At 41.8% G+C, this 144,179-nt stretch overlaps 1 protein-coding gene and 1 long non-coding RNA gene across 4 annotated transcripts; one reads left to right on the top strand and one right to left on the bottom strand.

Moving 5' to 3' along the window:
- Positions 1-25,274: 25,274 nt before the first annotated feature.
- On the bottom strand, positions 25,275-114,081 carry PLPP4 (phospholipid phosphatase 4). 2 transcript variants are annotated; one of them, XM_081912852.1, is made up of 8 exons: positions 113,334-114,081; positions 80,985-81,093; positions 73,140-73,230; positions 69,247-69,310; positions 64,004-64,128; positions 35,908-36,078; positions 29,943-30,131; positions 25,275-29,579 (listed from the first exon to the last, which is right to left on the bottom strand). In XM_081912852.1, exons 1-8 carry the CDS (start codon positions 113,387-113,389, stop codon positions 29,530-29,532), a joined length of 855 nt encoding a protein of 284 aa, XP_081768978.1. In that variant the 5' UTR covers positions 113,390-114,081; the 3' UTR covers positions 25,275-29,529. The 2 variants fall into 2 exon arrangements, with proteins under 2 accessions (XP_081768978.1, XP_081768979.1); XM_081912853.1 differs by having other exon boundaries at positions 25,275-30,131.
- On the top strand, positions 73,809-90,819 carry LOC309370775. 2 transcript variants are annotated; one of them, XR_014168682.1, is made up of 4 exons: positions 73,809-74,017; positions 85,421-85,527; positions 86,875-87,178; positions 90,761-90,819. It is a non-coding gene; the product is annotated as an uncharacterized lncRNA (long non-coding RNA). The 2 variants fall into 2 exon arrangements; XR_014168683.1 differs by lacking the exon at positions 90,761-90,819 and having other exon boundaries at positions 86,875-87,448.
- Positions 114,082-144,179: the final 30,098 nt, after the last annotated feature.

Raw genomic sequence — 144,179 nt, 5'->3', positions numbered from 1 at the left:
AAAAAGCATTTTCACAACGTTTTCAGCATGTGTGTAGATTCCACCACAGTCTTTCCTTGAGGAAAGGGCTGAATGACCTAATGTTGGTGTCAGCCCTTGTTAATATTACCTCTCAAGATGGGTGTGCCTGATCTGCCTAGTATTCCTGTATGCACAGGGGAGTTCTCTCTTTCGCCTTCTACATTCAGTGACTTCTTATTGAATGCTGATCAGAGAGTGCCCTGACTTTCAGGAGCAACATTTGAAAGCTGTGAGCTAATGCAGTTAGAATGCAGGGTCTGAAGTCTTGGTACACCTGCGGCAGTTTGGATCTTGATTAGGGGGGACTGCACATAATAGACCAATTTTATGAATACAACACACACACACACACACACACACACACACACACACACGATGGATGGAAACAATGAGCCAGCATTCCCATATCCTGTGTAAAATTGGTCAGATCTCTCAAAAGTAGTTGCATAACTCAAAATGAAAACCATTATCTCAAGTTAATGACATGGGATGAAAAGAAACAATATGCTGTTTCTAAGGTCATTCTGGGACAACTGGTTAATTCAGATCTAAGTTTTATATTGCTATCCACAGAGCCATTGCCCAAAAGCAAATTTTAAAAAATATAACAAAGAGGTATATAGGACAGAAGCCTGTTCATTTCATTCTGAACCAAAACGCAGCCATCTGTTGAATAGGATTCTCAATCTGTTTAATGGTCACAGAAGCGCTACATAATAAGTTAAGATGGGACATTGGCAAAAAATATTGCCTCTAATGAAAATACAGATAGTTGCAAGGCAGCAAAGGTCCATATGGCCCCCAAATACTTATGCACACTGTACAAAGCCTTGTTAAAAATGATATTAAAAACTAACTGATGTATTACGGCAAGAGATGTCAGAGGAATCCATTGAAAGCGGACTATCAATATTATTTCCTTCTGTCATGGCAGCCCCCTATAGCAACAACTGCTGTGAACCCCAACAAGTACTTAAGGTGGAGCAAGGCAGATACAGTAAAAGAAAAAAAATGAACTATGTGCAACACAAGAGTGGACAAAGAAACACAGGTTGCAGCTAGGAGTGGCTAGGAGGTAGGTGGAGTCATAGATCTAAAAAAAAAAGTATACACTGACCAGCTTCTGTTTTGACTTGAAATGTTCTCAGAACATTGGGCTTCTCAGAAGTAAATCGGATGGTTTTGGGCAGAGTTTTTGAGAAGCTCATGCACAGACTGATCTGGTCGCGGGGCCATGCAAACTGAAGCTACCTGGGAAGTCACTTTGCCTCTTCTTGAGGGCTTCCAAGTGGCAGACTGAAGTGCTTGCTTGGTATGTATATATTGCTTGCTGTTTAGAATAAAATCTTTAATTTTCTCACTCACCTGTGTTTTGTATTACTTCTGAATCTCATTTTAAAAGAACCACCTTGCATTTGGCAAGACAGCCCAACATTGGGTATTGGCTACTCTGCAGAACTCATGCAGAAGCTTTCTAACCTCGCCGCCAGATACAGTGGTACCTCGGGTTACATACGCTTCAGGTTACATACGCTTCAGGTTACATACACTTCAGGTTACAGACTCCACTAAACCAGAAATAGTACCTCAGGTTAAGTATTTTGCTTCAGGATGAGAACAGAAATCGCACGGTGGCAGCGCGGCAGCAGTGGGAGGCCCCATTAGCTAAAGTGGTGCTTCAGGTCAAGAACAGTTTCAGGATAAGAACAGACCTCCAGAACGAATTAAGTATGTAACCAGAGATACCACTGTATCCTTTCCAACGGAACCTGTGACTTTCTGCATACAAAATTCATGCCTCTCTCCCTGAGCTCTGGCTAGCTCCAAGTGTTGGTCTTCACTGAAATACAACGAAGAAAAGGGAGATGCATAAACTTAATTTAGCATAGGAAGTTTCATATGCTAAGTGCCAGGTATATTGTACCAAAATAGCACCCTAAGTGCACCTCATCAAGGAATTTGTCATGGTAATTCAACGCAGGGGAGAGGCAGGATCAATCTGTCAAGAGCATTTTATTTCAGCAAGGAGCATCAGCTATGTCTGCTTAAATCACTCTGTCCTCACTTCACCTTTAATACAAGGTATAAGTATTATTTTAGAGCTGAGTAAAAATGGGGTGGGGGTCAATTTTTGTGCCCCTGCAAAGCACCCCATCAGTGTTTCGGGAGTACATGAATGGTTGTGATATTGTTCATAGTGAGGAAAATGTGTTAGTCCCTTGCGGTGGCAACCTGATCAGAGCTCCCTGTCTTGTTATATTGTGCTGGTGGGCAATGAAGCCCCAGCACAGCAAGGCAAGACAGACACCCCAGTCCAACAAAAGAGACTGATGTGTGGAATCAGGTCTTCATATGCCAGTCATTCACTGGATTAGGAAACATGTCTTAAATCAGAATTCTGATGGGAGAGAGGGAAGGGCAATGTGTTATTTTAGCTTTGAAGGTTAACTGAAGAAACAGAGCCTGGTATATTCTGTCAAATTTAATACATAAACTTAAGTCAGGAGCACATAAATTATGAACTATGTTTGTGTCCAAAAGAAACAGTGGTAATATAAAAGAGATATGGCTTGAGTGAGACATGAAAGGAATAAGACTAACTTGCTGGAGAAAAAGCTACACACACAAAAATAATAATAATGAAAGGCTGCATGATGGAACATTTCTTGCTCTGCAAGTGAAGGAAAGAGAAAGAGGAAAGGGTAGCAAAATAAATAGGACAAGAATTCGAAAACGACTGCGGCAAAAATTAAACGAAGATCTCACAAAAAAGTGGCTATCACCAAGGAGATGTGTAAGTATAGTACCCAAGTTTACCAGCAATGGAACAAGAGGCAGACAGTCTGACATGTCGGGTCCTCCATCATGGAGGGCACGTCTTGCGGTGAGATCACCAGAAACTGCCTCCCTGTGGTGGGGTGGGACCGTTTGGATGGCCACAATGTGCCATTGGTTGCCCCTCTGTTGCTGGGGCAGAAATTTGGTCAGTTGGGTTGGCTATTGGCTGCTGAGGGGCTATTTAAGCTGCTGCACGTCGCTGGAGAGATTCACTTTCTTGAGACGTGCAGCGGATCACCCGCCCTCCTCTCCCTATATTTAGGGTTGTTCTCATGGCCTTGCTATGCCTGTTTAGGGGTCATCTGTCTTGGAGCAGGGGCCTGGTAGGAATTTTGCCATTTGGCTGATTGGCTGGTGCCACTTGGTTTTTGCCTACCGTGTAGCAAATCATCACAACTTTGTAAGGTTGGTGGTTAGGCATTTGGTTCAATGTTTTGGGGAGGGAAAGTGGTTGGTTGTGCCTGCCCCTCCATTGCTGCTGTTGGGTAATTCCGTTAAAGGAATCCAGGGGCTCACCTTGCTTTTGTTCAAACCCTGTCAATTGGCTAGGGCCACGCCAGAGCCCCTAGGAGCATCTGGGGTGAGCTGTGAGAGCAAAGGAGTTCTTGCTGCCCCAGGATGCTTTCAACCTTACTGACATATGGTGGTGCCCAGTGTCAGTCCTGTTGCTGCCACCATGCAGGATTAGGAAGTCTGGAACCAATGCCTAAGCAACCACTCCCATGCTGTAATCAATAAAGTTGTGGCCAAAATTTAATGCCAAAAACCTTAAACTAAAATCTATTGTGTCTTCATTTGGTGTGGTTTTGGAGGTCTTCACACACAACTAACTCAAGAAAACAATTTTTGAATAGATATTAGAATTGTAGCATTAGGCAATTGAACAGGTTAGGAAAGTTGAATAATCACATTTATGAGAGGTATCTATTAAAAGTTTGTGAAATGATTTGTAGACAATGCTTAGAGCAGTAAATTGTGTCTACAAGGAACCAAGCCAGATGATCTATAATGCCTCTCTCAACTCCTAAAGGTATGATCAAGTCCCGTTGATTTGGCTAGAAAAATTAAGCACGTATCTAATATCAGCTGCTGAAATCAGTGGGACTTTGTCTGGATTATGAGTCTAAAAAGGGACCAGAGTGGTTCTGAAATAAAGACTGCCTATCCTAGTTTTGCAATGTATTTCTTTTTCTTGGAGGAGAAGGTAGACCAAACTTGCTTGCTGCACATACTAGATTCATCCTTGTAAAGTACATATTCACACCTGCTTACTCAGAAAACTCACTGTGTTCACTGATGATGAGTTTCAAGTAAGCATGCACAGGACTGCAGCCTTATGAGTGTAATATTCTGCATGCCTACTCAGAAGTAAATTCCATCTAGTGCACTTGGGCTTTCTCCAAACAATGTGTGCATTGGATTGCAGCTTTCATCTGCCAATTTGTTCAACCTTTAATATACCCACTTAAAAAAACCAAAAAACTAAAGCCATGTTTTTAATTGAAATAGTAATATGGTTTCACTTTCAACTTGACAGAATTTAGCATAACTTGAAATAATACAATTCTAATGTTCAAGAATGGCAGTGAACAAAAATTACTTGCCACATAGATCTTGATGACTTTCATGAAGGTCAGATATGACAGAGGTTTTACTCAAATTTATTAGTAGTTAATTGAAAGAATGAGCTACAGACATCAATCTGAATGTTGAATTGTTTGACTCTTCTAAATTTTAAGAGATAATGAACCAAGATTCCACTTTGCCAGTTTTCTGTCTCATTAAATTGCTGCAAGGCTTCCTGTGCCAGGTAATTCAGTCCTTCATCAAGGCAACTCCAAGCATCTTCTATAGCCAGGTCATGGCACAAAAGATTTTTTTCCTCAGAAAGAGACTAATAAAGCATAGATGTCAGCTTACAGATTTGAAAATAAGGGACCAGCAGCCTTGAAAATAAGGGACCAGCAGCCAAAATAAGGGACCTGCAGCCTCACCTGTTTCTGGCACTCCAGTCTTCCTGTCCTCCTGCAATCTGGTCAAACTCATTTTGGTAGCTTCGAGAACACTGTCCAACCAACTTTTTAACCAGAGGTTCAACTGAATAGAATCTGAATCACATGACCACAAGGCCTATGCAGCCTCAACTTAACATGGCTCCCCGGCCTGGCTTTGCACTGCAAAGTTTGCAGCAGCACGTGCAACAAAATGGCGTCCAGCATTCAAAAACCCGCTCAGCTTGCATTAACTAGCCACACACAAGGCATGCAAGCTCCACCCCCCAGTCATTCTTAGACTTCTTATTGGGTGAGCAACACAGCCAAGCAACACAGCCAAGCAACACAGTTGGAGCCTCCCTCCTCCCTGGCCGGCAGGGAGGGAAGGAGAGGAGCTGCTTCCTTTGAAATTTAAGGGACATCAATCAATAAGGAACAGCAGCGGGACATGGCGCTGGAATAAGGGACTGTCCCTTCAAATAAGGTACACTTGACAGCTATGTAATAAAGTAGAGATAGACTCACAGAGGGAAGAGGGCCCGTTGCCCAAGTGCCTTCCAGTACCTGGAGCTGACACTGTCAGAAGCCACTGAAGAAGCTCTCCATGCTTCTCTATTGGTATCACTGAAAAAACAATTTGAACATCAGGATTTGCCCTTCAGGTGACTCAGCAAAATATGTTCTTCTCAAATTCAAAGGATTGTAACCATTCTCCCACTCGTGCATTGGAAATGTGGTACATTCCACTCTCTTCGCATGGGACACAGCACAGCCACCTCCTTTCTGAGACATTGGAGTCAGGAACTTTGTTCACCCTCTTACCAGCTGAAAGAAAAGAAATAAAAGACAGGGCATGGAGAGTAGCACTATCCTTGTCTTCTCTAGAAGTGAGAGACTTGGGCCTGCCTTGTGTTTCTCCCAGCTAATATACAGGTAGCCCTGAGGTTCAGTTGGTAGAGCATGAGATTTTTAATATCAGGGTCATGGGTTCAAACTCCACATTAGGCAAAATATTCCTGCATTTCAGGGGGCTGGACTACATGATACTCATGGTCCCTTCCAACTCTCCTATGATTCAAATTCACACTTATTTAGCATACATGACCACAGCTTTACACGTGTTACTGAAAAATAATTATTTATTAAATGGCACAAAAATGGTGTGCAGTGTGAGGTGGGAATAAGAAAGGGGGAAAGGGGGCGGGAGAGCAGAAAAATGCAGACAGCAATCTCAGAGTGTTTGGCTGCAGAAGAAGCGGTTGCAGAAGGTGATCAGAGGAGCCCAGTTAAGAAGGTGGTGATGACTTTGATTACCTCATCCAGGAAGACGTGGAAGAGCTAACTGAGGGTCACCAGGTACTGACTGTTCAAGAACTGGAAGAACTAGTCAGATCAAGTTCAGAATGTGAGGATGAGTCAGCAATCTGGCACATCCAGAAATTTTCTCAACTCTTTCAAGTCATAAAGCACACAAATGATCTGATTGCTCCAGCTTGTGAATGTAAAGGAGTGTGCTGGGGATGATCTCATTACAAGGAAATTGATGCAAATTATAGAGATACTGTACCTCATTTAAAACTTTCATGTTTTACAATTCCCACAAATATTCTAAAGACAGGATTTTTTTTGACAATGAATCAATAAAAGGGGCATTTTCCAATTAACCAGTGAAATTTCAGAAGTGGTGGCTTTAGAGAATGAAATGGTTTTTTCCTATCGTCCACTTGAACTACTTGCTTCGTCAAGTTGATGCCATCTAATTCCCTTGCACTTAAATCCACAGAACTGTAACACACCTATAATGCTCCAGTCTTCAGAGACGACCCAAGGTCAAGGACTGCCTGATTCAACACTTAATGCCTACAATCATTCCTAGCTCCTTGTGCAACTCTCTCCATTTTACTAAAGAAAATAATTTCATTAGCAGAAGATGGGTGTAGGTTCCCCCCCCCCCTTGCAGGTAAGATTCCCAGAACTGCATAAGGGGGGAAAGTATTGAAAGATCTCATTAAGTTCTCCTCCTTACTGCTAACCTAGATAAGATGCTCAAAAAAAAAAAAAAGAGAGAGAGAGAGAGAAAGGCAGTATGCTCATCTTCAGAACTGCTACACTGTGTGGGTGCAGACAAGTAAAATATGCCCAATCTTTGGGCATTCTTACAGAGCAGCTCCAACTTGGCCCATTGCCCAGTTGATTTTGTGCTGTCTCACTTCAGAGTTATAGCAAGCAATATCCCCACAATTACAAACTTTAAACATGCTTATGGAACCCATAGGTTGTATTTATTTAAATCATTTATGCTATGCTTTTCCTTGAAAGATTTGGATCGGTATATGTGATGCTTCCAAGTTGCATCCCATCTAAGCCTTTGCCTGGTCAGGGAATGCTGGGTTTCAAAGGTGAAGGAAATAAATTAGCTACACTCTCAGGCTGTTCTCAGCTGCTTCAAGATAGACTATATTTTATGTCAGTTTCAAACATACAATTTTTTCAGTCTTTCATATACTCTTTTCCAAGTCTGCCACCAGAGGAACACCATGTTATTTCTGTTCCTGATACAAGTCCTGAATGATTTTTTATTTATTTATTGTGAGAATCTTTTGAAAGCTGCTTTGAGAGCCTCTTAGGACCACAAAGCAGGATATAAATATTCTAAACCAATAAATGTAGGCATATATTGGAAACAAATCATAACTACTTAGGGGTTCTTTATTATACAAGCCTGAATACAGATAGAGATGTGACCATGGGGTGCAGGGAGGAATCCAAGTGAAAAAGATCTTTATCTATGTTTGGCACATCAATAAATTTAGCGACCTCTTCAAGCTGCTCTGGTTTTAATGTCAGCATTTTGTAATGACCCAAGATGTAAAAGGCGCACTTTGTATGGGAAAGGTATAATGTGCTCTTAAACTGCTAAGTGAAAGCGTTTCCCTGGACAATAAAATATTAAGCTGACTGGCAGAGTCTGGTCTTTTATGGAAAAAAGGTCCTTTTGTTTTTCATCCGCTGACTTTATAATTTTCTATGTTCAGTGAAGCTTTTTACGACTCTCTTCCCAACCAAAATTCCTCTAACAAATTTGGAAGGGCAAATTGCAGCTGCCACCCTGTCTTGGATCTAAGTGGTTACTCAGTCTCCTGGAGGAAATGACAGAAAAGCTTTTAGGCAAATCCAGTACTAAATGTCCCTCAGTTGTGGCAAACCCTATGGCAATTCAGGCCATGCAACAATTTCACATTGTGTGGTGCCTCTGAAATCTGTGTCCTCATTGCTCTCTCACAACCTTGATGTACCTTATGTAGACATCACTATCTATCCCATCACCAACTCCTCGGGTGCCATGGGGAGGGCAGTAGGACTACTGGTAAACACTAGGAAACTAAATCCTTGAGAAAACATCTATAGCAACTTCCCCATGGCAGAATGAAGGAAGAAAGCAATACTGAAAATGAATGCCAACTACAATCTGAATTTTGGAAAGTCTTTTGAAGATAAATGAGTGATATCGAACACTATGAATCTTCAGACAGTTGTATTCAGACGGCGCTTCCTTTCCAGCTGAGCATTTAAACTTCCTTTTTGTACTTACTACACCTTTATATGTATTTTTGTGGCTGCTGAGTTCTGTGGGTGATTTTTTTTCTAGTTTGGCTAACTGAATTGAATCTTTTTGTGTATCTTTTTGTGAATCTTTTTGTGTACTGTTGTCATTATAGCATTGCTGGTTGTTCTAGTGGAACAAATTGTTTTGTGTTGAATATTGGATAGGGTATTGATATTGTCCTGTGCTTTTTAAAAGAGTTGTTGATTTATTAATTTTCATAATGAAGTTAATGATTACACTGTTGTTTCCATATCGGAGCCACATTGGGTGTGGGGTAATTGCAGTACACAAATGCAATTCTTGACTTACTTGCAGTTCTGGCAAACAATGACTAGGCGAAAAGATTCCCCCTCTTCCTCAAGACCAATGTTTGGGTTAATGATAGAAGCCACATCCAAGTGTGTCTTGCAAAATCTTGCCTTTGGCTTAAAATAAGCCTCAGGACTTTGTGCACTGATTTCTTACATTTTACAAGCAGCAGGGGAAGTTGCACAGAGCATGCATTCGAAGCAGTAAAACAAATTATAGGTACTTTCTTCTTGTTATTTGGATATTTACTTTCTGAAGCCTCATAAAGGACTGCTGGACTCTGCTGCCCGGGAGGACTCTCCTGTATGTGAGTGTCTGAGGGCCCTGCTCCTTCCTGCCACTCACCATCTGGCCTGGGGCGGGGCCTGAAGCCTCATAAAGGACTGCTGGACTCTGCTGCCCGGGAGGACTCTCCTGTATGTGAGTGTCTGAGGGCCTTGCTCCTTCCTGCCACTCACCATCTGGCCTGGGGCAGGGCCTGACGGGCCTCACTAGAACAGTTGCTGTCACTGCTGGAGGGCTGCAGAATGCTTTTAAAATGTTTTAAAATTTTTATTTTGAATTTTTTGTATGGGGGGGGTGCGGTGGATGTTTATTGGGCCTGGGAATTTGTTTGATTTTATGTTTTTGTAATTTTTGTAATTTTTATTGTTTTTTATTTGTATTGTTGTATTTGTGTGTTTTTTTTGTTTTGTTTTTTAAAGGGGTTACTTTGCTCTTAAGGGGAGGGGTCAGGGCTGCCGGGGAATGGGCCCCAGCCCACAAAATGGCTGGGATATGTTTCACAGGGGGGAATGCACTGGGACAACCGATCTCAGTGATCACGGGTAGGAGGAGGAGTTACGCTAAGACCAGACCATGTCATTACAGAGGAGGCAGGTTTAGTCGTTGTCTGAGGACTATCCCTGCCTCTGGGTCTGGTCCTGACCGGATGAATACTAGAATCAGCAAGGGATACCCACATGACCTGAAAGTGTTGCTGTGCAATGCCAGGTCAATGATTCATAAGACCACTGCCATCCATGACTTGATCATGGATGGAGGACTTGACCTGGCATGTGTAACAGAGACTTGGTTGGATGAAGCAGATGGGCCTGTCCTTGCCGCTGCTTGTCCACCAGGTTTCTCTTACGCACAGCAACCCAGGTCATGTGGGCGGGGAGGGGGGGTTGCAGTGATTTTTAGGAAGTCATTAGTTTGCACCAGGCGTCCTATTGGGAAGACCCAGTTTTCTGAGTGCATGTTCTGGAAGTTGGGCAATAGGGGCAGTACAGGATTCCTTTTGGTGTACCGACCTCCCCGCTGCACCAAGGATTCCCTGCCCGAGCTGCTTCAGGTCGTGGCGGATGTTCTCCTGGAGACACCTAGCTTGGTCGTCCTAGGGGATTTTAACATCCATGCCGACACGACCTTACAAGGGGCCGCTCGGGACTTCGTGGAAAGCATGGCCTCCATGGGGCTGTCCCTGAATAAGTCTGGCCCAACCCATAGCCGCGGACATGCCTTGGACCTGGTGTTTACCTCTACGGATGTTGGTGATCTGACACTAAGTAAAAGTGAAACGAAAGAAGTGCCATGGTCAGACCACTTCCTGGTGCAACTAGACTTCTCTGCGACCCATCCCCTCTGCAGGGAGGTGGGACCGATTCGGATGGTCCGCCCCCGCCACTTAATGGATCCAAATGGTTTCCAGAGAGTGGTAGGGGATGCCTTATCCCATGTTGATGGTCTTTCAGCCGATTCCCTGGTGGCCCGCTGGAATGTGGAGTTAACCAGGGCTATTGACTGTTTGGCTCCGAAGCGCCCTCTCCGATTGCATGAAGCCCGGAGAGCCCCGTGGTTTTCCACAGATCTGAGGGCAATGAAACAATCGTTGAGACGGCTAGAGTGCCGGTGGCGGATAACTCATTCTGAATCTGACCGGACACGGGTTAGAGCTCAACATCGAGCCTACCAAGTGGCGATAGCGACGGCGAAGAAGACTTTCTTCACCGCCTCTATTGCATCTGCAGAAAACAGCAGCAGGAGACTCTTTCAGGTGGTTCACAATTTAGCGGAACCACCTGTAACATCGGGGCCCAGTACGGGCCACATGTTCTCCTGCAATGATTTTGCAAATTTTTTTGCAGATAAAATCGCTCAGATTCGGGAAGAAGTAGACTCCACCGTGGGAGCAGGGCCGGGGCGGGAGAGTGCTAGAGTCCTGTCTGGTCAAGTTGTGTGGGATCAATTTCAATCTTTTACCTCCGAGGATGTGGACAGGCTGCTTGGACGAGTGAAGCCAACCACCTGTCTCCTGGATCCTTGCCCATCCTGGCTTATAAAAGCTAGCCGGGAAGGACTGGGCGATGGGCTTCGTGGGGTGGTGAATGCTTCCCTCCGTGAGGGAGCCTTCCCAGACCCGCTGAAAGAGGCGGTTATCAAACCGCTTCTTAAAAAACCATCTTTAGATGCGGCCACGATGGCCAATTATCGCCCAGTCTCAAACCTTCCATTCTTGGGCAAGGTGATTGAGTGAGTGGTTGCTGAACAACTCCAGGCACGCCTGGAAGAAGTGGACCATTTGGATCCCTTCCAGTCGGGATTCAGGCCTCATCATGGGACTGAAACTGCCTTGGTCGCACTGGTTGATGATCTCCGGCGGGCTAGGGACAAAGGTGAGAGCTGTTTCCTAGTTCTGCTGGAGCTCTCAGCGGCGTTTGATACCATCGACCATGACATCCTTCTGGACCGTCTTGAGGGGCTGGGAGCTGGGGGCACTGTCATACAGTGGTTCCGCTCCTTCCTCCTGGGCCGTGTTCAGAAAGTGGTGGTGGGGGATGAGTGTTCAGACCCCTGGCCGCTCACTTGTGGGGTGCCTCAGGGTTCTGTCCTCTCCCCCATGCTTTTCAACATCTACATGCAGCCGCTGGGAGGGATCATCAGGAGGTTTGGGCTGGGTGTTCATCAGTATGCAGATGATACCCAGCTCTACCTCTCTTTTAAATCAGAACCAGTGAAGGCGGTAAAGGTCCTGTGTGAGTGTCTGGAAGCGGTTGGAGGATGGATGGCGGCTAACAGATTGAGGTTGAATCCTGACAAGACAGAAGTACTGTTTTGGGGGGACAGGAGGCGGGCAGGTGTGGAGGATTCCCTGGTCCTGAATGGGGTAACTGTGCCCCTGCAGGACCAGGTGCGCAGCCTGGGAGTCATTTTGGACTCACAGCTGTCCATGGAGGCACAGGTCAAATCTGTATCCAGGGCAGCTGTTTACCAGCTCCATCTGGTACGTAGGCTGAGACCCTATCTGCCTGTGGACTGTCTTGCCAGAGTGGTACATGCTCTGGTTATCTCCCGCTTGGACTACTGCAATGCGCTCTACGTGGGGCTACCTTTGAAGGTGACCCGGAAACTACAACTAATCCAGAATGTGGCAGCTAGACTGGTGACTGGGAGCGGCCGCCGAGACCATATAACACCGGTCTTGAAAGACCTACATTGGCTCCCAGTACGTTTCCGAGCACAATTCAAAGTGTTGGTGCTGACTTTTAAAGCCCTAAATGGCCTCGGTCCAGTATATCTGAAGGAGCGTCTCCTCCCCCATCGTTCTGCCCGGACACTGAGGTCCAGCTCCGAGGGCCTTCTGGCGGTTCCCTCCCTGCGAGAGGCCAAGTTGCAGGGAACCAGGCAGAGGGCCTTCTCGGTGGTGGCGCCCGCCCTGTGGAATGCCCTCCCACCGGATGTCAAGGCGATGGACAACTACCTGACATTCAGAAGACATCTGAAGGCAGCCCTGTTCAGGGAAGTTTTTAATATGTGACATTTTAGTGTATTTTTCATTTCTGTTGGAAGCCGCCCAGAGTGGCTGGGGAAACCCAGCCAGATGGGCGGGGTACAAATAATAAATTATTATTATTATTATTATTATTATTATTATATATACCAGTCTCCCTCGCTGCCACTCTCCCCTCCTCTTGCTATTTACTGGAGTGAGCCACTGCACTTAATTAAATCAGTGGCCTCCCACAGGAGGATACCTTTCTCTATTTCCCATGTCATCATTCTGAAATGAAACTCTGCTCCTGGGGATTGGAAAAAAAATGATTCTATTAGGAGAATGATGTTTTAAGAGAAACAAAAAGATGCATGGTGATGAGAGGTATGAAGAGAGAAGGGAGGTATGAAGGCAAAATTATAGAGGAACAAATTGGAAAATGAGTACATGCCAGTTACTTAGGAGAACATGACATGAGAGTAACCATTGACTATGAGAGGAAGTCCCTTTGAGCTCAACAGAACTTGAAATATGCTTAGCATTCTTTTGCATGCAATTGGACAAATCTGTAGCACAATTGGTTCAGATCTTCCATGGAAAAGGATTTAGACTGAACATTATGAAGAACTTCCTGACAGTATAAATATTTGACATTGGCACATGCTGCCTCTGAAAGTAGTGGATTCTCCTTCACTACAGGTTTTCAAGCAGAGGTTAGATGTTCACTTAGCAGGGATGCTGTAGTGGTGGATTTCTTGTGTGAGAACCTGGACCAGATGATCTTTGAGACCCCTAGCAACTGTACAATTCTGTGAGATGAGCCCATCAGCCATGCTGCTTAAGATGAAAGGGTAGTAATGGTCTTGTTGTCTTTATCCCACAACCTGTCCTCCATGACACACAAAAAGGTCAGTTAATCCTACCTTTATGGACCATTCTGAGTTGGACTTTCAACACATGCATGGAACAGCAAAGCAAACACCATGTTTCCTATTGAAGACAGCCAGCACAACTCCTCAAGAACCTGGAAAACCACTGAGAGTCAGAGTAGACAGTACTGAACAAGATGGTCAAATAACCTGACCTGATATGAAACACTTTCCTTCTGAATAATGCTCAGTGAGGAAGAGAGGGTAGGTTAGCAGCAAAAATCAAGCTCAGTTGCAGCAACCCCACATGACACATGCTGTTGCACAAATAAGAATGTGGTTATCTGCTATGTGCCTATGTTCTGCTCATTTTCCTACACAACTATAGTGAGTAACTCACATTTATAGTTATATAAACATGGACATGCTTAGAAGCTTTAAAAAAAGTACTATGAAGCTACAGCTGTGCATTGTGCTTTCAAAGATTTAAGTAATTCACCCTGATATGCAGGGAGTGGGAGCCAAACTTGGATTCTCTGGGGCAGCCCACAGACCCGGTGACTGCATTAGCAAAAGGTATTAAAATTCTGGGCATGTGTGCTCTATAACTCCTGAGGGTACATTTCTTCTAGTTGAATTTTCTGGGTAATAAATATTTCAGAGGCAAAGCACCACCTATGCAGTCATTCCTCCTATCACAGCTTCGCTCAAGGGTTCCAGCTCATTTATCATTTCCACAGAACCCCACAAGTCTCAGATGTTTGTCTGGTGGAATTAGGCAAGTGCTTTATAGAATGAGAAAGAGTAGTTCCTCATGGAGTGGGAGAAGAGCAAGCAGCAAAAATGGGCCACTTCCATGGAGGCCAACGCTGGCAAGCTCCACTAAATAATTTCTAAGTCTTTCTGCTTAATTATGTTCCAACCACCTCAACCAGGTCAGAATCCCAATAGCTGCATGGGTAGTTCCATCTTCCCAAGCTTTGGGACTGGGTTCAGGGGAAAACAATACTCTCTACCACATAGTGAACCACTTTTGAAACTGTCAAAACTTTTAGTAGTTATTAGATATATGAGAGGACAGGGGCTTCTGGTTAAAGAAAAACAATCCAAAATCTTATTGAGCATTGAGAAGTCCTTGAATTTGAAGCAGCGGAAGAAGATTGGAAAAAATTTAAGGACTATTTAAAGAACTATTGCAAAATTAATGAGTGTTAAAATGATGTTGGATTAGAAAATATGCAGTTATTAGCGGTAAAGGATAAGTTAAAGAGAATAAGTAAAGTTTAAACTTAAGATTAAAATAAGGGAAGGATTTGCTGAATAATTGATTAGAAATTGGAATACAGAAAGGGGAAGTATGAATAAGTCGGGGAAGTAAATTACAAGAAAATAAGATTTTGAAATTGTACTTGTTTTTTGTTTGTTGTGTCTAATGTATTGTTTTATTTTGTCTTTGTTGTTATAAAAATTATGGAAACCTTAATAAAAATTTATTAAAAAAAAGAGAAGTCCTTGAATTCTACTTCCAATAGTTCTTTGGACCCATATACAACTGATTGGCACATACACTTTAAGATTGTTGAAACCTATCTCTAGTGTGACACATCTAGCTCTTGCATACTATTATATTTCTGGATGTCACCTCACAGTGGATGCTAGCAAAGTCAACAAAGTATCCTATGACACGTTAAAGACTAATATATATATATGTTGTGGCATAAGAAATTTTTGTTCTAAATATACTCTCTATGTACTTCTATTCACCTTTTTAAACAGCTTTTTAAGTTATTTTATGATTAAGTGGTTTACATATAAATGAATGAGAAATAACAGGCTGCCATCTATATCACCACGTGCATTTTATTTTATTTTACATTTATAGCCTAAGGCAGTATACATGGTTCTCACTCTCTCCATTTTATTCTCACAACATCTGATTAAGTCAATAAAAGCTGCTGCTGCAATATTAGCAAGACTCTTTTATAAACACCCACAATCTAGGTAAAGTCTACCTTGACTAAAGCTGCAATCCTATGCCCGGTTACTTGTGAATAAACACCATTAAATCCAATGGTCTTGCTTTTGAAAATGCAAGTGTCGCATTGCTCTTTTAATCCTGTTGTTGGTTGCAACAAAGCTGTTCCATTTGTTTCATTGGACCAGTATCATTTATACTCTAGCAGGCCAGCACACTACTTTTTTAGAGTTCACAAATAAAGTTGTCAGAAACGTGTTTCCTTGCTTTTTCAGCTTGGTATCTCACCTAGCAGTAAAAGAGCTATCTGGGCTGCTGTGCACTCACAAGGGACTCGTACACTGAAACTTAGTCACGGCAAGGTTTAGTAAGAAATATATACTGTACCAATTCAATTCTGGGATGCAAATCTTGGAAACCTCAATGAAGTCTTGTGCACACCATGCAACAGCTGGACTCCAGATCATTACCTAGAGCTGCAATCCTATGCATACTTTCCTGCACAATGAAAGCAGTTGATACTTAGTTCTGTTCTGAGCAAGCATGCATAAAATTGTACTGTAATAGTGCAGCCCAAGGGACTACACAGAACTCAGTGTCTACACTGAACCCAATGACACTTACACCCATGTAAATATGTATAAGACTGCAATGTAAATCACTGAAAATCTCAGCTTTATTATATTCTATTTTAAGGCAGGTTTCTGGCCCTAGGGGGAGTAAAAAGAAATCTTAAAATGTGTAAGCAGTTCTGAAACCAGACCGATGTTTCACTTAATGAGGCTTGGTGAATATTTTTGCACCCTGTCAACACTTGATACAAGTTAGCAATGTTGCAAACGTGCTTTCAGAATCCACTATTTAGCCTCTTTGACAACGGAACATTCTGTTTCCTTTTAATGAAAAGTAGGGTAAGCATCTCTTTTTAAATCTATTGTAACAGGGTGGCAGCAACCTTGCCCTTGCATTAAAAGATGGCAGAGAGAAAGAGGGAGAGAGAGAAATCCCAGCGATTCTTTTTTGAAAAGAGAGCATACACGAGGAAATTTCTGTACTGAATTGTGATTCCATGTAGTTTATTTCCCTTGCCACTTTCTGTCATGTTATTATATAGTGGACACTAATAAAGATAGTGACTTCCAATGATCAGAATGAAATTGATGGTGTGTACATAAATAGCTTGCAATGCTGATTAAATGAGAAACAAGATAGGGTAGGAAAGAAAGCAATCTGATGCACAAGATAGCATCTCACAGGAAGGATATTTCAAATATAATAGTGTTGAGGAGAGTTCAGTGTTCAGCATGTACTGAATAGGAGTTGTTGGCTTAAAAACCATTATTTAGCATTTATTCCCTGCCCCTGCTACATGCACAGGCCTGGAAGCCCCACTGAGTGCAGTGAGACTTACCTCCAAGTAAACCTCTAGAGGAGTGTTATATAAATATACCAAACACTGTGATCAACTCCCAAATCTCATATTTTCATTGAATCACAACTCTGCAGAAAAGGGACAAAAGAGAATGTAAGTTGATAATCTCCAATTTTCTGAATATCCGATGTGCAGAAGCTGAAGAAGGACAAAGCTGCTTTTGCCATAAGGACCACGTGAAGAGAGCCATGCATTCGAGGATTGGGTTGCTGTGCTATTAACTGCTGCCAGATTAACAACCACAAACAAATTGGAAAACATCACATTTAAATTGATTAGAAATACAATATCAAGAAATGTGGACTACAGAGCTGATGGAAGAATTAACAAATAAGCTGCAAGCAATCAGGAAAAGAACTAAAGTAGATATATTTGGAGAAATTGTTTTATTGAATCTAATATATATATATATATAAACCTTTACACCACCTGGGATGCATGGAAGCCTAGAGCCATTGGCTTTGGTTAACTGTTTAGTTAATTACTTCCCCTCTCAATTATCTATTAGTCTCAAAATTATAGCTTAACAACTACTCTAATATTAATATCTGTACTCTCCTGATATTGTGTTGTCATTATTTTTGTGATGTTATGTTTGTATGAAAAACTTTATGAATAGAAATATGAAAAAAGAATAGCATATGGAGCTTTGACCTGATACTTCTTCAGCAAACAGCTTATCCAATTTATAGTTCTGTAATCAAATCAGTTAATTGTAATAGCTGGTTCCTCGATGACTTCCTAGTATCAGCCTAGACATGAAATTACTTAATTGGGGGAAGAGATTAGAGGGGATGTGAAGAACTTTCTAATTAACAACCTGACATAGCAAATGCACAGGATGGAAGGGGGTGGGAACACACTGGTCCAAGGTGCCAGGGGGTCACTTGGCGAGAAGTTATTCTGGTAATGCTTTAGGAATGAGATTTCTACAGCCAAATCAGTGACTGGATGCAGAGAGGTCTGTGGAGGAAATGACCAGGCCTATGAAAGGCAACAGACCAGCAGACTAATAGAATTGTAAATTGGCAGCAATGAAGGAAAAACACATTTTCTTCAGGATTGTATTTGCCACCTACGGACGCAGAGAGAAGCAATGGAATAACAAGGTTTAATTTCCTCATTATAAAAATGCCACACGACTGGCAATTTTGAGCAGGTGGTAACCAATAAAACCCACACACTAATTATTTTACCGAGTGACTACATTTCATGCAATAGGACTTGAGGTATCATTTCATTAGGACAAAGACCGTCCTGAGGGAGTGGAGAAAGACAGTGCCTTTTCTATCCCCATCTTCCTTTTCAAATGTCACATTTCATGGTACTTTTAGCAAATGAGAATCAAACAGCTGTGGTAGCTTAATGGGAGCTTAAAATATCATTGCTTGATCACAAGATCCAAAGTTCTACAGCAGGCATAGGCAAACTCGGCCCTCTAGATGTTTTGGGACTACAATTCCCCTCATCCCTGACCACTGGTCCTTTTACCTAGGGATGATGGGAGTTGTAGTCCCAAAACATCTGGAGGGCCAAGTTTGCCTATGCCTATTCTAGGGCCTACAGAACTGGGAGAAATCTCTGAAATTAATATGTTTTGTGTTTGTGGAGTTTGGGGAGGGTAATGTTTCCGGTGAGACTCTCTTCTCTCCCCCCCCTCCCCGCATAAACCTTCCCCCCAAACGCTCCTTACTGTATAGAATTTTAAAAGCCTAAATGAAACATTACCACTGCAACGAATTGACTCAGGTTGGGTCTCCCCATTTTTTTTATTTATTTTTTTGATGTGTGTGTGTGTTTGAGATGACTCAACAAAGCCTATTACAGCTAATAAAATTGTTCCTCCCATATAATCAAGATGTATGTTTTTTTCTATCTTCCATCTATTTGGCCACTGAAAATATTTACATTATGTTTAGATAAGATAAGATAGGCATAGGATTGTAGCCCTAATATAGTATTCCAGGATGTAATAATAATAATAATTTTTATTTATACCCCGCCCTCCCCAGCCAAGGCCGGGTTCAGGGCCGCTACATAATATACCATTAACAACTGAGCGTTTGGTAACTTCTTGACATGAAACTGAAAGAAAACTGAGACAGCACTGGAACATCTGTAGAAAGAAGTATTTTTGTTCCTACTATGTAGCTGGCAGCAGCTCCTGTGAATAAAGTAATCAGTAGTTTGTGCTAATTTCTCCAGCAAGCAAATATTTTCTCAGCCGAGGAGATTTACAGAAGCGGTGACATATGTTCATAGAGGTATTTCTTTCCTGAAGTGCTTCTGTTTCAATATCCAAAGGGAAGCTAGGTGGATACATAATGCTAGCTTCATTAGAACATTTTCTACTTGTATGCGTGGAGGAAATGAGCTCATCTGGACCTGTCGTTTAACAGCTGCTAGAATGCTACAACTTCCAAATACTTCTTATAACTCCCAGATGGATGGAATAATCTTTGGAGGGAGATAGCTACCTTCTCTCTATGGTAGAGAAATGACTTCCTGGTCTTAAATGGGCAAAACCTATCTTGGTCTCTCCTATAAAGGTAAAGGTACCCCTGGCCATTCGGTCCAGTCGTGGCTGACTCTGGGGTTGCGGCGCTCATCTCGCTTTATTGGCTGAGGGAGCCGGCGTATAGCTTCCAGGTCATGTGGCCAGCATGACTAAGCCGCTTCTGGCAAACCAGAGGCAGTGCACAGAAATGCCATTTACCTTCCTACCAGAGCGGTACCTATTTATCTACTTGCACTTTGACATGCTTTCGAACTGCTAGGTTGGCAGGAGCAGGGACCAAGTAATGGGAGCTCACCCCGTTACGGGGATTCGAACCGCCAATCTTCTGATTGGCAAGTCCTAGGCTCAGTGGCTTAACCCACAGCACCACCCGCGTCCCTTGGTCTATCCTATATTCCTCCTTTAATACTTTGTAGCATGGAAAAACAGTTGGGCACACTTAGGGATAGAAGAATGTGCCATTTTTGGCTCCCTCTGTTTTTCATTCTTACAATCTTAAATTCAGTTCTCCACATTTTGCAGTGATATTTGATTTTTTAAAAAAATCCTCATGAAATTTCATTAGTGTTTTAGTGCAAATTTCTCCTAATGAATGCATCTTTCTGTGGATCAGTGTACAAATCTTTACAAGCAAATTCCCCTAATAGAATGCATTGGTGTGAGTTATTTCCACTAATATCTTCATTTCTACCCACACTTTCCTTAAAGACATGGATTTCTGTAAAAAGTGGTTTGGTTGGAGAACTGTATCATAAAACTCAGATAAGTGCAAATTTCAAAGGATAGTTGTGTTTCAATTTGTGCACTGTTTTGTAAAGTGCACATTTTATAGATTTGGCTTTAGATGCATACTGAGTTACATTTTTGTCCATGCCTAGGCGCAGTAGGCAAGTTTGTGCAGGACATGACTGTCAATGGCTACTGCTCATGATGGCTGTGTACTTCCCCAAGGACCAGAGACAACTGAAGACTAGGCACTGAGGAACTGCCATCACAATCCGCCTGTGGGCTTCCCTGCAGTATATATTCCTTTGGTCTGATCCAGGAGGACTCACCTTGCATTCTTGTTCAACAGTCATAGGCCAGGTTCCTATTCAGTAGCTTGCTCCCTTACAAAGATAAAAGGGGGAAGCATGGTAGATAAACCGTTTAAAGAAAAGAAAAAGGTGCATGTGCTATCTGAGGTACAGTGGTACCTCAGGTTAAGTACTTAATTCGTTCCGGAGGTCTGTACTTAACATGAAACTGTTCTTAACCTGAAGCACCACTTTAGCTAATGGGGCCTCCTGCTGCTGCCACGCCGCCAGAGCACGATATCTGTTCTCATCCTGAAGCAAAGTTCTTAACCTGAAGCACTATTTCTGGGTTAGTGGAGTCTGTAACATGAAGCGTATGTAACCTGAAGCATATGTAACCCGAGGTACTACTGTACAGTATTTGTTTTGGAGGAAAAAGCTGGGTATTAAGAGTGTGCTAGCACGTCAGATATGAGCAGCAGTGGCTCTCTCCAGCAGAAAATGGCTGACATAATCTCCAAGTACGTAGCAATTTAAATCAAATACTTTACATTTAAATGTTTCATGCTGCTTAGGTACTCTGTTCCCAAGGGGGAAAATAAATCTTTTTTAAAAAAATCAAATGTACCTTTTTATTTTCAACTCTCCCCCCCCCCCCCCGCCAAGTAAAATGTCAGTAGGCTCAGCATAATAGTCTCCTTTGTGGATCTCAGTAGGGAGAGCTTTACCAGGTTTTTATGTTGCACTGCAAACATCATATTATGATATTTGTGTTCAGATGGAACTTGGAAGATTTCTCCAAGGACATAACATTTATTTTCTTGGGTTTTTCTATGGACAATATTTACAATTGCTACATAATGAGGATGACGAGAGCTTTTTCATGATCCAATAGAGACATTAGCCTTATGGTGGGAAAGGAAATAAATTGAGGGTCCAACTAGACAAGAATGCATTTAATGTCTCTGATTTTCCTTATTTAAACAGCAGCTGTGTGGAGAGGGGGTGGGGATAAGGATCACGCCCATTTTGCGCAGGGATGAGGTTGCTCCTTTGTCCCTGTGGTCTTGATAAAAAAATGAAAAGGGGGGGGGGACTCCCCTGTAGTTGCTATTTGGCTGGGTAGAAAAGCTGCCATTGGCGAGCATCATTTCCCTATCCCTGGTGGATGTTTTTCAAATAACAAAAATCAAGACAGGTTTATTGCATTCACGCATTTAACATATCATGTACTTTGGCCCTGAGTGGCTGTGACTAAAAATTCTGCTTCATTTTATCCATTCTAATAATGAATTAAGCAATCAAAACATTGACTTTCCTTCCCTCCTCTGATTATTTCCAGATCACTTTATATTCTCCTGGTGATATTCAAGACATAACTCCGTCCTGACGTTTACAACTGAGTATTAAGTGGGTCACAGAGCTCATCTTTATACTTCTACATTTGTTTCTTCATTCTTAAGATATCCTTCCTCTGGAGGCTTGTACTCCCCGCTGGCAGTGACTCCAGTTGATACTGAAAATGTTCTTGGATCTGTTGCCAGCACTCCCAGAGTCCCTTCAGACGTTTTCCCCCCTCTGTATTCTCCTCACAGGGAGTTCCTTTTTTTCTCATGCCTCATATTATTCCATTTGATCTTGTTCTCTTAACCTCTACATTTCTCAGGAACTTACCGGCTCACTCCTTAGATGTGGCTGACACCTCTTTTTTTTAAAAAAAAATATTTATTACTTTTAAACACTACAAAGGAGAAAAAAAAGAAAAAAGAAAATAAAAAATAATACAATACAATATATAAACATTACAAAACACATTTACACAATAAACTAAACCAAACCAAACAAAAACAATTTAAAACTCAGATCATATCATTTCAATATCTTAACTTTCATTCACTTGTTTCAAGGACCTCCTCACACCTCCCTTTTTGTCTTCCACTTCTATTAATTGTTTCAGCAATCCCTTTCCATCTTCCTCTATTTTCTGTGTGGCTGACACCTCTTCACCCTGGGCCTCTGACACCTTGGGAGACATATTTTTAGGACACTTTCTAGGTTTGATTTAAATTTATTTTAATGCTATATTTATATTGCTGTAACTTACCCTAGGACATCATCACCATTGACCGCTATTTCAAGCAGTGACTAGACTCTATTAAAGACCATTTTCAGGTATTCATCTCCTTAGGAAAAATAATATAACTAGTTGCACCATAACTCCAGACGGTCAGCACAAGGTAGAGACCGTTGCCTGGGCGAGATTTCTTCTATGTTGGTTAAACATCTACCTCACATTAGACAAAGATCCTCTCCTCAGAGAAGTCTTGTCAGACCTCTTTCTTTCCCCGGGCTACAACAGTTTAACATAAAGGTACAGCAACTTGGACTGTCAATGGAACTTTTGCGATCAATGCCTCCAACATCTGCCAAGGCTATAATAAAACTAGGTTGTGGGACATTGAACTCCAGGAACTAGCAGCAGCAGCAGAGAAAACATGTTCCCCTCTACTTTCAACTTTCTTGGGCACATGAAACTAATTATAATTATATTGAATTTCTGCCAGGTTTAATTCAAATCTGTCAAACATCCTTTGGGGTAGGTTCTCAGGAATGTTGGAAGGAGAAAGAATATGCCCATGTGAAGACCACCTGCTGGAAACTCTTACTCACATGGTTCTTAAATGTAAACTATATGCTGATCTCTGCCAGCAGTTTCTAGATCAACTCTGCATCCCAAAATGGAAACCAGAGTTGGAGGTCATACATTTTCTATTACTGGGGAATGATCAGGAGCTCACCAAATTAGTGGCTAAATATCTTTATTTGGTTTTTTGTTGCAGAAACACATTGCAGACGTCTGATCTCCCTGGAGACCTAGAGATGTAACGTTAAGACTTTTTTGCCTCTTTTCATTTGACAAATGTTCTGTGACATTGGGGAGGTGGTAATTCTGTATTGGTTTGCTATGGATGTTTGTATGTGATGCCAATAAAAGGTTTGATGATGATGATGATGATGATGATGATGATGATGATAACTCCAGATAACTCTGTGTCTGACTTTCAGAATGGTCAGCCTTCAAGGCAACTTTGCAAGCAAGGGATTTTGGGAGAAATCCAATGAGTATAAGAGTAGTGAAATTTCTCTTGTGAATCTCTTGTGAGATTCATACAAGCATATTAGCTTCATCTTAGTACTAGTGATAGGTGAAATCACTACGGATTAAACTGGATTGGCTCAAAAATAATCTTCCCCCCAATTATTGTACCTTACTAAGGTACCTTATTGTACCTTACACATTGCAGCAGAACAGTTGTAGTGGGAGACTGTGTGTTCCCTTTCCTCCTTCAGTTTGCCATCACTTCTTGCCTCTATTTTTGGCTGCTTCTATTACATGATGGGATATATAATCCTTACCTTGTATTTCAGGTGAGTATTGTATGCTTGCAAGACTAATATCTGTGAACCTAGAAATACAAATTTCAATGATACCACTAAACCAGACTTTACTCACAGTTATCTGACCAGCTATCCAATGCATTGAGTACCACTGTATGAAATAGCACAGATCTGCTGAGTGCCAAAAGCTCTCTTTGAGTGAGTTCTTATTATATGCTCAGAAGGTAACTTCTGCCAATATACACATTGTCATTTCAGTATGCATCGATGGCTGCCAACAAGAAAATATTGTGTAATATAGCTACGGTTGAATTTTTATTGCGCATAAGGGATAAGAATTAGGAACAGAAAAGGGACTGCTTTGAGAATGTGAGAATCGCTTATCAAAAATAAATAAATTGTGCAGTTGGGTTGCCTGAAGCTATAATAAGTGCTTTGTAAATATAGCACTAGCTTTGTCAAAACTATTGATCAGGGGTAGGGCATCTATGGCTCTCCAGATATCATCAACTCATACTCCCATCAGCCTCAACTAGGATGGCCAATAATAAAGGATGATGGGAGTTGTAGTCGAGAAAAACCTGAAGGGAACCAGGTCCCCCAACCATGACCAATTATACAGGGTATAATAATAATAATAATAATAATAATACATCAAGGATAGTCAATATGGTGCCCTCCATCTGCTTTGTTTAACAACTTCCATCTGCCCTAACCACTAGTTATGCTGACTGAGGCTGATAGGAGTTGGAGTCTGCAATGTCTGGAGGGAGCCACATAGGCTATCTCTGTGCTAAATTAAACAGATGCAAAACTAGAGACAAATATCTACTGTCCTGTAATTAATCTGTGCGTTTTCTGCTTCTACAAACTTACCAGCAACAGGGCTAGGATAAATGAAGCCAAAATTTAGCATCTTCTGCTTTAAAAAAAAACAAGCAGAAGACTGAATCATAATTCATGTTTCACTGCCAGAGAAACAGATACCCAGAGCCTGAATGTGTCCACTGAACCAGGCAGCTGTGTTAAAAACCTGGTTTATAGCCTACTGGCTTTCTTTTCTCTCCATTTTCCCCTGAAGCTATAATTCAAAGTCACCTGGGCATCTATTGCTCTGAGTTGATTAGGCCCTAAGACTGTGATGCTACTTGCTTTCAGTTAAAGGACATAATATACCATCTCTGCTAAGCCAAACATTTTGATGCACAGAATCATATCATCATATGCTATCAGTCGCTCTCACATGCATCACAGAAACCACAGTTTCTCCTGGCAGAACGTAGAGAGGTAAACAGGAATGAAGCTGAATCTATGACCAGAAAATTGGATTGCAGGACTTGTATAAAAGAAATAAGATCATTTAGGGATTCAAGGAATATTACAGACGGCATTTCCTTAGTGAGACAGCCATGGGTACTTCCCAAAGCAGCTTGATGACAGCTACTTGACAACATTATCAACATTCAGAAGTCAGTAGGGCTTAGAAAGCCAAGTCTCTTGCCAACAAAATAAAAATTACAGCATCACAATGTACAAAGTTCCCACATTCATGTTCATTTTTATTGGTGCATTACAGCATTTACAATTCCTTCACATTAAAAGCACAAAATTAAAAAGACACTGATCCACAAAAATACCTTTTCCTCACCATCTTGCACTAGTAACTGCAGCTCTTCTGGATATTTCCGTAAGGTTTACATCATTACATCCTCAGTAAATTTTAATTACATTAAAATCAAAAGCTTTTACAAGGATTCTTTTATGGCCCTCAGTGTAATTACCTCCATTAAATACACTTCATTCTTTTGCCGCATTGCAAACTCTCTCCCAACTATTTATCTAGCAATATAGAGATATTTTTGTGGCACTGAATGCCACATTCTATAATCTGGTTAGCCGGGATTCATTTAATGGTTGGCAAGTCTTCTAATTATATCTTAAGGAAATGGGTGGAAATGGCTGGAGGAGGAAGGGGTGTCTTCTTCCAAGACATGGTGAGTTCATACAGCATTCTGGAGGAGAGCCTATGTATTTCATTCATTTTTAAGAATTAGGCAGAACGAAATGCATTTAATGCACCACTTAGAAACATTCAGTCTTGTTGTGAGAGGAAACTAGGAAGGCAGCTTTGTTATGGAAGAGGGAACATTTATGAGGAAAATTAAGAATGACTGATGATACCTTAACATCATTATGCGAATCAAGCCAAGATCCAAATGCATACTGGAACAGTGGCTACATTCAAATCAGCAGAGTGAAGCTGCTCTACATAGTGACCAAGCCAATTTTGACATTGACACTGCAAGCCACAGAAGAGAGCTTGGAATGGAAGTCAAATGCTCTGCATAGTGAATTGTGGTGCACAAATGGCTCGCTACAAGAGGTTGCTTTCTTGCTTTTGAAATGGACACCATGTTCAGTTTGTTCCTATAAACTGGGCCACCATGAGAAGTTTTTTCAAAAAAACATATGGATTAAGCCAGAGCTTGAGGGCCACATTCACCGACCTGGGCAACTTTCTGGGGGCCACATACCAGTGGTGGGTGGGGCCAAAGGCAAAAGTGGTAAAAGCAACAAGCATGAATTTGACCTTCATACAGTATGCTAGCTTCTTCACACTAACACACCTCTCTCGATCCTCCATCAAGATGCAATACCAGAGCTCAATGACATATTTCAGCCAAGTCAAAACACTCAAGGAACATGCCTGGTTTGGCTTTGGGGATGTATGCCCTAGAGGGGGTCTCAAGGGCCACAGAAAGAGAGGCCTAGATTGCTGCATTTGCCTCCTGGGCCTGAAGTTTCCCATACAGTCAACTTGACTTGGTAGCCTCCAAAGCTCCACCTGGTTTAGAAACTCGAGATGTGCCAGTGCAGCAACTTTCCGTTTTTATCCCAAATATAGTGACATTGGTGGAGGGCATGTATGAGTAGTACAATAGCAGATTGGGGTCAGCCTCAAAGAAAATGAAGCAGGGAAAACAGACCTTTGGAGAGATACCTTGTGCCTGATTTAATAGTCTCACCAGGACACCTGAAGGCACAGGAGCAGCTAAACCTCCAGGAAAGCTTTTTAAGCCCAGGGCAAGTTCAGCAACACCTCCTGCTTAAAGGCCGGTTCCCATGACAAAGGCTTTGGGTGTTCTTCAGGACATTCCCACAGTCCCTCCTCCAACCATAGTTGGCACATATAACATATTAAGGTTTTGAACAGTTAGTTTCATGCATAGACAGATGTCTGAATAAAAAAATTAGAGCACCTCTATAACAGAATTCATTCTGTAAGAATTTTTCTCTCTCAAAAATATAGATCTAGGACCATTGTGAAAATTTCACTAGTAAGACAGTAAAGACACGTGATTCAGAGTATATGTAAGTATCTGATCATTGGGGGAAATACTGCAAAACTTCTCAAACCCTATAAGGTAGGCAAAAGTTATGTCATTGCATATTCAGGAAAAGTGAATCCTAATACTATTCTGACTTTCCACCCATTCATAATTTCCTTTTCTCTCATACATACAGAGGTGTAAGATCCATATCTCCACAGTATATTTTACATCCCAATATATTTACATAACACACACACACAGGAACACAAATGTCTCTTCCTATTAAATTCTATAGGGCTTTTAAAAGAATGTGATTCTAATTTATTGTATATTTTCAATATATACAATCCTCATTTCGGGTATTTTTTTATTTTACTGTGTGCAATGGATCTATTTTAAAAAGCGGGGTTCATCTGTTCTCACCTCTGACCCAAAAAAATCATAGTTGTCAACCAACAATCACTTCCTTCAGGTAACCCCTGACCCCCTGCATAAAATGAAAAAATTGGCAAAGAAAATGCTCAGTTTTTATAGGGGGATGTGAACTTGTTAAATTACAGACTAGGCCAAAGCATAGTCCATCAGGCACACATTAGGTATAAATATAGCTATGGTAGCAATCCCTTCCAGTTGAAAGCACCATAATGGGTAGCATTGATCAAAGCAGCCTCCGTTATTCCAGCTAGCTGATCAAACAAAAAAAACCCATTGTCAGATTATTACATAAAACATCTTCTTCCCTAATATGCTTTTATAAAGAATTCAACGGCATGTTTTTCTTTCTGTCATCAAAAGGAACATGACTTCACTGCAGTATGACACTAGCACAAAGAATTAATGGAAGAAGAAGAAGAAATAAAGGAGGGGAAGATTAATGAATGTGGATATGCTACATAATTGCTCTGCTCCTATAAGGGTGGCAGAGACCTTCACCAATGCATCCCTAACTAGACTGGGGAAAAGATGCACAAGGCAGCAACCTGGACCACATGGTTGTATTCATGTCCTGAGGCTGTGAGCATTGCTCCCAACACTGGGTGTGCAGTGTGCAATGAGGGACCGAAGAAAGAAAAATCTCCCTTGAGTCATCCTGCCCACTTGTTATTCACCACACCAAACAGTAGCCAATGACTTTGTGAGTTTTTGCTGAGATATCTGAAGAGGGGCTGATGGAATAATGAACGGGATATAAACCTTTTTGTCAGTAGATGCAGTCTTGTGCACCCCTGTCAAATATCACAGCAGGTTAACGAATCTGAGGTACAACCTGAGGTACTTATCAAAATACAGTGGGCTAGTTCATACTTCGAACACTGCCAACAACCTTGCATAAGCGAAAGGCTGCACACAAGTGAAGGGTCGCTATGGAGTTCACCAAAGCAGCATGCTAGGCTGGGAGTCCTCGCTTTTTGCCACAGACTTCTGAAATGAGGTTTACGATTGTTAACATATATGCCACTGAGTGCTGCCACACACACACCCTCCCATGCATGCACTTGTAGTAATATAACAGCAGCCTCCCAAACAAGCATAGCTATCAACTTTTCCCTTTTCTTGCGAGGAATCCTATTCGGAATAAGGGCATTTCCCTTTAAAAAAGGGAAACGTTGACAGCTATGCAAACAAGGTACTTGGGAAAGTGCTAGATTCAGAATTGCAGATGCAGAAGATAACACAAGTTAATATAGCGTTGGTGGGGGCAGGGAGAGTCAATCTTCCCAAAAACAGATTGCCATGAATGGCAAACTATTAAAATCCCCAGAAAATAAACAAAGAAAGAAAAACCCATTAGACTAATGTGACTCTAGCTCACATATTCACAAAAATGTGTTGTTTTTTTCACCTTCACAATTCAGGATATTTTCCGTGTTAGGTTTTTTTGTTTCGTTTCTTTAAAAAAAGGACTACAACTTGCTGTTTGCCAATGAGTTATTCAGTTTGAATGTAAATTATGCTCTCAAGGGAAAGGAAAAAAACCGTTCCGCTAATGTGTTAATATTAAGAGTGTCCAAGTGATCCTATCAATATACGTTATTGCCAGCTGAGAGTTCCAAGGTCTTTGCATAACTGTGCTGTGGACATCTTGCTCAGGAATGACTGGTGCCTGCAATCTTGGCCTCCTCCAGCTCTTGCTCTTTTGTATATTTAAAACCATCATTTCATTATAGTCAGCACAGAAGAACGCTGCCAGACTTGATGGGCAGCGCAAAGATACTTGCACTGCTACGTGTTAGACAACTGGGAGACACGCAGAATGCTCTTGTAACCACATACAGAGTTATGAGACATAAAAGAAATAAACCTTTTTGATACATGCTGAATGCCTTCGGAAAAGAAGGTGTGGTGTCAATCACAGTTCAGAATGCCTTTAACTTCTTAGCAGAAGATATTTAATCCCTTTGCAGTCGATATGGTCCATCCGAGTAAGAGTTGGTCCTGATCCGTGTTCTAGCTCAGCCACAGGTTCACTGGGTGGCCTTGAGCAACACATTCTCTTCCAGCCTCTGCCACCCATCTATAAAATGGGAATAACAATGACCTGCCTCAGATGGCTGTTGGTAAGTATGAATAAGCTAGCACTCTGCACGCTGGAAGTGCCATGTAAATAGAGATTAGTAATCATGAGCGGCGTCTCACGGATCTTAGTTCTGTATTTGTCCCCTTAAACAATCATTGCTTTTGCATGGAACAGAGGGTGTGGGAAACACAGGAGAGAGGTGTGTGAGGGGAAAGAAAAGGATATGGAAAAGTAAGGGAGGGGTATGGCAGAATCACAGCTGTTTAAGAGACATTTGTTATGCAGAGAGACCAGTTTGGATTGGCGGAATGTATGAAAGGGCTAGAAGTTCATCCTGCATGTGTATTAGTCATACTGGACCTTCTGTTATCCCTTCCAGAGGCAGGCTGGTTGCATTATCCACTGTGGGCGCCTCTTCTTTCTTCAGCACGGTCTGAGCAAGCAGACTGACATAAGGCTTGTGACAAGACAGGTTACCCAACGGAGGGTAGTGTTGTCTGTAGCAAATGTAAGCAAACATGAGGCCGATGACCCCTCCGACAAAGGCATCTAGATGTGGGAGGGAAAGGAAAACAATATTTGCTAAGAAGCCATGTATTACTATTAGAACTACAGGAAAGAGAGAGAGCCCCCAAATTAGATACAGCATGAACACACTATGGCCTTCCCACCCCATTCAGATAGGGGGATAGTGCAGTTAGTGTGGGGAGGGTGGCTTGGTGGCTCTGCCCCACCACACCAGTGGGCACTGAACAATCGTCACGACAAAATAGCTTGTCTTCTTAAACTGGACTGCTGAAATGAAATCAGCTTGGAATGACCAGAGACTGATTTTAAAAAATGTAGAAGCTCACCTGGTTCCGGTCCTCAAAACAAAATCCTATGCTCTGCTCAGAGGCAACATGTCCGCACATTAAAATTAATTGTTTGATTAATGCCTTGCTCCTGTTGGAGTTTGGGGTTCTAGTAAAACACAAGTGTCAGCTTCCTCCCCCCTCCCTGATTTGGATGAGACTTTTCTGGCTTTAATGTTAATTATTACCTAGGGTTTTTGTTTTGATCATCTTGTTATATTCAATAAGTCAACTGAAACAAGCAACGCACACACCAAAATAGGAATCACATGTGCTTGATTTTGGTTAACCAACATGTTCTGTATTAAAAGGGACCTGGAATACTTTAGCTGCGAAATTCTTACACTTTAGTTTCGTTGGTCAACTTTGATAATCAGCAGAATAAACTGTACGCAGAGAATCTGTCTTCAGATGTTTCTTTCCCTACAAGATTGATATTGCAAAGAGGAGGAAGCTGAAGTAACTGCCTCCCTGCCCCCAATGCCCTCCAGCGCTGTCCTCTGCATATAAAAAGGCAACCTTCTGCACAGTTACATTCAGTGTAACTTACACTGTTACAAGAGCCTGTTACACTCATGTATGCTTCCTGCACTTAGAGCCCTAATTTGCTTTATTTTGCAAATGCATGTATTTAAATAAGGGTTGTAAAGCTGGGGTAGCCAACCCAATGTTGTGGGCTTCAACTTCCAATATCTCTGAGTGATGGCCAGGCTTGCTGTGGCTTATGGGAGTTGTAGTTCATAGCATCTGGAGACCACTACAATAGCTTTCCCTGTCCTAAAACATGTAAGGAGCTTACACAAGTGCAGCAGACTTCTCACTGCTGAAGTTCACATCATGGCAGATGGCAACAGACAGGCTGAAGAGAAACCCATAGAGGGTTCATATACAATTTCAATGTGATTATTAGCAGTAGCAGAAGACTAATTTGGGGTTTATATCATGTTGGTAGGAAGCCTATTCTCTGGAAATGCTATCGCCCTGAAAATCGCTTGCAAAGGTTAAGTGAGAATCACCACCGTAGTTAAACATATGATCTTTAATGACTAGTCCTGGTGCTAACAATTCCACGTATTCACTTTAATAGTAACAACTACAATTGCCATGTGGATAGTATAATGACTTGAAAACACTTCATATTAAAGCTGGTCTATGACAGTCATTCCATGCAGCAAAACCAGTTATCACATAAGTACAGTCGTACCTTGGAAGCCAAATGGAAGCCATCCCGGAAGTCCGTTCTACTTCCAAAACATTTGGAAACCAAAGCACAGTTTCTGATTGACTGTAGGAAGCTCCTGCAGCCAATCAGAAGCCGCAGAAACCCTGTCAGACATTTGGTTTCCAAAAATAGTTTACAAACCAGAACAGTCACTTTCGGGTTTGGAGCGTTTGGGAGCCAAAACGTTCGGGAACTAAGCTGTTTGAAAACCAAGGTGCGACTTTACAGGTTTATGCTGTTGCTATTACATTGGTGTTAAGTAAATGGAATTTGTGCTTTTTAAGACCAACCCAAGCAATTTCCAAGCAACTGTAATTTGAATAGATTTACAAGGTGGCATCCAACTTCAAACTTGTTCATTATTTGAAACCACTAGAGGAAACTAATACTTTGTTCTATCAAGCAATTAGTGCAAAACAACAACATGCCATGCTGAACAATACATATTTGTTAATTGATATTGATGACTAACACCCTCTCTCTGGGCATTATCACCCATTTGTTCCACCTTTATTAAACTCCTTTGCACCTATGTGTGCACTCAAATGAGGGGCTTCAGCTACTTATTGCTACTTTTATTGTTTTTGACACAATAAAACCAGGACATTTAACCAAGATATTAGTGCTTGTTCTTGTTTCTTAATTGCATGACTGCTTTCCACAAGGAAATGCAAAAGAAATCTATTTAAATACATGGCTTCATGTTTATAGTCTTTACCCTCAGCCTTTTAAAAGTTCCTACACAGAATTTATAGTGCCCTGTCACTAAATAACCAAGATCTATTTATTTTTCTCCATTTGCGTTCTGCACTCATTATAATCAGCATGCAGTACTTCTCCCCCATCGTCTATCAAGAGAATCTTCTTGCTTCCCTCCCATGAAAATAAATGGTGTCCCAAAGAAGATAAAACAAATTTAACACAAGCCAATATTGGAGATCATCTTGTATTCAAGAGAGCTGTATGCATCTAAGGTTGTCAACGACAACCATATAGGAATGTGAAACAGTGAGCCCCAGGATACTTGAAGAATTACACTTGCACACACACATTCACCTATGCAACTAATAAAACAAGAGACATTTTGGGGTACACACATATAGAGCAACTATTTCATGCAATCAACTTAACACTAATGTGTAGGATAATCAGAAACCCAAGAACATAAGAACTGCTGGATCTAATCCAGCAATTCCCTCACAGTGGCCAACCAGATACCCATGGAAAGCCAGGAGTTTAATTTGAACACCCTGATGAGCGTGCTTTCCCCATCTTGCTTGAAAATACCTCATCTTGCACAGGTGTGTTTCCACTGTTACTTCAAGGGAAACCTGTGGGTATTCCTCTTGAGTGAGAATCTTCTCCGAGCGTGAGCAAATATTTACATGAATTTTGTGTCAATTTGCTTTTTTTTAACATATAATGTTATGAGTAGTTAATTAATATTTTATATTTTTTATATAATCCACTTGGAGATTTTTGTCAATTAAGTTCAATATAAGACGTTAAAAACAAAAGCCTGAAAGCAGAACCTGAGTGCAACCCCACTCTTCTCTTTCCTCTTTGTGGTGCTTCCATTAGCAGCTGGCAAACTTGAAAGCCATTTCCCCAGTCCCCCACCTCAGATGGAAGGGCCTGTGACTTTGAACTTTTTGGAACTGCCTCAGAATTATTTTACTTTATTTTTTTATCTCTCCAGTACGGAAATACACAAAGGATGTCACAAGGAATAGGCTGTTAGCCCAGATTTAATGCTTGACACTCGGTAGCCTTTTATCCATTATAATTATTTCTGTGTACCTTGTTGGGAAAATAAATTGGAGTCTTTTTTAAAGAAAAGAAAAGGAGGGTGGAAAACCTTGTTAAAAGTAATTACCGACCTGCTTGGAATTCATAATGGAGCAAGTTCATCTGCCATTGTTCCACCAGTATGCTATGCTTCCCCATTAGAGTGGAAAGGGGCTCGTCATATTAATTTAGTCAAACTTATATATGACTTCTTAGGTGTATGGCTGTCCTATTTGCCTTTCACATACAGTACCTGTGTCCCATATGTTATGCTGATCGTCCCTGTTTGTTCCCCACTGGGCAATAAAGGCTGTTATCACAAGTAATTCAGCACAATTGCCTGTCTCCTCTCATCATAAGAGACAATGACTGAGCAACAAAGCCTGTAGCTGCATTTTACTGAGTCATTTAAGTCTCCCCATTCTGGACGTGGTCCTTTTAGGTAAGTGCTAAGGCCACCTGCAGAAAAACATGTTGTTAATACAGTCCTTGGTTCCCATCAAAAAGCCAGCAGAGTTTTCCCAGTTCTACCTCCTTAAACTTCAAAGGCAAGCATAGACAGCCGTAATGGACATAGCAGTAATCCCCTTGGGTACAGTGTATTTCCACCATACAGAAAACGCTCCTGTAATTATCTGCCTCACAGCACACATTTCATTCCATGAATAATTCTGGCTTTTGGCACAGCAGATTTCTTAAGCACATACTTCTAGACTTACCTCTACAGCAGCATTCAGAATAGTTTTGCCTTTTACACATATACATATGCATACCCACAGGTACACACACACATACACATTCTGAACACATCGCATGCCCTGCATAGCAGATCAGGAGAAAGCATATTCTACAACATAATATCTATGAATTTGACAACACACTCTCAGGTCATGGTATGAGGTTAAGAGAAGACTTCTTGTGTGAGTAGAATTCTGAAATAGTTTTCACTGAACTATCCCCAAGAACCTTCCAACACACCCTCTACATGCTCATCCAGATGCAAGACCCACTGTATTCAATGGGTCTTTTTCTAAACCTTTGGTGCATTTATTAGGGAGTTGCAGGACTGTTGTCTGACTACTTTTAAACAAACTGGGTCTCTTCTCCTTTTTCTATATTATCTTAAAATGCAACCATGAAGCTATTAAAGGATTCATTTTTAATGACTCAGAGCTGGATCAAAACACCAGATGATAAAATTATTCAATCCCTTGTCAAAAACAGATGATAATCTACTCCCAGACAGTCAAGTTTAAGATAGGTTATCAAAAAAATTGTATTAATAGGCAACACCCAAAATGTAGAGAACGTAGACATTCAGACACAAATGCTGACTATAGCAAATGGTTTTTGTGTGTGTCTGAAAATAGTTATACATTCCCCCACTTCTTGAAAAAAACACCAGTGTATGCGGACAAATCACATTTAGGAGTCTATTAACAGCCATCTGTTTATTTCTAAGATTCTGGGCAGAAGATTCATCTGGGATGCTAATGTTCATATGAATGTAAACATTCACTATATTTTGGATTCACTGTGTTAATGTTATATCATCTATAGTATGATGTTACAAATACAGTATTTATCTATATAGTTAACTACAGATCTAAACTACAGTGATTCTGCTTTCTGCAAGAGAGGAAGCATCCTGAAAATACAGTTAAGCATCTGATGCTTGGATATTAACACTTGATGATGTAAATCAAACACATGCATGCCTGTACCTCAATATAGTATAGTAAAACATAACACAAAAATGGGCACATGTAGGCTCAGTAAACTAACAGTTAGAGTGGACCATCATTTCTTTCTACTTTATTATGTAAATAAAAATATATATTTCCAAAGGAATACCCTGGGGTCAGAAAATTTGTAAGTTGGAATGGGGGACAGCTTGGACCCTCGCCAACTCCGTTCTGTTTTACACTGGCTAAACTAATTGCTGACCTGTAGGCAGAGATCTAGCTTCCAATTTGTAGCCAGAGATCTTGTGAGTAAATTGCTGCTTATGGGATGCCCACTGCCATCAATACCAATTTCCCTTCCAATCTACATTCCCTTCTTTCCTTGGAAAATCTGTTCCAGAGGGTTGGGAGACCCCCCAGAGTCACAAGAGAAGTGGGATGGGGAAGAGGAAATTGGCAAAAATGTTCCACAAGCCAGAGCCTCTGCTGGATTATTCATGGAAGAGCAACTCTGAAATTGGAACAGATGTCACTTACAAGCCTACAATTACAAAAATGAACTGGGTCAAAAAGCCTTAACTAATTACCTCTGCCCTGTATTTCATTTAAAAGATTTATTGTATTATTATTTTTCTTCAAAAAAAAAAAAAAGGCTATGTGTGGATACTGAATCAGAGCAGTGACCTGTCTTTCCCCTTACTGTACATGGATAAGAATCACTATAGCAGACAAAGAGCATGGACAACTGACATAAGGGGGAGATTCCCATGGCTCACCTTGCCAATGATGCTTGTAATCGCACATGCGTGACAGAGCGATCATCATGGCGCAATACAGAGGTAGAATCGCTGCACAGAGCCGCCAGCTTTTCCCACGGCCTTTCTCCGTAAAGCAATGCAACTTCCCAGCCAAGTAGAAGGTGGTGAAGCCAAGGCCTGAAAATGCAACTGCCAAAGGAAAAAGAAAATGTAGAACCAGGTAGCAGATGAGAGTTAGCAGAATGATACAAAGAGGCTGCTTAGAGAGTTGTGCATCTAGAAAGCCAATCCTTTGGCTGCAGGGAAGCAACAGCTAATGATGAGATCTTAAGCTCACAGTGCATCATCGTTAAGGATCTCTTATGATTTCCAACAACTGGTATTCAACGGCATTTTTCTGTAACTGCTCTCATACGACTTATTAGAGACTTACATTTTCTCCATCTTTTTTATCTACAGCAACCCCTAGGTACATTCTAGTTTCTTCCTGTTTTATTGCAATAAAGATTCACCTCCATATCAATACCAGCATTGCTTAATTCACCTCTTCCCCCCCCCCCATGATACATCATGACACATTTCAATCATTTGTGAATATTTACATAATGTTACTCTGGTAAACATTATGTAAATATTCATAAATGGCTGATATATATCAAGATGCACACGTAATTGGCTTTAGGTAATGTGCGATGCTGACATTATTTATTTATTTTAAAGATGTCCCTACCATCTTTCTTTTTAAAAAATGTCAAAGTGGTTCACTTACTTTTTTAAAAAAACAACACCACACAAACATGAAAATAGAATAAAACAAGCAATACAGCATCAGTTATAAACCAGTGCAAATCTCTGTAAGCTGGTAGTAATGACCAGTGAAGGCCTGGGAGAATAAATAATTTTTTAGCAGGTTCTGTAAGCAAGGCACCATTGGTGCCTGCTTTCTTTCAGAGGGGAGGTTGTTCAATACAGTGGTACCTCGGTTTACATATGTTTCAGGTTACATACGCTTCAGGTTACAGACTCTGCTAACCCATAAATATTACCTCAGGTTAAGAACTTTGCTTCAGGATAAGAACAGAAATTGGGCAGTGGCGGCACAGCAGCAGCATGAGGCCCCATTAGCTAAAGTGGTGCTTCAGGTTAAGAACAGACCTCTGGAACGAATTAAGTACTTAACCTGAGGTACCACTGTACATTGGACTCCACCAAAACAAAAAGGCCTTGCCTCTGCTTGCTGTGAGCTGGATCTCATCAGGATGGACTTCAGCAGGTTGTTTTGGAGCTATTTTTGAGGAAAATCGACAAAAACAAGACTGCCAACATGGGTTGCCATACGTCCGGACATTTCCCCTGATTTCTGCCCAGATACTGTTTCCGACTGCAGTATTCTGTGGTTGTCAGGGAAATTCCAGACGCATGGCAACCCTCCAAGGGCTTCATTAGAAGATCTTAGTGAAAGAGCAGGTCAATATGGAAGAGGGCCAGTAGTCGATGGTGGGCTGGGATGGCAACTCTTGGTGGGGTGAGCTAGCACCTTATTGGCTCCACCGGTGCATTTGCACAGCAGAGCTCCTTGCCACTTTTCCTCTTCCAGCTGCTGGTAAGTCAGGTGGGCATCTACACTCCACTCCACACTAGTATCCACTACTGGAGAAGGCATTTCCTCAGATAAACTAGTTTAATCTTTATAGGTCAGTACCAACACTTTATACCTGACTGCGGACAGCAAACTGGCAGCCAGCACAGTTCTTTTAAAAGCGGTGTCTCAGGATCATGGCAAGTAACTTCACTTAGCAACCTAGCCACTCCATTCTGCACCAACAGCAGCTTCTAGACCAGTCTTAAGGGCAGATCCTTTTCTTGTGCCTGGTTTGTGATGCCTTGTCCTCAGGTTATTCAGGTTGGCTCTGGTGTGTCTCTAAAAGGTAATTCCAAGAGTCCTGGGATAACCGGTGAGGATTCCCATCTCTAATTAAGGGGTTCCATTGCCAAAAGTGGGAACCAAAATATGAAAAATAAATGCAATTTCTCACTTGATTCAAAGGCATTGCTTACAGGGTGCTCTCTGGCTATCCAAGTAAGTGGGAGTTGTGTTTACACATAGAGCATGTGAGATAATTTAAATGGAATAGCTACTGTTATTGCTCGCAAAGCACTTAAAGAAAAATCCCCATTTAATTCAAGTTCAAATATAATAATTTACACATTTGATTTCTATAAACTTGCCACAGGCCTCCACTTGTCCTACTGTATGTACCTTCCCATACAAAATGAAAAAAATATATATAATTACTTCAGTGCACTACAGATGAATTTTAGCTGAAATTATAATAGTTGGTTTCTTTTAAGCATACTCTAATTTGAAGCCTGCAAGCGTTTGTGCACAATTACTAAAGAGCTGCTTTTTGCCTTTAATCACACCAATACATTACCTCTTTGAAACAAAAACAACAACGAGGGAGCCCAGATACCAAATTCTCTCATGATGATTTCAGAAAAGTCTTGCAAAGATGCACCAGCAGCCCAATGTAGTGCAAGGAAGGCAGTTAGCGGAAATAGCAAAATGCATAGACCACATCAACAGCTGATTTGCATGAAGGCATATAGGAATTCTAAGATAAAACCTAGAGGGAGCACTGGTGAATAGATTGTCCCTCGAGCACAAGCTGTCAGTTTTCAAAACCACAATTTAAATTAGAGCAATTACTGAAAACCCCTCTTGTTAGGGGTATGCCCCACCTCTGAAAAGATCTGTGGGAAATGCACAGTGCTAAAAGCAACCAGAAGCATAAACTTCATCATGCAAGCCTATTCTCATGAGATTGTTTCACGTGAACACTTCCAAAGGGGTCAGAAAAGTGGGTGAATCTTTTCTGTGGCATAACACTTCTTTGGTATAATGTCTTCTTTCATTTAGCATCAATGAAGGTCAATTTCTACACAGAAAAAGAATCAGCAGCTGCAATTTCCATCGGGATAGCAGCTCCTTACAGTTTTATAGTTATGCCTTGTCTAAAGATAAAACGCCTCTCTCAATCAGCCTCCCAACTGAACTTGCCATCGATTTGAATCTGTGATTAAAAATGCATTTGTTTTGAGGGATGAAATGTGCCAAAAGCTTCAAAAGCAAATGCCATTTTGTCCTTTGTTTTCAGAAGCAATGCATGCAAGATAAGAGGGTTAACAAAACTCCAGTACTCAATAATTATGCCTTTGTAGGAGTACAATGCCCATTCTTGGCTACTGGTAATTTAGGGAAAGTTTAAGTGAATGGAAGCAAATGGAGAAGGAAGCAAATGGTATCCTATTGGTTACTAATTCCTTTGCATTTGGTGCTGTGGGTTAAACCACAGAGCCCAGGACTTGCTGATCAGAAGGTTGGCGGTTCGAATCCCTGCGACGGGGTGAGCTCCTGTTGCTCGGTCCCAGCTCCTGCCAACCTATGTGTATCCCTGGTATTAAAATGAATGGGGTGGAATAATGTAATGACATCATAACATGTCATTTACATGATTCCTTGCGTAAATTATGTAAGCTCACACCCTCCAACATTTCTCCAATGAAAATAAGGATGTCCCATCCATAATGATAATTTTACTATTTATACCCCCACAACATCTTACTGGGGTGGAATCTACACACACAAAAAACCGCTGTGCTTTTTAAAGAAATGTTTTGAAAAATGCATTGAATTTGGCATAGCCAAATGCCACATTTGTATATTGCACTTTACAACACATTTAAAACATTTTATTTAAAGCTGTACAGCTGAGTCCTGGGTTACCCCACCCACTCTGGGTAGCTTCAAACACATATAAAAGCATAATAAAACATTTAATATTAAAAAAAAACCTTCCCAATACAGGATTGCCTTCAGATGACTTGAGGGTCGGATAACTCCATACCCTCCAACATTTATTCAATGAAAATATGGACATTCTAAGGAAAAGTGGGATATTCCAGAATCAAATCAGAAACCAAGATGGCTTCTCTAAATCAGGGACATCCCTGGAAAATAGGGACACTTGGAGGATCTGTAAGCTATGCAATTTCATCACAGATGACAGGCAAGCAAGTAATGTAGTGTTTGGTGGAAGATGAACTGCAGCAGAATGGAAACAGTGCTGCATGCAATGAATACAGGGTAGGACAGATAATTAGGCCTTCTTACATTTTTATATGCAATAAATAAATATGAATGGTTTCTATTCATAAGAGGGTTTGGTAGCCGGCACACAGTTGAGTTCAAAGCATGATAAGTAATATTTTTGCTGGCAACTAACTTTAATGTTTTGTTACGCTAAATCTTAGTACTACTTCCAATTGGGTACCAGCGGTGAGAAGATATCCCATCTCATATAGAAGGGGAGATGGGAATCTTGTGCAGGGGTGCGGAGACTGACTGTCACATTTGGGGTACCTGCCACAGTGCTGTCTCAGGGAAGGGTATTGTAAAATAGTGATGAAAATGGTAAAATAGCTTACAAGTCATTTTAATAATCTAAATGGGCACTTGAAGATGATAGACAGATGACAGATAGATAAATAGATAGAGATAGATGATAGATAGATGATGATGATAGATATAGATAGATAGATAGATAGATAGATAGATAGATAGATGATAGATGATAGATGATAGATGATAGATAGATGATAGATGATAGATGATATAGATATAGATATAGATATAGATATAGATATAGATAGATGATAGATGATAGATGATTGATAGATAGATGATTGATTGATAGAATGGATAGATAGATTGATAGATAGATGATAGATAGATAGAGATAGATGATAGATGATAGATGATAGATATAGCTAGAATCATTATGCATTTTCCTCCAGCCTCACAGAAACCAGAGATAATAGGCAGCTTCCTTGATGCTTCGCTTTTGCAGAACGGATAGTCTCAGGAGGGTTCCCAGAGTATGAGATATTATTTTTTCCTTTTAACCACACAAAGGCAACATGAAGAAGGCACAAATTATCACATCCACAGGGTTTCCAGCCTTATTTTGGGGGGGAAAGAGGCAGGCTTTAATGCTTTTTCCCCCTTTGAGAAGAGAACAAATGTAATTGGGAGTAAGGGGCAAAAGGCTGTGAAACAAATCAGACTGAAATGTATTACGACTGAATCAAACAGACTATGTGGAGCTGTTAATGTCAGATGTGAAGTAGAATTTGTTCCTATAACTAATAATTGTTTAGGAATGGAGTTGTGGTGTTGTTGTTTTTTTAATTTGTTTGGTTTTCATTTAAGAGAACTGACCTAATTCACACCTCCTAGACTAAGCATTGGGGTTTTTTGTATGAATGGTATAACAAATAGTTCAGTGTTGAATTTGTGGGGAAAGTGGCTGAATTTAGTTTGCTGGAAATGACATTTCAGGGCTCTTTATGACATTTCAGTGTCCCCACATTGTGTTTTGAATAGTTGTAATATTTTAATGCCATTTGATGCTGGTATGTTAGAGGGAAAGCACTTGTGATGTTGTCCACCTATGAAATGGAGTCTAATCTAGCTCTTACAATCAATATAGCTCTTTCCTCTTAATAATACTTAATAAAGGGAAAGTATTATCTTTTGGCTGTGTGAAAACTGGTAAATAATAGAAAGAACATGATAGGATTGAACCAGAAGGTGGATATCTAGCAAACACTGCCTTAAATTGTTAAGCTTATTCCTTTAAGGTGAAGGGGATGAGGGCAAATATTGACACTTACAGTCCTGGGTACCATCAAATCTTTCCTGTCACGTGGAGCTGCTACTCTTGTACAAGATGACTAATCCAGGGAGCCCTGCTGTATTGTGTGGCTATGAAACTAAATACAATTTTTGCCAGCCCTAGCCTTTCTAGTGAAATATTTATTGTTAAGATAGATTTTTCCCAGCTGTGCAACCATCCAAAATTGGGTTATTTATCCAACAACCAGTGCACAAAATGTTAGCAGAAAAGAAAAGAAATGTAATTATCAGCAATTTGAAAGCTCTCCAGTCTTGAGATGCATATGGAATTTGAAATTGTCGAATAGCTGTGCATTGTCTGTAGACTAATTCTCAGTTTGATAAGGTGAGGGTGTAATTAGTAAAATAAATAGGAGTGGTAACATTATGTCCTAAGGACTTGGAGATGCTGTTTCCTCTGGCAAAAATTAGCTTTGCTTCTTCCAATACTATACTTTGTTTTACTACACTCTATACATTGTGAGGTGATCAGCCTGTGGCCACAATGTAATAGGGGCTTATGGCACACTGGCACAGTTGCAAAAGGATCCATAGGATGAGTCATGGCATACAGAAGCCAGCCTCTCTCTCATATGCAACATACTGCTGCCAGGTACCTGGCTCAATAGTACAGCTGATTCTCAATAGCACAACTGATCTGCATTTTCAAGATGGATAGGTGGTACGGCATTTTTCTACTAGGACCCTGCATGTACCCCATGATTAACCTTGTATCCATAATTGTGTTGTTAAAACAGTCCCATAGTTTTCTCAGTCTGTCCTCAGTTCACTTTGATCTGTGATTTGAGTTCCAGTTCACTCTGAGTAAATCAAAGCTCTGGGTTTCACATTCATTCTTAGGGGAAATCTAAAAATGAATATAATTTTTTTCCCCTTTGGGCTGAAGCCTATTGAATTTGCAGGCACAGAAACTCCTACAGAGTGGGTTAAACCTGATGGCACAAAAATGCTTTTGTGAAAATGGTAAAAGGCCCCTAAGGATGCTAGCTAAGTTCCTATGTAATGGCAAGTATGGTTTGACTGGTGGTACTGCCAGAATATTAGACAGGCATGTTTTCCTCTTCCTCTCCACATCATGCACTCTTGATTTGCTCCCTCACTTCCTTGGTTGAGGAAATCAATGCTCTGCCATTACATTTGAACCAGTGAAACTATGGTTTCTGCAAACTAGGAAGTACGGGAAGGAACTAGAATATGCAGAGAGGGAGCGTATAAGCCCAGATGTGGGAAATAGCAAAACCATAGCTTGCAATTATGTGAGAATCAAACCACTATTTGGTTGGTTTCATGAAGGACAAGGAGAAGGCAGCTTAGGCATAGAAATGTAGCACTCAGTAGAGTAAAAAGGAAGGGGGAGGCAAAGGTAAATATTGGGAGATTTGATGTGTTTGAATTGAGATAGGTTATGTACAGTCTGATCAAAATTATCTATTATCTTATTTTCTCAGCAATTTCTTTCTTCACAATGATTAAGGAAAATGAAAAATCATCTGAGGATAGGTTATGAAGAAAGCACATTCAGTAATCCTATGAACCAAGGAGATACTCAAGCAAAGTATATATTTTTAAAATGCAAAGTATAAATTCATCACCTCCATCCAACCATGCAGACACAAACACACACACAATTCTAATACACCTATACAAGCTAACAAATAAAGCTGGAAAATGTCATAGTATGCAGTACTTTAAACAAGCAGTACTTTAAACAAGCAGTACTTTAAACAAGGTTTACATTCTACTTTTGCTCCATTATCAACTGCCTTTCCCCCTAGTTGTGAAGAATTAATTTTCTGATACAGTCCATGTAATGATTTGCCATACTACAACTCCAGTGAAAACAGGAGGAAACAAATGGCAAACAATCATCAGAAAGTTTGTCAGGCTTTGATAAATCTACCATTAACATAAGCTCACTGTTTTCAAACCTTGATACTAGGAATACACCTATTCCAAGTCCATTCATCTTGGTGGATCTTGGGTTTGGTGTTAATAGGAAAATAAGAACCCTTGTACCAAGTGGGACTTACTTCTGAGTAAACACACTTGTGTTTTACATACTGCAGTGAACACTTAAGTCTATTGCACTATGTGTAATTGTCATTTGAAGAGGGTTCATGTTGAATGGATGGGAAAATAACCTGCAAGCCAATGGTCTCCATTTCCTTTTGTCTGCAAACTCATCAATAGCTCCTTCTTAAGAAAAAGAAAAACCCCCACAGAAGTACGGCTCATTGCATGATCTCCACATGAGGGAGGGCCAAAGCAATTTTTCTCCTCAAAGAGTTCCCCTATCTTTTCAATGCTGAGAAACATTCCATCAACCCACCATAGGCAGAGGTGAAGCAGTGCACATTCATTTCTTGCAGGTTCCCACGGTGGAGTAATACAAAACAGTATTTATCGTCTGCTTTGTAATAATTTAAGGGGCAGAAATTCACTGGGGGAGTTCACTGCTCTCTCCGCTTAGGACTCTGCAGTATGTCAGCAGCAATGCCAACCCTGACAAACACTGGAAATATTACAGGGTTTACTTTCTCTAGACCTTTTGAAGCTATAAGTAAATGCTGCAGAGATAGAGGTAACAAAGCAACTGGGGCAGATCATTCCATAAACACTGTTCTTCTGTGGTGCCTGGCAAAGATGATAACGGACTGGCTTTCCTCTAGGCTGCTGAAGCCCATAGAAGACAGCAAGATGAAACAGAAACCATAAAATATTTGAATATAATATGAATTATAAATATTTAAATCATGTAAAATGATTCAATAGACTTTTTTTAAAAAATAAGAACATAAGAAAGCCAGCTGAATCAGGCCAATGGTCCATCTAATCTAGTATTCTGTTCTCACAGTGGCCAACCAGATGCCTGTGGGAAACCAGCAAGCAAAATTTGAGCACAACAGCATTCCCCATCTTCTGGTTTCCAGCAACTCGTATTCAGAAATATTGCTGCCTCCAACTGTGGAGGCAGAACATAGCCATCATGGCTATGACTCTTTCCTCCATGAATGTGTCTATTCCTCTTTTAAAGCCATATACTGTACATTGGTTGTCACCACTGCCTTCAGTAGAAGTTCCATATGCATGGAGTGAAAAGCTTTTATCGGTCCTGAATCTTCCAACATTCAGCTTTGCTGGATGCCCACAAGGGGTTAAATTCATTGGATGTCCACATTAAGACATACCTAAGCAGCCTTCCGGGATGCGGGTGGTGCTGTGGTCTAAACCCCAGAGCCTAGGGCTTGCTGATCAGAAGGTCAGCAGTTCAAATCCCCGCGACAGGGTGAGCTCCTGTTGCTCGGTCCCTGCTCCTGCCAACCTAGCAGTTTGAAAGCACATCAAGTGCAAGTAGATAAATAGGTACCACTCCGGCAGGGAGGTAAACAGCATTTCCGTGCACTGCTCTGGTTTGCCAGAAGCGGCTTAGTCATGCTGGCCACATGACCCGGAAGCTGTAAGCCGGCTCCCTCGGCCAATAAAGCGAGATGAGCGCTGCAACCCCAGAGTCGGTCATGACTGGACCTAATGGTTAGGGGTCCATTTACCTTTACCTTTAAGCAGCCTTCCCAACCTGGTGTTCTCCACATGTTTTGGACAACAGCCAACAACATCCCTGACCATTGGCACTGCTGGCTGGGGCTGACAGAAGCAGTAGTTAAAAACATTCAGAGTGCACCTGGATCTGTAAAAATTGCAAAAGGCTGAACCTAAAGCTCAAGTGTTCATCAGTCCTCCCAGCCTATTTGGTTGCAGTGGTGGAAAGCGGGCAACAGGTTCATGCCTTGTGGAACAATTGTCTAGCATTATGGTTTGGAAAGGACTCCCATCTGCTTGGAACCCACTTGACATGGACCTATCTTTCAATAAACCCCTGAACATGGGTGAGCATTCTGAGGTACAGCCTAGGGCACACTCTAATCTAGGCAGGGTTGTTGGGACTATAACTTCATCCATGTAATAAAGCGTTACAGTCAAACTCCTCTGTGGTTGTTCATTTACAGGGGAAGATCAGTCATGGCAAAAAACCCCCCTGATTTTCAGGGAAGCTTGGACATCATGACTGATTGTCTAATTAAGGAACACCTAATAAATACCCAATAAACCCCAAGGTGTGCAAGAAGTGATGGCAAGCCTCATCTTCTTCACTTAGAATTTGGTTCGGTATGATTGTTGCATGCAAACCTGGAGTGAATTTTCATTGATTGATTTGCACTTTTCATATCTAGAATGTGCAAAGCACAAGCTTGTTAGACTGATGAATTAAACCTCAATGGGTGGTATTCTGTGCTAGTCCTGCTCAGAGTAGCCCTACTAAAGTTAATGAGCATGACTAACTTGGGTTTATTCATTTCAGTGGATCTACTCTGAATAGGGCTTAGATACAACCCAAATACAACTAATATGTGCATGCAGCATTTTTTTTGTATAAAATGAAACAAAAGTTGTATTCTGATTTTAATACTGCAAAGCAACATGTATGACAAATTAGCTCTTTCTGTATACAGTTGTCACAGAATGTCTTAGCTTGAGGCAGCAGATGGTAAATATTCATGTGTTGATTTCGTTGTGAGACAGATATGTCTCCGAAGAGTCTTAACTCAGATTTGAGCTGGCTCTTCCCTTTAACATGTTACTTTTTTAGATCACAGAGGCCACAGAACAGGGGAAAGACTGGAAAGCTTCAGCAAAAAAGAAAGTAAAGCAGTGATCGTTTTCCTCTCCCACAGGCACTGTAAGATGTGAATGCATCCTCTCTCTCTCTCTCTCTCTATGAGAGAATTCTGGAAGAAAATAATTCAGGGTGAATATTTATTATTTATAAAGCACCAGAAGTGTGCCAGGTTTTTATTTATTTATTTGCAGAAACAGATGCACAAGAAATTTGCAGAGGAAGCTCCTGGACAGACAGATTTTTGTCCACATTTTAACAGACAAAAACAGGAAGAGTCTGATGAGGGCAAAAGCTCTAACTGCCCCAATCTTCCCTTCATCTGCACCTGAAGCCCAGAACCAGAAAGGGCAGCAAAACAGTGGCACAGGTAAGGACCTTGAAAGACACTTCATGGCTGTGCAAAACTGATTTCTTTAAGTGCACCCTTACGGTCTCACTTCAGAGACTGGAAGGAGAGCAGCCATCTAGACAACATGGATTGGCTCCAGATTTCACAAAATACAGGCAACCCCTGATTTGCAGATCCCATTCCATCCTCATTCTGTTCTCTTCCAGATTCAAAATGACCCACACACCTGCAGTTGCACGTCAAATGCATGCACCCAAAATGTACACTATGTTAGTTCTGTGGCCCATAAGCATGACACACATTTGAACCCACGCATACCTGGCAACATGCTTCTGCATGTCAGTTGGTGAATACAATATAGTTATCATAATGAACTTCTCCGACTTTATGTAGGGTAAGTCGATGAATGCTTCTCAACACCAGCACATTCCCCAGCCATTAAATGCTACCAAAACAGCCAGCCAGCCAGTCGACAAACAAAACAAACAAACAGAAATAGGTGAACAAAAATATATGGCCAAACATCTGAAGGCCCCAATTACATGGCTATTATTTCAAAGCTGACTTCTGTAGTCGGGTGCTAATCTTCTAGTACTGATAGTTGACTTTGGAAAGCTTGACTTAGAAGTCTTTGCAATGTGTTACTATGCGTAACATGTAACCTTTTGGATCTGCTGCCAATGCAGCTGTGTTCTGAGTACTCGGAAGTGCTGTAATAACTGATACCCATCCCCGCCCCATCTGCCCTTTTCAATCCCTGGAAAAAATGTGTGTGATGATGGTGAGGAACAGTTGAGACTTTCAGGGGTGGTTGGCTACCCTTAGCAACCCATCAGTATTCCCTTAGAAATTGGGAACAGAATGTCCCAGGGGAACAGAGCTACACCTATAATACAGCCCTGGTACCCAGTGCATTTCTTGCTTGTCTCCTGCAGTGGGCTGACATACCATACCTTGACAATGCTAGGTCATAGAATTGTAGAGTTGGAAGGGACCTTAAGGGTCATGTAGCCCAACTCCCTGCAACCTCATATAACATTGCAATGTCTGCTGAAATATGAGCTGCATCCGATGAGCTTATATTACTTTGCACAAAAGAAGAAAATTATCACAATTTCTAAATGGCAGAAAATTGCAGAATTGCCAAAACACCAATCTACAAAGCTGCCCGAGCAACAGCAAGAGACAAATGATCCAGCGCTTTTGTTTATAGAGCCTGATACTTGCCATGATTACCATCTATTTTCCAAATGCAAACAGATAACATTCATCATTGGAATGGCACAACAACTTGCTACAATTCTAGAAGGGGTTTTACACTGCACGCTTCACACTGTTCCTGCAACTGGATATATGTCTCTCTCCTTAAGGAAAATGCATGGCATCAGATGGAAGCTGAAATTACAATCTGACTGTGCAACCAAAAGAACAGTTGATGGATGTACATTTCAAGGTCAACATTCTGGACTTATTGGCACAGGAACAATACCTTTGTGAACAAATGAGATAATAAACCAGGACAGAACGGTATGTTCTCACATTTTTTAATATACAGAGTAGCAGAGAAAGAAGGCAGTGAACCTTTCAAAAGAAGGTGTATGAATATTATGAATATGAGACAAAACGTAATAAACAAACAATATAGCAGACATTGGCGATAGGATTTTACAATGATACATAACATACCAATGCTAGATACAGTATGTGTTCCTCACAGCATCCCTGCAAGGCAGGCCAGTCATATAATCTCCCTATAAAATATGGGAGACTGAGCTCCAACACCCCAACAGTGTTGACACTTCTCTAGAACTTTCCATATTCGGCAGCCAGGTCTGTGAGTATCCATTTAAATTTCCCACAATGCCCTGGAGTGACACTAACTTTTGGCATGCAACTTTTGGCATGAACATGGCCAACTGAAGTGGCACCTCCCAGCTGCCCCTTGAAGGTTTTTTCTTATCCTATGAGGCTCACCGGGGGCATTTTGCCCAGGACCACTCTCAGACTCAGAGCCTGCCCTCTAGGGTATGTAGGTATGTGAAGTCAGGCAGGCTGTAAAGCAAGCAAACCAAACAACCAGGAAACAAACCAAAAACACCTTTTGCTGAGGCATTTGTTACAGAGTTATAGCTGGATTTGGATTTTTATGTGAGGAACACTCAAAATAACTAAACCCATGCAGAAAGTTTGCCTTTCTACTAAGCACATTTATCCTTTTGATGTATTGTACCTCTGTAAGAGGTAAAGTACTGCTTATTAAAGTCAAAGGAGAGCACAAGTGGACATTTTTTACCAGTCTCTTGGGATTTGTGTTTTATTGGAATCTGCCCAGTCTCCAATTACCTATAGCAAGCTTTTTCATCTCCCAAGTATGTATGAGACAAAGGTGTGTGGAATTACCTTTGGGGAAAATGTAGCAAATATTGTTCAAACTGAACTGGGTCATAGCATCACATTTATAATAGTATTACTTCAGCCAACAATGGGACTTCTTTTTTGCTTTCTCTCATAGAACGATATTTAATTTGGCGTTTAGTCACAAGCTGCTATGATTCTTCTCAATCCTGCTTTCTTGTCTGCTATTTTTAGCTTAATCATTTGGTTCCTTTCAGTTTCTTTGCCTTTCTTCCCAGAAGCCAGACTGGTGATTAATTTTCCTCATAAGATTTACTTCATCAGGTTCCTATATAATATTTGAGGCTGCACATTTTTTATTTATTTAAAAGTTTCTTGAATAATAAAAAGCTAATAAACATTAAACTTTAAACAGGAGTTTTGTTTCTCCTCTGAAGCTTCAACCATGACCAATGGTAGGTAGCTGAAACTGGGGCAGGAACTTAGCTAATTAACTAATAATGTTTGCACCCCGAGGCCCCCAAACCCTTCCCCTGAAAATAACTTCACACTGACATGTAATTTTAGTTTAAGTTATTGGGCAAAATTTAGGCCACAACTTTATTGATTACAGCAAAGTGAACGGTGTTGGCTTAGGCATTGGCTACAGACTATAACTGACTCCTGCCCCTCTGTATGGAAGTCTGAAAGGGTAAACACCAAACACCTACAGACTATAACTGACTCCTGCCTCTCTGTATGGAAGTCTGAAAGGGTAAACACCAAACAAGGGAGCAACATCAATGAAGACCAACGAAGCTCACCCTGGGGTTCCTGTGGTCCTGGCATGGCCCTAGCCCCTCAAGTGGACTTCGGACGAGATCCAGGACCCCCAGATTCCTTTACCGGAATACCCTTATTCATGGAGGGGCAGGTGATGGCCGCACCTCCTCTCCCACACACTTCAATAAGCCAATGCCTAACCACCAAACCTTACAAAGTTGTGACGATTGCTAAGGGAGTAGGCAAAAACCAAGTGGCTACACCCAATCTGCCAAATGGAATAATTCCTACCCAGCCCCTGCTCCAAAGCAGGCGACCCAATCCAAAGCAAGGCCAGAGCAGCAGCACCTAAAATTAGGGAGGGAGGGTGGGTGTTCGGCAGCGCGATGCAAGTTCCCCCAGTTACACTGCGCTGCTGCTTTTATAGGCCCCAGGAATCGCGCCGACTGCCCCGATTGGCCCAAACAGCCTGACGCGATCCCGGGGCCCAACGGTTAAGGCTTGGGCCATGCCTGGCAACAACTCTCCCAGTGGGGTGGCTTAGGTGCCCACGCACAAACAGGACCCTCATTAAGGAGGATCCCATATCCAGTGCTATTTTTCTTAGAATGGCAATGGTGCCCACCTGAGAGGTGCCAGAATTGAGTTCTGGTGATTTCTGGCTGAAAGAAAAGCCCTGGTTGTATCGATTCTAGAAGGAAAATACTTGAGGTTGCAATCTTAAACAGACTTTTGTACACACTTAGGCTGAAACCCTATACTCACTTAATTGGGATTAAGTCCCATGGAACCCAAATGGTAATTAAGTCTAACCACATAGAGGACTTCAGTGAACAGGAGTAAATTCCATCAAACAAAGTGGGCATAACTTCTGGGTCAACACGCATAAGATTGCACTACAAACTAAATTTATGTTTTCACCGCTGAAATGGATTAAAGTGCTCTGTCACCCTATCACAACAAGTACATTAGAAAATTGAACTTTTGATGTTAAGAAAGTGATGTGGAAGTGCATTGAAAAGTGCGGAACGAATGTGTGATGAAAAGGAAGGCAAACGAAAAGACTACAAGGAAACTGGGAGAGAGATTTTCTGAATGCTCATTGTCATATAAATTTCCTGAAAACAAATCAAAATGAATGCTGTATAATCTATCCACCTTTGTGCAACCTAATCCAAGATGGATGCTCAATAAACAGGAGGAACCTATAATCTGAGACTACCTGTTCATTTCATGTCCGACTGGCCTTCCCTGTCCAGTTTGAACACCAGTGGAAATGTTATCTGAAGCACTTCTGTGTTTCAAAAGTGGCTTGCTGTTCTAAGTGAGGAGGGTGGAAAGATTTAAAACTACACTCAGAGTGCAGTTCTCTAGACTGTGACGAAAATGCTCAGCTCATACTTGTGTGGTGTGTGCACTGAAAAATCAATGTCATTTTCATCAAAGTAAGCAAGTAAACTGTTTGGTTATAATATACAGCATGAGTAGGCTGCATGCAACTCAAATGATTCTTCATGGCCCACTTCTCCCCAAGGTGTTTTGTATTGGCAATTGGATTTTATTAAGCACCAAAAGAATCCCAATGGTCAATTTGAAATAGTAAATTTACAGCTCTTGAGTCTTTGGGGATAAGTATGAAAATATGATAGCAGTTCTCATTATTTCTAGGCCTCTATCAAGGATTTCATTTTATTGGCTCAGGGGATTTTAAACATTTGGGATTTAACAACACAGAACTGGAATGTAAAAGCAGCCCTACTCATAGCCCAAGCCCCAAGCTACTAGTTCCAAATTTGCAGAGGACTGTGTAACAACAGAAAAAAATAGATTTCTGTTGTATGTTCCAGTGCTCTGGGTGCTCAGAATTTTAGGACTACAAATGCAGACTAAGCTAAACAGGATGCTTAGACATGTGCATTTTGTTCCCTTACTTTATTTTTCCTTTTACAAATAAAAAATAAAAAATGAACTCATAGGAACTACACTTTACAGTGAAAAACTCGTGAAGGAGAGTGGCTTCTTAACCCTTTCCACTCCTGGCTACTTTTTGCCACAGAGAACATAATAATAATCTGGGTACCCATATTTGGATAGCTTTTTCCCTCTCAGTTTAGGGCTGCAGCCTCTGTAACGCTGCATTTTGTATAACAACAAAAAGAAAAACCCCAGCTGAAAGAAAAAGAACATCTTGTATAATTTGGCCGCAAGCTCTTCCCTGTCCCAAGCTTCTCTCTAAAAAGCTATTGATTGTCCTTAGTCCTTTGCAGATTTACAATTACACAGCAGAATTTGACCAGCTAGATAGAGAATTCTTTTGTGGTTGACCTGTCTAGTGGTTTTCTTCTTAAAATTGGTTTTGTCTGTTGTCTTTGTTTCTACTGCTATTTACTTTTGTCAGTATGCATATAACGCTGCATATAACGTTGCATAATTTGCCAGGCTTTAGAAGGAAAACAACAATATGTGAGTGTCTCAGACATAAGAGGGTGTTCGAAACGGGGCACACCAATGCAAGCAGAACTGAAATGGCTCAGAATTGCCAAATTTCAGGTGTGAATCCCTTAAAAAATATATTCCTCCTTCATCCGTACTGCAAATATTCCCCCCAAAGTGTAGGGAAGAAGCCAGTGCAATCCACAACAGCAGGGATGGGGCAAATGTGCACATCCATCATACGCTTGTCACTGCATGCTTCTGGGTGCCCTGAATAGGGCTCACCCCACTCATGAAGTTTATGGAATTGCCCTTACAGAAGGGAGCATTGCATGTATATATTGAAGTTTCCACGCTAACAAGGAAGCTCTGGATGGGGGCAGATGTCCTTAACTCAAACGTTCTTATGTTGGGAGACATTTAAGAGAAAGAAAACCTTCCAGGGTCCAAACTATTCTAAACAAATATAAGAGAATGAGGATAACAAATCACACTAAACGTCCCCAAACTAAAATTAGGAGGTCTACAGGAGGTCTTCATTCTCCTCAACTGAACCCTTCCCTTTATTGCTATGGCTTCTTCAGAGGGTGAAATATTTCAGAGAGACATTCCTACACAGTTGTTAATTAACAGATTTATCTTGAAAATAGGAAAGTGGTTGCAATTATGGCCAAAGACCTGGAGCTTGTAGCTCATCTATTACTTAAACTGTTCAATCAGTGCTGAAGGAAATATGGTTATACTCCATGAAATTACTAACTGAAGATAATTAATAGCTCAGATTCTCATACCCAACTATAATGGCATGTGCAGAAATCATGCATGATATAAATTCTCTTACTGTACAAAAGTAGGCTATTGAAACTAAATTATGTCTCCACTACACCACACACAGTTTGAGTTTCTTTAAGCTAATGAATAGCTTCAGGAAAAACAAGACTATTGTCTTCCATAATTCATTCATGTCCCAGTTAGTTTATGTGAAGAGATTTTTGATGAAAATAATCTGCCAGATTGCATATTTTTCTACATTAATCTTATTTCCTTTGGAATGCATCTTACTAAATCATACTCAGAGTACATCCACTGGAATCAATGAACTCTTTAGTCATCTGTGGTGCAGGAGTAAATCCATATATTCAGAAATGAATTCAATTAGCAAGGTAGCTATGAATCACTTAAATTCATTGATTTCAATGGGTCTACTTAGTGTAATGTGAATGCAACCCTTCAACTTCAGCAGCAGAAATGCAAATACACCCACACCCACACCCACACACACACACACCATAGAGGATGTGCTTCTAAACTGAGGAATGCTTCAAACGTGCATATCATCACTTCACATACTTGACTGTGCAGATGTCTCATCACAGGTAAACCACAAATAGAACTTTCCTATTATCTCACACAACCGCTAATGCAGGGGTTAAGTTCAAAGTCAGATATTACATGGAAACATGTATGAATCATCCCATTTTATCCTCCCTCCATTATACCCTGACAGCTTTGCGAGGTATGTTAGGCTCACAAACAGCAACTAGTCCAAGGTGACCTATAGCAGGATTTATGGCCAGGTTGGCATTTGAACCTGTATCTCCAATGTCCTAGTTGCTAGTACAACCAGTACAACCCAATGGCCAAGTGCAGCACTAATTCAATTTCAACTCAGTTCAATTCATATCTAGTGTGTCAATCAAAATCAAGCTATCAATTTATCATTGCAAGATTAAGGAGTGTGTGGTTTTCACCTTTTATTTCTTATGTAAGATTTGCCCTATATAATGTAGCTTATGCCTCAATGGCACCTTCAAATTAGAACCATCCATTTCACACCACTAACTGGCTGCCTAATTAAACAAGAGATAAAGCAAAATCATGAATGCAACCAGCTGGGTTAAGAAATGTATATTAAGTCATGTCTGCTTTTTGGAGTGTTGCCTGGATAATGCTAAAGCCTTTTTTCTTTTGCACCACAAAATTGACCAAATTAGGAAGTTCCCACCTAAACATAAAATCTTCTTTAAAGTGATTTTATTATGTATAAAATCCTGCAAGCAATTTTTTTCTTAGAGGTGTGTTCACCCAACCAGATATTGGCAGTTGCTCCTAAAAAATGTGGAGTTATTGTCAAGGACCAACTGCTTCATAATTCTTACACAGTGAGTGCTTTTGAATACTGTAAACATATTGGGAATGGTTGGTATCTGCACAAAGACGTTGCAAGAGGAACAGCCCTGAGGTTACCATAGCTTAAAATGAAACTATTGTTGAATTTAAGAAGATAAGGTTGTAAGAAAAGTCTACTGGATCAGGCCAATGGCCCATATAGTCCAGCATCTCATATTGGCCATCCAGATGTTTGTGAGAAACCTGCAAACAGGACCCAAGCACAAGAGCACTCTCTCCTTCTGCAGTTTCCAGCAACTGGTATTCAGAAGCATTATCACCTGGGACTGTGGAGGTAGAATGTTGCTCTTGTGGCTGGTAGCCACTGATAGCGTTATCCTTTATTATGTCATCCAGTCCCAATTTAAAGCAATAAAAAAAAGTTACTGGAAGAATAGCAAAAACATCAGAAGGCTATAGTCTTGGGCAGAACACAATGAGATCAATCTTCATTTTGTGAAACAGATAATATTAAACAGAGAGAGAGAGAGAGAGAGAGAGAGAGAGAGAGAGAGAGAGAGAGAGACTATTTCACAAACAGCTCATCCAGCTAAAGAACTCTGGACAATTGCCCTTGTTTACTAATGTGATGCAACTTGCAGCCATTTCATAGGCTATAAGTTGGCACAGGCATAACACATTCCTACATTCCTACATTTGAGAGTCCATAAGAAAAGGCTATAATTTCTATGCAAGGGGGAGCTGGACATCAGCCTCAACCAATATATCTGTGTCCAATCAGTTACACACTGAAGTGCTCTTCTGCAGTCCACTGATCATGGAAATATCCAACATGCTTCTTCTATATTTTAGATCTGTAATGTAGCGTTGTGTCAGTGTGATCCTATGTCCTTGCACTCAATTTATTTTAATTTTTTTAAGCAATATTATACCACTTTCTATACCTTCCCTAGCTGTGGCAGCTACCCTGAGATTCCTTCACTGGATTTCTACTCATCTCCAGTCAATGCCCCATCGTCTATTAAGGAATGCAATTGTTATTCAGGGACTTATGAGTGAGGGGTCATGCTAGCTGGCAGCCTGCAGCTTTCAACACCCCCTCAGAATTCCTTGCTTACATATTAGGTATCTTCCAATTAGCTCACTGCTTAAACTGCTGGGGTGGACACAGGCTTGTTAGATATGATACACACAGCTACTGCTCATGGGCATACCTTCCCCATCTCCACATAAGGATGGGAAGCCAAATCCTTGTCCCTGTGCAGTAGACCACAGTCAGGAGTTGCATACCCTTTGTGCTCCATCCCTGCAGGATGTGTAGCCCCTGGACCATGCGGTACCTAAACTCCAGGTATTCCGATGACCACTCCCCACATCAAATGGGGGGCACCTTTTGCATGGTCGTGTGCAGTCCCCCAGATCCCAATGTGGCTCCCAATAGTATGGGCTGGCTTCACCCTCCCCAGGCTGGATACCTGGAGTTCTCCGTCTACCTCAGCCAATTGCCCAATCCCACCTGGGGAGGCGTTGCCAAGGGATTGGCCAGGTGGGGGAGCCGCCCTGCCCACACAACAGAAGGTGAATCTCACCTGAGAAGCATCAGTTGGCTCCAGAACTTCTCCCACCCTGCCCTCCCTCAGTTAAACCTTCTTGTGCAGGTTAACCTCTTCTCCACAGGTATGCGGGCGCTGCTATGTCATGGTCGCTGTTGAAGGGCCGGAAATTAATTTTTCTGCATTGGCAGGTCCTGTCTTCCCTGTAGCAAAACATCACAACTTTGGCGGTTTCAGGCCTTGGGCGGAATCCTTTAGTCTATCTTCCCTAAATGGGGGGGGGGGCCGGTGTGTGAAGCGGTGATCCACGCCCCCCTTGCGGCAGTGATCCCAGGGTTCCCCATTAAAGGGGTCTTGAGGGGATGTACTGCCCATAGGCTGAGAGGTTGTCATTGCTCTCCCCTGAGACGGCGGCAAAACGGGAGGCAGGCTCTCTGTTTGAGCATATGTTCTCCAGAGCCAGCCCAATCCCCACACATTCTGGATAACCCTGATGGCCCCCAGATCCCCAGCTGGGGACTGGGAAGGATAGATGCCCAATGCCTGAGCCAAGGTCTCCCTACATCTGAAACTTAATAAAGTTGTGGCCAATTTTAATCCCATAGCACGTTGTCTTGAGTCATTATTCCACTCGGGAGTCACCTGGGGTTGGGGGGACTCTGCCTGTCCACGCAAATGTTTTCTGATACTCAGTTGCCTCCATTGGCACGGGAGGAATCTTTGCATCTTCTCATCTTAGCAGAATCTCAGGTGAGGAAATTCCATGTGGCTCCAGTCTTCTCGCAGGAGTAGGTGGGGTGGGGTGATCAATAAACTTTATATTTTCTAGTGGTTTCGGTTAATGCTTGCTGTTTTATCATTCTTGGCAATAAAAATATAAAGTAATATAAAAGAGCATACTTTTTGACCAGAGAGCATCAACAGAAACAGCACCCCTTATTAGTGCATTAACTTTCAGTTTCATACTATTATGTGTATTAGTGAACCTGGAAAAGGGAAACAGCTTTTCCTTTATAGGGACATAATTCTTTTTTAAAAATAATAAATTAATTAATTCTACCTTAAAAAAACGGAAGTCAGAGTGCAGCCACTTCCACAAGCAAAGGACACGATAATTACTGTAATAGAAGTTACAGCCAAATACACTGATTACATGCTTTATCTTATGGTTTCTCATAATGAAAGACTCTGATCTGCTGTAGTCAACAGTAATTGCCACAACTATTATTCAGTCAATAGAACACACATAATGGTTAGATGAAAATAAACAGAAAGATTTAGTGTAAAGGGCTAAAACTTATAGTGGAAGAAATAAACAATGAGCAGAGATAATACCCCAAATAATGTCCTAAATATTCAGATCTCAAGTGAGTGTTGTTGTTTTTAAGTCAATGAAGGCTTTTGGCTTCAAAAGCAATTGCACACTCTACCCAAAAGTCAACATATCACATAAGTGAATCTTTACTAATTGAAATATATCTAAGAAAATTAAACAACTTACAGGGGTAAGGGGAATAAATTAAATCAGGCATCCCCAAACTCAGCCCTCCAGATGTTTTGGGACTACAACTCCCATCATCCCTAGCTAACAGGACCAGTGGTCAGGGATGATCAGAATTGCAGTCCCAAAACATCTGGAGGGCCGAGTTTGGGGATGCCTGAATTAAATGATCTCATCAGAGGCCACACAATTATTGGCAGGAGTGCAGCATACACAGTAGTCCCTTTATTCATCAATATTAGGGTATGTAAAATTTTCTCACAATGTTATTTTTCATTTACAAAGTAATTCAAAGTCTCCAAAAGCCAAGAGAAGTTCAACAGAGTGCCAACATTAGGGCTGAAATTGTAACTGGGTGTTAAAAAACAGGGAATTCAGGAATTGTCTGGTAGAAAGGCAGATACCTTTTTTCAGGACATGTATGATGGACAGGAAATAGCTTAATGCCTAGGTTAAAATACTGCACTCCACCCTGCCTGGATTGCAGAATCCCAGCTATACGGAAGAAACCATGGTAAAGTATATACATTGCATGCAGAATGTTGAACCCAGGAGGGAAACACCCCCATATTTTAAAAACAAAATTGATTCATTGCAAGGAAAAGCTAGACAGGAGGCACCAGAAAAGCTCCAATTACTATAACCATTTTTAAACAGATGGAAGTTAATTAAAAACTTGGATAATAACTTTGAAAAAGAGACTTGTCAGATTCTCATACTGTTAGAAAATTGGTATGCTAATTCAGCAGGAGGCTGTACATATAATGCCCAGCAGATTGTTTTCCAACTTCTAATGGCAATACACAATCCTCCTAATCTTATTGGGGTGGGTTGCTGCTTTTGTGCCCTCCTTGTGATACAAGATTAGATGGACCTTTGCTCTGATTTAGCAGGACTTTAATCACTTCCTTTTAAATTCAACAGGTGTGTGTGTGCATGCAAGCAAGCAATCTAGGAACCCCGATATATCCCATGCATACTGCATGTTCACAAAAAAAGTATTTGAGAAATGGTTCATTTTTTTAATAACACTGTACACATAATTACAAAGGTTTTTAGCTAGACCTTTCATAACAAACTACACTTTATAAGTTTAACATTAATAATTGTCCTAGAAGACATGCTTTTCAGAATACTTTCCAGTTGTATTAAGAACACTGAGCCTTGTACATAAGCAGCTATGTTCAGACTTCCAGGCTAAAATAATCCAAGTGTTGATTTAGGTCACACTCAAGCCATTCATCTCCTCCGTTCAAGAATGAATGTAACTTCCCAACCCTCACAAGTAGCAGCTGCTGCCTGAAATCAAGTATTCACTGCAAGGGGCAGAAGGCATTCAGAAATGATGCACTGAGAAATCATTCCTCAATTGCTCAAAAACAGAGGGCTATTTACAGTAACAAAGAGTGGAGCTATTTTTTAAAAGCACCTCCCAGATTTAATTTCCAACCTTTTATCGCTGGACATCTGGTCAGCCTGGATTTGCTTCACTGCATGCAAATGATGGCCTCGGAAGAGTTTATTTCCCATGCACTCTCACTCTGTGACATTGTTTAAAGCCAAAATTACACTTAACAAGAGACACTTGTCCAGTGGAAATTCTCCAACAAATATTCGAAGAGTGACACGTTATTAATTTGCTGATGAATTACCCTACAGGACTCAAGCCACATACCTCCCTTAGGAAAGTATATTCTTGACTTGGCATGGATATTACTTGAACCTGCCACAAGTCCAAACTAGAAGTACCATTTGATTATTCTGTTAAATTACATGGAATAGTTGCCAACTTTTCTCTCTTATTCAATTAAAACACATATACTGGTCTCTAGAGAACACAGGTGAGTACCCCTTAGCCTAGGGGCTGTGTGTCCTCCCCTAGTGCTTCCTGAAGCAACCGCATCCATCTACCCATCAGAGCTCATTCCTTTCCAGTTGTTTCCTTCTTATTCTTCCTGCTTTAAAAATGCCCCCCTCTCTTTCAAATGGGGGGAGAATGCAAGTGCAGACCCAGGCTGCAAGAATAGCAGATAAAAAGACCAGTACCAGAAAAGTATCTATCAAAAGGAATTTGGGATTAAAAAAAAGTATTCAAATCCCATTTAAAAACCTTCAAAATAGAGGACATACAACATGATCTAGGAAGGGAATTCCATAGGCATTGGGCCATCATTGAAACCGAAGGGGAGAGAACAAAATATAGTATTTTATGAGCTCCTTGGAGAAAGTGCAAGATAAAAATCTAACAATAATAATAATATTTTGTTTTTACAAGATAATGAAGTCATAGGTACCTTTGAGATTTATCTGATAATGTTTGTGTCATTTAATTATGATTGGCCCTGATGGAGAATGATGCTCAAAAAGGATTTGTTTAGCTTTACTAAATCCTTTTGCAAGTTTTTTTATGGCTTTCTTCTTTTGCACTATTCCTGGCTGCTTTGGAAATAACTTTGGTTTGGATTTTTTCAGTGAGCCAACTCTCAAATTCCTTTCTTCACCACCTATCTGTCAATTTCTAGAAGTGAGCCAGACCAAAAGCTCCTGCCTGTGACAAAACCCAACAGATAAAGCTTGTGTGGACCTTTCCTTGTGCTTCATTTTTATGGCTGACATGGAATTGATTTACTAATGGTACTTGGCATTTGTGTAGGACTTTGTGAGTACTCAAGCACATTACAGTAGTACCTCAGGTTAAGTACTTAATTGGTTCCGGAGGTCCGTTCTTAACCTGAAACTGTTCTTAACCTGAAGCACTACTTTAGCTAATGGGGCCTCCTGCTGCTGCTGTGCTGCCGGAGCCCGATTTCTGTTCTTATCCTGAAGCAAAGTTCTTAACCTGAAGCACTATTTCTGGGTTAGCGGAGTCTGTAACCTGAAGCGTATGTAACCCGAGGTACCACTGTACATACATGCTGAGAACGATCTTTATGGCTCTGTAAGGGAAATCAGTATTATTAATATTAACCCCATTTTGAAGATAGGGGAGAAGAGACTGAGAAATAAGTGGCTTGTCACGCAATAACTCCATGGCTGTTTTGACATTTGAATAGGGGCATGCAAGGCTCATGTTCTTAATCACTATGTTCAGTCCTTTGCTCTTAAGAAACTGATAGGCAATCAACATCTCTGTAAACAAGCAGTATGTTTTGAAAGACTGAGAGCCTCTTTTTGTATTCCTGTGCTCTCTCATTTAATTTTGTTTTGCAGCCAGCTGAACAGACACCAGCATCTATAAAAAGACTGACAGAGCACAAAATAAGGCCTTTCTTCATGAACCACACACTTTTGTCAACTCCTGTTCATCAGTTTATTTCAGGGCCTACTCAGCTAATTGTCTTCCTATACATCTGAGGAACATCCAGCCTTCTCCCAGCAAAAAAGGACAGGCGGGGTATAAATAAGAAATTATTATTATTACTTTTATATAAAGAGAAACACTCAGCAATACTTCCTGGAGTAAGAATAATACAAGGACAGGCTGACATACATCCGAGCAACATCCAGCTTCTCCCAGCAAAAAAGGAGGTATATAAAGAGAAACACTCAGCAATACATCCTGGAATAAGAATAATAGAAGGACAGGCTGACATATCAAACAGTCCCCATTATAGCACTGTCATAATCAGCCTGCAAAGAAATCACCCCCATCTGATGTCAAAAGCAAATTGTATGATTTAAAGCATGTTTTGATCCTACCACCCACTGATCATTGGTGGTAAGAATATTGGATGTTCAGCTATCACACTTGCTTGTTAATAAAGTGGAAAGATAGCAGAGGGTTTTGGTTTTTTTTAAGTCTGGCAGATCTAGGACTAGATGTACACAAGAGGATGGACTGCAGATTTATGTGAAAGCAAACAATTCAGCAATTTTCCCTCCCTCTTTAAGATGTGAGATTTGTCTTGTTTTGCTTTCAGTAGGACCCTCTCCAGGGCATAAAGAGAAGAGGAAAATCACAGAATATTTGCCAACATTCTGTTACTATCTAAAAGTATGTCATAAAGACAGGCAGTAAGATACATTGCAATGTATCTCCCTTCCAATGGAGTTCATGTGAGTGGAGGCCAGGACTTCCACATCAGGAAGAGTGAGCAGGTTTTGCAGGCACTATAATGCTGAAACCAAATGCAGCACTTTCTTCTTAGCATGTGATCAAAGAGCAGAACTCAAGGCCAACTTTGAAGTGAAAACCTGTCCCCTGGCTCTTCCTCCTCCCCTGCAACTACATCCAGAATCACAATCCATTTATTTAGAAGAGAAAAAGCCTGGAAGGCATTTTCTTGGGCTTCCATGGTAATGGATTTCTAATCTCACGACATGACTCTTCCCTTTTACTGAGATGCTCATTGGATTCCTTCTTCTGACGTTATGCAGCTTTCTCACTTCAGCTGTTAAATATTCGAAAGAACCGGATAAGGTAATGCATGATCTGGCTCTAGGACCAAGGTGGGAAATGTTATGTAATATGTCAAACATGCCAATTCAATCCTTGCTGAACACCGTCAAGAAAATGGAACCTTACATAGCAAGAATTTGATATTATGAACTAAGAAGATCATCTGTTTTCAACTGATCTTCTTTACTCATAGTGTGTGACATGTTAGCTTCATCTACAATTTCTTTCCCATGTTCAGACAAACCTGGGCTGGGGGGGGGGGTATATTTAATCATAGGAGACTGCTTTTAATTCTTCTTTCAAGAGAGTCATCATGCATTAATCATGGCAACCGCCATTCTTTTCTGAGAGCCAGCTACATTTTTAAAAAACCCTACTGTAAAAAAAAAATGAAAACCAGCAAAAGAAGGGTTGTGTTGTTGTTGTTTTTGCAATATTTCCAAATGCAACAGGTGCTGGTGAAAATTTGTTGAACTAACCTTGAATGGTGTTTACAACAAGAGTGGGGAACCATTTTCAATCTGAGGGCCACATTCATTCACTGACAGATTTAAGGTAAGGTTACCAGATGTCCCTGTTTCCTGGGGACGGTCCCCAGATTTACAAATCAGTCCCCATACCAAATCCATTGAAGTTGAAAAATGTCCCCGGATTCATGGAAAAAAATCTGGTAACTTTAATTTAAGGGTGCCACATTCCAGTAGTGGACAGGGCCAAAGTACACTATTTTTTTCTATAGTAGGCTATGTTTCAACTATGCAAAAGCCAGAAGGTTCTGCACATGCACACCTCTCTCTATCCTCCATCAAGGCAAGCAAGAGGCATTATTAAGAGTGAAAGAGCACCTTCCAGTCAGGGGGAAAGCATTTGAGAAGAGTGTGGAGCAGGCAAGTGGGAAATGTGGCCTGAGGAGGGGGAAGGCCTGGGAAGAATCATGAAGGATTGATAGATTTAGCAGGCCACCTTCAGCACCCAGGCCTGAGGTTCCCTATGACAACACAACATATATTAGCAGAATGCCATTCTGTTGAATTAACTGGCTACAAATAAGGCCAACCCTCTCACTTCCATCTCCTGCCTGGCTCTCATGTGTTTCACAAATTCACAGACTCTTTTCCTGCTTCAGCATTAATCCATCTCTGGAGGGCCCAGACATGCCCTAGTGAAAACCATCAGGGAGATACTGGTTTGTCCAAAGTCAACTTTGCACATGCATGGTCAGTAATTGACAACTGCTTCTTCAAGAGATCCTATATATTTTGGAAAGGGGCGTCTCAGATCAAACGCTATCAAAAGCATGCATATAATTCTACAGCCACTTCTCTAACAACACTGCTAATCTTTCAGCAATTTTCGCAAAGCAGATTACTTATTCATTCAAATGCAATGCACTTGAGTAGCTGCCACTCTCTGTGAATGCTTGACAGCTCTGCGTGCACAATGACAGTGTTCTTTTGCATTCTTCTGTACATAATTTGCTGGGTGTGTGTTACTGGTGCATCTACCTGCAGTAGTTTTTTATGTAGGTTTCTTTCTTCCTTTAAAAAACAACAACACAATAACAGTATCCCAACAGAAATGACAGGTGCTGAACAAAAGACTGCCAAGAGAGATGACACTCACAAAGGCTGCACTTGCTCCAAAACATCATTTATTTCCTCATTTAAATTTATACAGTTACTTATCTTGTCAACCAAGTCTGAACAACTTGCGGTGCAACGTACTGAATGCAGCTCACCAGCCATGTATGATGGCCTATCAAGGTTCGAAAAACTCATGGCCTTCCGAAAAACAGGGACTGATGAAGTAGCTGGCAGACCATTCTCAGGAGCACCCGGTAGAGAAGGGCAGAGTTCTGAACCTGGCCTCCCAAGGAGAGGCTTTGCTGCTGTATACTAGGATAGTGAGCAGGTGGGGCAGCATAGTAGCAAGGTTGCAACAGTTCAGATTGGCAGAGCCAATCTGGTGCTCCCGCCAGCATACTCAAACTTTCCTGACCTTGCTGCCACCCCTCACCATCCCAGTATGCAGTACTGAAGAACATTTGCTAGTCCTTTAGACCCAAAACATTTCTTTTTAACTTGCAGCCCTGGACATTCCTTCCATCTCAAATCACTCTTGAACCCTCAGGAGGAATAAAGGCAAAAAAGAAAAAAAAGAGGTGAGCAAAAATGTGGAGCTACTTTGGGATGAACTTACAGGAAGAATGGATACTTGGAAAGCTTTTCCTGCCTTCGGAGACCACATCTGGATCACCTGTGCAGTCCATGTTAGACTTCATGTCTCCATCTGGAAAGCAGCGGTAAAAGAAATCGGGACGAGGTCTGCAAGGAACACCATGGACATTTGAAACGAAAGAGCAGCCATTAGTAAAACCTCAAAGTGATAATTACATTAAACTGACTGTTTACATTGAGGGAGTTCATTTCCTCCTGTGTTCTGTTGAGCAAGGGTACTGCAGGGAATCAATTTACTTGGTGATTTAATCTAGAGTGCTCTGGCCATGAAAGTTGTTAGGAATTCTAACAGCCTACTACATAGTGTTTGTAATAGAAATAGATGAGCCTCAGAGTGCAGAGCAGTTTCTTTAGAAAATTAACTGGATAGTTCAGTTTTAAAATACATTTACTATATATATCAGGGAAGGGGAACCTGTAGTCCTCCAGAATGTAGAATTTATGTAGCCTCATATAGCCGACAAGCTTAACTCTAATTAATGCATGAAGGGGTTAAGACCATAGAGTAAGCTGTCTTGCCAGGCTTTGCTAGGTCACAACTTCTCACCTTTGGAGGAAGAGCTATTAAACACTTTGTTCTCTCTCTTTCCACCATGTGAACGCTACCAGTAAGGAAGTCTAAACTAGATCATCCAAGTTTAGACAGTGTGGCTTAAGTAAACCATCTTTGTGTTTTTATACAAATGATTTAGAAGCATTTACGACTTTTGGAACCTACCGTAAGTAAAGCTGCCTGTCTTTTCTTGCTGCTGTTTGGAGTAGCACCTGAATCTGGCCTTTGAAGAGTTTGTAAGTAAACCATTTCTAACTTACCAAACGTGTGGTCTCTTTCTATACTAAGGGAAGTGGAGAACTTTGGAAGCAATTTAGAATGTGATATTTTAAAGGTCTTATATTTCCACACTTTATTTTGTTGCATGTTTTGTTATTTTAAATTTCTGCTGGGGCTCTCAGCAGAGAGTACTTGCCCCAAACCTGGATCTAGGCATCCAGGGAATTCACCTTTTATTCTATCATATCTGTTTTCCCTTTTACCAAACCAACACAGACACTGCCAGACTTCAGCTTTCATTACCCTCATCCAGCATGACCAGCAGTCAGGAATGAGAAAGCTGTAGTCCAACATCATCTCTGGGGGCCTCAGTTTCTTCATTTCTGAAAAGCCCAGAACTGTGTGTGAGGGGGAAATGGAGAAAATTGTGGTATGGACCCATATGTCATGCAGAAAGCACAACTAAATCCCAGATTATTATAAGTCTTTCTTTTAAGGCTGACAGAGATTTCAGCTGATGAAACAAAGCTAAAAGAGAGACACAGACTGGTGTGAACCTAAAAATTATTATGGATCCTTACCCTCCCCAAAAAATTCACTATTTTATAAGAGACACCAGAGAAAGCGGAATATGTAAACAACAATTTATAGAAACAGTATGTATCTCACAGACACAAGAATGAAGAAACATTAAGGCAGGGGACAACTGTTCATAAATATTAAAGATCTTCAGCAAGCTAAGCTTTTATCTGCCCAACTCCTAATGAATCACTGGAGTGCACATTATCAAAATTTGTGGGCAGAGAAGAGCTGAAAAAAACACCACACCCTCCTATTGCTCATGATGTTGACAAACTGATGCAAAACCATGGGTAAATGTCATTGGTCTTACCAGCCCGCTGGCCAGCACATCCCTGATCCATTCAAACTGAGTAACCCTGAGAAGCTAATGTAAGGAAAACAAACCAAGCCTACGGTTTCCAAGTGATGCCCCCTTTTCACACACCAGAGAGAAGGAAGAGAGTAGGATTCCATTAAAACAAAGATGAGGAACCTATGGCCCTGGTCAGTGGTGAGGTCTATTGGGAGTTGTAGTCCAGCATTATCTAGAGCTGCTTTCTACAAGTGGTGTCCTCCAGATATTTTAGACTACAGCTCCCACCATCCCTGACCACTGGCTATGCTGATGGAGTTGTGGTCCAAAAAAGTTTAGAGGCACATCAGGTTGGAGAAGGTGGATCTAGACCAGTGTTTCCCAACTGGTGTTCCGCGGCACACTAGTGTGCCACCGGACGTTGCCTGGTGTGCCGCGAGATGTTGCCTGGAGGGAGGCGGGCGAGTCGGGCGACGAGAGGCGGGGCGGCGGCGAGGAGAGGCCGCGCCTCCTGCTGCTGCCTGGCGCTCCTCCTCGCAGCCGGCAGCGCTGCCTGGGCGCCTCCGCGCGACTCTGCCTCGCTGGGTTTGGTCTCCCAGCAGAGACGGGTCACACGCGCCCCTCCCTCCCTCCCTCAGCCTGCGCGGAGGGAGAGCCAGAGAGAGGCATCGCTCCTGCGCGGCGGGAGAGGGAGCAGCCGGAGGGCTCCCCCAAACAAACGCATGGGACCGGAGGGGAAATCCTCTCCGAGGAGGATTGAGCGCAGCCGAGAGAAGCCTTTCGAGGAGCTGCCGTGTCCCCTGGAAACCCCCGTCCCAGCTCTGCCTGCCTGCCTGCCGTGGGACTCGTATCACCCTTTAAAGGGCGCGGGAAACTAGAAATGTGGGGACTTGGGGTTTTCCTCAGGCTGAATTCCGAGCCTTTTCACAATCTGGTGGCGGGAGAGAGGGGAATCAGCTGCGAGGGAGGAAATAAAAGGAGCTGCTCGCCTTTCCTATGGCCGGGCTACACAGCTGCTGTTTGCAGCCCAGTCTGAACGCCGCCTCGCCAACCCCGTCGATAGTTTCTTAGGCACCCCCCTCCCTCCAAACCTGCTTCGCCCTGGGACGTGCCTATAACTATAACTCGTGGTTCTGATGTCCCAACGCTCCCACGGGGCACATTTCATTCAGGCGGAGGAGGGGGTCGTTGGCTAACGGCCAACAGGCAGAAAGGACTGTCCAACAATGCGATTATCCACACACACGCATCTGATCCATGGATTAACATCAAAATCCTTGCATTAAAGCTCACTCCTAAGGAACCAGTGGGTCATTAGGCTTTCAGATGCACTTTGAACAAAGAGATGTTCAAAGGGAAAGCTGCTTTTAATAACGCTGCTTTTGCAGGTACTATTGGTCTGGGTCTCATCCAGCATCTTTTCAGTACACCTAGTTAGGATTCAGCAGTCCAGTTGTACACTCTTGGGTATTCAGCATTAGCTTAAGGCGTGCAATAATCACATGCCCACTTTTGCAGCATCTTCATAGCATCCCAAGTCACTCTTGGAATGCTCTCTTTATCATACCCTCCAAGTGTTTACTTGTGTAACACACCCTACCATATCTTGCAGAGAAGCACTTCTGAGAGGGCCAAATTGTCATCATTAGACCAGTGTTTCCCAACCGGTGTTCCGCGGCACACTAGCGCGGGGCTCTCGCCGTCTGCCTGCCTGGCTGCCTGCGTGGCGCTGATGTCACGGGGCTGTAACGTGCCCCACATAGGCACACGCAGGGCGGCGAGCGAGCTCCCTCCCACATCCCATCGCCGCTCGCTTCAGCCGGCCTACTGGGCTGTCGCAGGCGGAAGGCCTGCGCATGCGCGAGGTTTTCGCGCCTTCGGGATTCCCTTCACGCCTTCCTCCTCCCGGGTCCTTGAGAGCACGGGAAGCGGCAGCGCGAGACCGGCGTTGAGCCTGGTAGGTATTGCGCTTGCCAAGGCAGTCATTTGGGAAATGAAAACTTGCAAAGCAAGCAACCAGTTCAATCTGAAGTACGTGTATGCTTAATATCCTGTATCTGAAACCTGTTCTGCCCCCTCCCCCACACTTGGTGCCATTTTCATCTACACATGCAGCAGAGTAAGTTGACCCAGAATAGTACCAATTCAGATGGCAGATGGGAGAATGACAGTGCTGAATGCTTTCCCATGTAGAACAGTCCCTGCAAATAAAAACCTAGCATATTTGGAAGAGGGATGCTGGCCTAACCATTACCTTCTATGCTGTTACTATTTTTTTTTTTTTTACATAAGTAAAAAGTGACCTTTCCCCATCTGGCATGGTGGTGTGCCTCAAGATTTTTTTCATGAAACAAGTGTGCCTTTGCCCAAAAAAGGTTGGGAAACACTGATCTAGACAGCCAAGGTTCCCCAAAGCTGAGTTACGAGATATTGATGCAGCAAGTGTTGAATGAAAAATAACTGGGAGAAGCACAGAGCTTGACATCAGGCCCTCTATCTGATATTATACATAACAATAATCCCAAAAGGCCTGTTGGGGATTATGCATGACAAGAGAATATACAAAATTCAATTGATTAATGCATATTTCCCTGCTTAAAATTTTGTATATTGACCAAGCAATGTGCCACAATTCCCTCTGCACATTCTCTGTGAGGCAGTTGTTAACTATTCAAATTACATTCCCCTTAACCATCATTTAAGTGACACTTCCTCTTTGACCTTTTATGTTCTTGCTACTAGTTATTTTGCAAAAAAAAAAAAAAAAAAAGCCTAATGCTCTTCTAGGAAGAAATCTAACTATGTCCAGTCCATTCCACAGTAACCTTCCATAATCTTTCAGTGTGGTTATGAGCTTGTTGCTGAAACTTATTTTCATGAGATTTTATTTTCAAGGACTATAAAATGCGGGGGTGGGGGGTGGAACACTGGCTGCCAGATTGTTTTTTATAGCTTCTATCTGAGTACCTGCACCTCTGAAGAAGTGTGCATGCACATGAAAGCTCATACCAATAACAAACTTAGTTGGTCTCCAAGGTGCTACTGGAAGGAATTTTTTATTTTGTTTCAACTACAGCAGACCAACACGGCTACCTACCTGTAACTATAACTCCATTTATATTGTTCATGCTATTGGGCATTTAAAACAATTGTTGTGATTCCACACTGGCCATATGAAAAAAGGGTTCATGGGAGGTAGTTACTGGAAGAAGGAATACTGGATATGAATACTGTTTCATAAGGGGACTGCATTATTCCTGCTTATGCACAATGAACGATTTCAGGTACAGAAGATTAATACCTTCAGATATGTTACTGAGCCCACACATACTAGATATTTCTAAAGAATAGCAGAACTGTTAGAACAAGCCATTAGTATCTCCATCCTTTATATAGCAGTTTCCTATTCTACAAGGACAGCTGCTGCAATCATTACACTACCTTTGTACTAACTTTTATTTATGTAAACTTCCTGATTACCATTTCCATTCAAAAGCGTTCATGGTTACTTGACAGTTAGCAAAGCTCAAGTCAACAGTTGGAATATTCCAAGACTTACCTCCCCACAATTAATTTAATAGTGTTTGTGCAGACTCCATTCAAAGCAAGAGCCAAGGAAACAGCTAAAAAACAAAATGAAACAAGAACATAATAACCCAGAACCACAGCATATAGAGCCAGATTCAAGTCAGTCGTTGCACTAGTGCAACAGGATATTCCACCCCTCTCCTGTCGACATTCCCTCCCCAAATCTGTTCAAGAAGGTCAGAAGAACCCTCAGAATAGAGAGAGGAGATCATCCCTCCTGGCAAGCAGAAATGATTACACCGAGGGAACAATCTCCTTAGCATGATGTTGAATTCCAACCATACATTTTAAGTGTTCAATATGTTGAGAACTCAGAAAAAGATTGAAATAAGAGTCTTCAGTAAGGTTGACTCATAGCTTGTAAATATTCAAAACGTGTGTGTGTGTGTGTGTGAGAGAGAGAGAGAGAGAGAGAGAGAGAGAGAGAGAGAGAGAGAGAGAGAGAGACCTTTCCTTCAAAAATCACAGGGTGGTTTACAATCTAAAATATTGTATACAGGCTATTCTCAGAGAACCCACACTAAAATCAATGGGCAAGTTAGTAATTTTAGTAGATCTCCTCTGAGTATGGCTTACAGTAGTCTGATACAACTCAAATACCCAATTTTCCTTGGTTTTCTTGCATCGTGGGTTTGTGTCTTAAAGTTGCCTCTTTATTGGTGAGATAGATGGTTTTGTGGTGGGCTCCAATTACACATATAGCACTGATGGAGCCCAGGAGGTTCCTGATTTCTTAAGCTCTACCTCAATAAGAGATCTTCTTCTGGGGTACGTTGGGTAGTCTCCCCCACTCCTGAGGTTTGGTCAGCCTTTAACAGGGACTGAGCCTTTAGTGTAACTGTCAAATGCCTTACCAACAGAGGTATGGCAGGAGTCATCCATGCTTTCTCATCTTTTAAACACTGTACTGCTTAGCAGGTCTTTAAAAGTCTCATTGTTTCTCCAACAAGCTTTTATCAACATGTTACTGTTCTTGTGCCATGTTTTCAGGTTGCATATCACCTTGCTAGCTTTCCTATAAAAACATGGTTTATAAATATCTAAATAAAGTAACACTACTAACCAATTAGGAAGCTGGGTTGTGATTCCAAAGTTACACTGGGAAGGTCAGCCCTGTACTGAGTCAAGGAGATAAGAGGAAAGTGGACAGGAGAAAGCATATGGGTCCCAGCAAGCCAGCAATCAAAGAAGCAACAACCAATAGCAAAAGAGCATCTAAGAATCTTCTGTCCAACCAAAAGCACAGGCAGGGGATGTTGGTCAGTTCATTAGCATCCAGAAAAGTTATACAGAAAACTGCTAAGTGCTGAGACCTACTGATCCTTAAAAGTGAAAGAAAGCTTCTCCACAACTGCCTTGTGGCTTTGATTAAAAAGCATCCAGCAATATTTTGAGATAGATCACTCAGGTGAGACTTGCTCCATGAGGTCTGGTGTTTTGTTTTAAAACAGGCATCCCCAAACTCGGCCCTCCAGATGTTTTGGGACTACAATTCCCATCATCCCTGACCACTGGTCCTATTAGCTAGGGATGATGGGAGTTGTAGTCCCAAAACATCTGGAGGGCCGAGTTTGGGGGTGCCTGTTTTAAAATCTCATGATGGCTCTCTAATTCAAGGTGATGATTTTAAAAGGCCACACAGTGAGACTTAGGTATATTTTTAACTAACTGCACCTGGAATCTTGCGTATCCAATGGCATGAATGAGAGAACCAGTGCTAGTATGAGAGAAAAGCTCACAAATAGCTTAGTATTCCCCATCTTTGAGCAAAATATGTGTGGCTTCTCACTTGTCATGGTATTCCAGTGGAGTTCTTGCTCAACAACAAGTTATTTCGCCTAGTATAAAAAGGCCTGTTTATGCAATACTATTTAAAGAACAGCATTTCATGGCCTCTGCTAACAAACTTATAGGGTTTTGTTACTCAGTGTTCCTTTCTTCAGAGTCATAGCACTGTGCAATATTGTTAGGTGGCAAGTTAGCACAGGGTCATCCAGCAATTATCTGAAGTCATTCAATTGTCCTGAAAATTTATGAACAATCATTTCTTAAGGGTTACTTGCCTCTCAAAGGATTCATTGGAAATGCAAGAACGTCGCAGCACAAGTCTGTGGTATCACCTTGAGATGCTTCTGGTTTGAGGAGCCAGAATTAAATTAAGGTGTTGCCGTATGAATAGCATTCTTTCACGCTTTATGCGCCAGCAGAAAAGTGCTGGACAGCTCCTAAGAAACAGCTTTCTTGTGTAGAATGTGGCATGGCACTTCACACTTTCGTGATTGAAAGTATCCTTTTTTGCAATAGAGGTAGACAACCCAAGTAATGAAGGCTACAGTGCTGGAAGGGTCAAAGTTGACATTAAATATGTGCCATTCCAAGGAACAAGTTCCATGAAACAGCTTTGCAGCTGATATGAAGAAAATAACTATGAACAGTAAATGAGCAGGGGATGCCAATAGTTTTGTGGTGGAATTGGAACTCTTCCACCCACAGTTCTTGTTTATGTTTACACTTCAAATGACTCAAGTAGGTACTTTGAAATAGTGGCATGAGAGTACGTCCTCAGTGACTGCTCAAAGCAAATGTGCCTTTTTCCTTGTGTAGCATTTGGAGAGGCCATAAAGATTTGCTAAAAAGCAAAGCCACTGAAAAGGCTAATGTAAGAGGAAGGGACATGTAACTCTGGTGGTCTGGGCAAAAAAAGAGTGGAAAGGGGTAGAAGGGAGGGATAGAACTGGTTTGATGGAGTGTAGTGGGAGGTGACTAGATCTTTCCAGTCCCCAATTGTCCACAGGCTACTTTGACAGGTGATGCCACTAGCATGATAGCTGCTTCGGCTTCAAAGAAAGAGTACAATCCTTTCTTCCTTGAAATTAAATGACACCTGCAAAGGAAGATCCATTTTATTCCCAAGATTAATTCAAACTCGGGATACATAGGAAGATTTGGACTCTAAGTGAACTCCTGGATTTTTTGTGTACACACCAGGTGTGGGGATCCTTAAGCCTTTCAGAGGTTGCTGAAATAAATTATTATTATTATTATTATTATTATTATTATTATTATTATTATTATTATTTGTATGCCACTCTGGGTAGCTCTCAACAGAATATTAAAAGCATGGTAAAACATCAGACATTTAAAACTTCCCTAAACAGGGTGCCTTCAGACGTCTTCTAAAAGTCACATAGGCACCCAGTTCAAAAAGCACAGAGTGTTGGCTGCAAACAAAGACTTGAGAGTGTGCTACAGGTTCTTTTGTCTTCACTGCAGCTTCAAGGTTGAAGCCATGGCTTGAACCTTTCTGTGCCTGGTTATCATATATGATCCTGGGAAAGGTTGCCAGGCTTAGCCTAAAACTGCCTGGCAGTCTGAATAATAATATAAGGCTTTGGTGTGAGGCTCGCTTAGAAAGTTTAGAAATCTCTCACTCTTTCTCTTTAGATCAATTACCACAAGAAGAAATGTAGGCTTCTTCCAAATAGCTGCAGCAGAAATTCAAACACGCACACCACTGCTCATCTCCCCAAGGACAGAAAGAAACACTGTTTAATACAACCTTCCACTGCCACATAGCTTTCGCCCACTCCTCTCACCTTTGCCTGTTCTTTACTGCTCTATCAGTAATTTCTGCTGACTTTAAGGTGCCGGAATGAACACAGGTTTCAGGAGGAATAAAAGCTCTTGCCTAACAAAGCCCAGGAAATGTTGGTTGTTTTTGTTTTACTTTTTCTTCTAAGGGTATAAGAACATCTGACACATGCTTCCTGAAAGAAATAAAAATGTTCCTCCCACATTTTCTGAGAGCAATAGCTTTCCGATAAAAAAACAAATAAAAAAGCAAGAATATGATTTTCAGTTTACCTAAAAAAGCTTCCTTAATTTCAGTCTTGTCTGTCCGTCGAATGATTTTCACCACAAAAATGACAGCCAGAGGTGTAAGGAATGAAATGGCCTATGAGAGAGATATAAAAAGGCATCATTTGTTACTGCATCTTCTCTCCATCAGTCCCATGGAATTAATAATTTCCAGTTAGCTTCATTTAGATGATCTGGTTGAATTATCTCTGGCGAGTTCCCTAGATTAGAACAAAGCTGCAAGATCACTATCTGTAGCCAAATAGCACACATGCTTTAAAAAAAAATATTTAAAAATCAGAGGCTTAGTTCTGAATCTTAACTGATATATAAATCGCTTGGAGCCCTACTTAAAATGTGTCAGCTTTTAAAATGGAAACTAAGAACTAAAAGAGGACAGATTACTAAGTTGCAGATCAGCAGTGTTTCCCAGAAATAGTTACACTGTTTGTAAGTCCCAAATGTGTGGAATCTCTGTGTGTACATGACAGTCCAGTTTGTACATCATGGTAAACCATGGTTAATGGTTTCCCATGAGCACACCAAACTGGGTACTTGCACTACTTCCCAATCACACCAGGGAGAAATAAGCCATGATCCCTGGTTAAGTATTATGTCCAACCCAGGGAACATGATTTGTTTCTCTCCAACAAACCAGAATCAGTAAGCCAAGCACAAACATTGGCTACATTTTGTTGTTTGTTGGGTTTGGATAAACTCTAAGGCAAGGTTCATGGTTGGTTTCCTCCCAACACAAGCTGGAAAGCATGGGACAGAGTGGCATTTGGTGTGAATAAGGAACTGCAGACAGAAAGGAAATCAGTAGTCTCTTTAGGCTTGAGCATGAGCTTCCATGCATCCTTGATGTGGGGATTTATTGCCTGGTATGTAATGCACCTAAATGTTTGCAGCATCAGGATCTATTCCGATAGATAGTATACTATAAAAATATTGTTGCAAAGTTAAACAGTAAACTAGCTTGTATGATTTTTGCATTCTCCTAGGAAGCAAGGAATTCCTTGCTGCCATAGACAAAGCAAAGTTTGCACAAGGATGTCAAGGCAGTTCATATTGCTTTGAATAGGTTTTCATGCTAGTGATATACAAAAATCCAACCTAGTGTTGTTGTTGTTTTAAAAGCAACCATGTTGTTGGCCCTGGTACCACTAGGATGCCAGTGTAATTAACTGGCAGAGTCAGGTAGTTATTACTTTGGGGAGAGGGGAGCAAGCAGACTATAAGGGATGCTAAAAGACCAACAATAAAAGAATTCTTTAAATACATTAATAGCAGAAGGCTGACTAGGGAGGGGCTGGATCCTCTAATGGAAAGGAAGTCAAAGGTATGCTAAAGGAGAATAAGGAGATTGTGGAGAAGCTGAATGAATCCTTTGCATGTGCCTTCACAACAGAAGATAAAGCGCAGATCCCAGTGTCTGAACTAACTTTTGCAGGAAGGGAGTCTGAGCAACTGAGGGAAATGGTGATGACAAGAGATGATATTCTCAGCCTAACAGAAAAAATAAAAATCACCAAACACCAGATCCAGGTGGCATCCATTCTTTAAAAACTCAAATTTGAAATTGCTGGTTTTCTAATGAAAATATGTAACCTGTCCTCAAGATCAGTCTGTATAGCTGAGAACTGGCCAATGTAACACCAATTAATAAAAAGGGGATCCAGAGGAGATATGGGAAATTTAAGAGCAGCTCATGTGGGAAATCTGATAGAAAGCATTATAAAAGATAAAATTATCAAGGCATGTTCAAGAAGAACAAGTCTTGCTGAAGCAGGACCAGCATGGTTTCTGCAAGTGCAAGTCCTTTCTCACTGACCTATTAAGTGTTCTTTGAGAGTTTCAAGAAGCATATAGACTAGTTGCCAGAAACCACAGGAGGGTAGAGTGCTCCGGCATTCAAATCCTGCTTGCTCATTTCCCACAAGTATCTGGTTGGCTACTGTGAGAACAGGATGCAGGCCACTGGCCTGATCCAGCAGGATCGTCTTATATTCTTATGTTCTGTTCCTTGTTAACAAAGGGATTGGAGATTTTTGCTTTTCAGCCACAATGTTTCTGTGCAATGGCATGATGTGTGTGTGTGGGGGGGGGGGGTTCTACTTGGGCTCAGTTCTCCAAGAATTGACAGTGTTCCTGTTCTTGCTTCCAAAAAATAAGGGAATGGGCTGATTTACAGTCCAGAGGTCTGGTAAGTGGAAATTCACGGGGCCTTGTCTGCTGTGAAATATGCCACTGCCCACAGCTTCCATCACTCTTATCACAAGCCTCATAAGCTTCATTAGTGCTGGGACACTGCTACCATTCATCATTTCAACTTGTTCCTACCACTCTCACAGAAAGGATTATTTTTGTCTTGAGATGGCATTACGATATAAAATGTAAGTCTAAATTCAAAAGGCCCAATTAGTTGGAACAAGACTTACAGTGAAATCCTATGTATGTTTCCTCTGAAGGAAGTCTCATTGCATTTAATAGGACTTACTCCCAGATATGCATGTATAAGACTTTCCTTATACATAAGTTCTGGAAGCCTTCTCCATTGCTGCAATTATGTAGGCTCCACACATCACAAGGTTGCACCTGTGTTTACCATCCAGTTACCATATTCAACATGACACATGAGAACCTCATAGATGCATGTGCGTGCATCTTTAAAAAAAATATTATTATTCCGAATGTTTGCAGGCTGTTAAGGGGGAAGAAACTTCTGCCTCTTTGGTCTCTTATTTGTATAAAGAATTGCATTGTACCACATTCAGACAAATGAGCCTGTCTTTGATTATCCCTTGGATAAATGCATTTGGTGAGTTAGCTTTTCCACAATGGCTATAAATCATATTTTTTAATGCTATAAATCTTTAAGCAACCTGTGTTTGTGTATATAATTGAGATTGGATTCTGAGCTGCGTATACTAGCGGTGTGGCATCGGCTCTGTGTGTTTATATGAATAACGTGAGGTGATCCATGTTAACAAGTCGTGTCAAGGTGGATCAGGGAGTTCCCAAACTTCTGAGAGACTCTGCTGCCTTTTCCTCCTTTTTTGTACATAAAGTCAAACTCTCAGCTCCCTACCCACTGCCTTACTTTGCTTTCCCGAGAAATGAAATGAAGCTGACTAGGGAAATGTCAAGCAGCCAAGAAAGAAAAAGTTGGGTTGTTTGTTTTGACAAGCAGGTGTACCTTTTAATCACAGTGAATTATTCTCCCAGTGAACTCCAATCAAAGTTATTTAGAGGAGGGATGCTGAAGGAAACACACAGATCCTCCTCCTTATAATTTTGGCTGGGAAAGCAGAACAAAAGTGGTTGGGTTAAACTATGGGGGTGACCTGCTTTTCCCCCAATCATTCTCTCCCCCCCTTACAAACAGAATCATAGCACTTTGTTTTTTCTTCATGGAGGGTACTTCCAGGAAGAGTGATGAGGGGAAAAAACCCTAACTTTTCAGGGATTTTTTTACTGCAAAGGTGAAATCACTGAGCACAATAGCCAGTGGACCTATTTCTCCAGACTTTTGTGGCTTTGGTACCCAGGCACCATGTATGAACGTTCCCTCATGTCCCCAGTTTTCAAAATGATTGCCCAAAACAATGTGAGAGAGGGAATGTGTCTGCTATTTTCTCGTCCTCAAATGGTAAATGTCTGCCCTTGCAGGGAAATCGCTGCCACATATTTTTCTGAAATTTGGCAGGCTTCATTCCTTCAGAGAGCATCCAATTCTGGCAGAAAATAGAAGAGGCTAAGTCTTTTTTAAAAAATACAAAACACCAACACATAAATGCCTTAATAAATTTGTTTGAAATTTGGCTGGCACAATCCACTCAGGAAGGGTTCCTTTGTAAGCAAATGTCAACCACATATGTGTAAAGAGGGAAAAGTTATAGCCTTTTTAAGATTCCACATTATAGCCAACAGGGCCAAAATAGAGCTTTGTATTTAACCAATCTGACTGGGACCCAAATAACAAATCAAATTGGAATGACACAGAGCAGATTTGAAACACATTGGGCTGTAGAACCGCTCCAGGTATAGGGCAGTATATAAATCCAGTAAATAATAATAAATAATAGAATACTACAGATACAAGGCTAATCATGTGATTACTGCACACGCCTAGCATGTGCATGCATATGAGACTAGTAACACCAGCATTTCCTGCAGCAACCATGATTTGTGAAGATGACCTCAGTAACGTGAAGTGTGGAGCTGCCCTTGCAATAAAGAAAGCTGCTCAAAAGGTATTCCAAGCAGGTTAAAACAGGTCTCCTAGCCACCAGCAATCATCCACAATGCCCTCTCCTGAGTTCCTATTAATATATGTGGGAATTCACAGAACATTTCCCTCTGATGTTCTTTAAACTGCCTGAGGGATGAACTACACATTACTGCAGTAGATCTGTGGTTGGCTGTCCAGGTGCTTTTCCTTCATTAAAAAAGGAAGAAGCCATGTGGGGATGGGCTACACATAACGGTCACATAACGGTCCTGATAATTTTGATGGGCTTCCCTTTATGCAGGACATTCATGATTAGAGCTCCCTGATCTCCCCCCCCCCCCTTTAATGAAATGTAGTTGTAGAGCAACACTGCCAATTTGTTGAGAGCAGCAGGTTCAATACTTCCCCGTGAAGTTTTCCCACTCAAAAATCCTCCCCCCTCTGGGGGGTGTATGAACTAAGCAGTGCTTAGTTTATCTTTTGGTTGCTATTTTGTTGATGTTGTTAATACTGTTCTATAAATTGTAAATGCTGTGTTGACTCATTAATCATATATGGCATGACTTTTGCTTTAATTGTGATTGTGACATTCAGCTTATTTTTTTTAGTTGTTGCTTTGTTAACAGAGTTTTATAAATTGCAATTGTTTCACTGATGATCTGTTACTCTACATGCTTTATGCTATATTTGTGATGTTCCATATTCTTATTCTTATTATTTATTGTTTGTAAGCCACTTTGGGACTCATCTGAATGAAAAAGGGGCATAGAAATATTAAAAATCAGATCAGTTAAAGCAATCAATGGTAAACTACCTTAAATCTTTTTGTGACCTGTACCATCTTTCCCCTACATATCTTCCTTTCTTTTCCTTATATAGTATCAGATTTGCTGTCCTTTGTCTTAACTATGCTATTTTACAGCAAAAGAGATCCCTGCATGCTTGTCCCCTCCATTAACTGCTATAGCAAAGCCCCATCTTTACGAATTAGCCACCTAAGGTCGCCTAATGTGGAGAGCCAGTGTGGTGTAGTGGTTAAGAGCGGTGGACTGGGTTCGGTTCCCTGCTCCTCCAGATGCAGCTGCTGGGTGACCTTGGGCTAGTCACACTTTTCTGAAGTCTCTCAGCCCCACTCACCTCACAGAGTGTGTGTTGTGGGGGAGGAAGGGAAAGGAGAATGTTAGCCGCTTTGAGACTCCTTCGGGTAGTGATAAAGCGGGATGTCAAATCCAAACTCTTCTTCTCTTCTTCTTCTAACTCCAAGGTCAGTTCTAGCCCTGACAGCAACCAACTCATAATAGCATAATGAATAAGAGTACTTTGTGTATATGCACACCCATAAAATGTAATTATAAATACAATGCTATGGTGTGCAACTCTAAAACATTCTTCTGTACTCCCCACCCCACTTCAAGAGCCAATGCTAATTGGTTGTCTTTTACAAGTTATTATCTCTCCTCAGAATAAAATCCATAAGATAAGCCTAGATGAGATCTCCTCTATATAATTCCAGGTAATGTTTTCTGTCCTGCCAGTGACATTTTCCTGGATAGTGGTTGCTTTCATGGGCAAGACCTTCTTAAAATCAAGCACATTCATTATCTATCCTGGCAGCTGAAAGATACAGAGCTGTACAAACCTTCCAGAAAAGCACTTCATGCCCTCTCATTACTTCAGGAAAACCCACTATCAGATAAGATTTAGTGTGTGTGCTGAAAAATATTGATTTTCATTTAGGGCCACCTGGATAATATTTTTCCTGGATAATATTTTTAATAGGTCACTGCTGAACTGAAACATCCCCCCTTTTCCTTTTAAACAAAAAAGTCAGTGGACAACTGGGCAGCCTTACTGCTATGAAATGAAAGGAAGCCATGTTTTGCTCCTGAAGTGCAGAACAACACAGCAGTATACAGAATTTGCAAGATTTTACCTCCCTCTCCAATCAGAGAGTAGATTCATACCTATCTATGACCCCCAAGTACAAAATGCTTATGGCCCATGCCAGAAGTGAGGGGCACACTATGTATTAGGAGGGCTTGGCCCAAATACAGGCCTAATCTTTTCCCAGTTGACAACTTGTGCTTGTTAAAGAGAGAAGTGCCATGAAAAAACCATATGCATGCAGAGCTGACCTCAAACATTTGGCCATCTGAGGTAAAGGACAAGATAGTGCCAGCCATTCTGTGTACAGAAGACAACATGATTGGCAGTTCAATATTACTTCAATGCTGGTGACAGGATCTTGTCCATACAGGCTATGGTGTTTTTTGGGTGAGGAGAGTGCTACATGGTGCACTCAGCTCTGATCTCTAACAGAACAGAATGAGTGGTGATTCAGGATGAATGGCTATAGGGCTGTCCCTGGCATATATTCTACCTGAGGTAATCACCTCACTCTGCCTAATGGTAGGGCTGGCCCTGCATGTATATCCTTTGCAGCAACCTCAGCTATGCATGCACCTCATGAAAGGTTAAGGAGCACAGAATACTTCTGTTCCTTTTCAATAGGAATCCAGAGGACTGAATCCATGTTGCAGAACTTGTCTGAGCAATGTCAAACCAAAAAAAAATTAAAGCTAGCCTGCCTGCTCAATACATCCACTGCTGCTGAAAACAATTATATACTTCAGGCCTACTGGCTGGCGCTGAACTTATGGCAGTCCCACATCTCACATGGCAAATGCATGTGGTGCATACAATATGGGCTGTCATCTCCCTCAGCAAACAGATTTGCAGTACACAGCAAGGTCCTCCAGCCTTAAGACACCAAACTGACTTGGTAATATCGCCTGGAAAGCCAGATAGCATGATGGCACAGAGTCCATGAAGAAAAGCAGGGAACCCTCTAGCATTCTGGCCCAATCCCTGTTAGAATTACTCTACTGCCATCTGCACTGGGAAAAGATCAGAACAGTAGGCTAGACAGACCATCAGGCTAACTGTTGCAAGGATGCTTTTTTCCTCTCACTCTTCCAAGGAAGCGTAGATGGCAATGATGAAACTGACAAGTTGGGGAGATGTGGTGGATATTGAACAAGAGATGGGTGTTTAGCAGCAACCGTTTGAGTTCCAGAAGCCTGCTTTGATTTACAACCACTATTACATCAATACTTAAAAGGCTTTGGGATCCATGTTTACCTGACACAGGGAAAGCAAACTGGCACCAACCATTTCGGTTGCAAGCAGGCATTTTTCTATTTCCTGGGCATCTGAACAGCACCAATGATTGTATGGTTAAATCTATTTCAAATAATGCTCTTGTAAAACACACACACACACACATATACACACTTTGGCTGTAAATCAGTTTTGGAACTTCTGGAGAGGGAGTGATATATAAATTGAACAAACCTAATTTGACTGGCAGTCAACAATTTATAAAATGAGAACATCAATTAATCAGAATTTGTGACAGGGTGGCTTAAAGAAATGTCATACTGTACTTCACCCCAACATGCAAATAATATCATGTTCCATTTATGTTCTCACTGCAGCCTATGAACATAACTGTTCTGTTAAAAATGCACTCATTTCCAGTTTCGCTTTAGCTAACACACAGTCATCAAACAAGCCTCACACAGCCGTCAAACAATCATTAAATCTCTAGTACTTACAAACATGAGGCGTGTAGGTATGTTGTCAGATTCAACCAAAGGATTTTTATAGAGCCAGATCTCTTCTGGCTGAATAACTCTCTGGAATGGATCCAAAAATTCTGTAAAACTAAACAAAACAATAAAAGAACACATTGTTTCACCATGTACCTGGAGCAAGAGACCTCAAAAAGTACATCACGGGAGATTCCCGCTTGCCATAATGAAAGAGAGACATTGTTTAATCAAGCGCAAGCAAATACAAGGCAGAAAATGTTTGTTTATCTCCCTTCTTACCCTTACCCATCTCTAGAGTCCAGGGTGAATTCTATATTACAATATGCAAACAAAGACATAGCAAAATAAAACCAGACTAAGAAAACAGAATACATATTATGAGTTGTATCCAATGAAGCTGTTGCACTTGTGCAATGGAACGTCCCCTCCTACCCACAGCAACCTCTCATTGTACACCCTCAAAATGGGTTATGGGATTCTCCAGAGCAGATTTTTACAGTTCGCCGGAAAAGTAGAAGAAGGGGAAGCCATGTTACATGAATGGTACTCCACTCTCTGCTTTATATCTCCAGTTCCTTATACCATACAAGCTGGAGTTTTCCTCACACCACTGTTGTCCAAAATGAAAAGATTTCAGCAGCATGAAGAAAAAAACCTAAGTTATGTGGTAAACTTACAAAGCAGTGACAGACAGTATTTGGAGCAATGAGTCAGAGACAAAACGCCTGAAGTATTTTATTGTTGCCCAACACACTCTGGAAAATAACAAACTTCCTCATCAGCAACCTGCAAAAATATAGTACTCTAGCTTCCTCCTTTGCCAAACTGTTAAGGAGGATTGTCCCATTGAAGAAATCTCTTGCTTTCAAAATTTGTGGGGCAGCAATATAATATTTTGGACCTTTTCCTCCACTTGTTTCCCTTTTGTTTGGCCTTAGAGAGTACAGTTGTGCCTCAGAAGTTGAACGGAATCCGTTTTGGAAGTCCATTCGACTTCCAAAACATTTGGAAACCAAAATGCGGCTTCCAATTGGCTGCAGGAAGCTCCTACAGCCAATCGGAAGCCACAAAAGCCCCATCAGACGTTTGGCTTACAAAAGAACGTTCGAAAACTGAACACTCACTTCTGTTTTTTGGTCGTTCGGGAGCCGGAACGTTCGACTCCCAAGGCGTTCGGGAACCAAGGTACTACTGTACTTGGAACTACCTGAAAAGCTTCCACAGGGCAACCATAATATGTAAACTTACCCCCAAGAGGCACACATCTATCAAAGCTGCCACAAATGGCCACACATAGAAACACAGGAGCCTGGCTTAGGTTGAGTCAGACCACTGGTCCATCTAGCCCAGTCATTGTCTACATTTACTGGCAATGGCTCTGCAGGGTTTTAGGCAAGGCTCTGGCCAATCTAGAGATGCTGGCAATGGATTCTCTGCCACGCAGCCACAGCCCTTCACACTCATGAATCTCAGATCTGCAAACCAATGGCAGGCGCAGCAACAGTGGGTGTGGCCCAACAGACACAATTCTTCATTCTCTATCCAAGCAATCAAGAGCTATTATCACAGATGAGGGACACAGTCTAGTCAGGTTAAATAACTAGAGGAAGCTCCAGGGCCAAAGGGAGCCTGGAGTGGTATAGCCTGGAGTGGTATGGCCTGGACTGAATTCTATAAATCCCTGGAAAGCTACGTTCACCCTCTGGGGCTGAGATTCCCCACCTGTGATCTCTTCGTTCCTTCCCACCTCCCAGTCTTGCATTGGATGGGTGAAAAACCTATTAAAAGATGTGTTCAGAAGCGTTTTTGAGCAGGCTGGCCTGCACAGCCTCTGTCCCAGCAAGCCAACGTGACCCAAAGACTCATTCAAAATACTGGGTTTGCTACCTTTCTGGGAATGCAAAGGCAAAGGGTGAGGCATTGTCATGCATCTGACATGCTCGAATGCATGCTGCATTTGGCATGCCAGCTCACCAGTTTCTTCAGGCCTGCGTTACCTTTTGTTTTATAAAGAAAAAGTAAATGTAGTCACAGCAACCAAATCCACTGCATTTAAATACTGTCAGATTGCTGCCTTCTACCTTTCCTCTTCCGTCTATGTAAAATGTTCAAATTATGTCTTTCAGCCACATGCGGGGGAGGGAGGGAACAGGCAAATTAACCTGATGAAAGCGAACAATAATCAACTAGAGTCACAACAGAAAAAGAAACTCCGGCTGCAAATCCAAAAAACAAAACAGCACCGCCCCCCTCCCATTAAAAGACCAGATGTATTTCATGCTGTTTGTCAACATTTGTGCATATATGAACTCAGTAGTACAGTGGCTCCTAAACTCTACAGAACAATTATTGGAGGTCTCGGCAGACCACTTTTTTGCCTCCTTTTAAGCATTTGTAGTGCACTGTGCTAGATACCGAAGTCATCACTGGGGGCCTGAATGAAGCTTGTGGGCCCCTGGTGGTCAATGGACCTCATTTTGGGAACCTCTGCTGTAGTGTATGAATTATATTAGTGGGCCTTCTCAGTAATATCACCTATCCTGCAATCCCTGCCCCCCCCCCTCAGCAAAGGGCTGTTCGGAAGGTGCAAACTTGGCTCATAACATACATTGCACTCCTCTGTTTTATTGATGCTGTTGATGGATTCTTTGTTTTTACTGATGTATTTCTTTGTATTTTAAACTATAATGTGTGCGCGCGCACGCGCCGTTTACTCTACTTTTTCTTGTCACTGGAAGGGGGAGGAGCTCTGGAAGTCCTATAGTGAAACCCTTAGTACAACAAACACCCTCTGCCAAACACTTCACAGGGATCGAAAGTCTATGGCAATAGCTATATCACAGTATTAATTAATGATGTAGCAACCTTGTAGATGTGGCTGGAACTTTGGGCTTAATCACATCTCCGTTTGCCCAGTCACTTTTCCCCAGAAAAACCCATCATTTAGCACTGAATCGGAACCAATAGCAATCACATTTTCCACAAAATTGCCTTTTGTTCTGATTTAGTGCTAAAGGGTGGGTTTTTCCTGGGACAAGCAGCAGGGCAAAGCCAAAACTGGTGGAAATGTGAACAAGCCCTAAGCAAGAGAGAGTCAGGAGTGCAGACAGCAGTTTCCAGAAGACATTTCCAAAGCAGCCATCAAATTGTGAAACCCAAAGAATGGGTTTGGCAAAGTCAGTTGTTATTGCATCTGCAGGATCAGTGAAGAGGAACATATCTTTGAGTATGTGCTAAGTTGCTGATTGTACAATGGTACCTCAGGTTACATACGCTTCAGGTTACATGCGCTTCAAGTTACAGACTCCGCTAACCCAGAAATAGTACCTCGGGTTAAGAATTTTGCTTCAGGATGAGGACAGAAATCATGCTCCGGCAACGCAGTGGCAGCTGGAGGCCCCATTAGCTAAAGTGGTGCTTCAGGTTAAGAACAGTTTCAGGTTAAGTACAGACCTCCAGAACGAATTAAGTACTTAACCTGAAGTACCACTGTATAGGTGAATATTTGTTGTTGGGCAGGTTTTATTTCTTTTGCACCCGGCTCCAGTTGGTGGATCTTGGAATTCTAGTAAAAAAAAAGGAGTTTTCATAAGTTTGAAGGGTCTCTTGCCTCTCCTCATTAACACACACACACACACTCACACACCAGAGTTCCTTCAGGAAAGTTCAAACAAAGATCACTCCCAAAGACATATTTCACCAGACTTTCACAAAGGAAAGTCTGGCCTTTTTCCTTTTTTCAATGAAAATAGGAAGGTCTTTGTATTTCATCCAGAATCTCCAATCCAGAATACCATATGTAGGCTGCCAGCTATATATCAGTCATCAGAAACAAAATACTTACCCTAGTGTTCTTTCTTTTTGCCCTTTTCTGTACAGTTTCGCATAGAAATGTGTATTTGCTGAAGGCTATGAGCAAACATTTCAAATCTAAAGCTATGACACAGGTGCCAATAAGCCAATGGAACAATATTTGCTGACTTTTAGTGCTTTTTCATAAGACTTTCCCAGAGAACAGAGTTTTCAGAAAAACCATGGGAAGTCAAGATTGCCACATTTTATAAAAATTGGTTTGGGTTTCTGTGCTTTTTATTTTATGCTTTGCTGGAGGACCCAGACCATAGTTAGAGGACAGGCTTGGATAAGTTTGTTAGATGAACCAGTGAGGACAGATATCTGATTTCTTCCGTATAATTGATGTTTCAATTATTTAACAATCAGAAGGTAGCTTTAGCATTTATTTCATCATATTCATGTTAGCTACTTCACACAATGCACCCAGCCTCAGTCTCCATCTGCCTGAGGCTGCACGTTCTTACATAAACCTCCCAGAGAGTTTACCTCCAGAATATAGCAAGCCTCTCAAAAGGATATCACCACAAATTTAACCTAAGAACATTCTAGAGGACAAGTTTCTCAAACCTACCTTCCTCCCACAGCCACCTGCAAAGTGAGGCCATCTGTGAGAGGATGTACAGCAAGGCTAACTGAGGGAGATGATCTTAACAGGAGAGACTCTAAAGGATGGGAATGAACATGTTTGCAGGTATTGAGGCTAGATATCAAATTTGGAAGTAGAAGTAGAGTCAAGGGACTCCATCATAGAGAGAAGAACTCCATTTTTAGAGACACCCTTTGGTATGAATGAAGGAGATATGATGGGCTTCCAGATGCACTTGGACTTATCAGCCCTGGCCAAATGCCAAGGATGATGGGAACTGGAGTCCAAGTGTATCTGGAGGCCCATGGCTCCTCCATCCATACCAAAGGGTGCTTCTCAGCATGGCCAATTGCCAGGTTGTAGTCCACATACCCCAGGAAAACCACAGCTTCCCCATTCCTGACATAAGGAAAAGGAGGAATAGAGGTTCCACTCATGGAAGATGTGGAGCAAGCCTTCTTTACTTCTGGGGTAAAGGAAAAGGTAAAAGATCCCTGGACGGTTAAGTCCAGTCAAAGGCGACTATAGGGTGTGGTGCTCAACTCACTTCAGGCCAAGGGAGCCGGCATTTGTCCACAGACAGCTTCCTGGGTCATGTGGCCAGCATGACTAAACTGCTTCTGGTGCACGGAACACCGTGACGGAAGCCAGAGCGCACGGAAATGCTGTTTACCTTCCCGCTGCAGCAATACCTATTTATCTACCGGCATGCTTTCGAACTGCTAGGTTGGCAGGAGCTAGGACAGAGCAAAGGGAGCTCACTCCATTGCGGGGATTCGAACTACTGCCATTCTGATCAGCAAGCCCAAGAAGCTCAGTAGTTTAGACCAAAGCCCCACCCACATCTACTTAGAGATTTTTAAAAGTATTAAGCAGTTCATTTAAAGGCTTTTCAATAAATTGAATAAATACATTATCAACAATTCCCTCCTTTTATTTCACTACTTAAATCTCACCTTTCATGCCTTGCAAATAACCACCATAAACGTTAAGGAACCTTTGCATCACAAAATAAACTTTATGTCACCTTCATGCATATTTAAAATACCACTTAAAAAAAAGGTTTTTGAACCTCTTTCTAGTTCCTCTGCAAATAAATGACTGATATGAAATTCCTTACTGCCGCTTTGATGCAAAGCCAACCCAAAAGGAGGCCAGAAGCTGATAGTCAGGGGCATTGGTGAGGCAAGATAAGTACAAATGCCGGTGTTTATCACTGTCATCCTGTTTACCACATGGAAGTTGGAGGAATTCTATTAAACAGAACAAAATGTTGCTGACCAGTTGTGCTGCTCAAATAAACTGCTTTTATTTGAGCGCAAAGACTCCCCAGAGCAGGGAGGCTGGTTTCAGGACAGTTGCAATTCATTAGTCTGAAGGGTGCAATAAAATAAACAGAATGCTATTACCAAAATATTAAGCTGGCATTGACAATGTCCCCCACTTCTACAGGGCAACATTCTGCCTTCTTTGCTGAATATATAAAGACTGTAACAGATTCAATGGAGCAGAGAGTATGGACCAGCTTCAGAAGCCCATAGGATGATTGCTGAACGAACCACTGCGATGACTACTAACCCATATGGCTTCAGTCTTCCTCTGCGTCTGAATGCTGGTTGCTGGAAAACGCAGCAGCGGAGGTGATGTTGAGCTCAGGGTGCTGCTTGTGGATCCCACTGGCCTCTGGCTGGCCACTGTGGAAAAAGGATGCTGGACTAGATGGGCCACTGGCCTGATCCAGCAGGACTATCCTTATGTGAGTGCACACATTATGGTTTCTGTATGTATAGCCCCCACACAGAGGAGGCAGTTCATATAAATGGCCTTAAGGTCAGAATCTGTTTGGACAGTTCCCAAGGTAGCTGCATGGGAGACACATCACACCGATTATTGCTGTGGATCCCTGTCCAAAGGATGTTTGAGGAGCTCATGTTTTGTAGATTCCACTAGAAGCTGTCCTGACCCACATCTCCTGGCCTAATGCATGGATCGGAATGCAGTCATCCATTAGGTTTCACTCTCCTCCAGGCATGTGAAAACTGGAGGGAACAAACCTATGAGTGTGCACGTGTAAAAGTGGCATAGCTTAGGAAGAGACTGCTTTGTCCATGCCTACCCTGCCGCCTTCATATTTTCCTGGGGTGAGGAATCTGTGGCTACAGCTCCTATCGGTTCTGACCATTGGATTGGATTGGATTGATCTTTATTACGGCCATTGGCCTGTTACACGACAGTTTCCCATACCAACATATTAAACCTCCAAATTTAAAATCGCCAAAACTTACAAAAGACAAACAGTAACCGAAGCAAAACAAAAGCAAAAACCACCATCATACATTACAATAAATTTTTAACCTATACATCGCCCTCTGCTCATAAATTAATCAAGGATATCAATGGTGATATCGCCCAAAACATAGATCATGGTTTAAAACAATGGTGATATCACCTAAAACATAGGTCATAGTTTAAAGGGGTTATCCGAATCACACAGGAGACCGTTTCTCTTCTTTAGGGATAGGATGCTGATCAGGAATCTGGCAACCATGAGTGATTTTAGGGGGTCATCATCAATTAGTAGATATCTCAGTTTGGCTTCAATTCTGACCATTGGCCACGCTGGCTGGGGCTGTTGCGAGTTGAAGTCCAACATCTGGAGGGCCAGAGATTCCTCACTCCTGATATATATCGGAAGGGTGTGAAGACAATAGATTTAGCATGGGGAGAGAAAGATGCTTGCCAGACCTTAGAGAAGAAAAAAACTAAATTCCAGCAACACATTCTATTTCAGGGGTGGAAAATTGGTGACTTACACCTTCCCTGTCCTGACCCTTTGGCTATTTTTGCTGGTACTGATAGGACAAACAAGACCTGGGACCCAGATATAAGGTGCAAATAAAACATTTTAAATGTGTTGTAAAGTGCAATGTACAAATGTGACACTAGTTGGCCACAGTCAGCTATGCCAAATTCAATGTATTTTTCAAAACGTTTTTTTAAAAATATTTCCACAGCATTTTTTATATGTGTGTAGGTTCCACGCTGGAGAGCCGCAGGTTTCCTACCCATACAGCAGTATTTGTTCTTCTGAAAAACCACTGAAGTCTAGAATGCAATTATCTAAATAATTGAAAGCATCAATAATTATCCTGAATTCCCCCACACTTCAACAAATGTTCATCAAGTATACTTGTTGTGTTCATGCACTACAAAGGCTTATTGCAAACCATAAGATTTATAGTTTGACCAGGCTGTTAACACTATTGCAAATCAAATTTTGGCTTCTGTGTCGTAAAGGGGAAATGCTGCATGATAGGTTTCTGAACAAAGTAATATGCAGTGTTTACTCTCAGTTTTGATTAACAGTCTATAAAGCAAACATGAGCCTCTATTGCCTTTGATTGTCCTAAGGGACAGAGGGTTCTTAATATTCAGCAAACACACCATGCAAAGAATTTAAAATTCGTTTCAGAAATGAACAGATCTAGTATCTCATTTTTATTCTTAGCCACACTGTAATTAGGGATTGCTTTAAAAAAAACCCAAAACCAGACCAAATATTAAGACAGCAGTAATGACAACTATTGGGAATAGATAATATAGTTTGCAGTAGGAGGCAGTCTAGATGACAAAGGTAGTAAAGCATGGGTCAAGAATCCAGGAAGCCCAATCAAAACTAAATGGCAAGTCAAATGATATTCAAAACATAAAAGCGCATTCCAGGTACAGCCCAATGCTAAAATAGTACATCGCTATGCAAAGACAGTGAGTGCAGCAGCTGTAACCAAAGATATCTTTCTCAGAAGAAGCTGAAAACACCCACCCTCAAGTTCAGGAGTCCCCAAATCTTCTGGGAACAGGGGCACATTCAGAAATCTAAGAAATGATCAAGAGTACCTCAAAAAAGCAGGCAATACCCGCTTCCAAAAAATGGGCACCCACCACAACAAACAAAGGCCTTAGTGGGTGCCAAGACTGGGGGGCATGCCCAGTGGTGAAATATTGGGAACCTGAGTCCAAGTAAAAGTTCTATGGCAATAAACACAGTTTAAAATGTAAAGGTAAAGGACCCCTGACAGTTAAGTCCAGTCGCGAACAACTCTGGGGTTGCGGCACTCATCTCACTTTACAGGTGAGTTTTTCTGGGTCATGTGGCAACGGAACACCGAAACCAGAGCAGCGCACAGAAATGCTGTTTACCTTCCCACCTATTTATCTACTTGCACTTTTTTTGGCTTGCTTTCGAACTGCTAGGTTGGCAGGAGCTGGGACCGAGCAATGGGAGCTCACCCCGTCGTGGGGATTCAAACCGCCAACCTTCTGATATGCAAGCCCAAGAGGCTCAGTGGTTTAGACTACAGCGCTACCCACATCCCTGGTTATACACAGTTCTCTGGGAGTAAATCTCTGGAACTTAACATGCATTGACTTGCACAATTTTATACTGTAAGTTATTTTAAAGTATGCCTCATAGAAAAGGAGCACCTTTGAAGCCTGTAGCCCTTCAATTAGTTGTTTCCTGTTCATATTAGATATGAATTGGCTACATTGGTACCTTGGTCCTCAAACGCCTTGATTCCCAAATGCCAAAAACCTGGAAGTAAGTGTTCCAATTTTCAAACGTTTTTCAGAAGCCAAACATCTGATGTGGTTGTCAGCTATTGTTTCCAGGGTGCCTGCACCAATCAGAAGCTGCGCCTTGGTTTTCAAAAATTCGGAAGTTGAATGGACTTCTGGAATGGATTAAGTTTGGTGCTTTTGTTTTTGCTATTTGTTTTGCATTTTTGTTTTTGAGGCTTTTTCACTTTGTTTTTGTGACTGTGTGGAACCCAGTTCAGCTATTGATTGATTGATTGATTGATTGACTGACTGACTGAGTGAGTGAGTGAGTGAGTGAGTGAGTGCATCAGTGAGTGACTGCAGAAATGGATAAAAGCCCCCCATCCAAACAATGACTATCATCAGCGCAGATAAGGAATTTTTTTTTAATCATCTATTTTATAGTACAGTACATTGATTATTGCTTTCATTTTATGGATCAATGGTCTTGTTAGATAGTAAAATTCATATTAAATTGCTGTTTTAAGGGTTGTTTTTAAAAGTCTGGAACAGATGAATCCATTTTGAGTTACTTTCTATGGGAAAGCGCGCCTTGGTTTTGGAACGCTTTGGTTTTGGAACCGACTTCCGGAACGGATTAAATTTGAGAACCAAGGTACCACTGTATTTAATTAGTTAGGTCCTCCTTTCAGGTAGGATCTTGAATTGTTCCTTTCCTCTTTTCAAGCCAGAGCAATTTCTCCTCCATTTATTTTCTCTTAATTTCCATTTGTTTCAGTTCGGTTTTATCATAGTTGTCGAAAGCTAGTGTGGAGCAAGCTCAACTGTAATAAAGGCTATCACTTCTAATTCACTGGAACAGCACTGGAACAGTGAATCCACTTCTTTTCTAACTCTCAAAGTAGCTTCCCCTTCCCAGAAATAGTGTCTCATTTGCAAAAGTTAAAACAAAGGATACAGTAATTGAAACAAAATATATATTTGTCTATTTAAACACATATATAAAATTTTAGAAAACTCAAAGAGAATAAAAGGGTCCAAAGCTGTGGCTCCCTTATCCTACCTGGGTGAGCAGATAAATGGCTACAATTCACCTCCAATTTTGATGGACATGGATCAAATGCATAACACACCCATTGGCTAGTCACATCTGTTAGAATTCCTGCGCCATGCCTGCAGTCATGGGATTGTTGTCTATCACATGACGGTGTACGTTTTGACTCCACAGAGTGGGAAGTGATGGAGACAGGATGTTTGTGTTACTTATTCTGTGAAGTGGGACTATTGTCCTTTGTTATTTCTCTTTGCTGTCTGATTCTAGAGAGAGAGGGAGCCATGTTGCAGTGCTCCGTGTGTGTTTATATGTAAATAAAGTAGATTGGCCAAAATGCTGAGTTGCTGAGGTCTGTTACGCAAGCTGCAAAGACTCTGCGGATCCCTAAGTGTGCCGAAGGTCTGTTGGCATCGGTCGCTATGATGTTCGGGCTGAAGAAAGATTTTGAAGCTCCCAAACGATCGACCAGGAGGGAGATAACGTGCCAGTCAGGCATGTGTCTCTGCCAGGGTCCTAATCAAGAGTAGGATGAGCTCCTTACAACATCTCAATAATGTGTTCCTCCTCTGTCAAATGGAAATTGCTTTTTTATACTGTCCATCTGACCAACTGACTCCACAGGCCTGGAGCAGTTACCAAGCTATGCACTATTTATTTATCTCCTCTCCTTCGGGAGGAAGGGAAGAGCTAATTTTACAGAAATCACTGGTGTAAGTACGGTAGATCAGCACCCACTGTGCCCTATTGAGTCAAATGCTGGGGAAATATTATAGAAACTAAATTGCACTGGGCTACTAATTGGCAAACAAAAAGTTATTAGAACACACCTGTATTTTCTGGCAAACTTGGACTAGTGATCAGAAAGTCTGTCTCGCTTGCATTTATTTATTAAAATCAGCTTCCCAATGAAACACCAATTTGTCGTGCACATCCTCTCCTGGGTATCCCAGATGAATAAGTAGGAGTGACCTCAGAATGTTTAACAACGTTGCTTCTTTGTGGAACCTGACTCTGTATCGTTTCAAACATGAAAAATTCATGGTTGTGCCCTGGAGATACTTTAAGGAAATCAGTAGAAATAATAAATTACTTTTAAAAGGGAATTTCAGTGGAGAAGGATTTGTCTTTGTCCTAGTCCAATGATACAGATAAGATAAAGATTCGCTATATATTCTTTCTCGTTGCTTTTAACGTCAAGGAAAATCAGCAGCAGTTCAAAAACTATGAGTTCTAATTCTCACCACAGTCAGAAGCTTTCTGTGGAAAGCCCTCGAGAATGAAGAAATTTTAAAAGTTTGTGCACACACAATTTATATCCAATAATCTGCTGATTTTGCGATTCACAATTTATTGTAATTTTATGCTGATCTTGATATCCCCATTAGTCTCGCTAGGGTATCTGCCATGAAATATACAATCCTGATACTCTGCTGATAAAGGAACATCAATTATACATTTACAAACGACTAACGTTTGTTGAGGGATTTGGAAAGTTGAGTGTGAATGTAGATATTCCAAGGAAATGGATCCTTGCCACTGAGTTACAATGTACTACGATAAGCAGATAGGGAGGAAACAAAGGCTTTAAGTGTGTCTGTGGAACCCAATAGGCCTTTTCAGTAAGCCACCAGGTGTTCTGTAAATCAAGTTCTCTTCTAAGCACAACAGGAGGTTATAGCTGCTTTTTTCCTGCTTTCTCACTTAGCAGATGGCTCCCAAACCAGGGCAGGCTTACCTTTCCCTAGGCTACGGCTGTTCTGCAGTGCAAGATCTCTCGCTCATATTCACTCTGCCTATATTTAATGGCCTAAATCTCACTGAGCAGCAAGACCCCTAAACAAAGGTGCCAACTTATGCCGTAGATTGAGGGGGGCCCAGGGTCACAGGTCATGTTGCACGTGAGACGCACAAGTGTGACGTCACACACACATCGTTGGAATGAGGCTGAGCAGGGAGCCAAGCATGGTGTGGCTTCTAAGGCCAGCAGCTCATCCTCTCTCGCACTCGGCCTCCTTCCACAGCAGTAGCAGGAGGAGGAGCAGCCAGCCACACCGCCCAAGACAGCTCACCCCCCATGAGCTGGCACTGCTGCCCCCAAACCTAGATATTCTAAGGAAGATGCAGATGAAAGGAATTACACATTTGCCCCAGACTAGAGGTCTTTTCGGCCCCTCCTCCAGCTCCTAGTCTGATGGTATAGCCCTTCTGCTTTTTCAGACTCACAAACTGAACCCCAATAACATCTCCATTCCTTGCAATATCATGAATTCTGCACATACAGACTTGATGAGGCTTTTTAAGACAGCATAGTAAGCTCCTTCCAGGAGGAGTCAACTTTCCCAGCCTATTCTTACAGCAGCTTACAGAGAGATATGGGTTAAAACCAGTATCACAAGTATTGCCACTCTCTGAAGATGTATTGTAGAGAGTTCTCTAGCAAGGCCCTGGGTGGAATCTGCACACATATAAAAAATGCTGTGAAAATGTTTTTTTAAAAAATTAAAATAAAATAAAAAGGTTTCGAAAAATACATGGAATTTTGCATAGCTCACTGTCGTCATCTAGTGTCCCATTTGTATATTGCACTTTAAAATACATTTAAAATGTTTTACTTGCAGCTGTGTAGGTGAGTCCCAGGAAACATTACAGCTAGTGTCCTTGTAATTGTAATTAGTGTCATATAGTACTATACTGTGTTACTAAGTGTTTGCGGCTGAGGTCAGGAGTTTCCTGTTTAAATTCTGTTCTCATTTAAGAGAGATAAACTTCTTGTTTAGCTAACTGTTCAGTGTGTCCTCACAGTTTTCCATGACAGTTTTTTTAAATATTAAAATAAAACATTTATAGGTACAGAATCAGCACATTTTTAAAATGACTGTTGCTCTTGCTGAGTTTGTCTAAGATCTACTCTGGATCAAGCTGAGTTAGAACAGTGATTTAAAACTAATTGTGTGTTGATTCTGTACCTATGAATGAAATGCATTTATTTATTTAAAAACCCTTCAGGAAAAAGTGTCATAATACTGCAAAATACTTTAAACAAAGCACTGAAGAGAGAAAAATTACCTTTTCTGTCTTCAAAGTAGTGTGTGTGTGTGTGTCTCAATACTGGGAAAATAACCCCAGAAGAAAGGCAAATTTATAAATCACTTCATAGTCTAATAAAACACATTCATATGATGGTGGGGGATGGGGACTTTAAGATGTCAAGCAAAGCAATGTACCATCCTATAAATGTTTATTTTGAAATAAGCCCTGCGGTGTTCAATGTGGCTTACTGTCTACTGTGTTTAGGATTGCAAACATGCACATTACAGCTTTAATAATGGAGGATGAAAAACAGTCTTGGAGGCACAGGAGATAGGAATAAACCATCACAATCCCGAAAGTATCTAAAACCAGATCATGGAGCTTAAATAAGTTTTAGCCCTTCATTCCAACCATGGGGATGAACTGAATTTCATTTATTGAAAGGATAAATCGTGCAATAGCTGAATATCCACCTCTACTCAGTAAAACATATGAAGACCAATTATTCAATAACAAACCATTGCAATGTCACAAGTAGCAGCCGCCATTGACCCTGTTCAGTACATTATTCATTCTGGGCCCCTGACATTCAAATAGTGGGAGGGCCTCCTGTAATAGGGCATCTTCTGTATCCATAGGGACTCTGTGCCTTTTAGAACCCTGATTTTCCAGGGTTTTGAAATGTGTGGGAAGCATCCATGAACACAGAAGTCTCCCCGCTTCATGCGATCACACCTCACCCACTCCCAATCAGAGACGGTAACAAGGGGAAAGAGTGAGCGCACTCATCCCTACAGCCTGCTCTTATGGAATTACTCTACCCAGCAACAAAATGCCTGACCAAGGCTTCAGAATTTAATTTGTTCTGAGAAGTACCAGAACTGAACAGAGCTCACATAAAAAAAATCCACTCCTAGTGACCTCAAGCTTTCTTCATTTCAGCAGTACAGTTTAGGGTGGATAGGGGGACATCATTTTGTTGCTACTATTGTTAAACAAATCAGAGTCAGAAATCCTTAATGATCTAATACCGATCACCCTATGCCTATCTACCGGCATATTCAGATCTACCTTCTGCCAGCCACTGACTTAAAAGGGAAATCTGGTCAACACAATGTGAATCCTTGCCCCACAAATTTTACTTGTGTCCAAAGAATTCTGAGAGCTTAATAAACTAGCTTCTCTTCTTATGAATTAGATAATGTTTAGTGAGCTCTTAAGGATGTGAAAAGCTCTATAGAACTGTTAAGTATCACAGTTTCAGATGTGACAGTAGTGAACCATTGAACCAAGATAGATACAGTTCAGTGAAGGGAAAAACTGATCAAACAAGCTCTTTGCTTTCCTTTTTATTGCCCTCTCCCCTTAGCAGTGCTGTGAAAACAGAAGCAAGGCAAGAAATAATGGCTTTCAATGGTAGAATTGGAGACACAGGTGAAACAATTGTCCTAATCTTAAGAGCAGGTCAGAGTTGTGCAGGGATGAGGTTGTTGGACTCCAACTCCCAACAGCATGATCAATAGTCAGGGATGCAGGAGCACAAACTTTGAAGGCTAGAGATGTGTAACACATGGACCACACCAGGACCAGGTTCATACCCTGCAAAGTTGTTCTTTTTCCACTGCTTGAGCCCTTACCAATCACTGTGTGGCCTACCAGACCATTCACACACCAGGAGTGTATGATAACCATGCATTTACTTCAAAATAATTCACAAATAAGCATTATCACAGTAAATCATAACTCCTTTCCCCCTGTTGTAACCAAGTCTGCTTGGCTTCTTGGAAGCAAGCAGCTTCAGCGATCCAGATGGTAACTCAGCAGCACGAGTGCTTTTACCCTCCAAGTAGGTCAGCCAGCCTGGAAGACGAGGCAGAGCACACCCCCGGCTTGCAAGCTGGAGCTTGACAACCATAGCAGGGTCAGGATTACCCGTCGGTTCTTCTGTAGCAAACGCGCCGTTCCACTTGAGGTGTCCTGCTGCCCACATTGTTCTCCCTCAGCTTGCCCAGCATCTGATGCTGGTGGTTGAGAACTGGATTGTCACCTCACTAGAAAGGGCTTAACTGAACTCATTTACTGAAAGAACAGTGGGGCTCACATTGCAGAGTACTGCCCCATGCAAGGGGAGATCCTGATTTGCAAAGGATCTTCTCTTCCAAGGAGGAGCTAATAATAATAATAATAATAATAATAATAATAATAATAATAATACCTTGATTGTCATTGTACAACCTGTGTACAATGAAATTAAACAAGCCTCCCGCCCCCACCACCACCACTCAATCTCTTAGCGAACAACACAACACCTCGCAAGTCAATTTCGCGATGTTATTTTCCGTTCAACAGCCTAACAGCCCACAGATAGAAGCTATTTTTTAGCCTGTTGGTACGGCTGATTATATTTCTATATCTCCTGCCTGAGGGTAGAAGATTAAAGAGGTGATGGCCAGGGTGTGAGTCATCCTTGATAATTTTTCTCGCTCTCCTGAGGCAACGATCCCTTGCAATGTCATGTAGCGGTCTCAAGGGACAGCCCATGATATTATGTGCTGTATTCACCACCCTCTGTAGAGACTTTCTGTCTGTGGCTGTCAGGCTAGCATACCACACTGTGATACAATATGAAAGGACACTTTCTATTGTGGACCGGTAAAAGGAGTTCATCAGTTGTTGTTTAACATTATTCTTTCGCAAAACCCTGAGGAAATGGAGTCTCTTTTGGGCCTTTCTTACCACCTGAGTAATGTTGATTTTCCAATACCAGGAATTTAAAGGAGGAGACACTCTCTACACTGCCCCCCCCCGATATATTTAGGTGCAAGTTATTCTCTAAGCACCATGTAGATACTTTTTGAACCTCCCCTACAGGTGCACAATGGGATGAGGCCCCTTCTTAACAGTTGCTGAACACATGTCTAGTGGGAGTTATGAACAGCCTGGGTTAGGATATAGGAGCACAGCAGAAGGGCTGCCTATGAACTGTGAATGAGGCAGAGATAGTAGATGGGTTGGAGCTCCTTTAATTCCCTTGATCAAACCCAAGAAGAAGAAGAAGAGGAGTTTGGATTTGATATCCCGCTTTATCACTACCCTAAGGAGTCTCAAAGCGGCTAACATTCTCCTTTCCCTTTCTCCCCCACAACAAACACTCTGTGAGGTGAGTGAGGCTGAGAGACTTCAGAGAAGTGTGACTAGCCCAAGGTCACCCAGCAGCTGCATGTGGAGGAGCAGGGAATCGAACCCGGTTCACCAGATTATGAGTCCACTGCTCTTAACCACTACACCACACTGGCTCCCAATAGGTGGGTGAGTGAGTGAGTGAGTGAGTGAAGGACAGACAATCATTTTGGGGCACCTCTATTGTTGCTTGGGCCAGTCCTTGCATTTTTCTTTAGTGGGTTTGCTAACAAAATTCAATCTGCCTTGGATTCCTTTTCTCATCCCAAGTGTCAGGGACAGGCCGCTGGTTTTGATGATGAAGGAAAACACTCTGTGCATGCATAGGCACTGTTCTTAACTTTTGCTGTACATACTCCAGACCTCAGCCTGACAACAAATCTAGGGCTGCTGAACCCTTCTGCCAATTAAATTACACTCTCCAAGAAACACATCCTCTCCCACAGTGCTGATCTGAGGCAGTGGGAATGGGGAGAGAAAGATTTACTAGAAGGGTATCTGGATATCTGGAATTTTCCCATATTTTTCAGTAGAATCCTGCAACACAACTACATGGGAGTAGGCACCATTAAACTTGGGGGGACTTATTTTGGAGAAGAGATCATACATTGGTGGAGTAAATCAAAGGAACTTCTGCTTAAATATGCATAGGACTGGACTCAAAGCTTCATCACAGTCTCCCAAGCTGCTCTGTTTTTTTAACCATGCCTAGAATTAAAATGCTGAAGATCTAGAGGAGAGTTTTCAAAAAACATTGTTCTCCTTGTGGATTAATTCAAAGCAGGTGGTTTTATAGCCTTTAGAGCTAAATGAAAATCATCATTCATATTAGTGGTTTAAATTACAGAAAGGCAAAGGTAATTCATTGAAATGCCCTAATGTAGGGGAAATATAAGCTTCACTCTTTTTTTATTTTTAATAATATTTTTATTGGATTTTCACATTTTTATAGACAGACACACACACAAACACAAAACAAAATATATACATTTTCCTCTCTTACTTTCTTTACCCTCTTTCATTGACTTCCCCACATCTCCCCTTCCCACATCCCAGTTTCAATAGTTAATTCAGCAAGTTATTTCCTCTTCTCTCTATTATATTATTATTGTCTGTTCTTAATATTTAACACTTTTTGTTAGGCTCAATTTTACTTATCCCATTTTTACATTAACTCCTTTCTCTAAGGTCGGCCTAGATTCTCTCCCACGAATTCCTTCCTTTTCATATTAAACAAAACATATCCAAATTGAAAAATCATAAATCATAAATTTTTACTATTCTACACTCCCCCTCCCTCCCTGACCCGGTTCCTGTCCCTTCCCAAATCAATATCTTAAAAAGACAGTTTCAGCCCGGATTTCTCACATCCGAGGCTCTTAGGCCCCAGTTAGTCCCTCTTCGTCGATTTTGTTGTTTGTTAGCCTTCAGTTCTCGAAAAGGTTGTGTCCCCAGCTCCATATTCTTTCCTTCCATCAAATCCGTCAGTAGCAATTGCTGCCAAGGATCTGCCAGTCTCCCATCCTCATGGTTAAAGAAGCAGTCCCAATCATGCTTATTTATTCTTTTATAATCCAATATTTCAGATATTCCAGGGGCTTCTTCCTTTATCTTTCTCTCCTTTTGCAAATTTATAGTCCACTGGTCATCTTCTTTGATTCCTTTGTTTCCTGAAGCTGCAGGCTTTTGATTAATGCTTTCCATCTGAACTTCCTCTCCTTCTTCTTCTTTCTTACCCCCAGTTTCCAAAACTGTCTCTTCTATTTCAGCTGCAGGGTTTTTTCCATTAGCAGAGTCGCTCAATTTAAGATTCAAGGTCACAAGTTGTTTGTTCATATCCGCGCTCTGCTCTTGTAAAATTCCCACGAGAAAGAACATCCTTTCTATCTCTGCCAGTAATTTTCCTTCTGCAGCCATTGCAGTATCTTTTGTTCCCTCCAGGGGGATTACCAGTCCGATAGTACTTTTCCAACAATCCGTTACTTTGTTATTCAAAAATACTTTGTTTCCAGTCAATTCAATTTCAATATATCACCTTTAATCCAAGAAAAAATTTTAAATATTACAGTTCCAGACTTTAACTGCCCGTTTGACAGCTCTTTTGACAGCTGTCAAACTCTTTTTCCCTCTTTTTCCTCGGGCTCACACGCAGGGCACTCCCGGGTCCAAAGAAGGGGGGGGGATTACACCAAAGCTTCTAAAATCCCTCTCTCCTCTCCAGCACAATAACTTTTTAGTCCAATTCGTGGAAGTTGTCTTTTTAAGCACAAAAGTCTTTCCACCTTAGTGCTCCTCTCCTTGCTTAAATCTTTTTGTGGGGGGGGGAGTGTGGACTTCCTTTTAACACATCCCCCCGATCGTACTCCAATCAATGGTAAAGTTTTAGTGCCAAATTTTCATTTTACTCATGGGTTCTTTGTTTCAGTCCAAATTTCAGGAAGGAAGACAGCGCTCTCCGGCCATGGCTCGCGGCTTCGCTCCGCTGAGGTAGCGATGGACTCTCAGCACCGCGCCGCTCCCCAGTCCACTCCGCAGCCTTTAAAAAGGCTCTTCGCGGGTCGGGGAGGGCGTTTAAGGTGCCCACCGAGTCACCAGGTCCGCAGGCTTCAGCGCCTGCGGTTTTTAAGGGTCCCCGTGTCGCCGGCACGGCAAGACCCGTCCTCAACGGAGCCGATTCCCTCCGGAGCTCGGAGGGAATCCGCCATTACCCGTTCGCGCTATCCCGGAAGTCCTATAAGCTTCACTCTTGGTAGTCAAATCTGAAGACAATAGCAGCTTCAAAGCAGTCACTCTCAATAGGAAATTAGTTTCTGCTGCAAAGATGGCTTCATACAGCTACATACATCTTGTCGCCAAAGCACTGATTTCAGGAAGGCATATAAATATGACTCGATGGTTTGTACAGATGCTTTTGTTTCACCACCCCTTTCCCCCCTTTCTCTGTGTTTTTCTTGTAGCTGCACATTTCCTTTGCTCCTCCACTGCATCATCTTAAATTTAAGCACTTGTGGTTCACTGAGTTGTGCCTCGTGTCACAGATATGTCATTCTTGATAGGACAAGAGGAGAACAACATCCAACCAAATTACCAGCCATGTGACTGTTATTGACTAAAATCCAGATCCTCCAGCTTATGCACTTCAAAGCATGCTTCTGAATATCTAAGGGTAACATTTTCTTCCTTTGCAGCTGTGAAAGGCGGCAGGGAGCCATCTCTTTACAGGTCTGAAATTGGCAGACCATGTCTTGTCCAAGTTCACAGTTCAGGATTTTGTTCAGTTATTAGAAATCGCAAGATGGAGATTGCAAAAATAAAAAGTAACTGACAGCAGCGGTGCCAAGGAGCAGTCTCAGAGCCAAGTCCTCCTTATTTATCTACCACAGTAGAAAAGGTCGATGATGTTGTTTTGCAACAGAATGAATTACATTTCTCATTGCAAGTGAAAAACATGCACTTGATGGCACTACAGCCTCCCCACAATACAAAATTGCAATGGAAATCGATTGTAACCAAAATTCAATCAACAGGTTCAAAAGGAAACTGGCCACTTTTTTGACTGGGTGCAACGATGTAGCACACTCACATTATAACTGAACATCCAGACATTCACAGGGAATAGAAAAGATGGAGACATAAAATGATAATACCCAATTTATTTGCAGAATCCGTTTCACAGTCTTGTCTCAACAAGAGCCCTTGGCAGCTTTGTTGTTGAAGGGTTACTGAAAAATGACAACAAGGAAGATGAAATTGATGGGGACTTATTGACAATGAAGTGGAAAGTGCCGAAGCAGCAGTGACTGGTACCCAATACAGCTGGTGAGGTGGAAGGCAGGAAGCCCACCAGGAGATGCAGCCAGACCAGCAAGGAAGGGCTGGGCCATGAGAAGTAGTCTGGAGCAAGTCCAGAGTTGGGAGCCAGGACTCTGGATCCAAGAGCAATCAAAGATCAAATCTGGAAGCAGAACCAAAGTATAATTAGGATCCAATGTAGAACATGCAGGCAAGGCGGGAGAACAAGTCAGGATTCAAGGCATAGCTGTCAACTTACAGTTTTGAAAATAAGGGACAAGCAGCCTCAAAAATAAGGGATCAGCAGCCAAAATAAGGGATTTTAGTCAACCAGCAGCCAAACAAAGCCACAAACGGTGGTCCCCACAGTGCAGCAACCCAGCAAAGGGGATGCAGCAAGGAAAAACACTTTCACCTCTCCGCTGGGAAGTGCTGAGCAAAGGCGGGTCTCCAGGTAACGCGGCCTATTTGATCAGCACAAGGCATGCAAGCTCCACCCCCCAATCATTCTTAGACTCCTTATTGGGTGAGCAACGCAGCCAAGCAACACAGTTGGAGCTTCCCTCCTCCCTTGCCGGCAGGCAGGGAGGGAGAGGAGCTGCTTCCTTTGAAACCCGAGAAATTTACAGGACATCATCAATCCGGGACAGCAGCGGGAAACAACGCTGGAATAAGGGAGTTTCCCACCAAATAAGGGACAGTTGACAGCTATGATTCCAGGAAAGATCAGAAATTGGCTTCCCAATATGCCAGGGCTTAGGCAGAGATACGCCGGGGCTTAGGAAGAGTTTGCTGCTCAAGCAAGACACAGATGAAGAGGAGAAGCCTTTTATACCTTTTCCTGCAAGGAAAAAACAATGATCAGCCAGCGTAGTGGGAAGTGGGGGGCAGTTAAGAAGGTTTCTTAATGCATTTCAGTGGTTTACCACATGAGGCAGCCACACATGTCCTTAAGCTGCTCTTGACAGGAAGCTGGACAAGAATTTCACCACCTCTGAAAACAGGAACAGAAGAGCTGTAGAGAGCACTCAGCTCCACTCTAAGTCCAGGGCCACCGAGTGACTCAACCATAACATGACAGTAGAGGTTGGATGGTCATTGGTTAGTCATGATTTAGCTGAGATTCCTGCATTGCAGAGGTTGGACTAGATAAGCCTTGAGGATCCCTTCCAATTCTACAATTCTATGATTCATTCTCCACAAAGACAACCACAAATGTAACACATGGTTCAGCAGTTTAGTTACTCTGCAGATAGCAGAGTTCAGAACAGATAAGAGAACAGTCAGGAACATTAATTTGTCATTAGCAGGATGCCCACCAAATGTTGACAATGTCTGTAGTTTTAAACATAAGCCACCTTTCCATTGTAATCTCAGAATTTCCAAGCATGTAAATACAGGGAGGGCAGACAGAGAAAATCAACTTCTGACTCCTGGGATAAAAACAACCCTTAAGATATGTTTGTCCTTCCTGCTTTTCTTAAGTGGGTATTTCATTTGGGAGGGCTGTCACCAAACTGCCGATGCCCCTTCCCTTCCTTGCCATCTCTCTGACAGTCCACACTGGTCAAAAGACAGGTGTACAGACATCTGGAAATCATATAAAATTGTTCTGGTTTCTCAAGGAGACTGTTTCAAGAAAAAGTTGTATCTGAGGCACCAAAAATCTTTCTGCAGAGGAACCCCAATTCACTGTCCATCAAGTCATATCAGCGAGAGCATGAGACAAAATTACTCTGTCTGCATTAAATACATAATCTTCTGAAGATCAATTGCTTGCGCTGTTGGATGGTCTATTTTCTACTCACCACCACAATTCCGTGCCAGTATAAAAGCTTTAATCCTTTCTGCTTACCTAGTACTAATACTACTTATTATAAATCACCAGTTGTTTGCTGGTACCTTGAAGTACATAAAAATGACACGCTCCATGTTGAGGAGACTTGCAATAGTAAATGAGAGCCACCGTCACACACACACCCCGCAGAAAACACCCGCATTGAGGACATTGAGATTAAATATAAATAAGGTGAGAGACAGGACCAATTTGATGGACTTTTGCATCATCATACAGCAAAGGTGGGAGAGAAGAAAACATGTTCCTATCCTTGTTTCTCATGGGGACTGAAATGTAGGATTCTATCTATAGTCATGAGTTAATGTATTTGTTATGCCACCCAGAAAGGACAGGTCTGGGTTACCAATAGCTGATTAAGTCTTAACTGATGTAGGATTACACAGATTTAATATAATAACTATTCAATAATAATAATGTACATGTCTATACAGATTACATCCATATCACCCCACAGATAAACACACGTCTCCAAGGGATGCTGTTAACAAGATATTGCTTCTAAAGCACAATCCAATTACCCTGAATGACATTTCTACTGTGAATTACCTCACAATCAGTGAAGATCTCAAGCTATGATAAAATGGCCCTGAAAAGATGTTGTTCTTAATCAACACGTGAAACAATTTTTAATGTTAGGCAATGTCACCTTAATCAACACTAGATCCCAGTCATGGCTGCAGTAGCCAAATCTGAAAAGTCACAAAATAGCATTCTTTTTATGAATGGCATCTCACCAAAAAGCTAATTGCGACCATGCAAAGGCATGCATGGTATGTAGGCTTTTTTGCAGTTTGATAATGAAAACTATGATACTTTGCAAGTTCCTTTATTTAAGCTGGCAGCCAGGAAATCAAGAGCTAAATTTGTGAGTCAACTATGATTTTTTTTTCTATTGTTTATTTTTTGCATTCTGTTTTGTTATGGCTTTTAGCTAAGCAAATAAAATTATTCCTACCTAATGACAACCATACCCCACCTTGTCACTGCTGTATTTTTAAAGTATATGCATCTTATAAGCAGCCATGATACTTTAAAAAAAATACACCCAAATCTACTTCAAGTGTTTAATGAGCAGACACTTTGTTCCAATTTGTAACTTGTAATCCAGATAAATATATTTATATGGTATCAGGTATACAAGATACAAAATGTAGAAACCAAGCACACAAATCAATGCAGAGAACATAATAAAATACAGTATATATCAATGAGTTCACAGAAATACAATATGAGACACCTTCAAAGACTTGCTGCAACAATAACATTTTATTATTTAGCCATTTTTATTAACACTTAGCTAATGCCTAAAACACATTGCAGATAGTGCCAGCCTGATCCCAGTGGACACAGGGTTCCATAATCTCAGTAGCCACAACTCTGCATGCACATTTCTAGTTAGTGATAACATGACATTACAAGAGCAGTCAATCATGCCTCAGTGATGGACCATAAATGTAGTGCAGGGATATAAAAAGTAAGGTGGTCCTTTAAATACTACAGAACTATGAAGAAGCCATAAACTTCACTCTGACTTTGTGCTGTGTCTAGTCTAACAGCAAAAAATAGTGACACTTTTCAAAAGGAACATTTTGATTTAGCATCACTGCAAGCCTTATTCAGACATTATGGTCTCCACAAGTAGCGATCTGCTTTGTACACTTTCAGCAGTACTAAACTGTGTAGAATTAGTGGTCTGTGTTCCTCTGCCCACATCTGCCTTGAGGTTCCACGTTAAAATTGAACCTTTGTTTAAGCAGGTTCTAATCATGCAATCTCCCCTTGACTTCTATTATCCATCTCACATCCTCATTGTCATTCATTTTAACATCATAACGCCATATCTAAGTTGTCATTTTGGTGGTGTGATTCATCCCAGACCCCTGTCCAAAGTCTGGATATTCAACCCTATATTTCATCCTACAGTATCCAGCATGCTACATGCAAACAGGTGGCTACAGAAGGTCAGAAAGAATAGAAAGGTGTGTGCAAGTGTGTGTAGAAATTAACCTACTGTACAAAATGTACACTTGTTTCTCCACCTGCCTTTGGTTCTGGCCCTGCCTACCTCAGGAATGCAGTCCAAAAGGTTATCCAGAATGGAATGCACACCTTGATAGCAAAAAGGTTGCCCCAACCCTGCTGTAGACAGAGATGGACAGAGGTCAGGAGGATCTGGCAGGCTTTTTCTCTCCAAGAAAAGGCTGGAAAGGGAACCAGGATTGCAAAGCAATCTACTTTATCTCTTGTGTCTGCCTGTGGGGAAAAAACACCATTACTCAAAAGAGTAAAGCGGGGATGCAGATAGATATTCAACTATTTACTGGGCACAGAAATGTCTAACTATGACTCTGAATCATGTCTGACTAGACCTGCTAGGTCAAACATTCTGCCTTCAAAAGCCTTCACTTCATTCTGCCTTCAAAAGCATACACTTATCTCACCCCTGATTTGAACCATCATTAGGCTACTTAAGCTATCTAACTTCAGTAGCAGAACACCCTGGGGGATGAGGTAACCTTCACCATTTGATATTTCTAAATGCAAAGGAGTATTCACTTACTCAAATTTTAATTAGGTTATTAATTACTCATTCATCAAGTACAGCTGATGCCATCTTAAACAATTGCTTGCAGTTTTATTACTTTTATGAATGCCATACTCCCACTCTAACTCAAATACGTGTCACACCCCAGTGCTCTGCGATAACTTAGGCCCAAGAGTTTTCATCACTTTGAAATAGCTGGAGATTGCTAGTCAGGTCCAGCCAGGGTCATTCACATGCAAAAACCAGTCTGAATCTTGAGTGCCTGGATGCTCACAAAAGAGAGGCATGGTGAGAAAAAGAAAGCTAGTCCCATGAGTGTGCACAGGCATTCATGGTTGTTATGTGCTGTGCACATCACCCTTGCACTGCACCACTGTTGGTGCTCTGGAGAAGTGGAAGTACAGTGGTACCTCAGGTTAAGTACTTAATTTGTTCTGGAGGTCCGTACTTAACCTGAAACTGTTCTTAACCTGAAGCACCACTTTAGCTAATGGGGCCTCCTGCTGCTGCCGCGCCACCGGAGCCCAATTTCTGTTCTTATCCTGAAGCAAAGTTCTTAACCTGAAGCACTATTTCTGGGTTAGCAGAGTCTGTAACCTGAAGCGTATGTAACCTGAAGCGTATGTAACCCGAGGTACCACTGTACTATAAATATAGGTACTGTCCATTGTCCTGAAATGGGGCATCAGCACTGTCCTACTGGACAGCACCATTCTTGGCTGTACCGCAAGGAAAGGCAGACTATTGGAAGAATTTTATGCACAACACAAATAAAATAGCCCATTACAGCACTGGTGTTTGCTATCACAGTTAAAGAACATGACCAGGATACTATATATGCAAAACAGATAGCTCTTTTACTGATATCTGACAATCAACTGAATTCCTGTTAAAGATGATCTGGTGGGACGAGTTAACTTTTCTACCTGTACTTATTTTTCATTCATTAAAGTTAAAACTAATGAACACAGGATGTCTCTCTTATGTGGTTTAAAGTGCCAGACTCTGGAAATGTATTTGGAGTAATAGATACCTTAGAAAACCAGTAATAATTTGCAAATCCCTTCTCATTAAAATCAATCTTTTGATCCAGCAATGAATTTGATAACCTGGCTAGATAAAAATTCTATTTTTCTTTCTCCACTTTCATCCAACTTTAGTATTCAAGGAAGAGTGGAGTTTATCCCCATGAATACAGAATGCAAACCTGACAGCATTTGCCCCAGATGAACCAGCAACTCTGCGACATTGTCACAAAGAACAAAAAGAGCTTTCACCAACTCTCCCCCTTCTCCTGAGGAAAGTGCAGTTTCAGTTCCTGCAGCCTTGAAAAAAAAATTAAAACTGTGGTTCATGGTTCACTTTTTCAGGTAGCACATCAGACCTATGGGGGAAGATAAGGAAAACTAAGAGAAATGGGGTTGTCTTTAAAGTTACCACTACAGTGATGAGGATTTCATAGAACTGGAGTTCCAACAGCGTTGGGTGGGCCCCAGCTTCTGCAGTCCTGCAATAGTCTATCCCTGCAACAAACCATGCTTTGTCATGACATGAATGCATTATTTCAGTGATCTAAAATGTGTTCCTGTAATCAGTATGATCACCCTCTTGCTTCTAGGGAAGGGAATTACCAGGAATTTCTTGTGCCCTGGTAATTAATTTCTGGCAGAGGTGAGATGTCTGTTCCACCAGGACTTAATTTCTGGTCGCAGTTCAGTTTCATAGCCATTCTGCTACACTAGCTCACCCCAGTCCCTTCTACTAAACACAAACACATAAAACATAACAGAGGATTATAGCAAAATGCATCATACTAGCATAAATCTGTGAGTAGTTCCCTTGGTGGTTAGCACACATGGAAATCTTATCACTTGCCAGCAGGAGTCCCACTGGAAGTACTCCTGACAAATACAATTCCATCTTTATTTGACTCTTTTATCACAAATCAGCTAACAACCAAGCTTCCACAACATCTATTGTAATTATCATTAAAATCATGTTGCCTGAATCCATGCCTAGTGATGTGTCGTTTCCATAATGAGGGCATCCAAGTATGAATTCTGGTGCTGTTCTGTATTTTATCAGCCTTACCAATTTATGTGGGACAACATTTATGGAGCAACAGACTAACTGCTTTAACATGAAGATGTCACATTTATCAAGCATTATTCATATCTCTCTCTCTCTCTCTCTCTCTCTCTCTATATATATATATATATATATATATATGCATAGAAGGGGGCCAATGTACTTTTGAAACCTCATTCAGCTAACAATCTATCAGCAACAAAACAAATCCCAATGACTTTTGTGGTAGAAGGGAGTGGCATTGCATTTTTCTGTGCTACCAAGCTCCAGCAACAGATACACCAGGCACTTAAATTCCCTCATCATTATTTTCATCTATTCAATGGGAATGTTTCCTTGTCAAGAGAGTGGTGGCATTTTTGTGCTGTCAATTGACAAATGTATTTGTTTAAAATATTTATAGTCCACTCTCCATCTGGAGATATCTGGGCAAGTAAACAACAAAATCTATTTAAATAAAAAATACAAGACCATAACAATTATGAGCAGAATACAATACACTGAACAATTAATCACAGAAATGGAAAAATAAAACTGCAGTTCCAGCTGGGTATTAATAACTCACAAAAGCCAGAGTGAAGAGCCAAGTTTTAAGCTGTGTCTGAATGAAACAACTATAGGCACCTGCTGAATTTCAGAGGGGAGAGTTCCACAGTCGGGGTAGAGGGTTTATGAACATAACATAATGGAACAGGTGGGAAATCAGTTCAAAGGAGGAAGCTCCTTGATAATATTACGTGCTTTGGATGTAAAAGGTAGCAGATTCAAATTCTGGTATCTCCAGGTAGGAGTGCAGCTAAGACTTCAATGTGAAATGGTGGAGAGTTCCTGCCATTCCGTGCAGTCCAGGGATGGAGAAATGTTTTCGGCTCAGGGGCTGTATCACCTCAAAGAGAGCCTCCTGAGGGTGGGGCCAACAGCAAAAGTGAGTAGAGCAACAGATATGTATAGAAGGCTACATTCCAGCCATGCAAAAGTCAGATGTTTCTGCAAACGTGTTCACACGCACCTCTCCATTCAGTAAGCAAGAGGCATCATCACAATACAAGGACTATGCTAGTTCAGTCAAGCAAAAGCAGGGAAGTAGAGCATGGGGTAAGGCTGGTGGAGTGAATGGCCTGTCCTACCAGACAGAGAAGCTTGGAGCACCACATTCAGCCCTCGGCCTGATGTTCCCAACTCCTGGTGTAGACAATAGACCAATGTTCTAGCTCAATATCAGGCAACTTTCCTATGGACAAGCCTCAGTTCTCTAAGAAACAAACAGATTCAACCTGGAGAAGCCCCCATTCAAGGCTCCTTCTTTTAGGCAACTGCAAAATTTTCACTGAATAGACCATAACCCTCCAGCCCACAGCCAACCATGACGGGGATTCTCCTAGTTCAGAAGCTATCAGCCATTGATGTGCAACAAAGTAGTATCTTCTAGCTATTGAAAGTTGTTGTACCAACATTTTCAGCCAGTTCTGGAAACATCAGATGACATGATCATCAATGTTAATTAAAAAGCAATCAAGCTGAACAAAAGACGGTAATCTCTACATTTGCCAGTACAGGGTAAACTTTTGTCTTACACAGCATGTTAACCAGCTCATGTTTTTTTTAAGAACTGAGAATAACTACAAGCCTTCTATCTAAACTCAAGACCAACAGAACTGGAAATGCATGAAACATCTCAGAAAGTATACCCCCCCCCAAGTTCACTTTAATGCAGCAACAGTCTTGCTCCCCAAGTAAGAATTTTGCCACCTTCCATTCTTCTGAAGTAACTCTAGTCTCACCTTCAATGTTAACAGAAGTATATTCTCTGTGGGTAGCCAACAAACCTTTGCATGCTGTTGAACTCCATCTCCCATCAGCCCCAATCAACACAGTCAGGGGTTCTCAACTGCCAGCCCAATCCACAAACCACAACACTTGGGATTTTAGAATGGGGGGGAGGGGATTTCCCCTTTTCTTCAGCTGTTTGATCTGTCCTCCCTTATATTGCATCCCAGTCTTGAACTCATTCACTCCCATTTAGAAAAGGATATCTATGCATGCATGCAACCATGCTTATATCATCTGGAAAGGACTTGGTGGATACACCTGATGCTTCCAGCAAGCACTGATGGGCAACATGCCAGCTTGTGGGAAGAGAAAGCAACAGCTTTAAGCATGCCCCACCTAGAGGTGTTCCTCACAGCTTCTGACCAACAACAATCTATCTCTCCCTATATGCAGTATAGAATTTGCTGGCTGGTGTCAAAGAGTTGAATGGGAATCTTTTTGTCCCGTGTTTTGATTGAGCTGGAAGAATGGCTTGTGTTTTTTTCTACTCTGAAGACTGACCGTTAGTGAGGGTCCCAAGTTAAATAGGTTGGTTGTATTTGATGGCTTGGCAGGTATGTGCAGGAACAGGTAGGCACCCTGAGACATTTTTGCAGGTGAACGGTGATTCCTGAGGCTTGCACTCAGGGCTGTGAGACCCAGAAGCACCATATGTATCATTTGGGGGGGGGGGCTAACCTGTATCACCCACTCAGAGCTACAAGGCACCAAGGAGAGAGGAGACAGGAAGACCTTCCTCCTCACTTGAAAGGTGTGGCCTGGGGGATAGGGGATAAATTTCACTATTTCTTTCCTTGGCAGGAGAGTTTCATCCAGTTATATCTGCTTTATTACCCTGTTAAAAGGATTGAAGTTTATTCCCACATATGTTTTCCACCCATTCAGATCCTACAATGTAGCAAATGAAAGTGACCCTAGTTAAACCCCGCACTTGGTGTCTTACTACACTATTTACATGTCTCTGCACACAACCATCTGATGTGGTAGCCAATCCAAGCTGGAACATTAATGTTTTCTTTTCCTCTCATAGCCTACAGTACAATTCTGTGAAGATTTCCCAGCATTGGGTTTTCTTACGGGGCATTTCAAACTGCAACCTTTTTAACACCCTATTTGTCATTTTTAGTGGTACCAGAGGGAGGTCTTTTTTAAAAAAAGAAGAAGGGAAGATCCCATAGAAAGGGAGTCTTTCTCTTCCCTCTCATCAGTTTTGGCTCCTGCGCTCAGCAACCAGGCAGGACTATTCTGAATATTTAACTGAAAGCATGCACGCTATTTTGTAATGTATTGATTGGCCTAATAAAAAACGCTAATGTGGATTTTTATTATGGGCCAACACCACTCCCTTTGCTTTCTCTATAGTCAAACAAATATTCTACTGACATAGAGAACAGAAATCACAAAATGTGCACTGCAAATCCTTCCAGGCTTAGCAGCATAAAAGTGAACACTTTCAGCATGCACTAACTTTATAAAAAGTTGATCCAAACAAAATTGTACCATAAGCTTTTCTGATCAGTGTATCTGGAGGGTGAAGGCTGGTATTAACAGGCAAAGGAGGGAATACGGAAAAATCTCACATCCAGTCATTGAAGCAAGCCCTTAATGTTACTTTGGAAGCTCCTTAAGGTAGCCTTGCCGAACGAAACACTTGTGAGAAGTTATTTAAACAGATCTGCATTGCTCTTTTACTTTGTGCTGAATACGTGCCCTTCAAATCCTTAGTCCATGCTGCAGGTTTCAATAGAAAGGAACATCCCAAATATGATCATAAGGGTTACCAACTGCTGTGTGGCATTTCAAGGCTGTAAAGTGAAAGCCAAGTGTGTTCCCTATGGGGGGGGATATCTGCTACATAATTTTTTTTCCTAGAGAAAGGTGGGGTACAGAAGGGTGAGTTTTTGTTTAAAAACAAGAAATGTGACAAATCATTCATATATGCACACAAGATTCCTTTTTTAGCTCCAGAGTCCCTTTGAGCAAAATAGACCCTGCACCATTTTTAAGTTATGTTACATAACATGTCCTCCTCCACCCTGCAAGGAAAAAAAAAAGACAAAACAAGGCACCAAATACAGCTGATTCACTTTCTTTTTTTAAAAAGAAGAAGATGAGAACCAGCAACTGTTTTCTACTACTTCCAAGCTGCAGCATGCACTACAAAAGCCAAACACTTGGTGGAAATTACTCAGCACAAGTGTCCAAGATCCTTTACAATTATCAAACATGCAATACTAACATAAGCGTCCCAGCCAGTTAAGAAGCAGCAGTGGTGCAGGGAGGCTGTGGAGGTAGCAGGACAAAAACCTGTTTTCTTCTGTCCCAAATCACAGTCATCTTTCTCCCTCTTGTCAGCTTCCAGCAAAAGGCAGGAGGAACCTATTCAGCAGATTCCTGGCACAGGCAAGGAGGAGAGAACAGAGCATATAAACCAAGCCTCCCTGCAGCACCTGGGCTCTCAGGTCAAGATTCCTTGATGTTGCTCAACTGGTCAAAGGAAGCATGTTTTTCTATCCTTGGTGGAGTGAGGAATTGAAACAAACAACTCTGCTAGCAACCTTGGTGCTATTTATCACTTTCTGTACATTTTTTTTTACACTACAAGCCTATGCATGACTACTCAAAAAGTAAGTCTCACTGACGTCAATGGGACATATTCTGGGGTAAGCAGCCATAGGGCTGTCACCTTACAGCATGTTGGGAAAGGGCTGCAGCTTAGGGTTAGAGCATGCAGAAGGTCCTATGTCTATCTCCAGGGAGGGCTGGTAAAAACCCAGGACAGCTACTGCCAGTCAGTGAAGGCAGTACTGAACTAGATCGACCAATGGTCTGACTCAGTATAAGCCAGCTTCCTATGTTAACTCGGAAGTTAGTGCCACTGGGTTCAGTAGGGCTTACTCCCTTGTAAGTGGGCATAGGATCGCAACCGAAAGTTATAATGAGGAGAAGAGAAGGAACAGAAAAGTTGAAGCAGGTTGAGGGAGAATTGAAAGTATGGATAGGATACTAAAGTGAGCCACTAACAATGATTTATTTATTTTTAACGGAGCAAAATTTAAACAAGCCATAGAACAAACACAGTGCTAGTCATGGGGCTTACTTTTGGGGAGACAGGCACCGGATTGCACTGTAAGTGAAGCAGAGAAAGGCACAAATATTGAGGAACAAAAAAGGGATTTCTCCTGGTGTTGATCCCCTTCTCCCCTTCTAAACCATTCCCAGCAGATAATGAACAGAACTTATACAGAGGGACACTTTGCAGCCACACGTTGCAATCATGTTCCATTATCTAGATGGTGCTGTTTTACAAATTCTTCAGAATTATTAATTTTCATGAGAAGAAGAAACTATTTTATTTCTCTCCCCCCTGTGGAACAAACCGCATGGCCGGCTGTGTCAATGTTTTAGTGTTGGGAGCATTTTGACACCCCTCCCCTCAGGCAGCTTTCGGAATGAAAAACACGTTCTTTGCGGCAGGATTCGTTTGTGCCAGGGCTGCCTGTTTCCAGTGACAGGACTTAACTCTGGAGCACGCAGAGGTGTGATAGAGAAAGGTGTCTGAGCGCGTGCAGAGTGCATTTCTTTTCCTACCGTGTGACCACAAGCAGACTTCGCATATTGGGCGGGGGGGGGGGTATAGAGAAAGACTTTTAAGTTAAAAGAGAGGGTACCCTTTGGTTAGAGTAAGGCTTTAAGGGGAGGCAAGTTCATTTTGGGAAGCTTTCAGTACCGCAGGTCCTCCCTGCCCACCTTGACAGGTAGGACGAGCAGCTGGAGCTTCTCCCTCCCGCAGCCACAGATCTCCCAGGTTGGCAGCACCCAAAGGCCATCTAGTCTATCCCCTCCCCTCCAACTCTCCCCGGCTCTGGCAACGGAGCTTTTAAAAATAAATAAATAAATCATCATCATCATCATCGGTTGGTGCGCGCTGGCGAGGCAACCGCCGTCTAGAGGAAACTTCCTGGGCTACTTACATGAAGACGCCGAAGAGAAGGACCCGTATCCCAACCTCCAGAGCGAGGTCCCACATGGCTCGGTCCAAAGAGAAGACGGGCTTTGGGGGGGGGGGTGATGGTGGTGTGGAGGCAGGTGAGAGGTCCGATCCACTCGGCCGGCGGCTGCTTCACCACCTTGGTTTTAATCCCATGGAAAGAGGCAACAGGGAGGTGAGAACCTCAGCCCAAGCGCGGCGTCTCTCCGGAGCCCGAGAGAGAGCCCTCCGTGGCCAGCCGAGTCCAGCGCTCCGAGTCCATGCCAAGCGCCAGCCAAGCGCCCGGGAGTGCAGCCTGCGCCCTAGACGGCAGCCGCGACTGCGGCGACGGCGCGCTGGCCTCTTGGAGCTGCTGCTGACTCTCCCGCGCTGCCCACCCGCCGCTGCTGCTCTTCGCCTTCTGGCCGGGACTCCCTTTCCTCTCGCAGTCTCGCTCCAAGCACGCCTGGCAGGAGAGACGCCTTTCGCTTCCGAGAGCAGTCTGGGCTGAAGGGATCCTGGGGGGTTTCCATGCTCCTCCCCGTCGAGGAAAACTATCTGTTGCCTGCCTCTAGTGGTCCGACGCTCTCCTGCCTCTCCGCCTCCCGCCCACCAGCTCGGAAGATTCCCCTCTGGCAGGATCTCCTTGGCTCTCTCGATCAGCATCCGGAGTTGCCCATTTTCGCCCAGAGAGACGCGTTACCAAGGAGCGAAATGCCAACGCTCATTCAGTGTGTAGTACGGCGTGAAAAATCACCCGTTATGTTTACGGGGTTGCAAGGTGGTGGAATAAGGGCTAACGCTCCTGTCAAGCCTGCCTAGCGCAGCATCACAGGCAGAGATGGAGCAGGTAAAGCTTTCAGCAGGCAGGCATCAGGAAAGCTTTCTTGGATGAATGGTTTGCTTTCTGTTCCCCTGACACAGAAGCCCCGCCAGGAAGAGATTTAAATAAGGCAAAAATCTTTCAGAAGAAGTACCCCCCCCCCAAAAAAAATCCCCAATCAGCATTTCTTTATTAGCTTCATAATCATGCTTCCACTCTCTCCTTCCATTTTTGTTCTCACAACAACCCTGTGAGGTAGGCTAGCGTGTGAAAGAATGGCTGTCCCGATGTGCTCTGCAAGCCTCATGCGTGAATTGAGATTTGAACCTAGGTCACCATAGTCTCACTATATAGCAGGTTTTCATCCCCTGGTCAACAACTTTCAACAAGGGCTGAATTGGGAATATGAGAATCAGGACCCTCACACCAAGAAAAGAGCATTTTGTGTGAGCTTTTGCATGCAGTTTTCAACTATAGCACTCAAGCTCTTCACTGGTTTTCTAAAAGATAGCCAACAAAATATTTGGTTCCAGGGCAAATAGCAGCTCTTGGGCTGGAGAGTGAGCACAATTTTCATTGGGATAAGAGAGTTGGGAGGAAAGGGTTAACCTAAGGTTACCAGATTTTTTTTTCCAATGAATCCGGGGACACTTTTCAACTTCAATGGGAGTGATAGTATTTTGTCAGGGGACTGATTTGTAAATCTGGGAACTGTCCCTGGGAAATGGGGACGTCTGGTAACCTTAGGTTAACCTGTCCTGCCTGCCACCGTAAAACTCCTGCTTAGTGCCCCTCTCCACCCCATATTAGCTATTTACATTGGGGAAAACATGCACATTAATTCATGTAACTAATGCTACATTTAGTTTGGCTGCTGACTGCGAGAAGCAGTGTCTTGACCACAAATGTCTGGACATGATTGTGCTTGTATTGCTTTTCTCCTTAAAATATCTAAAATCCTTCTTCACCCCATCACCCAACATCTGCATGAAGATAGAACATGTGTAGATAATAATACTGGAATATTAAAAGTCGCAAAATAAAGGCACCTTGGAAGAGAGAATAATCCTGCTAAATTCCCAAGAAAAACTTCAAGCATGGCACTCCCTCTCTCCCCCTCATACACATTTACAACACCCAATATCCCACACTGAAACCAGCAGAGGTTTTATACATTTTATTTAACGAACACATTTACATCCTGTCTTTCTGATTAATTGTCCAAGGTAGCTCACATTAAACATATAAAATGATAAATCAACCATAAAACCATAAAATGCCAATGAACATTGCTAAGACTCTCTTCGACTAGGGAATATCCACCCGGCAAAGGCATAAGGAGCCTGTGGCTCACCATATGCTGTTGGACTGGGTCTCCCATCATCCCCAGCCACTGGCCATGCTGCCTGGAGCTCATGGTAGTTGGAGTCCAACCATACCTGGAGGGTCACACATTGCCCACTGCTGCCCTAGCAGGTAAAAGAGCAGAGCAGTTACAGGTGGTAGGTGAGCTTTCTTGTGAGGAGAGTGTCCCAAAGCCAGGGTGCCACAAACAAAACGGCCACCTGTTTAACTTCTGAGAACGGGGCAGCATTTCAATCAATGGCAGGGCCAGGCTGACCATGAGGCAGGCTGAAGCAGCCGCCTTGGCCAGCAGAACCCAAAGAGGTGATGGCCCTGTAGACCACCCCACTTGCGGAAAAGCGGCGGTGATAGTGGCTACCAGTGAAATCTTGCAGGAGCTCACCAAAATATCATGAGATCTTGTAGGCTCTGTGAGATGTGCTGGAGCTCACTGTTGCCGCTTTGCGGCTGCAGCCACACTATCTAGCTAAGGGGGAGGCTTTGGCACCCAGAAGTTTCAGCAGCGGGGCAGTGATGGCAGGGTGGCACCTTCCTATTTTGCTTCACGCAACAAAACTGGATGCATCACCCCTGGTCAATGGGCAGATTTCTAGGGGAGGGGAAATTGGGTCCTCCCTTAAAGAGGGCACGTATTGTGGTGAGACCTGGAAAACTGACACCCTGTCTTGTGGGTGGGTACAATTGGTCAACCACAACACCTGATTGGTAGGTCCCTCAAAGCTGGGTGAAATCTGGCCAATGGAACACAGTCCAAATGGTTTGAGGGACTTATTTATGCCCATGCACGTGAACCAGAGCTTCCTCTTTCAGCATGTGCATTCGGAACACCCGCCCACTTCTCCCTACTTTTAGGGCTCTGTGTTTGACCTTGCTATGCCGTCGTGTGTTGTCTGTTGTTGGGACAGGGGCACGGCAGGAATTTTCCCCACTTGGCTGATTGGCTGTTGCCATTTGGGTTTCCCCTGCCGCGTAGCAAATCGTCACAATTTGTAAGGTTGCGGATAGGCTCTGGTTCAGGTGATAGGGATGGAAGAATGCTCTAACCATCCCTATGTGAAGGGTATTCCATTAAAGGAATCCAGGGTCTCGATGGTTTGGTCAACCTCTGAGAGGGGGTTGTGCCCATGTGTGAGTCCAGGTGGACATTTGGGTGGCGGAGTTAGCCCGTTCCCGGCTTTCCACTTATCCAGGTGTTCACCCTTGGCTGACCTATGCTGGAACCCTGGGTCAGCGCTACCTGCATGGCAGGGAGCTAGTCGAACCAGAGCCTATGCAACCAGTCACTTTCTGTAAACAATAAAGTTGTGGCCTAAATTCTGCCAAAAACCCAAACCAAAATTTGAGTGATGTGTGAATTTATTTAGGGGGGAGGTTTCTGGGTTTGAACAAGCAAAAGGTGTTCCTTTAGAGATCCTAATCTCAGGCCTGCTAGACAAACACACTTCCAATTGGGCATGTAATTATATTCGGATGTGGATGAAAAGTTATAATCACAGTATACTAAAAAAGGGGGGGATTAAGGAGGCTCTGATTTCTTGGGGCATAGTTGATATACCATGTATGCATGTAACATCCTCCGGTGTTTAAAGCCAGCTGTTGTCTGGTTAAAGGTTTGCTGCTGAAGCATAAAATAGTCTACCTGAAATCAACTGAAATAGCTACAACATATTCAGTAAGGCGTATAATCTCAGTTTTTAGTTTGATTCCTTTATCATAGCTTCTATTTTTTTCTTTACTGATGAAGATTTCATGAAAACAGTAGTCAACAAAATAACTGTGGGTTCTGCGCAGCAGTGCAATGGATCTTTCAAGATTTATTCACTGGGTGCCTGTGGACTAGAGGTGCACAGGCTCTGGGCTGTGATCTCCAATCAGGTGAGCTGTGGAAAGTTTATGGAGCAACTGAGAATGTCTAGTTGGTGGCACACTTGATTTATTTTGTCTAACAAGAGAGATCAAGCCCATTTTTACAGGGCCAGATTGGTGAAACAGGCCCTGTGATTTCTCATAACATGGCATCACTGCAGTCTACTAATTTCCCCCTCGAAATGTTCCGGCTAAAGGGGACTTTCTAAGCAGCCTAGCCTAGGGCATGTGATATTCATAACACAGCACTGCTTTTGATGAAAATGCCATTGCTGAAGGGGAAATATATATATGAAGTGGTCTGCTGAGACTCTAGTCATTTTCAAGTCATCTGCAGGTGGAAGTTTTAGATCTTCTGCTTGAGATGAGTAATACAAGTATTCCAAACCTAGAATGTAACACTTGTAGATGCAGGGATAACTAGGCATGCCACATATTCCAGCATTAACTGAACACATATAAAGCAATAAATAATTCTGTATCTAGGAGTATTCCATGCCTTCTGTAATATTTTTGGCTTCTGTTTGTGTTGTGTGATCTTTGCCTTAATTACTAAAAAGGTGTCTATATAGTTGCCAGCAAAGGAATGCCACTGCTGAATCTTCTTAGCGGTTGCTTAGGCAAGCAACAAATGTTAGAAGTGTTTTTTTATCTGATCCCCTGCAGGCTAAAATAATCCCCAAGATTCAATAGTAATATATGTATTTTTTCCCCCCTTCATAACAAAAGCCAAATAGCTGATTTCTCTCTTCCCCCAGGTAGTAGATGTAAATGGAAATGTCAGGCATAATATGCCTGCTGTCATTCTCATGAAGCATTTAAGTATCAGATCAGAGATTCTCCAAGAGTTATCTGTTAAATCTCTACAGCCAGGTATTCCGTTTGATGATACGGGGAGAATTCAGAATGGTGAACAGTCTGCTTACCTGGTATGTCACTATTAAATTTCTCTCCATAGCCAGTACCTGTGACCAGACTATACAAGCTCACTGCATTCTGCACTATTTGCACTCTCAGAGCCAACACCCATCTAAACCACTACCCAAATTATGAGCGAGAAGAAAGGCTCTGACCCATTAACCTCAGATGCCATCTCACTTAGCTATTGTTTTCAGAAGGCTAGAAGTAGCAAGGTTAAGCTAAACTGGGAGGAGTCAGTGGTCAGAGCTGGAGAATTTCACAAAGGACCCACCATAAATTGAATACAGTACTATCCAGCGCCAGTCCAATACATTTTGCTGCTGGAATCAAGGTGGTGCTTCCAGTACAGTACAGAAAGTGGTTACACCAGAGACTGAATCTTCTTTCAACATGGATGACAAGACAGCACCCTCGATGGATGGGGTGAGGAGAGGCATTTGTTCGGCTGGCATTTTAATGAGAAACTACCCAATTCACACACCCCAAAACAAAATGCAAACTATCAGCTACCCTCTGAAATTATGATTTCTCTAAGTTTTGTGACACAGTAATTCAGCCAGGCAAAAATGCATATGGCTGGGGAAAGTCTGCATAAAATAATTTACATAACTCAGTATATTGGGGGGAAATACTTGCAAAAAAATTACTTGTATATTAGTGAAAATAGATTACAATAATGTGTATTGTAGGAGAATGTAGTTTTGAGAAGTCATATATAACACTTTGATACACATTGAGAACTGAACTTAAAATTGTGAATTTGAGAAAAATCAAAATCAACAGATTTATTCCTCCCTAGATAAGGATGTGTAGGGCCAGGACTGATCTGTTCTCCCAACACCTCGCCACCTCTCTCCACCAAGCAGCCGCCTCACTCTGTTTAATGACAGGCCTAGCCCAGCCACCACGAACTTCTGAATAAACATCCAAAACCCTGGCAGGCTACAACAGGGATCTGTGGCCCTCCTGATTGTTGGAATCCAGCTTCCATCAGCCCCATCTAGCATGGCATATGGTTTGGGGTGATGGGAGTTGTAGTCCAACAACATCTGGAGATCCTCAGGTTCCCTTCCTCTGGGTTATGAAATGGCCTCTTCTGTGCACTTGTAAAGCACCAGATGTGAATCTGGATAGAGATATTTATTTGACTTATCTTTGATTCATTATCTGGGATGTTTATGCCACTGAATCAATATTACTGGCCTTTATATCATCAGGCTTTTTCAGTGGATAGTCTTACTTGCAATATTCCTGCTTAGGAGTAATTTACACACATGGATACTGCTTTATTAAAATTTTCAGGCTCATTTCCAGTGGTTTTTTGCTGTTTTTAAAAAAGCCAGTCTATATTTGTGACCCATTGCACAGAAATGATGCAGCTCACATATGAGCGAAAATAGTATAGAGGTGGCATTTTTCAAAAAAGTCAGTCTGTCATCCCCATGCATCGAACTGTCAGACAAATGTTGGGGGTGTAGACTTAAATCTCTCTCTGGGCATCGTCATTTTCTACGTTCTACTTGGAATCTAGCTCACAAATGACATTAAGTAAATGTTAAGCAGAAACAATGGCATCATGCTAAGTCCCACTGAGTCCAATGGGACTTCATTGAAGGTGTGTTGAGGATTAAATCTAAAGCACTTTGAACATTTAAAAAACTGAAATCTAAATTATGAAAACTTTTTTTAAAAGTCTAAAAAGCTAAAAACACTGAATATTCTTATCAGCTCAGAGATTATTCATGTTGTAAAACTTTTCATCTGTTATATTTTTTTAGAGTGGCAGACAGGAAGAAATCAAAATTAAGAGGCAATTAATTCCGTAGTAACAAACCAAAGAACACTTTCTCTCCCTTGACCTATTATAGTGCTAAACTGTGGATCTAGCCCTAAGTATATGGGATTCAGGCAGCAGAAAAATATTCCTTTTCATTTTCCATATTGAACACATCATTTAATTTGGCTAGAAGCTGCCTTCTTAATTTAAATTCATTAGGTACTTGCTATCCTGCGCAGTGAAAGCAAGATTTTTTCCTCCTGAGATTGCTTATATGTCCCATTACCTGCTGTAATAGTCATCATAATAAATTCATAAAAATGAAGCAAAGTTTTTCCCCTGCTATCATCATTGGCTTGCTGATGCCTGATCACTAAACATTTATTGCTCCTGGTTATTTATGTAGCATAAAGATTGAAGATTGATTTTCTAATACTAGGTGGGGTTTGCTGTGCTAGCAGCTGGTTAAATTTCCTTTGGAGTATTCAAGAGAGCAAAATTGATCCAAGGATAGAGGAAAATAATTAAGATATATACTGTACTCTATCAATATTGTTCTGCTCTGATCTCAGGCATGTCCTATGCCCCTCAATGGAAGCTCCACGATATCCCTCAATGCACATTTGTTACTCTACATCTCCATGATTGTGTCTTGTTCTGAAATCAGGTTCTAAGGCCAAGGGCAGAGTCAAATGCAATACAAGATGGCGGCTCACAGTGGTGTCCTCCTGCCTTTGCAACTGCTCTGCCATCCAGATAGATTGGATGCTGCTCTTGCTCCTTTTGGGCCATGCTTCAGTCTCAGCCAACATCTGAAGGGCCGCAGGTTACCCATCTCTACTCTAAGCTATGGTTTGTCTGCTGTACATCTTGGAAGCCCAAACCATGGTGTGTGTTCTCAGCTCTGGTTAGCACATGGTTTCGCGTGATGTCTGAACTGAGCCACAGATAGAGGGAATGAGAGAAATGTAGGAAGCTATTGTAGGCTCAGAATAAGGCTGAGTTTTCTGGAGGTTTGTAGAGGACTGGTGATGCTATGAACATTCACAAGGCCCCTAGCTGGGATTGAAATGCAGGACTGGCCCAAGACTCCACTTCATAAAACAATGTGTTTGCCATGATATCTGAGAGAAAGAGAAGAGAGCTGGGCAGGCACTGGAGCTTTACAGGAGAAAGCTGCTTATTCACTTTGCAAGGCTTTGGTCAGACTTTTGATGATACACAGAAGGGAAATATAAGGCAACAGAAGAACTTGGCTGCTGCATCACTTTATTCCTTTGAGACAGGATGACACAAGTCTTCCTAGCATAACTTCTGAAATTGCCACCATAGAAACTAGAGTCATAAAAAAAAAGTTTGTCCCTTGGGACCAGAGAAGGGGAATGGCATTTTGAATACCGTATATGCTGCCACACAGCTTTGTTGCTTCAACATCAATGAATGCAGCAAGTGTATTCTTTCTGTGGCTTAGGGACTTCTGCCCTCCCCACACTGTTCTACCTGGCTGCATCAGCTGTGGTGTGAGGGAAAACACAAGAGGAAAGCAGTCTGTCTTTCTCCTCTAAGAAGATAGCCTGACAAAACTCCCTCCAGTGGTACCTCGGGTTACATACGCTTCAGGTTACATTTGCTTCAGGTTACAGACTCCACTAACCCAGAAATATTACCTCGGGTTAAGAACTTTGCTTCAGGATGAGAACAGAAATCTGGCAGCACAGCGGCAACGGGAGGCCCCATTAGCTAAAGTGGTGCTTAAGCTTAAGAACAGTTTCAGGTTAAGAACGGACCTCCGGAACGAATTAAGAAATGAACCCAAGGTACCACTGTATATTTATGGTCCCAGTGTGGGGCAGTAATTAAGAGTTTTTGACCAGCACTCAGGAGAGCAGGGTTCAAATCCCCACTCAGCCATGGAGCTCACTGGCAACCTTCGACCACCCACTGGCTTTCAAACTAACCTGCTTCACAGTGTTGTTGTGGTGATAAAATGGGAAGGAGAAGAAGCATGTAGACTACTCTGAGACACTTAGAGGTGGTTGGACTAGATGACCCTGGAGTCCCTTCTAACTCTACAGTTCTATAATTCTGTGTTTATGCAACCACAGCTGGGCATTTTCAATAATGTTCTTTTTCATGAACAGAGTTCTCAGAGGATCAATCCCATCTGTAGCTCTGGACCTCTTGAATAGTTACATTTTCCCTCTACCAATTTACAGGCAACTCAGCTTTACTCTCTCAGACTATGCTGAGCAAGTTAATTTACCAGCAAGCAGGTGCTTTTATTCCTGCCAAATCTCATATGATTACATTTTGCCGGTGCCACACAGTTGCAGACTTCAGTTTAGCTTAGCATGATACAATTCTGGACATCATCTTAAAATCTGCACATATGCACAAACGATTGCTTCAGAAAAACCCTGGCTGTTATAAACAAGGGCAATAAAATGGCAGAAACAGTGCAGGCAGGGGGGCATAACCAGTGCTTTTCTTCTTAAAAAAAATGTTCAAGGGTGCTCTCATTTTCCTACTCATATTGAAATACCACCCCTCAATGAGGCCAAACGTAGGTTCACAAAATGTTTAGGGGTATGTGTACCCCTGCGTCCCCCCCAAAAAACAGCACTGAGAGTAACTGGCACGCCATGAAACAGTGTCGAGCATCAGAGAGAGCACAGCAACAGCTCTGTTTAAAGCAGTACTTTAAATATCAATGGCTTCCACAAAGGAATCCTGGGAAGTTCAGTTTGATAAGAGTGCTGAGAATTGTTAGAATACCTCTCTTCCCCTCCCAGAGCTACAGTTCCCAGAGCAATAGACCATTCCTCTTCCCTGGAAGCTTTGGGAGCTCTTTAGTACTGCCTATATTCTAACTGTTTGAAAGGCTCTTTTCTGTAGCATGAAGTGGCTGACTGGAAGGGAGAGGCTGATGGATGAGGTGGTGGAGAGATCAGCACGGTGCAAATGCACCAGCAGGAGTACTGAAATGGCTCTGCCATTGCATTTGCACCACACCATACTCCCCACCATCCCCCCTCCCTCTTGGTAAGGTAATATTGACACACCTGCTGTGAACCTAGGATAGCACCTCTGCCCCAATTGATGAGCCATTTTTGGCGCATACTGTCATAGGAGATATGAAATTGACTGGTATGTTGCCCACTTCATCCTCAGATACTCTGCTCGGCTCTCCAGTGTTGCTGGTTTTGGATTTTTAAAATAAAATAAAATCTCAGTCTCTTAAAAACTATGATCACCTTCACTACAGCCATTATTACGCATAATTCTGTTGAAATATGGGAGGGATTTTTATGAGTCCACAGAATGGACAGATCTAATTTATTCAACTCAATTACTCACATAGATGCACAGTGCAAGCTCTTTGTTTGGATTTTTGATATATATAAAAACAGACCTGAAGAAGTTCATCTCCTGATCCAAATAGCAAAGATATGTTTTGGAAAAGTCAGTTCAGCTAATGTCCTGAACCCCTGGCCTACCTGGCAGCAAGTCAGTATGTCAAGTCCAAAGTCTAGGAGTCCAAAGGTCAGAAAACACAGTCCAGGGTCATTCCAAGTAGGCCAAGTCTGAAGTCCAGCAGTCAGGATACAGTCCAGAGTCAAACCCCAAGCACAGCCCCTTAGAGGTCCAGGATTATCCAAGCCAAGGTCCCTCAACATGGGCAGGTGAGCAGACTCAGCACTTTATCTCTGCTGTCCTTTTATACTTTGTCTGCTGTTTGCAGGACCTGGGTTTGATGAGTCATGTGACCCTCATATGCTCCAAGCCCACTCCAGCTGAGGAATCCTCCCAGAGCTAGCGAGCCCCACCTGGCCAGCTAGGGAGCTGGGCTGTGGGCCCTTGCTTACCTCTGCTTCCTAATGTGTCCTTCCTGCTGCTTCCTGCACCTCAGAGTCTGCCAGGTTCATGATAGGGCTCCCTCTGGCTCTGGTAATGGATCCTGCTGCTCTGGTTCCTGTGTTCCTGTGCCTTGACCTCCATCCCCATGCCATCCTCCATCACCCTCTGAGTATTTACTTCCCCATCTCCTGCTCGTCTCAATGTGTCCCAGTCCAGGCTACACACCTCACCAAGACCCTCTTCCTCCTCCCTGTTGCCCTACCAGTTCACGACACCTAAATACCAGATTCTAGTTGTCACAAGCAGATATCTGGACTGATGAGAGCACTTTGAACCAATCTCACCCCCATATCAGCACGGCCACTAACCTTTGCTGTCACAACCGTGGGTGCCTCCTTCTCCTCCAGACTGTCACTATTTTGTGGGAGGGATTCAATAACATACTGGAAATTTAGGTTTGCACAAGTGAAGTTTGCACGATTAAAGTGCTCTGTCTCCCTAGCGCAAGAAGTTCACTTTTTTAAAAGCACATGCAAAAAATAAAAAGTGCAGTTAGAAAAGTGACAGGGGAAAGTGTTGTATGAACAAATAATTAAAAGGAAGATGTGTGAACACCCCACAAGCAAATCGGGATCAAGCATGCTCGTTATTGTTGCATAACTAACAAATCAGAAAGAACATTCAGAAAGAACTTGGACATGGTCTAACTTCTGTGTAAGCTTTTGTGCAAGCAAATCAAGAGGAAAGCTTCGTACACAAGACGTCTGAATGAGTCCTGTAATGCAGTCAAGGCATAGGCTCTGTGCATGTTGAGTTCTTGGCAGAACAGGGAAAACTGATTCAGGCACACTGATTCAGAGGCAGAAATGTGACCTTGTCTCTTAGCAAGAGGAGTTCTTCTGTGGCAAGTGAGGCAGAAGAGAGGATCAGTGCCACATGAAAGTCATTCCACAGGACAGGGTCTTTCAATAGGAAAGAAAGACTCAAAGGACTTGCAGACTTCAGTCACTTTGATGTAATCATCCACATCTTAATTACTTTATGCAGCAAATCGTAACCTTCCAAAAAAAACCAAAAACCACGGTTCACACTTCTGCTGGGTTCTTGTATAACCAACTGCAATTGTCTGGTGTCTGTGGCTAATTGGACAGCTATTCTGTTCATTAAAGTATCAGTGTTGCTTTAGCACTGTTCATTTAAAGAAATTATGTCAGCTAACGGACGGGAAATTTATGAGGCTTTGAATATATGTGATGGGAGCCCCCTTGTGTCCTAAAATCACACTGCAATGTGTAGTAACACAAGATGGATATACATACTGGGTGGCAAGGGTTTATACCAGGGGCAGTAATATTGTCCATGGTGTATGTGTTCAGCAATTTGCTTTAAATCCTGGTTTATAACCCTAATGTAGCAATCAATATGGCTGATAGTCTAATTAATATTGTTAAGCAGGATGATTTTGCTGGATGCCACTGACAAGTATTTCACAATAGGACTAAAAGGAGGGGGATCATTGGTGGAATGGAGAAGAGAAAATATATTACAAGAAAAGAAATTCCAGAGAGAATTTTTGTCACACTTCAAAATGTCTACATTCTGGCGGGGAAACCCATTTAAGACTCTAGAAATGGATTGCTTTTGCTCATCCTCTCCTAAATTCACGGCAGTAGGGGGGGATGGAGAAGACTCAAGTCGTCTTCTTTTTTGTTTTTCCCCCATCTCTACTTGACAGCTTCATGGGGGAAAAGAGAAGGGGACTTGAATAACCTAATAGGCCATTTTAACTAAATCATTGTTCCATCAGTAAAGCCAAGATTTGAGTGCTGCTCTGGTGCCAGACAACCTTACACAGAGGGTTCCTATTTATCATAATGCTGTGATGGAGTTTGAATTGACATTTTATGTCTCTCCTCTGGCAATGCCTGGAGCTTTCCTCTACACTCCAGGATTGACATAAAATCTTTCTTTTACCTGAATGGAAGCAGAACACCTGCTCCTTAAGATTGTCCGTAACTCCATCCAGCTACACCAACTTTTCTTTTTCTTTTGACTATGTGTGTGGAGGGAACTAGAAATATTATAAAAGTTTAGTAGCACAGGTCCAGTTCTCATTCTCACACACACACACACACCCAGTTAGATATATAACTGTCAGGTGCAATGTGGGATGTAGAACAGTCAACATGGATACAGAATTAGGTGCTTGGGCTCAAAGCATCCACACCAAGGGACTTCAGAAGCACTGAGCCAGGAACTTCCCAGAATGAATCACAGTATTCTGTCATTCCACCTGCAGTGAATAGACAGTTAAGCAGAACTTCACGTAGAGAACTGGGGAGGGGGGGGACAGCACCTGCCAGTGTGCTATTCTACCGAACTCCAAAAATGTGCTCCTACAAGCAGAATATGATTTGCAAACTTACAGAATAATTGGACATCTGATTATGGCCACTTTTACCAGTGGTGCTGAGGAAAGCTTTATTTTAGTATTTAATTTGGAGGAGGGCTATTTTTAAAATTTCAAATTGTAGCCCCTAAGAATATGGTTATTACAGTCAAGTGATCAAGCAGATACTTTTTCCCCCCTCACTTGGTTTGCCATAACAGGTGAGGCATTGCTTCCAGATGACATCATCCCATTATGTCAGAGAGCTGCCTAGTACCAAGTCCAGCATTGTCTGACACCACTCCTCCAGGTTTTCAGAAGGAGGTCTTTTTCCTGCCAGCTTGATGCCAGAGATTGAGCCCATTACATTGTGCATGCAAAACATGCACATTCCCATTGATGTGGACCCTGAAGTTGATCATTATCTTAAGCAGATAAAGATACGATGTTTCTTTGTCCTGCCCTGTACCAGATCATTGCAGATGGCAATCTTTCAAGGAGCAAAGGAAGCAGAAAACTTTGAAAATGCCTCACACTATTAGTTGTGGACAGAAAATTCTGAAATTCTCTCTAGTGGAATCAGCATTGCCAGTTTGAAAATGTATTGATTTCTGCCATTGAGCAGAAAGGATGAATTAATCAGATGGGCCTATGCAAAAGCATTCCATTATCACAGATCTGGAAAGCGTTCAGATACTTTAGCAAGAGGGGTAATGAAGAGAACAGATCCATGTATTACCAGAAACCCATTTGTGCCAATCTGTGCCTTCATTAGAAGTGCAGCAATATATGTGACCATGTAAATGAGCAACATAATGTTCATTTTACCTACCCTTCACATCCTGTAAAACGAATAGCTAAAATAAAAGTGCACCCAGTGCATCTTAAAATGCATTGTGTGTCCTCCACAACACAACTGTAATTAGGTGACTAATGTACACCCGATTGTGCAGACTTCTACCAGATTTTAATGTTGTCATTGTTATTCTAAAGAATTCCATGCACTAGCAAAACAAGACACCTTTGTGAATTTACTGCTTTGCGGTGTTCTTACAACATCAGCTAATTCTGGCAATCAGGAGTAATAAAACTGCCTGTGATGGTTATGTAGCAGCTTATGTGTTTGAGGTTTGAACAGAGTCATAAAGTATCGTTTTCCTTTTTAAATCTTACTAATGGTTATAGCAAATCATTTTGAAGAGGGAAAATTATCATTGTTTGCTTGCCCAAAATGAGTGGAATTCTTATACAAGCTTTTGTTCATTTCTTCCATGAGATAAATGATCATTCAAAGTCTTATAACATACCAGACTGAGAAAAGTGTACAGCAGCTTTACCCAGCTATGGGTTCATCCACATTTCTGTTTGGTCCATGACTTGTGGGCATGGGTCCAAGAGGTTTTTCTCTTGTACCACTGGTTTCACTGGGAAAACCTGCTGTTTATTGCTGAATGAGAGCAAATGTCAATCAAGCTTCCTGCAGACTGACGTTTGTTCCAATTCAGTGGGAAACGGGTTTTTCCTGGGGAAAGTGGTGGAACAAAAGTAAAACAGCTTGGACATGTGCCTAGAAGTCATGGACCAAATGGAAGAAATCCCGGACAAGAGAAATTGTGGGTGAGCCTTTAGTGCCCTCCAAACGTTTTGGATTACATTGGACTTGGGGTGCATTATTTCAATGCCATAAGGCAGCCTTCTCCAATCTCGTGTCTTCCATGTGTTTTGCCTGGCGGCTCACATCAGTCCCAGCTGCACTGCCTGAGGCTGATGGAGGTTCTGGTCCAAAACATCTGGATGACACCAGCTTGCAGAACATGAGATGATGTATCACGTGCTGCAAATTTCCCCCTACTCCTGCTCCACATCTCCGGCTACTGCTTGTGGGGAAAATACATGCCACATTCTGTTTCTAATCATTACTAAGAAAGAAGAGAAGATGTGAGACTGCTGCTGCTGTTGTTGTTTTTTTAAAAAAATATTATTAAAATGCAAAATTAAGCACAGAACAAAATCATTGCAGAAAACAAGTATGAAATGTTGAAGCAGGGGCCATACATTCCAGACTGTTGAAATAAGACGGATTATAATAAGTTATAAAAATAAAAACACCATTGACATGGATATTCCTTATTTTCCAGAGGAATGAGCTGCATTTCCAGCAAACCTTATTTTGTGAAGCTCTGCACGTATTCCTGCTTTATTGTATTATCCACAGACATTTATAGGCCAGGGGTGGGGAGCAGGAGATTGGTGATGTTCTGCATAATTAATGTAAACAATAAAGTCATACCAGACAGAAAGAAATTTGCCTTTACTTTTTTGACCTCTAGAGTTTCTCCGTTTATTTGTCAATTTTTCTAGCAGGGCTGATTCCCATGTCTTCATGTACCAGCAAGAAGTGTGTGTTCTGGTTAGGTCCCTCCAAAAAACCAGGCTATAAGTGGCTCTGGCCACATTTAGTATACAGATAATCAACTCCTTACAGCATAATCCTTTATTATCTTCTTCAAAGTTGTTTAGAAGAGCCAGTTGTTACATGGGTGTTATGGGTGTTAGCGTGGGTGTTATGTTACAAATTGTAATTGTGTTAACCTCTTGAAACACAAAAATCTAGGACTTATCTAATACCATATATTTTACACATATTTTCTGTAAAAGATGCATATATAATATGTACTGTATTTTGCTGGTGAGTGCACTGCAAAGTGTGAATTTTACATAAACATCTGTCCTTTTTGTAAAAAGTGTGCATAAATGCAACAGAAAGGCCTGGAATGGTATGAAAGAGATCTGTTATTGAATGTTACCCAAATAGGACAGAAGCGGCTCCTCAGTACTTCCCTGTTTCAGAAAAAGGGGAGAAGAATTATGCCATCCCTTTTTCTTTCACACCAAATCATCACTTGAGAAGCATCCCATCTAAAGTAGTTTTCTTGCACTTGCCAGATGTTCCCAGTGATATAAAACTAGGTCAGCTCTCTGTTAATAATGTGTCTCTTCAGTGAAAGAATGTCATTATTACCTTTGTGTTTCTTGAGAATTTTAAAAACAAAGTTCCATCACTGCTTTCCCTGAATATAGGGCCCACCATACTGAAACATTTGAGTTCCTATCTTAGGGCCTCTCCAGACTGGTGATTTATTGTGAATGTATTCTGCAATGTGATACTGATGCAATAATGATCTATCATGCTAGTGATGGATTTATTCTGAACATCTACACATCAATTAATTGTTCTGTTATGCTTCCACAGGGTCGCTGCATCATTGCTGCCTAAAACGGCACTCTTATGCTATAATGCAATAGAAGTGATACAAAACAACAACAGCAACAGAACATTTGGAGTAGGAAAAGTTACAGGATTTTTTGCAGGAAGCTATGAGACATGTCCCAACTGGAAACACAGCAGTAGATTCATTCTTAAACCTTAGCAGGTACAAAAAAGAAAAGAAACTGGAATTGCATATAACCACCCTGACAGCATCATGAGCACAAATCATCATCAATAAAGAACAAAAAAATGATTTCTAGAAGGACCTTTAGGGCAATGACTCGTAAGGTTGGATAATTACTTCTTTGTATGTTCCCTGAGAAAACATACACAGGGCTCCTTTAGTGTACTAGTTAAATGATCTCCTTTAATATTTTTCTTCTTTTGTGCTGTTTCCTGAGCAATTTCCCACAAAATTGCAACTGTGAAGAAGATAAAAAGGCAGCATGATTCACAGCTGTGTGTGAGAGTGTTCATGCAAGCATAAATGTATTGTTAATTTCCTGCAATCTATGGTACAGTGAAGGTTCTTTATTAAGCAAGAAAACTGCTTGAGTCCTGGCTTCCAAGGTATAATAAATCAGTCCTGGGTTTCAAGTTCATCATTCCTCTTAATAGCAAGCTGAAGTGATTGAGTGCAATCAGTATGGGAGAAAAACAGAGCCACCAAATGTGGTGGTTTTCACATACTCTGGGGACTCCTTAAATATACAAAAAAAATATATACTTGCATACTAAGAGGAAAATACATCTACTTTTCTTTTTATAAAAGCCTGACCTATGAGCTTCCAGCCCATACCACACCAATGCTCCAAACTGATCTCATGTTATGTAATTTCAACAATAATCAGCTGCCCCATCCTCACCAGAAGCAAAGGGACACCTGCGTCAGAGATCAAATAGAATACTTTGCCCATGCCTCTTTCCAGCAGTGCTGGTTAAATGATGTGGATGACCCATATAGCTAAAGATGTGTACAGAACAATGCAGATAGGGTGAATATATCGGAGCTTGCTCTGGTCCCTCCACCACTGCCTAAAAAGGTTTCTCTGAGCCTTTGCAAGGTGAACGTCACAGAGAAGTTTCTTGCATCACTGTGAAAAGAGAAACTACGTATATCTGCTTGGTTTCTTTGCATCACCGGCTGTTAAAAGCAGGCCTTTGGGGCATGGGAGTTCTGGAGATGCACCTGCTGATATGAGCTATCACACAATGCAATTTTGCAACACAGCAAAATTTGTCTCCATGACAGCTTTCTGCCACACCAAATTTGCAGTCATAAGATAATGAGGTCAACGTAGATTACATTTTACCCAGACTCTCCTGAATCTACTATTCTAACTATCTGCACTGGAGTTAATTCTGTCCTTGTGGCAGGAGTGGAAAGGCACAAGATGGGGTCTAAAATCTGGCTTAATATAAGTCCCACTTTTAGGATCAGGTTGTTAATCTTTTTGGCCTATTCCGTAAGTGTTCAGTAAATCTGATTGCCCTTCACTTGACTTTTTCCAACAGAGACCCGTCCTTGCATTTATGTAAGCAAAATTGTACAATAATGCAAAATTCTGATGCAAAATAGCTTATCAGATTTGGTGACATAACAAAGTCAATTGGCAACAATTCTCCAGGATTTCAGACAGAAGTCTTTTCAAGCCATGCCTGGAGATGCTGAAGATTGAACCTGGTATCTTCTGCATGCAAAGCATGAGCTCTACCCCCAAGCAATAGCCCTTCCCTAAGCAGAGCATTAGGGTATAAAAAAAGCATTGTGGGAACACTGGAAGAATAATAGCTGGAGTGTATTCCAAAATTAACACTCCCTGCCCAATAGAATCATAGAACTGGAAGGTGCACAATGATCATTTAGCCCAATTCCCTGCAATGCATGAATCTTTCACTCAAAGTGGGGCTCAAACCCACAAACCTGAGATTAAGAGTCTCATGCTCTACCAACTGAGCTATCCCTCAGGGGTTGCTAGGCTTCAAGCATCTATCTATGTAAGTTCTCCACATGCAGAAGTGACTTCCTACAACATCAAGAAAAGAAGTCAATAAATTTAATACATGAACAAGATCTTAAGGTAATAATAATAATAATAATAATAATAATAATAATAATAATAATAATAATAATTTTTAAAATCTCTAGGCCAATTGTTGCAAGAACCCAAACATGATTTCATAGAGAAAGCACCTTGTGCCATAATTAATATCAACATAGAATAATACTGTACTGCAGAGAGTTATTTCGGATCAAAGCCTAAGTATTTCATGAATATATGAAGGGAATCGGTGTGATGGAGGAGCTCAGCAAGGATATCATTTAATGCAGATGGTATCAATTAAATTAAAATCACGATGGGGGGGATTCCTATGTTCTAATTTCTAATTAATTCTCTGCCCCACATAATAAATATTAAGGGTACCCAGAACTATCAGATAAATTAAGCATGATTAGAAGGTATTTTTGAGATGAATAGCTCCATAGCTGTCAGAGCATAGTCTTCCTGAATAAAAGAGAACAATATATTTTTGATTATAATAAAGTCCAAAAATAGGCCAAGATTTCCCAAGATTTGAGTATATATGCCCCTCACCCACTAAAGAAATGTGTTAGGTCCTAATTTAATCTAAGGAGAATTTCTAACCAAGCTTCAGTTTATGGTTGAGAGGGGGTAGGAAAACTTTATGTGATCATCAAAGTTAACCTCACCTTAGGGTGGAACAATACTATACTTCAGATTTGCAGTGGCTATAAAGTATTCTTTTTGAAATGGACTTGATTGGCACACTAGAGGATCCCTAGATAAGTCATAAAGCTTCACTGTTCTTCCATCTGCCTGGTTTTTCTGTTTATTCTGAAATGCAGTTTTATATCTGTCTTTCCAGACCTTAATAGCATGAAGGAGATGGTGCCAGTAAAACCTTTGCATGGAGCTTTTCCCACCATGAAAGGAATGTGGTAAGAAATATTTAGTGTTCTGACATAATTTTTGTCATTTCTCTGTGCTTATTTTTCCTGTTTATTAATGTTGCCCAGGTTGAATCTCTAGAATTTTTTAAGTTATGGGTGTTATTATCTTGGATCTTGCCCAGATCACAATCACATTGGCTTTTACTTGAGAGTAAGGAAGAGATCGATCTTCAGACAGAAAAGAGATATGAGCTCAGGAACAGGCCACAGCAGCCACTATACAGTGGTACCTCGGGTTAAGTACTTAATTCATTCCAGAGGGCCGCACTTAACCTGAAACTGTTCTTAACCTGAAGCACCACTTTAGCTAATGGGGCCTCCTGCTGCCGCCGCACTGCCAGAGCCCGATTTCTGTTCTTATCCTGAAGCAAAGTTCTTAACCTGAAGCACTATTTCTAGGTTAGTGGAGTGTGTAACCTGAAGCGTATGTAACCTGAGGTGTATGTAACCTGAGGTACCACTGTACTCAGGCTAGATGATTAATGAAGCATAGGAACAGGTCATAAAAGCTTTTAAATATGTTTGAGGCAGCTGACCCACTTTCAACCCTCATGCAATGAAACAGACCACAATCTGAAGCAGGTTTTAAAATGATTTACTTACTTAATCTGATGTCAGGATCATGCACTACCTTCATGCAACAATAAGAATATGCAGGTAAATGTTCTTGGGTAGAAATATATAGCAAAGGCAGCCTCAGACACATATCTGAGGCAGAGAGATAAGTTGAGGCATGTCTGTCTCTGTTGCTTGAGTGTGAAAGGGCGGGGGGAGAGAGAGAGAGAACAGGAACAGAAAACATCACCCGGCATACTGTAGCAATCATAGAATCATAACATCAGCTGTTCCTAAAAGCTTGGGGAAACATAAAGTGAGAGCTGATTAAGTGAGAGCAGGTTAATCTTTTTGTCTGTTTGAATGGGCTGTTTCTGTACAGTATTTTAATTTGCTCCATTATTTCATATGGTTATATGGTTAATAATAATAATTATCCTTCTCTTCCCAGCAGAGGTACATCTGGCAAGATCATTTTTCAGCAAATGCTCCTCTTTAACCTGGACTTTGACATCTGAGATGTATATGATTAGGATCCATAAGATTTTTGTGATTGCATTGTGCATAACTGTAGATTTTTAAACTGCTTTTAATGGTGCATTTTAAGTTGTGGGACTATAGGGTGAAGGGCGGGCAATCAATAATAATAGGGGCTACAATGCATGCATGAAGCTCTTTTTTAAAAGTAAAATTCTGCTATTCAGAAGGGGATGGGAGGCTGGATTCTCAATGATGAGGGTAGACCCATGTATGCCATCTTGAGTTAAAGGTGAGCTATAAAGAAGAAGAAGAAGAAGAAGAAGAAGAAGAAGAAGAAGAAGAAGAAGAAGAAGAAGAAGAAGAAGAAGAAGAAGAAGAAGAAGAACTAGTTTGTGAATATCAGCAAAGATGGGCAAGAGTTGCCTGTCAATGAACACAATGGACAATTGTCTACTTAGTCATAATCAGAGTAGACCTATTAAAATATATGAACTCAGAGTAGACCCATTTACCTCAACTTGATGATTGATTTCCATGTTGGTATGACTAACATTGACTATCACTGAATAAATCAGTAATAAGGAGGCTGATAATTTTCTGTGGTTCAAACATTTCTAGTCAAAACTGACTAGCCTCATAACCTTCATGGGTTTCAGCTATGAGAAACCTTGGTGTAGACTCTAATGTTTTATGGCCTCTTTGGAGGAAAAGAGAAACCACACTCACACCACTATGTGTTTCTAATGGACTCTTCCCAGTATACCTCTTGACCTGGAGGGGCAGAAGAGAAGAGTTAATTACTCCCTTTAAAATGTGCTAATAGCTTACACTTTTTATCTTGGAAGGCTGCCTGCATCTGAAGTGAGCTACATACCTTCACTTTTCAGCAATGCACTGAATCCACAATACTAAATTGTTTTGATGTCATTATTATTACTATTATATTGAGGAATTGCTAGGGATACAAAAAGCTTGCTTTGCTTTGTATGGTAACACATCACAGCATTCCCTGTCAAAACTTAAAGAGGATTTTCTTGCCTTCCATACACTGGCAAGAACTACAAAATGCACATCCGGCAGTTTCGGAAGCTATAAGCACACCACTCTAGAAATATTCCTCACTCGGGGTTTCCTAGCAATGTTCTTTGTGCTTTTGAGTGGTATTGTTCTAATTGTTTTCGAATGGCACATAAGGTTTGGATCCTAAGTAAATTTGAGGCAGGGGTCACCACTGTGGCACCCACAGGCACACATGTGCCTACAAAGGTCTTCCCTGGGGCCCACCAGACTCTTCCCCCCCTTTCTAAAACAGGGTTTAAAGAAGCTTCCAGTACATTTCCGAGCACAACTCAACGTGTTGGTGCTGACCTTTAAAGCCCTAAATGGCCTCAGCCCAGTATACCTGAAGGAGCGTCTCCACCCCCATCATCCAGCTCGGATACTGAGGTACAGCATTGAGGGAGTTCTGGTGGTTCCCTCACAGGGAACCAGGCAGAGGGCCTTCTCGGTAGTGGCACTCCCCTGTGGAACGCCCTCCTACCAGATGTCAAGGAAATAAACACTATCTGACTTTTAGAAGACATCTGAAGGCAGCCCTGTTTAGGGAAGTTTATAATGTTTATTTTTTATCATGTTTTTAATATTTTGTTGGAAGCCGCCCAGAGTGGTGGGGTATAAATAATAAATTTATTATTATTATTATTATTATTATTATTATTATTATTATTATTATTACTTTGCAAGCAACGGGATACGCTGAGGCGTATGCTATGCATATGTGGTGCCACAGCAGTGTCTTTCATTTGCAAATGTTCTGCCCAAAATTAGTGACCCCAAGTAAGGAAATTCATGGAAAGAAATCTTCCTGTCCCCTTCTCCCTTGTGCAGCCTGTGTCCCCTTTGCAGCTCCCCACAATAATCCAGAGCCCCCCCCCCCAATCCTGTATGGTAAGGTTTTCAGCGTACAAAGGGCTGCAGGGAAATTGGTGAAAGTCTCTTCTGCCACTTCCGCCACTGGGAGCACTCATGAAGGGGTGCTCCCTCTAATGGGAAGGAACTCAATATGTATGTTAGCTGTATAAAATATTGCTGCAAGACTGTACTTCTCTCAAACACATTTGCATTGTAAAGTGTGAGGCTGCTATAAACAACAGCTCAGACATCCCATATAGGCAGGGCTTTCAAAGAATGAATCATTCACCTTTCTGCAAGTTACACAATCACAGAACATCCAAATCAGCTCTTGCAAGAGAATAATGAACGCCTTCGTAGCATTTTTTCATCAGCAGTTTTTCAAGCCTATCACAAGCTTTATGTCATTAAATCTCCCAATATGTTTGCTGTGATACACCATTCATGCCATTATAAAGGTGGTTAATATTTTAAAAAAAGTTGAACTTGTTTACATGAATGATGGAGATAATAATGAATCCCCCAAGAGACAACCTATTGTTTCTTTGTGGCACTGTCATGGCACATAAATAGCAGATCTTGATTAAGATTCATGATTAAGTCTCCAGCAGGGTTGTAAACTTTGCAGTGCTGTCAAGAAAAAAGATTGACTGTGAAGAAGGTTTGATCAGAATTCGGTTCATCGGGACCCAAAGAAAATTCAGGAAAGACAAGCCATTCAATGCTTCTTCATAGGGGAGCAGGGTTGTGGCAAATTCGTCCAAGTCAAGAGTAGGAATGGCAGTGCCAAAATCTCTTCTCCAATTTCCTGGATGCTTTATTCCATTTTTCAGTCCATTATTTTTAGGGTGCTTGCAATTTCCTCCTTTGAGAAGGGCAGAAGAACCTCAAAGATGTTACTGTGAAAGTTGCATGCACAACCACACAACAACATGGAGACAGTTCCTCTCCCGCCTCAAAGCACCAAATTGGACAACATACTTTCCAAATGTAGGAACTTCACAAAGCTCTAATAGCGGCAGACAGGACATTCTTCATGCTTTCAGGTCTTGTTAAGAACTCAGCTCAGCAGAAACGTTCAACACAGTCAATCTGCATAGCTATCTCTTTGCCAATTGGAACCGTACATCTGGAAACAATTTAAGAAAAGGAAAGCGACCCATTAATCTTGGGCCTCAGGATTATTCTGCTGTAAGAAAAACACGGAAGCTAATCAGTTCTTGCTAGGAAAACATGTCTGCTTGGAATGGATAAAGCCAAGCCTGCAGTTCAATGAAATTCAAGCTCACAATTCTATTCCTCTCTTTTCTCATTCTGCCACATTTTTTTTTTTAAGAGCTACAGTAAAAGCTAGTGCAGATTGTCCAACAGAGGCAGTCAGTCCACGATAATAAATGAGATGCTACCTTCTTCACTACCTATAGCTTCCCACCTGAAGCTGTGGCTAAAGGAGATATGTGGATTTTTATCCATGAATCTAAATAAGTAGCAAATTAGAGCTAGGCTAAAGTCTCTCAGAATACTTCTTTGCTGAAAAAAAGTCTGAGGTTTTTCTATTTCTCATCTCCTGCCCCACCAAGAAGATCACATCACAGAATTTACTCTGACTATTGTCCACCTTTGTCATGTGTGTGTTTTTTAACCACCATTCCTCCAACCTCCACAATGTCTCTGAGTGATGCTGGGTCTGCAAAATTGTGGAGGCTACAAAATGGTGACCAGATCAGTATATATTTCTAAAAACACAACAAATGGGGAGCGTTGGAGAAAGAAATTGTGCTACTGCCATTGCTAATGGGCTCCACCTCTGAAAAGCTGTTGGATAATTTCTCCTTCCCTGGTAGAAGAGCAATTTAGCACATTTGCAAAGCTAGACAGAATCTGACATGGTTTCAGATTGGATGCGGGACCGTGTGTTGAGATTCCTTTATTTCAGGGGGTTGGACCAGATGACCCTCTTGGTCCCTTCCAACTCTATGATTCCATGAAAAAATGGGAATCCCTCAAATGTAACTGTTGTAGTAGCTAATCAGGTTCAGTGAGGCTCATTGTGAGAATGAAATGAAACCATTATATGAGTTGTAGGGTTTTCTCTAGGTGGTAAGCTTACATATTTCCAACAGCACCTGGTAGACTTGGAGGCTGAGAAGAGTCCCAGGAAAAATCTATCATTTTTGCCACCAGTGCTCCCTTCATCTGTCCAAGAGGCCATTTTTATGGACTGCTCAATCACTATTATGCCTGTCATTGTCCTGTTTACTCATGAGGAATGACAGTGTAGACAGATCTGCATGTATTGAATCATTCTGTAGCTCAAGATAGCACTGAATCTTTTTTTAAAAAAACTAACATCCCTCATTCCACAACTGGAGGTATTTGGGTACGCCAGTGCAACGTGGTTGCATTTGGACTTTACTGCTATCCCCACTGACCTGTTGCCCATATGGCTTGTGAATATGAGCCATTATCTTTTGGTGCATATGGACAGGCTTATCATGGTCTGCAGGAAGTTACGATAAGAAGGGTTTTGGCTGATCAGCGCAAAAAAAAAAGGCACACAGTTATAATGCTTTAGTAACACCATTATGTTCTTGCTGTCGAGATAAGTTCCTTCAGTGGAACCTGGTTGTGCTTTTTTGTTCATTTGTTTCTTTGTCGTTTGTTTTGTATTATATGTTCAGAGCACAATAAGCATTTTTATTGTGCAGCAGCAATGAAGCTTTCCTGCAAAACGGGGGGGGGGGGGAACCACCAGCATTCTTGTTTATCAGCTTTATGGCACTTTTACGGTTCTGTCAAGCATCATAAAATTGAACTCACAGCAGCTCATCCCAGGGTTTCCCAGGGCACATTTTGTCATATGCAATAGCCTTAAATGGAAGGCAAGTTGCTGATTGAGGAAATCGTCGGCGTAGGAGATAGCAAAATACAACACTATTTTGGGATAAACTTAAAAAAAATTGAATTGTCCTTGAAAAGGACTTTTAACCCTTAATGGTAGTTAGGCAGCAGATTTCTTCCTTCCCCTATATTTCCTCTTCTGTTTTGTAGCATCTGTTGAGAGCTTCTCACTTTTGCTAGAAATTGAAGTTGCACTCATCTGGTCTCTCAATTATGGGGGGAAAGGCAAGTGCTTAAGGGGATCGAGAAATATAATCCGCCTGAAAGGGAGCATTCCTCCTTCTTTCTGCGGTCTAGCACATTCCCTGCACTGTTGAACAGACAGGGTAGAGTAGGAGGTATTTGGATCTTCAGGTGAATTAGGTTTAGAGAAAAGTATCTGTGAAGAGTTAAGCTCAGGTCGTGCAACCTGCTGATCACTAGCCTTAGGTTCAGTATCAGGAACTCAGTATAGCTCCTCAGTTCATGGGTACAGTAGTTGTGAACTTGGTTGATTCATTCTCGTCTGACTCTGAGAGCCATATAGTGCATACTTGTGCTTTCAGGTAGGTGAGTCATGAGTTCTAGCTCAGTCACCTGTGCCATAATTCAACAAATAAGTCTCAGAACTGAGAGATAAAATTACCAGTGAATAATGCTACACAAAAATGTCCAATGGCAATACAGTGGTACCTCGGGTTAAGTACTTAATTCGTTCCGGAGGTCCATACTTAACCTGAAACTGTTCTTAACTGAAGCACCACTTTAGCTAATGGGGCCTCTTGCTGCTGCCGCGCCGCTGGAGCATGATTTCTGTTCTCATCCTGAAGCAAAGTTCTTAACCTGAAGCACTATTTCTGGGTTAGCGGAGTATGTAACCTGAAGCGTATGTAACCTGAAGTGTATGTAACCCGAGGTAGCACTGTACAAGGAAGCATCAAAAGAATGCCTAGGTACATAAAACTGCAGTCATTTGAAGGGAACCGTGTGCCTGCGTAGGTCATGTGAATTTGCAGTATTCCCTTCATGAAAAGAGGACCCCCACCAACTGAATAGAAGCTTGGACACAACCATCATTTCATGATAGTACAGGATAGTACCGGCTGCCCTAACATCACCTACCTGTCAGTATTCCAGAGCACCATGACTGATGTTAGCAATTAAAGAACAAAATGGAAAGAGGCTTTAAACTACTGGAGTTCAAATCTTAAAGACGGCATATGGTATTGGGCTCTGTGCTACTGAAGCTGGAATTGGACTTATTAAAAAAAAGGAGTAGAGAGCAAAGAGAAAGAGAGAGAAATGATTTTTTAAATGGTCACAGCACTGCGGGTCAGAGGATTTCTTTTCATCCTTAACCGTGGGAGCATTTGCGAAACAATCCCTACTATCCGGTATAGCATGCTAGGGAAATGATCTATGCAGTTGCAGGAAGATTAGACAAATTAATGGAGGATCAATGAATTTCAGTGGCTACAGATCATCTGTCTATCTGCTACCTACATTTTTAAGTGTTGGATTTTCATAGGTGTTCCAGGGTTTCTCATCCACACCAGTAAGTTGTCCTTGTTGGAATGTTTCTGTGTTGTGTTTCTTGGCAATTGCTACTCCCCCATCGTTCACTACTTTTTTCTTGTTTGGGGCTTGCATACAAGTGTTTTCACAGGAAGTGTGCAGATGTTACAAGGCCCTAGTTGTCAATATTTACCCTAGGGTGGGAGTCTAAGGATACTTCAGAGTGCCTCCCATTGAAACCCAAGAGATGTATCTGTGAGTAAATAGGGATAGAATCAAGTTGATACCTGCCTGTTTGGGAGGGCTAGTCCTATAGGGAGCATAAAGGGATACAAGGCAGATAGTTACCCTTTCTTACACTGCAGCCTCCAAGACTGAATTCCTGGCTCATGCAATCCTACCTTGTAATGCTCACCTCTCCAAAAAAGCCACTAGCATTAAATGAAAAGTTGTATCTCTACTGTGGAATTCCAAGTGATGTATTAAAAATAACTATGGGAACCAGATTGCACTGCACAATCATGTCAGATACATTTATGTGTGTGTGTATGTGTATACACACGCACACACACACACACACACACACACCTATTAAATTTCCTTTAAAAAAAACCCTTCTACTCAATAAAAAACAAGCAGAAAATACATATTCAAGAGCTCAAAGTTATCCATAATGGATGGCAAGCATGAGACCATATTATCTCTCATGGGCACAAGACAGATTGCTGGAAAGAGGAAGATACCGAGAAATGTGAAATGTGCAGATACTAGTAAAGTAACTTGGAAAGTCTGTGAAGTTTGTTTGATAACAAAATGACTGCAAGGATTCTTTAAGACAAGCAGCAAATGAAGACCCAACAGTCGCTGCAAATTAAAACAAATAAAAGCACACTGATGTAGGATAACATTTATTGAAATGTGGCAGTAAATCAATGTTATCATGCAGAAGCCTTATTTCCACAGTTAAAGATCACAGCTGGGATTCAAAATAAAAGTAATACTTTAGGGGGAAAACCTCTCTGTAACTCTGGGGATATTGGAAAATACTGTCTTTCACGTAAGTGAAATCAGAATTTAAGGAGCCCTGGAATCTGCTAGACTCCAGCAACGTACACATAAAGAGTGTCTCTGGGCAAATGGAGAATGTCTTTCCCTTAGCCCTAAGTCCTCACACATGGGGAAATAGCATCCAGAGTAGAAGTTGCAACTGCCTGCAAAATATGCTTGAGTTTCATCACCTCTCACACTAGAAACAAAGTCTTGATTAGTGACTGCTTCTTACACCTTCCCCTAATGCATCCAGGAAGCAACTTCAATGAAACCAATCAGCTTATTTAAAATGGGAGGATTGGCATTCTATTCCACTTAAGCATCCGCAATCAGCACCCATTTTTGGAGCACCATATTTTGCACTGGTGGAAAGAGCTGGGAACTGCCACATTGCTTCATTTAGTCCAGCTAAAACACTGAAGGAGAGGATGATGAGAAAAATCAAATTCCTCCCTCGCGATACTCCATGCTTTCCTTGAGAGGTCCATTTCAAAGTTGAGACAAGTGATTCTATAGCATGTTTTCTTCTAAATTGCACAGCATGTTATAGTGGAGTCAATGGTATGGCTCTTAAGGGACACTTGCTGCTGTTACAAGATGCCTTAATAGTTGCTAGGCAACTATTGCATTGGGTTCACTATGGCCAAGGAGAGCTACGGTTTTCACTGTTTATTGTGGGTCCAAAAATGCCGGGTTTGCATAAGAGCAATTGAGCATATGCCGTCAGTCCATTGAAGGGACAGAGCTGCAGTTCCCAGAATGGCTGAACAATCATTCCTTCTACACAATGAAGTCGGGAGGGGCAGCTCAGTGAGGGGGTATCCAAACAACTCTCAACACACTCAACAAATTCTTTGGGGAAAGCCATGACTGCTTGAAGTAGTATACTATTGCTTTAACTATGTTCAGCTGTGGTCCTAGACACTACTATTCTCTTGTGGCCCAGCCGCTTTACATCTAATGGTGATAGGGCACAAAGTGCAATCTCTGGTGCCAATCTTAGGGCTTGGAAGGAGGCAGCTCTTATGGTATCTTGGTCCCAGACTGTATGGGGCTTTTAGTGGAAGCATTTTGAATGTAACCCAGAACCATAATCTCAGGATTACATGACCCATGTAACAGTACATAACCCTTATTTGGCACATGGAAATGTGCCTTCCTCTGGTTCCTCTCTTGCCAGTACGATGCAGCAGCTGTTGCAGAGGAGTGTTGATCCCTGCATGATCCAGAGCTTTTTCTAGCTTGCACATTAGGGCTCTCAGATTCATCTCGTTTCAGCAGGAGGACCTTTGCACCTGTTGCTATGAGCTGCTGGCTCAGCAGAGTAGGCCATTAGCAGCAAATATATAGCAGTATATTGTCTTGTCAAACACACAACCCAGTAACATGTTTCAAATAACCATCATGTGTCCCCACCACCACCACTATACAGTACCCTATATAGTAGAATCGAAGCAGGTATGTAACAGCATTTTCAAGAGCTTCTCCTATCTTCTTTTCTTCTATTGAATGACTGAGCTTAAATTTGCACTGCATGGCTTGTAAAGTTCAAGCCACATATTTGCAAGTTGTAAGCATCCATGTTACTATAAAAATATTTGAACAGCTACCAATTTACACCCTAATCCTAAACACATTTGCTTGGGCAAAGACCTATTGATTTCAGCAGAATGACTTTGAAGGGAACTGTTCCAATCCAGCAAAAAGAAAATTGCTGGATTAGGTCCATGCATCCCCTGCTGAATAAGGAATACCTTAAAATAAATGGATACTGTCTGGGAAGCCTGGAGCTATTCATGTGCACCCTAGTTGGGCAAATGCACTGTTTGTATGTTCAAAGCTTCACCCCAAAGCTCACAAGCCCAAGATCAAGCCAGAAATCAACCCCCATAACTGTTAAACAGCTGCCTGGTTTAGTGCATTTGCATTTCCTTGACTGTGCTGCCCATTGATGAACTGCCCAGGTACCACAGCTACAGGTTTAGTCAGCACCTGAAAAGCCAGGCCAAAAAAAAAAAAAATTCTCGCAATGCTCTTAACATTGCATCCCTCTAGAATTGTGGGGAAATTAAATGGCCCAGACTCAGGGACCACGGATGCTCAAGGAGATCCATCAGAAGGCATCTTGCTTGAGGAGGGCACTTCCAGTGGGGCAGCACAGGAAGGGATGTGTTACTAACCTGGATTCCCAGTGTTGGGCACCACTGCTGGCTACTGAGAGGGCAAGGGGCAAGGTAACAGGGAGGTCAGCACAGTGCAGGCACAATGTCTGAGGCATCAGATTGGCCACACTGTGGTGAGCTCCAGGCTGCCTCCCCCTCTCAGTAAGTGGCAGTTGTGTACAATGTTGGGAATCTGTGCAGCCCCACCTTTGCTGACCCACCAGCCACTACTGTTAAGCCTTAAGAGGCACCATTGCTGGGTCTCAAAATTGTGCCTGCAGAGCCCCAAAGCGAAGCTAGGAAGATACTCCTCAGTTGCAAGTACACCATAAACTACTGTTGTGCATGCACACATAACTGAATTAGGGCTTTTTTAAAAAAGGACTGAGAAGTTACATCCCACACTAACAAATTGTGAAGGAGAGAAGCTTTTTTCTCTGAAATGTATAATCAGAGAATTTAACCAACAACATTTGCACTTAGTACCAATAGCTGGCAATCGATCTTTAAATTCCACATGCAACCCCCAACTCCAAATGTTGCAGGAATTCACATACAGCTTTAGCCTATTTGTTGACATTTGAAACTCTGCATCAGTATTTCACACAAGTTTCCTTGAAAAAAATCCACAGGCTTTATGGAACATGTTTGATGGTCCACAGGAGAGAAATTGCCCATAGTTAGCAAGAGAAGGCGGCCGCCTCAGAACAGACACAAATGGAGACTGTTGTGTGCATTTAGTTGAAGATGGGCACATTATTTGAAATATACATGCCCTTCAGAGAGACAGGAAACCATGAAAAAAGGAGAGTTTAAAAGGAAGGCTAGACAAGGCAAAAGAGAGAGTAAGGAGGTTATAACAAGGCTGGAAGGCAGAAAAATGGAAAGCTGGCTGGGTTGTCAAGATAAGTGAATTATAGTCAAGAGAGAAAGAAGAATCCTAGATGTTTTCTTTAATCTCCAGGTCAGCCATCCAAGCCACATCAGATTGGCAGGAGCATTTGACAGCCACTTCAGATCCTTTGTGAAATCACTCTAAGACCTAGAAGACAA

The sequence above is a fragment of the Podarcis melisellensis genome, assembly GCF_964234715.1.
Source record: "Podarcis melisellensis genome assembly, chromosome: 5".
Taxonomy (NCBI): domain Eukaryota; kingdom Metazoa; phylum Chordata; class Lepidosauria; order Squamata; family Lacertidae; genus Podarcis; species Podarcis melisellensis.
Note: the sequence above shows the minus strand (reverse complement) of the source record. Positions and strands in the feature narration are given on the sequence as shown.

Bases quoted from the DNA above. Each gene is read 5' to 3' on its own strand.
- PLPP4 (XM_081912852.1), bottom strand. From the start codon at position 113,389: ATGTGGGACCTCGCTCTGGAGGTTGGGATACGGGTCCTTCTCTTCGGC. The intron at 64,129-69,246 runs GTAAGTCTTGGA...TGTTCCTTGCAG, and splicing joins ATTAAATTAATTGTGGGGAG to ACCTCGTCCCGATTTCTTTT. The intron at 36,079-64,003 runs GTAAGTTCATCC...TTCCTTTGGCAG, and splicing joins TCCAAGTATCCATTCTTCCT to TTGCATTTTCAGGCCTTGGC.